Below are 101,828 nucleotides of genomic sequence, written 5' to 3' on the forward strand. Positions count from 1 at the left end.
GGAGATAATTTATAAAACTGATGTTTTATTTGAATTATTATTCAAGAAAATATATTTTACAAATCTTTCTAGGCTTATTTTTATTATTTATGTACAAATAAACTTACATATAACGAGCGCGATAAATAAAAGATATTAAATTACGAATAGAATGACGTCACATCCAATTCGGAAGTACCGCAAAATCGTTTTCGTCAGTACAAATCCTATTTTCATAAAATCGTATTTTCAAATCGACTTTATTTATCAATCATAAGCTTTTATTTGATGATAAGGGTTAAATTCGGTTTCCTATGCCAAGTTCTACTAGAAATATGTATTTGTTCAATGAAATTGAATATAGGTCAAGTAGCCTATTGCCTCAAATGCGTAATGGATCCACATTTTTTAGTAGTTTAGCGGATAAGTCCGGGGCTTGATATTTTTGTTTTTTGTTCCAAACGGGTAGTAACAAAAATCGCTAGTATTTTTTTATTTTTGACAACTATTACGTATGTTGATTTATTGTACTGGTAGGTAATAAACCTGTATATTTGACAAACAGCAGGTATGTGGAATCTGATAAAATGGATGGATAGACCACAACATAAACATATACAGAGAATACCCTTTATAAAATTATGAGAACACTCATATTATGTCTAGTATGATGGTTTGCTGTATATATTTATATTGTGATATTACGTTTTACAACATTTCATTTGGGCCTGTTACAGTACTTTTATTTTTCACTAAACTTATTAGAAACTTCCGGACATTATAAAAAAATGTTACGAAAATTAATGCAATAACTGAATGTAGTGTAGAAATATAAACTTTTGCGTTAAAATATTAACTTTTGTTTTATTTAAAAAATACAAGTATTATATAGTTAAGAAAAAACTTTTACAGATTTTACTAATATATTTGCAGTACATTTGAAGCTAGTATTCTTGGTACAATAATAATATAAATGGCTACCTATGTAAATACACAAAGGAACTAACTTTATAAATGTGACTAGATTATTATCTCTAAACATTAAACATACATTAATAAGTAGAATAAAATAAATTCGTAAACAATTTGGTTTATAGCCAAAAAATATCATTTCATCTAAGTCTTTTTTGCGTAATTGATTGGTAAATGATTTGTGTATCAAAATGGAATGTATTTTTAGACCTTTGAGAGTTTTACTAACATTGTGCCTATTAACCATACTTAGCAAGCATAATATAATAACTGTATAGAAAAAAAATATATTAAGGGCCTGTTTCACCACTTTCTGATAAAGTGCCTAATTAGGCTATTCCATAAAGTTAATATACCTAGCGGAATAGAGCAACAATCTCGAGATGTCAAACGAAACCAAAATTAGTTTTCATCTGTGTGAAAAATATGTGTACGTATACAGTACACAAGCATGATTGAACGTGAATTTTATGAGATTAAATTGTCAACGTGCGGCACGTGCCGACTGGACGTCAAAAAAAGAGTGCTGCTGTCATGTATCACACGTCTCTTTTTACCACACAGTGCTACTGATAGTGACATCTCGCTTACTCAGGGCTTTGTTTCTCTATTCCGCTAGGTATATTAACTTTATGGGCTATTCACAACTTTTTTTAACAGATTCTCCACACTTGATCTGTCAAGTTAATTGGTGGATAGCCTTATCAGGAAGTGGTGAAACAGGCCCTAAGTAAGAGTATATTATATTAAAAAAAAACCTTTGTAACCTCGATGGTTTTTAGTTTCCCAAAACATATTTAGCGTGGTTTTTGGAATGTTTCACATCACAATTATTATTATTATCAAAACTTAGATCAAATATCATTTAAAGAGAGGAAAGGAAGATCTTAAAATTTTAGGCTGAAGTCTCGTAAACAGCGGGCAGCGAGGCGGAAGCGGCGCGGCGCCTTACAACGCAACTAATTTATATGGATAGTGTCTAGTATGTCGAGTTTTCGGGGCCTGTCAATATAAGTCTATACATTGAATTTGTCACGCGCCGCGCCGCTCCCGCCCGCTGGTTTCGCAACTTCAGCAATGAATTAGTTTTATATAATTCAAAAGATATATCTTTTAAAATCATATTTTTCCTATTTTCTAAGGACATTTAAATATACTTACTTAAAACATCTAAAAATAAATAAGACTTAACGAAAGATGAGCATCTTTAATAGTTAATACTTTGCAATAGACATTATAAGATTCCTTATTCCTCTTTTCTTTTACGGTCTTAGCATTAGCTCTCTGACTTTTGAGGAGGTATATTTTTTATTTGGTCTGTTCAAATTATTTATTTCTAGCCTCTGCTGCTGACATTTTTTGGCATCTTTATAACATGCACCTGTTTTGCTATCGATCAAACTGCAAAGATTATAATAATTATAGTGTTATCACTCTAAAATTAGATTTATCCAGTAGAGCTTCGACGCCATAATATTAGCTTTTTAATCTAAATAAAAATCATTACCCGACTTTAATTATATAAAGAGTTTGAAGTTTATGAGGTCTATGTCAAATCTTCATTAAATTAAAGTTATGTATAAAAACTCTTGAGTGCTTAAGACTCCAGTATAACTTGCCGACCAGTAGCTCTACCATAAGTTTAAAGCTATAGTATTTAACGATACTCGATACCGTCTCACGTAAATTTTTAGTACGGAAAATTTTACAGCGCCTCTAGCGGTCACTTGTGGAACTAAAATCGCTACCATGAGTATACAATAAATACGCATCGAATAAAAACTCGCTAGCGACTATTGTTTTAAGCAGTTTCTCATGTGAATCGGTACCATGAGTAAACAATTTGACAGGTGATATCGTAAAATACCGTTACTACAGTAGTAAAGTAACTCACTAGCCTTTTGTAGGGTGAAAATGTTGTGAAAAGTTTCATACAAAAGAATGTTTAGTAATTTGCGATTAATACAGTGTATAAATATGTCCGGTAAAGCATATATTTAGCGTGGAATATGTTAGCGTTGGCTTCACGACAAGACGAACCACGTGAACAAGGACGATTTCAAGCTAGTGTATGAAAGTGTCTTGGACAACCCACATCTACTTGAACATTTGAGTGATAATAATTTTATTAAATAAGTTTAAAATATAGAAAATTAAATGAATATCACACTTACTTTTCCATCTATTCCACCATTAATTGAAATTGTGTAGCACTGGTATTCATTTTAATAATATTATGTATTTTCGTTCACGTCTTTTATCGAACTAGAATAGCAAGGAAGTGTTTATGTAGGTAAAATTATCATCACACAAAAAATAATATGAACCCAGACAAAAAAGGTAAGATTGTTTTATGGTTTTCGAGTACACTTGAGCAAGTGGCACTTGTAAGTATTTGTAAAATATAGTTTACAAGAAATAGCCATTCTTTATTTTAATACAATAATTTATGGTTCACAAGTTTGTAACTTATCTTTAAAAGTTCAAATTTTGTTTCCAAAATTTATCGAACAATGTCAATAATCAACGTTATTTACATACACTCACAGACTACTAAGGGATACTACGTATCATACCACTATGTAATCTCTCTTCTCCTCCTTCTATAATGCATACAAGCTTACAAATATATATGTTTCTTACATTTACTAATAACAAGTCGCTGTCTTAAATTGGTAGGGTTTTTAAGGCCATATGCCGTCTTTGTCTTTTACTCGAGCTAGAAAGAGAGAGCAAAATCAATTATGAAGTTAGCTACATTACGATTTTTGTACTATATAAACACACGAAAACTACATAAACAATCGTGTCGTCGCTAGCGAGTTTATATGACTCATGGTACGGTTTTTATTGAAAACTATATCGACGCACGTTTGCTCGCTATCGGGTACGGTAAAATCGTATACTTTTTCGATAGCAACTCATGGTAGAGCCACAGTAGTGTTAAACTATACTGGCCAGTAATACTACAGTTTAGGAGCAGGCCCTGGACGTGACGTGTGCGAGCGCAGCGGCGAGCACCGGTTGCCAGGCAACGCCGTGCGGGCGCGCCGCAGACACGCCGAGTCGCCGCAGCAGCGCGCCGTCCGCACGCACCGCCCACACGCACCCGCCCATCGCCGACACCTGCTTCAGGCTCTCGCAGTCTAAAACAGAAAGTAGGATAACTTTATGTGAACATTGTAGGGTTGTTGAGGAAGTGATTATAAGGAAGAGGAGGAGGAAGAGGAATTGTCACGCGCAAATTTAGAGGATGCGGATGAGGAAGAGGATATTTTTTTGAGGAAGAGGATGCGGATGAGGAAGCGGAAGAGGAAGTACGTCCATATAGTACAGCGTTTCCCAATGTGGGTGATTACGCCCCCTTGTGGGCGCTGAAGATCTAAAAGGGGGGCAGTGTGGGACTCAGAAAAAATGGCGGCGTATTGTAGAGGCTATGGGGGCTAATATTACCGACAAATTAAGGGGCAAAAGCCCCTTAATTTAAATTAGGAAAAGAAAGTAGGTGAAACAACGGGGGCACTAAAACAAATTTTGTTCTCAAAGTGGGCAGTGGACAAAAAGTCTGGGAACCCCTGATATAGCACTACACTTCGGTATCATTTCGGTTTTCGATAGAAATCAAATTATTAGATTATTCGCACTGCGTACGTAGCTGCGTAGTGCGTACACGCGTAAACAAAACAACGCTTACTATATTATGTCAATAAAATTAAAACAAACAAGCAAGTAACAGCGCGGGTGGCGAGAGAGAAAAGGAACAAGGAACAGCAGCGCCCATACGGAACAGCAGCGCCCATTCGGTCCGGCATCGCGCTCTGGCGTGTGCGTTGCCATGATTGGATACGCGACGCGCATGCGCAGTGAAATTCCTCATAAATTCCTCCTAAATTTTGAGGAAGCGATAGCGGAAGAGGATTTTTGTATTTTTATTTATGAGGATGCGGTAACGGTTGAGGAACCCAAATTATTGCGGAACTTCCTCATTATGAGGAAGAGGAAGAGGAATCCTCAGCAACCCTAGAACATTGTTTATGTATTGAACCTTGTTTTATAATATAAAATTAGGTCATTTTTAACTCTCTCAAAATTATTTTTTAGGCTGTTTGCGTACTGACTACTGACAATAGAGTGAAATGCAAGATAGTATACGTTAAACATGAAATGATCAACGACAGCGATTTTTTTAGCTATTTCAGGTCAAGTTTTGCCAGGCACAGCTGGAGCGTCAAGCTTGTAAAAATAAATAGGTGACTCTTGTCCGACTCAAACTAAACATGTTAATATTTATAAGAGAGAGAGAGAGAGTTAGCCTCTAAATTACCTGTCAAATACTTCCATTGCTTTCCCTCCTGATGTTCTTTTGATACCTCTGTTCGAACGGCTAGGAGGCCATTTGAAAGTAACACCCAAGCCGAGTTCATTGTTAGCGTCACCGATTTGGCTCCAATGGTTGATTTGTGTGTATAGGCTATTGGATATTTTGGGGCTTCGATCAATTTCCAGCTTGAACCACCGGGGTTTTCCCGGGTAATTCCTTCTCGATAGTAAAGCTCTCCCTTACGTCCGACTACCCATATAACATTGTCGCATGTACTTATGGCCACCAGTGGATGTGGGCTGTTGACATGTTCCCAGTGGACACCCTATAATCAGTCACATTAAGGCTATTTTTGGAGTTGATGTACGGAATTTGCTGCTTTTGTATCACACAAAACATCAAGTTATTGTGTTACGAATGAAATTACGGATAAAAATAATAATACTTACGGCCGGCGTAGCTGCAGTCACCCCCGTCCTGTATATCGCATCCCCGGCCAATGTAATGGCCCATACTATGGTTTCTTTATTATTTCCCTAAAATATTTCAAAGTACATAATTATATGAAATAATTTAGGAATTTGTTGAAAAATTTATAACATTAAAATTCCTACTCACCCATAACGAAATATCTAAAAGTGCAGTGCTTCCTGCCCGAACCCATGGACCTTCAGTAATTATTTGGGCTTTTCTATACCATCTTCTGCGTCTTACACAGTCCGTAAAAACTTTTTTACCGTGATAAGGAGCAGGAAAGTCTGTCGCATACTGCCAGCCATCACTGTCTACTCCACCTGGAGTGTTGTAGTCTATCATCCACTCTGAAATCTACAAAAATATAAAAACAAATTTAGTACACCCACATAAGACTAAGGGCCTGTTTCACCACTTTCTGATAAAGTTCCGAATAGGCTATTCACAACTTTTTTGACAGATTCTCCATACTTGATCTGTCAAGTTAATTGGTGGATAGCCTATTTGTCACTTATCAGAAAGTGGTGAAACAGGCCCTAAGACCCTTCAATTCAACTATGACAGACAGACATTGACCTAGTAGGGATGACATGATGAAAATACAAACCCAATGCCAATGTCTACTAAGGAGTTTGGTGTGTTCTCTGGTCCTCTTATGCTTGCCTGTTGCATCACTCCACATATACCGATCCGTCGGTAAGCCTGTAGACGTGTAGCCTGTCAGGGGATTCCACCTTTGGTTCTCATAAACACAGTAGGTCTGTGTGTCAGACATTGAGTGAATCCCATCAGTACTACTTATACCTATAAAGTGAGTTTGTATAATTATTAAAGCATGCTATATAAATAATTTACGTCAAAGATTCTAACAGATACACAGCGCGATAGTTAGGTGCCTGATTCACAACTCGACTCAAATTCGACAACCTACAATGAGCGATAGCCTATAAATATGTGCTGCGCCTAGTGTTGACCGATAAATGGGCAGCAAGTTTTCGATTCTAAGTCGAAAGGAAATTGCGAGTCAACCCACTGTTGACCAAACTATTAATCACCTTTTAATGCTCCTCCACCCCATCCACCTGTGTAGACCCACGCTCGATGATCATGTGATACTCCCCAAACGATGCCATTTTCGCAACTTTCGACCTTACGCAGATAGCCCCCCATCAATCGCCAAATCATTTCGTCGGGGCCGATGATAACACTATTAGAAGTGTACTCCAAATTAAACAGCCTCAGCGGTCCCAGTACTTGTGCTGAAGTTACACTTTCTGGACTCAGTCGATGTTTGAAATAGCAGAACTTTGAATCGTTTACGTAGACTATGTAGCCTTCATTATCGCAAACAATTTTCACGGAAAATTCTTGTCCAGGTTTGAGCGGCAGCTCGTGTCGCTCCTCCACACTCCACTGACCAGACTTTTTGCTATTACAAACGACAATACACTCGTCAAACCTTACGTTAAAATGAAAAGGAATCTCTGTAATTTCAGTTTCAATTTTGTGCCTTTGTTTCTGTACTTCTGGGCCTTGAAGATTTATATGGAAGCGCTTAATTTCGTCATATAAGCAGCCAGACATTTTTAACATGCTACCAGGAGTGAAGTTGTTGTTTAGATTGATAGTGAATCCATTGACAATGTCTTTGCCAAATACTTGGAATTCTTTTGTGTATATGCCATTTTTTTCTGCAATCATCTTAGCTGGTGTAGGATCCCAGTTAAGAATATCACCTGAAGAGGAAACAGCCCATACAGAATTAGGTGATGGCTTTCCGGACAAATTATTTATCTGTGAAATTATGTCAACAATGATATTCAACCATTCCTCCTGTTCCATTTCGGATATGAATTGTATTTTAATTGTATTTTTATTGTGTTGGGGTATAGTAAAGCTTAATCTCGGGCTGCCAGGTTCCGAGGAAGAAGTCACACTAGTTACTTCTCCTAAATTAATAATAAACTTGATAGTACCATCAGGCTGAAAAACTGATAATGTTCCAGTATTTTCTGAAGCATGCCAATAGAGAGATAGGATGCAGTCTTCACTTGTATTACTCTCATTCACCATTCTCGCCTCACAACTACGAGTCCATCCCTTTTCTTCGATTGCCAATTGGTACATATTAGTATCTAACTCCTGGTTGTACCGATGCTTGAGAGATTCCAATATTTCTAAACGCCATTTCGCAGACATGTCACTGTTGTAAGCGCTGTGGGAATCAGAAAACCAATGGGGAACTTGGAGGCAATCAATAGCACATGCACCAGCATTAACAAAAGCCCAAGTAGTGTCACAGGATCCCCACGCCGCCTGACTTACTTCTTCATCAAAGAACATTCCAGAGTCAACATCAAACACACTACTGTCACTATCTGGTTGAGCTTCCATTCCAACCACTGAGCCAACACTTCTCACAGGACTCCAGGCTCTTGGATTCTTCAGAGTAGTTTCATAACTCTTCCCAGTTAGGTCTATGGTTTCTACATTCATTGTTTTTTTGGGTTTAACTTCTTTTGAAGGCTTAAGAGGTAAAGTATTTTCTATGGGGGCAGAATGTGATTCTTCCCAAGAATTTCTTAAATGAAGTCCAGTTTTAAGCTCAACCACATTTTCATTTAAAAGACTCAAGCTTCCATGTTTTGGGTTTGACGCTGTGGATATAAGACTAGCTGAACTAGATGTCCTACTGAGTTGCATATTAGCTTGTATTATTCTCCACCTCTTGCCAGTCAACTCTGAAGCTGTTATACCACTTCTCCAATAAATACTTTTGCTAGAGTCACCAATAGCAAATACTTGATCATTGATACCGACAGAGATGTGTGTCATGTTCCCATTAATCTCCAACCATCCACTTCCCATGGCAGCCGCTTCTGTATTGCCTGCCATGTTTCCATCGATACCTTTTCTGAACCAAACTTTGGTGTCGGAACTTACAGCCCATACAACATTATATCCCACAGATAAACCAGAGAGCTTTGTTTCTGCTGGAGATTTTACTTCTAACCATGCTTCACCAGATAAATTATCTTTTGTAATGCCTTTCCTCACTATAGCTCTTCCGGTCCAAAGCAAAGCCCACACCAATCCAGTCGGCCCAACAGAAATTTGTTTAATGTCACAATTAGGAGGAATACTCACATTGATCCATTTCAACCCTTCAGGTGCTGTGGCACTTACTCCAGCTCGAAACATCACTCTACCTTGCGCTGTGATGGCCCACACGGACAGTGTACCAGCAGAGGCATATGGAATTTGGTTTCCTCCTATACTAACATCTATGAAGGGTTCCTGGGTCGGGTCCTTGTGAAGCGGAGCGATTGCGCACCATGAATTCATGGCACTAAACTTTCGGTAACGAATCCATTTCCTGCGGCGAACACAAGATTTCCATTGTTTCACTGGACCGAATTGTGCCGGGAAGTCGACGGCGTAGCTCCAACCGTCATGATCGAGAGGCTCGCCATCTAAAGTCAATTCGAGCTGCCAATCACCTTCCCATTGCCATGCCATCGACGGTAACCGTATTCGATCAATTGATCGGTCAATAGTTCCGTCTTGAGAAGAAAAATGATAGCGGTCGGTCGGAAGAAGACGTCCACTGAAGCCTTCTAATGGAAGCCACCTTTCGTTTTCATAAGATTCCTCCTTGACACGTATAGGTATTTCTAATCCATGAACATGAAGGTAAATTTGTCTGTCCCCGCCGACTGCCCATAAAAAATGTGGAACCGCTGATAGGGTCTTGAATTCAATTCCCAGGTACATGAACTCTCTCCAGCATGATCCACTCGTTGGAAGAGCGTACACTTTACCTTCATTGTTGATAGAAAATAAAAGCGAATTGCTGCCCATTTTTCTTGCCAAGTCGAATTCTTACATCTTAGTCAGCACTTATTGAAGACCCATTTGTGCTACTAATTATAAATACCTAGGTGTTTTATTAAATTAGTAAGTAATTATATAGTATTTTTTAAATAAATAGCTCAAATTCGAAAACTAGCCTCTTTAAAAAACAAATTTCAAGAAGTTTACAGCAAATCTTCTTCTACTTCGTAGTTCAAGCGAGTGTCAACTGTCAAGCAATGTTAGACTATTTTTTTTTCTTAATATGGCAATTCGGCTATTTAAGCATGGCCAGTGTCGTGTATATTGGCGGGAAAACAATATTCTATTACCACAATTTTCACCATCGTTTTTCTATATTGTCAGGTCTAAAGTCATGTCAAAGTCTAAGTAATATATCGTTTTCGGCATCTGAACTGCCCCGGGGCAGGGTGGGCCGACAGGATACGACCGAAACTGATTAAGGTTCACTAGGCGTAACTGGGCGGTAGCGGTCATTGACTCCCTGTCGAAATCTTGTCATTTTCTATACAAAGCCGCGATTGACAACATCTGACACCTTATTGTCATTTTGTCAAATGTCATTCAATTTTACGTAAACAGAGTACTATTCCTTTTCTTTGCAGTTTTATGTGTTGTGTAATATGTTATGCGTTAGCATTCTTTAGAGTTTGTGGTTGTGTTGTTGATAGAGTCACAGACTGAACTGTGAAGTTCTGCTTTGATTTATTTCCGTAACTTATCCTCATCTTCAATTCCATTGCCGTAATTGACGTTTATTTCTTAAACTCCATAATGTTCCGAAGGTACGTGCTGTGTGGTGAATTGTGGAGTTACTCCATTATTTTCCATCAAAGACTGAGATAGGACTCCAAAAGTGGTTACAGTGCCTTGGTGATCATGGTGTGGTCATATTCAGCTAATTAACCTACCCCGCTGAGCATGCTGTTAGGTTGTTTACAGATGTAATGCAGGAGTTGAACGAATTTCTCGAACAAAAAGTTCATTGGAAATAAATTTTCTAAATAAAATTTACAGAGCATTGGCGGTATCGATATTAGTCTACTGCATTCCTGTGTGGGGAGGTGCTAATAAAACGAAAATGTTAAATTTAGAAAGGGCACAACGCTCTCTATTAAAAATAATACATTTCAAAAACAGGAGAACACCAACAGAAGAGATATATCGAATTAGTAAAGTATTAACAGTACGAAAATTGTATATTTTACTGACGATTCTACGAAAGCATAAAACCAGTACCAACAGTATAATATTAAAAAAAAGAAATAGAATGAAAATTGAACTACCTAAAATAAAAAATGATCTTGTTTCAGTTCATCTCTATATTATTTATAGTATGTTTTCGTGCATTCTGGATCACCCCCCCCCCCCCCCCCCCCCGGCATTTTATTTTAAATGTAATACGAAATGTTACTTTTCCCCTCAATATGTTACTTTTCGCATGACAATATGTAACTTTCGAACATACAGCTCTGGCAACACTGCTCGTTTCTTGTTTTTGAGTTTGACATGTTTTGACAATTTAAATGTCAAGAATGTTAAGAAAACCAGGAAATTCAAAGATGAAAAAGCAAATTACACCACGAATATTCTTGTTACGCGTATGATTAAACGTTCAAGGGCCAACAACTATATTTAAAAGCGGTGACCATGAATTTTAAAATTATATAATCCGAGAAGGTCAAGTATAACACGACATGTATTACTTCGAAAAGTTCAAAGCTCATGCAAGTTCTTCAAAGAATAGTGTAAATCTAAGAGGCAGATGTAAAGCCACTATAAATAGTATGTGTTTTATGGTACCTATTATTTTATTTAGCGTATGAATGAACATACTTGGCACTTCATCAGCTATACGTTAGTACCACAAAATAACTATCAAATGTGAGTCGTGACACAAGGTGCTTTCTTGCTTCCCTTTTTTTGGTTCAACATGAGTGTTCTAAGCAAATCGGTAAAAGTTGCTTTTAATAAATACCCCATATTAAGGGGTATGGTGTCATATGGTTGTATTTGGCCAATTTCCAGTTTTATTCAACAAACAGTTGAAGGAAAACGTTTCAGTAAGTAATTTATAAATTACATACAATAATGAATAAACTGTTAATATTATACAAAGTTACATGAATTTATCATGTTAATGTTTATTTTAGATAGTGAAAATAGCTATGATTGGTGGAGATGCATACGATTTGGTATATATGGTTCCTGTTATGTGGCACCAACACTGTATAGTTGGCTGACTCTGGCAAGCTTAGCCTGGCCAGCAACAACCTTAAGAGCTGGCTTAGCTAAGGTAATTTTATGTTTCCTTTATTTCCTTAAAACTACTTCAAATTCTTAAAATTGAGAATTTCCTTCCTAAAGGTTTAACAACATTAAACTTTTTCAGACATTTTTTGAAACAATATCATACACTCCATTTGCAATGTGCAGCTTCTATTTTTTTATGAGCCTTTTGGAATGTAAAACTTTCAAGGAAGCAGCAGCAGAAGTTAGCACCAAGTTTTGGCCAACATATAAGGTAATTTTTATTCATTCAATGTTTTCTACCTAAATATGGGTGGTTCTACAAAAATTGGATAACTTTTAGGGATATTTTGTTTACTGTAGTTTTTATGGTAAATTTTGACATCTTTGGGTTTAAAAGATGGGTTATATAATGAATATATTGTTCCAAATCGGGACAGTCATTTTTTAGAGTAGTTTTTAAAATATTTTGATTTTTCTGAATTTGACTGCCAGAGGACTGACGAGGGTGACACAGTACTGATATGTAACGCAAACATATTAGAAATATATGACATTTGTGGCATTTATTAAACGCTTATATACTATAATTATATCACTTTAATTATTTTAATGTATCAAGTTCTTAGTAAGTTAAATATCGAAAAATATTTTGTAATAATGCAGGGAAAACACTATCACACCTTTATAAGAATTTTGACAATTGTAATAAACATTTTTTTTTACTTTTAAGTACTTTTACTTACCACTATACATTAATAATTAATAACTAAACAACAACAAACAACTAAATTAAAGTTTTCGTTTTTTGTCCATCTGTCTGTCAGTACATCCATTTGTCTATCTATTTGTCTGTCACCAGGCTGTATCTCAAGAACAGCGATGGCTAGATAGTTTTTATTTTCACAAATGATGTATAATTGTGTTGCAGCTAAAACGAAAATAAAAAAAAAAAACAAAATAAATATTTAAGAGAGCTCCCATACAAGAAACGTGATTTTTGTGCCTTTTTGGTAGATGTCAATAATGCAACCAGGTAATTTTATATACTCTAGAAATAAACAATAAAATTATAACAATAAATATTTAAGGGGTCTCCTATACAAAGAATATACTTTTTTGTCCTTTTAACTCAATGTCAATAATGGCACCTGTAGTGCTAGTACGGCGAAAAGTAGAAATGCGAAAGTATAGACAAACTGTGGACATAAACTTAAGGTGCCGTTCCGATCTTTACCGCGGCTAATCGCGACCGACAAAAATTCAATTAAAATGCCACTTTAAGACAGACTATAATAAATGTCGTAAAGTAAGATGTTATTTGAATTTTTAGGACTATATTCTGTCATAAAGTGGCATTTTAATTGAATTTTTCGGAACGAAAAAAGTTTGGAACGACACCTTAAGTTTATCTCCACCATATCTCCACAGTTTGTCTATACTTTCGCATTTCCACTGATTACCGTGCTAGGACTACAAAATACTATTTTTTTTCTTCTTTCATAGTAGATGATAAAATTAAAATAAAATAAACATTTAAAGGGGAGCTCTAATACGAAAATAGCTATTTTATGGCACGAGGGCTTCATGCTGGAGACTGACATGCACTTGACCAATTTTTTCAAGTTAACCGTTTGCTTTAGAGGTTTCTTTCACATTTTTTTCTTTGCCCTTTCTCTTTTTCTTAAGTATATTTTGTAATCTTTGTTTTTCTTTGCTAATTCAGCTTATTTGAAGAGGTAGTTTGATTCTCGTCAAGAAAGTCTTTTCAGCTTCTCTTTTCTTATTTAACGAACAACATTATATTTTACACTAAAATAAATAAATAAACGAATAGTTAACACACCTTAATTGTTGTGATAAAAGTGATCTTAAAAAAGCATCAGTACTCTGGCAACATGTCAGTCCGTTGGCACGATTTCAGGCAAAGGACTGACGCCAAAGGACTGATGATTTCGACATAAATTTAAGGTTATAATTAAAGTTAATGTTTCTTTTCGTATTTTCTAATATCAATATATTAAGTTTTTACTAATCATAGTAAACAGTATAGAAATCAAAATAAAATAAAGATTTATAAGGAATTAACGACTTACCCACAGTACTGAGTTTTTGACTGGCCCTGCTCAAGATTATGTCATATCCGACGAGCTAGCACTCATGCTGTAATAGTGGCAAAGAAATGCTGCAGTTCTTAGCTGACAATATTACGAACAAAACATAATTAATAGCTATTTGACCATGTATACGTGCTTTTTGGTGAAAATTTTCGCATTTGAAAGTTACACAAAGGACTGACGAATGAAACATATGACAAAGTTTCGTCTCTTTTTTAAATACATTGTAATTATTTTTACATTATGAAAATCCAGACATTCATTATTACGTACATTAAAGATTGTAATTAAATATCGAGTTTTCTGAAATTAATCGTAGAATCTGATGTACAGTCTCTTGATTGAACGTTTTTGGGTTTGTGACAGGCCAAAGAACTGACGTTTTGAGCATACTCTTTTAATTTTATACAATTTCTAATTAAATTACGTCTCTGAAATTGAGTGACCAATTAAAGGAGATTACATACTGACTGGTGACAGCGAGTTACCCAATTTTTGTGGAATCACCCATATAAATTTGTTTATACTTAATAAAAGTTAAGTAAATTTTTGTACCTGTTGTAATGATAACATAGTAGACACAAATCAATATATTATATTATGAATTATTATTAATGTTAGAATTTTGTGTATTTCCAGGTGGGGGCTTCAATCTGGCCAGCAGTAGCACTTGTTAATTACACATTGATTCCTCCAAAAAATAGAGTTCCCTTTATAAGCATTTGTAGCCTCATTTGGACTTGTTTCTTAGCATACATGAAGCACCTAGAAAAAGAAGAGGTCAGTAAGCTCACCCGTTCTAGTCAATTAATAAAGAAATAAGTATTTAATTAACAACTAAAATTGTATACAGAAAGATAAGCTGTAAGAAAAGCTGAACTTGTTGAGGATCAATATATCAAAATTTGGCAGGAAGGTTTAATTGCACCCTGTAGGGAGATCGCAGACTCGATCGCACAAAAAGCCTGTCGTCTGCGATCTCCCATATACAGAATATGAAAATGACAGGGATTTAGGTGATCAGGGATAGATTGCATAATACAAGGTTTTTTTTCTTTTTTTTTTCTTTATTTAAAATTCACATCGTAAGAGTGGTTTATTAAATAAAAATAAAATAAATTAAAAGACATGTTTAAAAAATATATCTTATTTACAAAAATGACAACTTGATAAGCATCTAAGGTTAAGGCTTCCACACACTCTCATTAAATAGAGTGCTTGATGTGCATGAGAACAATAATATCTTGTAACACTCAAAACCAACTGTGAATTGAGGAGTAGAAATAATTTTGTAACTTGCCCTTTGTTATTAAGGTTAGGTACTTGGTTCTGTGATTATGAATTAGTATTTTAGAATAATTTACTAAGCTATGCACAAAGGTTCTTAAAGGTTAGTTCTGACTACAAAATATGTTGTATAACTTTTATAATACTTATACATTTTATAATTTATTTAAGGCAATCAAGATTTAAGACACAAAGTGCCTTAACTGATATTATAAGTATCATCTTACCAAATATTTTTGTTTTGTTTATTTATGTAGGTTAAGATTGTTCCTATAATTGAATCTATGACACTCAGATGGGTAGTATACTACTGTAATACTAAGTATTAATGTGCCTTTAAATATTTTAAAATATTAGATACTAAAATATTAGAAATTAATATTATATTAGAAATTAATACTTCTGCAATATAAATAGACCTAGACTAGAAAACAGACTTTTGTAAAAACAGTTTTTAAAACTAAAACAGGTTGTCTTAAGTTTGAAGTAGTTTATTTATAAATATTCGTGCAGGTGAAAAATTACACTATTTTGTGACGTAAGTTGATAAGACTTCATTTGCGTCTCATTACGTATAATCGACGTATATTTAACACGTGTAGAGAAGGTCACGCGTCTTGGCAGTCCATGCACAGAACACTAATACTCCTACCGGAGTCCATGTGTCTAGTAGAGCACAAGTACTGAATCTTTGCCAGACTTTCAAGAATAAAGTTGCCAGCACAGTGGTTCACAATCATCATTTGTATAAAATTATTAATACAAAAATTTCCCGCTGAATGTTGAGCCTCTTTATCAAAGTATATCAAAATGTATAAATCAAAGAATATAATGTTAATTTTTTATAAACCAAAGTATATTTAAGTATCAACATTTTATCTTTTACGCATTCATATTGTAGTGAAAACAGTAAAATCTTAAAATATTAAAAATTGCTGTTTTATTAATTTTTTTTTAAATTAAATATATTAGTTATTGTTTACACATTTTGATCTAAGATTATAATTAGATACACAAATTGTATTTGTTGCTTCAAGCAAAAAATGTAAGCCACAAACATTTCAAGTTCATGGCCATAAATGTTGTATTTTTAAGGTATTTAAAGCATTTGTGTCGATTTTGTCAACAGTCAACACCTAGGTTTTCCTACACTGCTCATGATTTTTTTCAAAAGAAAGAGATAAAATGATTGCGACTTGTGTCTATTCACTTAAGCTGAATTTTTCACCCAGTTAAGGTAGATTAACTGTAATGTAAATGTAGCTTTTACTAGCTCAATTTAATTTAATATTTAAATGTTTTATTTGTCTTATTTATTAAGGATAATATTTGTTTTGTGATTTTTGCGTTACGAATAGTATTAAATTGAAGTATTATTTTGTAAGCAAAAGCATAGTAAAATTTACAAATGAAATATGAAATTGTTAAATTATAATTATAATAAAAAGTTATTTTAAAATATAAAGCCGTATTATTTGGTCCACACTATACGCTTATGATATATTTTGTAAGAGTATACGAGAGTGCTACTGGTTACTGTCGGCAAATGTAACAATACACAGTACACATATTATATTATAGTACCTGGATGACCAAGCTTTGCTCGGTATAGCAAACAGTCATTGACTTCGTGTTACTTAATAACGCCATCTGCTGGTCGTTAAAACAATTAGTTGCTAACAAAATAGTATTATTATTCGCCAAGAGATGTCAGGAAGAGTCATATTTTTGAGTTTATCGATTATCGATAAAGCACAAATAAAAAGACATTTTCAAAAAATTATTCCTAGCAAGATCGATTTAACGCCCCCGAAACCCCCTATAAACTAAATTTCACGAAAATCGTTGGAGCCGATTCCGAGATTCCAATATATATATATATATATATATATATATATATATATATATAAATTGTATGTATGTGTATATATATATGTTGTGTATCACGGCCGTAGCTAGAGGGGGGCATTGGGGGGCAATGCCCTACCTTAAAAATATCAAAACCCTAGAAAATCAATCAATTATGATATTTTTATTACTTCTGCCCTACCTGTAACCAATGCTGCCCTACCTCAAATCTAACTCTAGCTACAGCCCTGATGTGTATATATACATGTATGTGTATGTATATATATATATATATATATATATGTATATATATATGTATATATATATATATATATATATATATATATATATATATATATATATATATATATATATATATATATATATATATATATATATATATATATATATATATATATATATATATATATATATATATTGTTATACTCGAGTTGTAATAAATATTACAACTCGAGACTGACGGCGACCATTATTTGTACGACTTTCCAATAATATATATTGCCGGGACAGCTAGTATATAATATTATGTAAGTATATATAATAAAGTACTCTGTAATGTAAGTATAAAGTAACCGACATTTCCCAGCACCACGGGGTGATGATGATGAACTACAGTAGGAACTAGTGATGTAACGAATGTTGGATTTTTCACATTCGCGAATGCGATTGCGAATATTTATCTGCAACATTCGCGAATGCGAATGCGAATATTTTAAAATTTCAAAAAAAGCGCGCGTAACATGTTCGACAGGTTTGACGTTTCGTGTCGGCCATCTTTAAATTGAACATAGCCGAACCGATATTGCTTATAGTCTGTCAAGAAAGTGAAGAAATTAAAAAGTGGCAACATCGTAGTGTCACCCCTTTTTTCTTAGATTGATTTGAAAGGGAAGACACTACGTTGCCACTTTTTAATTTTTTCACTTTCTTGACAGACTATAATTGAATGAATTTAGTCACAGAAAGTTCATTCTAAAAGTTTTATTTTGTTTTGAGGTTAGTTTTATGTTTTATGTTTCGAGTAATTGTTTAGTTTTTTAGTAAATAGAAATTGTAAACTTTATTTAAAAATGATAGTAAAGTAATAATATACTACTAAATGAATGCAAACCTTACATAGTATACCAACAAGGCTGATTAATGTTAGATTTGATAAGATCTCTGAAGTTATTTTTTCATAAATGACTAATAAGGCTTTAATTAAGAATGTAGAAGTATGATTTAAAAAAAAATCTAAGTGTTATCTATTGTATTATTATATTATTTCAAATGCATGCATGTAATAATTTCCTTTTTGATTATTAAAACATTCGCTAAATATTCGCATAATTTTTGCGAATGCGAATGCGAATATTGAAAAATACGTGGATATTCGCGAATGCGAATATCCGTTACATCACTAGTAGGAACTAACATAATGTTAAGAGCAATCAATCATGTCAGCTATCAAACAAAAAAACTCGATTTCAAACAAAAAAGATCGATCTCCCCGTTTCCGGTGAGGATGCTACGAAGCGAAGTACGATACTTAACCGAAACTGTGCGCATAAATAAAATAAAAAAAAATGAGACCCTCTCGATGAGATTACTTGAGTAATGACTAATGAGATTATTAATAATAAATGAACTAATGACTAACGAGATTTGAATTTTGTTTCGACTACTAAAATGAATTGCGTGATTTGTGGACGACCCCTAAGTAGTGTCATAAAAAATGAATTGGCAACACTCCCAAGTCCCATGTAAGGTACGTCAAAACCTTGGTGTTTTTAAATGTACCAGTATACTGACTTAACAAAACTTACGAATAATAAAAACTATTAACGGTATTTTATTGGCTGCTGAGATGTCAGGTCGCATTGGCTGTTTTACTGGGACTAGAAAAGAAACGCTCTTATTAAAAGAAGAATAACTTTGGAAAACAAAATACTTGAATAAACAAAAAGTTTTTTAATTAATTTATATCCATAAAGCTGACTACAAATATGCCGACTTATAATAATTGGTAAATACACTAAGCAGCTTTCAATTTCAAACTACGATTATTATCACTTATTATGTTTTTATTAAGTTACTGTTGTAAAGATGTTCCGCGCGGCTACGTCCGCGTAATTTAGGAACCGTACATTTTTCCGCAAAAAATAGCATATGTCCCTTCACGTGATCTATGCTTCATGTGTGCCAAATATAACATAAAAATTGCTCCATTAGTTCTTAAGTTATTAAGCAATTTCAAATGATTTCCTCTGTTTTTTCCACATTTTCCTCTATTTCTTCGCTCCTATTAGTCTTAGCGTGATAAAATATAGCCTATAACCTTCCTCGATGAATGGGCTAATTAAAACTGAAAGAATTTTTCAAATCGGACCAGTAGTTCCTGAAATTACCGCATTCAAACAAACACACTCTTCTGCTTTACAATATTAGTATAGTATACATATATAACATCTCCGTGGTCTAGTGGTTAGAGTGTCGCTCTCGACTCCGGAGGTCGTGGGTTCGAATCCCGCGTTGGAAACATGTTATTTCCAAGTTTGGTTAGGACAATGCAGGCTGATCACCTGATTGTCTGACAAGTAAGATGATCTATGCGTCGGATGGGCATGTAAAAAGTCGGTCCTGCGCCTGATCTCTCGCCAGTCGTGTCGGTCTTCCGTCCCACTGGGTTATGAGAGTAAAGGAATAGAGAGTGCTCTTCTGTACTGCGCACACACTTGGGCACTATAAAATTACTCCTGCGTACCTGGTCTGGTTTCAATGAAACCGGCCACCGTCACCGAAACCGGTGTGGGGAGTATTATTAGTATACATATTGATTTGTTTATAGGAAATTTGCTAAGAGACCAGCAATTAATCACGAGTGTCCAAGCTTAGAAGTTAATAACCATCCTCTAAAAGTGGAACTTAATAAAATAATAAGACGCGTGAGTATGACATAGAACAGACACCACAAAGTTGCGGTCAATACTTTTTGTTATTGTTCATATTTTTTAAAAGCTTTTATTTAACTTGCTATGTTTATAATAATATGAGTGTTATAATAATTCTTAGAAGTCACATACTAACAAACATTTTGTTATCTTTTAGCAACCTGTTGGTTCAAAAAAGAATTTTTTAGAGACTCTTGAAAAGTGGAGTTTTCCTTTGGAAGAATTGGATCCCTTATTGAGATTTGAACAAATGAATTTAGAAGAGGTACTATTAATTACTTTTAACTAAGTAAGCAACATATTTTTTGTAAGACAAATTATTTTCCCATTACTTTTCACCAATCTTATATATTATGTACTTATTTAAATTTAATTTTAGGATTCTAAACCTTTAGAAAATGATGTCGTAAACTACATAAGACTTTGGCAATCAAAACGTACTACCATCCTTAATAAATATACAACTGGAGAGAAACTTACTATTATAAGTAGTTTTCTGCCAGAGGAAGAGAAAGGTATGTTTATTTTAACTAATAAATTGTGTATATAATAAATATATTATATAATAAATATGAATAAAATACTTATTTAGGTTCTTACTAATCTTAATTTTTCCTTTGCTTTTTCTTTTCTTTTTTTTCTTTTTTTTTTAAGTTAATTCATTTTCAGCCTTAATTAGGCAAGTTTCTAACTTAAATGAAAAAGTGAAGCATAGGTTGGAACAGTTGGATGAGTTTGATGAATCTTCTGTAAGAAAAACTATGGGATTGAGCCAACAAGAATTTGTCACTAAAATTCATATGCTTGATGATGAAATCAAAAAGGTAATGTTATATTATTTAAACTTTACGATAGTATATTATTTTTTTCTTTTGTAAGAAATTAAAAGGCTATAATTGATATACAGTACCCACTTATATCTTTTTTTTTTTTATTATATCAACCAAAACATTTGGTGTTTTGGTTTATATAATATCACCAAATACTACATTATACTTATTGCAATATTATGATACTCCCTTAAATTAATATTTAAAATGTTGTTTTCAGGCTTGGGACTCTGAACAACGTGTTAAAGCATTCAAAATTGCAATACAGTGCTCCAAACTTCTGTCCGATATTAGTGTAATGCAATTCTACCCAAGTAAATTTGTATTAATTACTGATATTTTACACAAATTCGGTAACTTGGTGTATGACAGATTGAAGCATAAAAGCTTTGGGTAAGTAAATATGTATTTTAATTATAAATAATATTTTAGTAATTTATCTATGTACTTATATTTTTAGTACCTGGATGACCGAGCTTTGCTCGGTATAGCAAACACTCATTGACTTCGTGTTACTTAATAACGCCATCTGCTGGTCGTTAAAACAATTTGTTGCTAACAAAATAGTATTATTATTCGCCAATAGATGTCAGGAAGAGTCATATTTTTCAGTTTATCGATTATCGATAAAACACGAATAAAAAGACATTTTCTGAAAATGATTCCTAGCTCTAGATCGATTTATCGCCCCCGAAACCCCCTATATACTAAATATTTTTTTTTATACAGATAATTATAATAATAAGTAATAATTGCTATAAATAATGCTAAAATATAAAACAAAGACTATATATAAAAAACTAAATCTAAGTCAGAGGCTGCGGGCAATGTACCCAAGAGGCTGGCAGCATTACCTCGCTGTATCGCAAGACTGATACGTTGGCCGAGGTAAACGCCAGCTCTGGGATCGTTAGTTTTCTCAACCAGTCTTTGGGATAACTCTCTGAACATTTGTTTGGCACCAGGGCCTCATGGACCCAGGGTTTCATCCCCGAAAGGTACAAAAAAGTAATCATTCCCCAGTGCTTCATATTTTCTTCTTTTGTTTGTCTCTGCTTGTGCCGCCGCAGCTCCCGCTTCCCTTGTTGTGGCCGTCACATGTGACGCCGCTAGCGGGTCCACGCAGGTGGCGTCCCAAACAAGAGGCCTCCCGCGGCTCCATGGAACGAGCGTCATTCCGTCGGGCCTTTTGCCGTCGTCACGTGCGATACCGTTCGGCTCGAGAGTGGCCGGCACGTTGACAGAGGCAAGGGCCCTGCGGATCACGTCGTTCAAGGAAGCATGGCGGGACTGGTGGCCGGCGCTGTGTCGACAAGACAGACCGTGGTGACCCTGGCGGTCTACTGCGGCGCCGCACAGTGGTCCGAAATCGCTAAATAGTGGACATTCGCAAAAAAGATCGATTTTGATGTGGAAAAAAATACCAACCGATAGATTTTAAGAGGAGTAACAATAAATCCTTATTAAGTTTTTTATAAAAATGTATATTTAAGGTGAAAAAAAATAATTACGAAAATGTAGTATGGGAAAGAATCTATAAATAGATTTTTTGCAAAAACTACTAAGTCATTCTGGTTCATTTTTGAAACAAGTAAAGTTCTAGTGGTATATAAGGTTTAGAAAAAAAAATTACGAAAATTTACGTGCAGCCTTTTGCAGTAGAGGGGTTCAAAATTTTGAAATAATTTTACTAACTTTTTAGGTGTGGAAAAAATACTATTTGAAAGATTTCTTAAAGAGTAACAATAAATCCTTATTAAGTTTTTTTATAAAAATGTATTTTTCAAGGTGAAAAAAAAATACTAAAATGTTGTATGGGAAAGAATCTATAAACAGATTTTTTGCAAAAACTACTAAGTCATTCTGGTTCATTTTTGAAACAAGTAAAGTTCTAGTGGTATATAAGGTTTAGAAAAAAAAATACGAAAATTTACGTGCAGCCTTTTGCAGTAGAGGGGTTCAAAATTTTTAAATAATTTTACTAACTTTTTAGGTGTGGAAAAAATACTATTCGAAAGATTTCTTAAAGTGTAACTATAAATCCTTTTTAAGTTTTTTATAAAAATGTATTTTTCAAGGTGAAAATAAATAATGTATATTTAAGGTGAAAAAAAATAATTACGAAAATGTTGTATGGGAAAGAATCTATAAAATATAGATTTTTTGCAAAAACTACTAGGTCATTCTGGTTCATTTTTGAAACAAGTAAAGTTCTAATGGTACATACCATTAGAACTTTACTTGTTTCAAAAATGAACCAGAATGACCTAGTAGTTTTTGCAAAAAATCTATATTTTATAGATTCTTTCCCATACAACATTTTCGTAATTATTTTTTTTCACCTTAAATATACATTTTTATAAAAAACTTAATAAGGATTTATTGTTACTCCTCTTAAAATCTATCGGATGGTATTTTTTTCCACATCAAAATCGATCTTTTTTGCGAATGTCCACTATTTAGCGATTTCGGACCACTGTGCGGCGCCGCAGTAGACCGCCAGGGTCACCACGGTCTGTCTTGTCGACGCAGCGCCGGCCGCCAGTCAGGTTTAGAAAAAAAAATACGAAAATTTACGTGCAGCCTTTTGAAGTAGAGGGGTTCAAAATTACAAAAATGATGTTTTAAGGCAAAAAAAAAAAACGAAAATTGTATGGGTATAATATATATAAAACGAGTCCCTAAAAATCAACAATACTTATATGTATAAATACAAACATGGATAGCAAAAACAAAATTAAACTAAAATTAACTACTGACTAAACTATTGTAATTATAATAAAATAAAAATTGTTACACACACTAATAACTCAAACAATTTCAAATGAAACTTATAAATAAACAATAATAAATAATAATCAATTAAACCACGCGCTTTACAAACATAGTGGATCTACCACGACCTCCGTGGTTCAATGGTTACTGGTGTGGCAACTCAAGCCGGGTCGCGGGTTCGAATCCCGCCGATGGAACAAAAAGTTTTTCAAAGTTCCTGGGTCATGGATGTGTATTAAATATGTGTATCATATAATAAAAATCTTAAATATATGTATAGTATTAAATATATTTCCGTTGTCTGGTACCTGTAACACAAGTCCTTCAGGTACTTAGCACTCGGCCAGACTGATGTGGTGTGTAGCGTCCATAGATATTATCTCCAATGCTATCATAGCCTTGCATGACACAACTTTACTTTCTTCGTAATCTTCTGATAAAAGAGGTCTTTCAAGCAACAGGTGGACTGTGTCTGGATAAAATTCTTGGTGTTTATTTTTAGACAACTTTGGACGAATGTGAAACAAATATGGATCAGAGCTTATTAAAAATAGGAACGGTTGTGTCTGATACTTAATCTTCATCAACAAGCAGTACCTATATGCATTATGCATATCAAAGCCAAGTGAAATGAATAAGCTTGATGTGATTTTGAATAAACCTTTAAGAGAATTCAAATTTTTATCGTCTCTTCACATGTGGATTCGATGCATGGAATATATTTTACATATATCTTATAATATGGACTTTAAAATGTGGTCAGCACGTGATGAAAACAAAATTCTTAAAAAAGCAAAAAAGAATGCCACACAACATGAGTTTAAAGAGCAAACTGGAATATTGATTGATATTGTCAAACAAGGATATGGAACTACTAACGATGGTAACACTGCTAGAAGATTTTTTCGGGACTTTAGGACATCATCTGAAATAACGAAAATAGATATAGAATTAATAAAGAGATTATACGTTGTATTGCAGACAGTTTCTTCTGGGAAGCTTATCAATATAGATCAGTTTCGAAATTATTCTAGAGAAACTGCAGAGCTGTATGTAAAGCTTTATCCGTGGTACTACATGCCTGCAAGTGTTCACAAAATCCTTATACATTGTGCTGATATTTGTAAGCATTTTGGCTTTATTCCAATTGGCTATTTGAGTGAAGAAGCTTCAGAGGCAAGGAATAAAGAATTTAGAAATACTAGAGAGATGCATACTAAAAAGACGAGTCGAGCAGACTAATGAAGATTTGTTGCACAACTTTTTAATAAGCTCTGATCTATATTTGTCTCACATTCGTCCAAAGTTGTCTAAAAATAAACACCAAGAATTTCATCCAGACACAGTCGACCTGTTGCTTGACAAGTCCTCTTTTATCAGCTGAAGATTACGAAGAAAGTGAAGTTGTGTCATTACAAGGCGATGATAGCATTGGAGATCCACTATGTTTGTAAAGCGCGTTGCTTTATTTGATTATTATTTATTATTGTTTATTTATAAGTTTCATTTGAAATTGTTTGAGTTATTAGTGTGTGTAACAATTTTTATTTTATTATAATTACAATAGTTTAGTCAGTAGTTAATTTTAGTTTAATTTTGTTTTTGTTATCCATGTTTGTAAATACAAATAAGTATTGTTGCTTTTTAAAAGTACATGTAATTTTTTTTGGACAATGCCCTTTTTTTTTCGCCTTAAAACATCATTTTTGTACAAAACTTATAAAGGATTTATTGTTACTCTTTATAAATTGTATTTTTTTCCACACCTAAAAGGTTCGTAAAATTATTTCAAAATTTTGAACCCCTCTACTGCAAAAGGCTGCACGTAAATTTTCGTATTTTTTTTTCTAAAACTTACGTACCATTAGAACTTTACTTGTTTCAAAAATGAACCAGAATGACTTAGTAGTTTTTGCAAAAAATCTATTTAAAGATTCTTTCCCATACAACATTTTCGTAATTATTTTTTTTCACCTTAAATATACATTTTTATAAAAAACTTAATAGGGATTTATTGTTACTCTTCTTAAAATCTATCGAATGGTATTTTTTTCCACACCAAAATCGAAGTTTTTTGCGAATGTCCATTATTTAGCGATTTCGGACCACTGTGCGCCGCAGTGGCAGCGGTGGGGTTCGCTGATATTGGCTCCTAGTCGCAAACTGAGTGATAAGTTGAATGCATGATTATCTAACAGTGTTCCGGTATTGGATGATGGGTATGCCTGGAGCCAATAACCTGATTCCGGCTCAGCGGACGCCAGGAGACGCGCGCGATTTGTAGTGGACGATGAACTTAGGATCTCTGAGTGTGCCAATTTTATTAGGGGTTCATCCCAATACAGGAACTTATACGAGCAATTGTATTGTATATATATATATATACGGACTAGCAAAAAATTTAATTATACCAAGTATACTTCTTCATATTACGTTTTTAAAATAACTTGCTTGTTTTAGGAGTAAGGTAATAGAATTCCAGGATATACAGTCAGAATTAGTTCCAGAGGCAGCAAAAGAGACTTGTCAAAATTGGATGTTCAAAATGGCTTCCATAAGAGAGCTTCTGCCGAGACTTTATATGGAGATGTCTTTGCTTAAGTGCTACGTCTTTACTTCAAGAGGAGAGATAAAGCCAGCCATAGACAGAATAACCATTATGATCAGGGGCATTGGAAATCCTCTGGTGGCTGTTTATTTGAGGGTGTATTTGTGCAATGTATCAGCAAAACTTGTTGGTAAAGACAGTGAGGAGTATTTTGCTAAAAACTTTAAAGAGTTCATTGATGATTATCAACAGGTATATATCCAAAAATTACAGATAATATTTTCTAGAATAATTTTCTTACAAATTATTATGTTTATTTCAGATATTTAGTACAAACATGAGCAAGAAGTTTGGTACTCAACTACTGACTCCGGATCAATATCTCAGTCTTTATATACCAGCAGTGGAATGGTTGTTGTATGGAACGCTCAATTCAAACAACAATAAAGCTAAACTATTGGATGAATTGCTGCAGCAGTGTAACAGTATTGAAAATAAGTAGGTTATTGTCCTAGATTTTGTCGTTTGCCAAAATAACATCAAGCATTTTCATTTGTAAATCTGAAAAATGAGATAATTATAACTTGACCAAATAGACATCAATTAAAAGTACCTACAACAAAAAAAAATTCCATACCTACAAAATAAGGATGATGACAAGGTCAAAGATTAGCGAATTTTGTTAATAAAATATAGAAATCACGGTGAAAAATAAGTGTTCCCAAAATTACAGCTATAGCATTTTTATTCTTTTTGTTATGCGCCTTCAAAGTTAGATAATCAAGTCGATTTTTTTTTTCAATTAAATTTCTTAATATTTGTATACCAATCGATAACTTATGCAATTAAAAGCAAATTTTGTTATGAAACCACTTTCATAAACGCAATATTTGATATACCTATGGAACAAAGTTCTCTCCCGATGTGTACAAACTACAAAAGAGTGTTTCCCCTTTCGTAGCACTTTGTATGGAGCGTTTCGGGCAGGTCTATTTTATGAGATGTTTGAATTGTCATATCTTGGTGAATTTTTAAGCTATCAGAGTCATTCTTTCAGCGATGTTACTATTTGGGTCTTTCAATTACCAATAAGAAAAAAATTGTCATCAAGCCTATTGTTGCCATTCCGTTTTAGAAACGTGACAGCTACGATTAAACTAGCGCCATCATTTTTTGTCAACTCTTTATGGCCAAGCTAAAATGATATTATTATTAAACCACTGGTGCAAGTGAGTTAGTCACTAAAATAATATTCTCCTCTTCACATCACTGATTTTTGATTTTTCATCATCATTTATTCCAGTGAGTTATTGCTCTTCTGCGTGTTGTCCACTTTCGATTCGCCGAACATAATAGAGAAGTCTTCACAAATTTTGGAAATAATCAAAAAGTCCGCTGATAACATGGGTAAGTGTTGTTTTTATAATGTTACAAAATAATATTTTTTTAAAAGCTACGATTTAGCACGGTTTCCGGTTTCACGTCACATATTTTCGATCAGTAGCATCAGCTAAATCCTGAAAAAAAATTTAATGTATGCGCGATACATTAATTTTGGTGTCCTTGCTCAGCATCATTAATATGTTCAAGATAATAAACGAAACTCGGCACTCAACTGTGTGCTTTTTCCCTGAGGTCAAACTTTGGGTTGTACTACAAAACCGTTTTGAGACTCAAACAATCGAACAAGAATGCCCCATCCTACTCTAACACACGTGACGTTGTTGACCTACTTCTCCTTAGCGCTACTAGTTTTCCTATGAAACTAATTGTAATTAAAAAAAACAAATTATCTTAAGAGTTAAGATACTGATGGCGTTTCCGCCAAGATTGATATCGACTATCGAGTAGCAGTATGATAATATACAATGAAAAAAAATTACAAATAAATGTAGAAAGAGCGCAAATTGGCGGTCTTGAGCAGTTTCTTCCAGACAACCATTACAGCAGTGAAAGAATATTGGTCCATCGCGCTTACAGAGAAACAATAAAATTACCAAAAACAGTAATTACCCTTAAATAAAATAAAAAAGTATTTAAAGCGGTCGCGGTAGTACGACAAACCTTGAGATCGCACGCAATTGGCGAAAACTGCATAATATTTGCAATCAATCAGAAATCTGTATACGAAGTGTGTGACTGTAGATATTGTGCAGTTTTCTCCTGTTGCATTGCTGTTGTCAATATAAAATCACTCTGACTTTTATTAACGCGGGCCTCACTTTTTAAAAGCTTTTATTGAACTCTGTATGTATGTGTGTTAGTATTCGCGTGGAACTTTTAACTCGATTTTGAATTAGATAATATGCTTATAATTTATAACGCAGTGATGCTGAGCGGCGTGCTACACTTGGTAGGCGGTCACGTGTGCACGTGCGAGAGTTACCGCGCGTCGTCGAGCGAGGCGCTCAGCCAGGCGTGGTGGAGGCTCGCCGCCGCCGTCCGCGCCCCAAACGACTTCCTCCACCAGCTGGAGCCCTGGCTGCAGTTCGTGTGTATGCAGCTCTCGGTAAGAGAAGGGGGAAGGTAGTCTTGAAATTGTTTCTTTTGGGATAGTAGGATGAGAAATATCGAAATGGAGTGCGCCGTGTCGCACGCCACGGCATAATATTATTATCTTCTACGGTCTTTAGATTATTCTGCTTCAAGCTACTCCATCTATTTTTTTTTCACCTATTATTTTCTAAGAATTGGTGAAACAGTGGGTGTTAGTGTTTTTTAATGTAATACCTAATTTCAGAGTCAGCACATAAACATGATCCTGCGGGGGACGATCCGCTACATGATCAAGAGCGGGTCGGCGGCGGACGAGTACTGCGCGCAGCTGCAGGCCACACTCAAGCGCGTGCTCACACACGTGCCAGACGTCGAGGAGCTCTTCCTTATGGTATCACCTCCTATTACTCATAAAAATATCTTTTATTGTAGCAGATTTTTAACCGACTTCCAAAATGGAGGTTATATGTTCGGCTGTGGATTTTTTTTTGTTAGGCCGATATCATATTAGCGGTTGGCGAGTGGTTTTAGTGCGGAGTTTTCGTAGCGTGTTTGCAGCGAGTTTGTAAAGCAGAGAACGCTGCTAGCTCGTTAGGCGTCCGCGACGTAAACGCTGCGTGCCCATCCTGCGACGAAGCTGCTCGCCAATCACTTACTAAAAAATATAAACATAGTGTATGTTTCAAAACTGCAAAATGTAAACATATAGGTAAACATATGTAAACATATTCGTATTCGTAACATAAATGTAAACATATTCGTAGAAAGTTGTAAATAAGGCGCTGTGTAATTTTTAATTTGTGTAAGTTGTTAATGAGTTACGTGGCAAAACGTACATTTGTAGATCTAGCTGCAGATTACAAAAATGCAGTCGTATTTTTTCCCCGTTTTAGCAACAGAAAAAAAAAATGTGCCTGGTCTTAACCTGACACTCACTTTCAGGATGCTTTTATGCCGTTAGTGGAGTTGGTCCAAAAGTCTACCGCGAGAACCGCGATGGCCAAGACTGTCCTGACGATATTCTTTGAGAGGTTCACCGGGATATATATTGAAGATCCGATTGTTATATCCGGACTTATGAGACTGTGCTGTATACTTCATGACTCCATCAAGTAAGTATTTTAAAGAATAACTATACAGAATGTAACCGAACTAAGTGATAATACTTTAGGGTGTATATAATAATACTCCCCACACCGGTTTCCGTGACGGTGGCCAGTTTAATTGAAACCAGGCCTGTTACGCAGGAGTACTTTTATAGTGCCCAAGTGTGTGCGCAGTACATAAGAGCACTCTCTCTTCCTTTCACATTCATAACCCAGTGGGACGGACGACCGACACGACTGGCGAGACATCAGCCGCAGGACCGACTTTTTACATGCCCATCCGACGCATGGATCATCTTACTTGTCAGACAATCAGGTGATCAGCCTGCATTGTCCTAACCAAACTTGGAAATAACATGTTTCCAACGCGGGATTCGAACCCACGACCTCCGAGTCAAGAGCCGCGATCTAACTAGTGGTTAGACCGCGGCTCTCGACTCCGGAGGCGTTAAGGAGTTAGGGTGTGTAATGTGTATGAGTCCCCTATATAGTGTTCGCAGTGAAAGTAGAAGCTCTGAAAGAGTAACTTTCATCTTTGAATGGAAAAATTCAAGACGCGCGGGCACTTGCTCATATAAATCACAAAAAAATTTTGCTCTTTAGCGCTGCTACTTTCACAGTGAACTCTATTTTTTTTTAATGAAATAAGGGGGCAAACGAGCAAACGGGTCATCTGATGGAAAGCAACTTCCGTCGCCCATGGACACTCGCAGCATCAGAAGAGCTGCAGGTGCGTTGCCGGCCTTTTAAGAGGGAATAGGGTAATAGGGGAGGGTAGGGATGGGAAGGGAATAGGGGAGGGAAAGGAAGGAAATAGGGTAGGGGATTGGGCCTCCGGTAAACTCACTCACTCGAGCCGGCCCATTCGTGCCGAAGCATGGCTCTCCCACGTATGAACTCTATAAATAAGGAACACAATATGTCACATACACACCCTAAAGTATTATCACTTAGTTTGGTTCCACCTTGTATACCTAATAGCGAAGTAGTATAACATACTACATAATAATAAACAGTAGACCCCTAATTCAAACGATGAAATCATTGTAAAGGGTAGCTTTTGTAACATAAATAAATTATTACCGGAAAGAATCTTTTACTTTAATAATCTCGATAAATCGATGAAACAAACTGTTGGCTTTTGAATTAATTAGTTTGAATTACACCAAGTTTTTTTATATTATATTTTAACCTTGTAGCGCAGTAAGCGTGGAAGCCGAGAGCAAAATGTGTGCAGATTTGATAGTAAAGTTCGTCCAAGCGGTGACTTATCACGACGACCTGGAGCAGCAGTTGAATTTCTACGTCGAGTGTCGAGCCTCGTTTATCAAACTGGACGCAGTCCTTCTAGCACTTGTGCACGTAAGTCTTGCTGGTCCAATAGCTTCATTTTATTTAGAGGCGTGCATGTCGTGATATTTTTGTGGGTTCATTAGTTTTTTTTGCGAAAAGGAATGATTTTCAAACGACTAGCATGAAAAAGCACATTAAGTAGCTTATTCCTCTATGCAAGTACTAACCTATGTTTTTGTTAAATAATTTATTATCTTGTAATTATATAGCACTGGAATAAGAAATGTCGCCGATATTTTTCGTCGCTATACTATGTTCGGATCCGTTATTATTAGTACCAAATGGCATAATATATTTATGCCTATTTATTACTACATAGTATAAAACAAAGTCGCTTTTTCTGTCCTCATGACCCTTGTTCCCTTTAATCTTTAATGGATTTTGATGCGGTTTTCTTTAATAGATAGAGTGATTAAAGAGAAAGGTTTAAAAGTATAATTACAATCATTAAATATTGGAGAAATACTGTTATTTTTAAGGTTTCTAATCTGATGTCGTAAAAAAAAAAAAAAAAAAACCACCTACATTGCAAATGCAGGCTGAACCCTACGAGATTTATCAAAATAATGTAGTTACATACATACTAAGTATTGTGCACAATAAAAAGGTCTACAGAAAACTTCGCGATGGTATATGTCTATCTCTAATCTAATATAATTTTTTTTTCATTTACTTTTTACTACAAATAATGACTAATTTTCGAAGCGATTTTAAGCGGCATTAACAATTAAATACTTTAAATACATTGTTGATTTAATATTATAGATCTAGATGGCCCTTTACAACATAATAAATGATTTAAATGAATATTTTCGAAGATATTACAGATTTGAAAATTGCGGGAGTTAGCTTTTGCGGCGGGCCATGGGTAGTAAATTAGTAATGAACATAAATCAAAACTTCTGAATCGATATTAATAATTTTTTCAGTGAGTGACATAGGCTATATTATATTTTATACCCGTGCGAAGCCGGGGCGAGTCGCTAGTGCCATATAATTATACCCTAAGAGATATTACTATACATTTTATTATAGGCTATTTAATAAAATTGGAACTCCACTGCAGGTAGAGAACACGCTAGGTGCGCGCGCCAGTGTTTGTGGTGTTGCGTGACTAATTTTATTATGTGACATTTAATATAGACTATCCTTTTATTTAGATTAATTAATTGGTGTAAAAAAAGTTGAATTCCACTGCAGGCGGTGAACACGCTGGGTGCGCGCGCGAGTGCGCGGGGCGTGGCTCGTGCGTGTGCGGCGTACGCGTTCGTCACGGTACCGTCGCTGCGGTGCGTGCTCACGCGCGCGCCGCTCTATCTGCTTGGCGCTCAGGTCGCTCTGCTCAACAATTGCGTCGGACAAGGTTATAATTTATAAATATTGAATATTTTAGGCCTGATAATATAATAATTACATTTATATAATTAGAATACCTAAATCATGTCAAGTCTTAAATACTTATTTTCCTGAATTCCGTATTTATTAATTTTAATAATGATAAATATTCATTATTAAAATTAATAATTTCATGCGAATCATACACACATTTTATGTTTTCGGTTAAAGATAATTTTATAATTTTTTAGCCGAGGCGAATCTAAAGTCACTCGTCGGCCTCATACCAGACATTCCACTTTACATTCAACAGGATGGGCAGAATAAGTCTACACATGATCAAGTTTTAGGATTGCTGTGTAATTTCCTCTCTACATTACTTGTGCTGCCGGTAAGGATATTGAAATTTATTGTAAATAAAAAGACTTCTCAAAACTGTGATTGTTGATTGTGCTATTTGTTTTGTAGGATAACATGGAAAGCAGCAACAAAGCTTACATATTAAGTGGTTTTATAAAGACCATGGAAAGAATACATTGGAAGAAAACAGAGCCTCTTTACTACAACGTGCTGCTAAAAACTTTAGATTTGGTGTGCGAGATGGCTCAGGAGACTTACGCTTATCGGATAGACTCAGGTATAAACTGAAAATAAAACTAATTATATAACGACAACAAAAAAAAACTTAACCATAAGCTTTTAGCCATCATCCTTTATCTTATAAAAATATTAACAATTATTACTGCTGCCTATCAATAAGCCCGGCCGCACATTGTCCGAAATTTCTAATCAGAAACAGTTGAACGTCCGCGCTGTCTCTTACAATTTGTACTGAGCCGAGTGAGCTCGAACTCGTCGGAAAGATATTTCGGATAGTGTGCGGGGTGGGGGTCCGGCGAAAATCGAAATTCAACTGTTTCTGATCAGAATTCGGACAATGTGCGGCTGGGCTAAAACTGTTATTACCAGAAGCATAGTGTGCCTTGGCGGGGACCCGTAAAATAATTTGTTTAAACGTCCTTAGAATAGGGTAAAGATTTGTCACAAAACACAAAATGGATAAAATGGGGTCCCCCATAGCCCAGGGGCCCCGTATAATTGATACGGCAGACACGCCTCCGATTACTTTCTTACCTTAAAAACTTTTTTCGAAAAGCAAATAAGGTTATTCAAATTTCATTATATATACTAAAATTAATCATAATGTACGCAGTGCTGTCGAACGACCAACTGTATGGGTGCGAGGAGGAGTTCGTGTCGTGTCTGAGCGGTCACGCGGGCGCCGCATGCCGCGAGCTCCTCACTACACTGGCGACGCTCGGCGCGGGTGGAGGCGGGGCTAGCGGAGTGGGCGGGGATTCCCGGCGGCAGAGCGCGCTAGCACTCGAGCTGTTCTGGCGCGTAACCCGCCGCGCGGCCCTCGCGGACCCGCCCACCGCCCAGCTCGCCGCCAACCTGTGGGCGCTAGCGACCAAACACCAGGACCACAACCACAAACTCGCTGTGAGTTGAATTACTACAGCTGTTTCATGCTGTTCGGTAGTTTGCATATCAACGCGCGAACAGCCACATAGCGATAGAGCGAGATGGCACATAACGTGTTGACGTGTGAGATCTGTTAGTTCGTTAACGTGGTCTGCGGCTTCGGTGTGCAAAAAATAGCCACGATGCCGGCTTGTATTTGCACTACGTTTGTTATAGTATGGTCGCGGATCAAGTACAATTTTTTTCCATTATCGCTCTCGATTTAACAACTAACAAGTACGCGAAAACAATATTTTTTTATTATATTTTTATATGGGAAACAAGCGGCGCAAGGCAAATCGTCCATTGACCATGCACGAATATCTGTGTACTTCGCGACACCGTTGTAAATAATATTATAAACCTGGACCCTGATTCACAATGCCCAATTTGACTCGGATTCGGAAACTTCATCGCGCGACATCCAATAAACGCTCGCCGCGCTAGGCGTTGACCAATGTCCGCAAGGTAAAGTTTCTGAATCCATGTCGAGCGGGAATCGTAAATCGCCCAGCTGGTTTCTTTAATCGCGGCTTTCAATTTATCGAAAACTTTGTTTCAGCTATCGATGCTGAGCGCTTTGAAGACATCCGGTGATGTTGCCAGTGAAAAACTTTACGCGCGACTCAAAGACGGCTGTTGAGAGTGAAGTCTACATATTGTTATTGATTCTACTTATATAAAACCTAGTTATCTTACATTATATGATAAGGCTAAGTATATTTATTTGAAATAATAACTTGTAACCAACATGTCACGTTTAATTTCCCGGTATTTTTTAATTATTACTTAAGGTTTAATTATACAATGTGTCCCGACACCGGTGTCCGATCCTTTAATGTCATGATCTATGGCATATTTTATCGACAAATTGGCTCTCAAATTTTTTCTCTCTCTCTCACGGTTGTAAAATGGCAGCCATTTTAGTTTTTCTCGGGCTTTCACACTAATCTGACCAGTACATCTCATGTAAATATCCTATGAAGATAAAAAAGGTCTCATTTGATAGCTAAACTTGTGGACTACGCTTACACAGGCAATATGTTATAAATTTCGTTGAATTAAACATAGAAAAACCAAAGTTTAAGAAAAAAAATTGTGCATTTTTTAAGTAATGTCTTTTTGTGAAAAATCTAGCACATTAAACTGGTTCTTTTTTATTAAAAAAAATAAAGGAGGTTATAACGATTTTCCTATGAAGTATAGGTCAGATTAGTATGAAGCCAGAGAAAATTTATTTTTTTCAAAAGTTGGGGAAAAAAAATATTTGAAAGCCAATTTGTCACTTAAATATGCCATAAATCATGATTTTTTTCTCCAACTTTTCTATCTTTTTAAAACAAAAAAGAACCAGTTTAATGTGCTAGATTTTTCAAAAAAAGCCAATAATTAAAAAATACACATTTTTTTTTTCTTAAACTTTGGATTTTTTATGTTTAATTCCACGAAATTTATAACATATTGCCTATGTAAGCGTAGTCCACAAGTTTGGCTATCACATGATACCTTATTTATCTTCATGGGATATTTACATGAGAAGTACTGATGAGATTAGTTTGAAAGCCTTGGAAAAACTAAAATGGCTGCCATTTTACAACCGTGAGAGAGAGATAAAATTTGAGAGCCAATTTGTCGATAAAATATGCCATAGATCATAACATTAAAGGATCGGATACCGGTGTCGGGACACATTGTATATTATGTAAGCTTAAGAAATACAAAATTTAATATTTTTGATTTAAATGTTAAGTATCATCCAGATTTACACTACAGAGTATTAAGACAATAATTGACAATATAATATCTAATTCATAGTACTTTTCAGAAAAACAATCTTCATAGTAACATCATAATCATATTGGTAAGTAAAACCTCTAAAATAATATGATTGTTTTAGCAGGCTTTTGGCCGAGCGCCAGCATAGCAACATAAAAAGACGGAAGTCGGAATACGTGCCTACATCTTTTCATCGGTCATTATAATATTTATTTTTTTCGGTCAGAACGGAAATGCAAAATATTTTATGGATGATGATCATGACGTGTGACGTGTGTAGAATTTTTATCGTTTATAAAAACAAAACGGCTGGGCCAATTGTGTTGAAAATTTTGTGTGCTTTTATTTTTTATTCTGATATAATAACGTTTTATCCGAAGTTTTTGAGATGGGCGTCTAAAAATATGATAACAATAGGCTTAAGAGGATACACCAGGGGCTAGAGAAATGAAAAAAAAAAAGTACGTGTAATATCTATAGCTGTCTCCCTTACCTCAAGCCTATACCGCAGAACGCGATAGACAACTGCAGAAAATCAACGATTCGTTGTCCCCTGATTCCTTCTCCGAAACTTAACCGATTTAAGTACTTTTTTCATTAAAGATTAAAGAAAGGCTTGAGCTGTGTTCCTGTTTTTTTTTTGTGTAATCTGTTTTCTGGATGTTTGAACACAGCGGAAAATCTGGCCATTTTTTGGGATTTTGAACGTTCATATCTTATTTAATAATTAAATTATGAAAAAAAAGAAAACATAGGGACATTGTATTAGTGGCCGTAGATATTCAGGAAAAAAATTATAACTCTACTAGCATTATCCAGGGTTTCCTCCTTGGATAATGCTAGTAGACAGGGGACAACGTTTGTATGGAAAAAAGGGCGGTGTGGACTCCTCTTAAGCATATTTCTAAACCGTACTTACATGGCAAAAAAGCCGTCTGCCGGATGAGCTAGTTAAGCTTAAATTAAAATTAAGTTACAGACATTTTCTTTACTTAAGACTTAGGTATATTTTTATTAGGTATATTGTTAGGTAAATTCAGTAGATCATAAGATCTACTGAATTTTATGGAAGCGCAGGCAAAAAATTAATTACATAAGTACTTATGTACTTAAATAAAAAATACTGAAACCACAACGTTTTACGGACATGAAGTTCACTGACCTCGTACAGCTGATTTATATTCTTAGGTTGTCTTTTCATTTGCCTTGAAATCATTGTTTCTGTGAGGTTAAAGACCTCAGCGTCCTAGAAATTTTCTAAAGTTATATTTCTGTCATTCTTAATCTCATACGAAGGCTTAACTTAGCTTACACCTCCCAAAAAATAATATACACTCACCGCCGTACTCAGAGACATTTAATTACGATTATCCTTCAATTTAATGAAGAGTTTGACAGTTAATGTATCGGGCTTATGTCATTTTTCTAATTACTTAATAATTAATTTTTCACTTTGAGTGCGGCAGTCAATCCTTAACATAAGTGTTTTTTATTGTCTAATTATTAAATCATGGGTAATAATTTATCAACGAGCCTAACAAACCAACCCCGAATCTTAAACTAAAGAGAAAAAAAATTGCTGAACCAAATAATTTTAAAATAACTAGAATTAATTTAGGAATATTATGCGAATTCATCGTATGCGGTATGACGGCTGTATTTTACGAGAGTCCAGATGCGGGATATTTTAAGACTCACTTACGACGAACAAGAAGCAGTATTGTGGCTTATAGAGATTTCATAGCTCACAATATTCTTGAGTCGCAGTGACGCAAGGGCTAAGAAAAAGAATTTAAGAGCATTAAAATAATGGTTCCATTGATCTAAGCGGGGAAATATTGCAAATACTTTTAATTAGGTTTTACAGATTTCGAAAGTCTAGCCTTAAATTGATGTCATCTTTGTGAATGTCGGTCGTTTGCTCAAAACCGATGGCTAATGAAGACTTTCCAAGTTCAACTTTACTTTAAAATTAGTTAGTTTTCTCTGTAAAGTAGCTAAAATAGGTTTAAGTATCTACTAATTTTGCCTTGTTAACTTTTTTATAGATAACATTTTAATTTTTACTGGAAGATATAAATTTATCTGTTTTTATGGAATACTTATATGTTTATGTAAATATTGTAACCATTTTTATGAATAAAGATATTTAAAAAATAATAAGTACTTAATTATTACTTGTGTAAAGAAATATAAATATACATAATACAGCAATAGGTACAGCAGTTAAGTATAGTAAGTTGTACATTTTATTGCTATGCACTTACGCTTTAGCCTGATTCTATAACCTATTATTCGTAATTTAACTACGATGTACTTTTAGCCTAAATATGAACACTTTACTAGGACTCTATCTTTAGAAATTAAAGGCATCCGTTGACGAAAAGCTGTGAACACCCAAAAAAGTTTTTTGGATATGAAACTTAAATTAAAGAGCAAAACTACTGTACCAACGTAACTGTGGGTCGATTTGGAAATTAGACCCGTGATCTTTATAAGATCATGCATTACCATCGAGTGGCAACACAAAAGCAAAAAATGCTGGTGACAACGTCGGAGGCTGTTGCAGATCTGTTGACCCGAGCCCCCGGGCGCCGGGACTCGGATGGAGCAAGCGGACATTGTCGTTGACACGCTTCACTGGTGCGCCGCTCTGTTGCACAGATCTTTCACCTTCGCAACATTGACGCCTATAAAACCTTGTCAATGTAAAAATATGACGTTACTTTCATCCGCAGCAAGGAAGCAATTATACGACAGCGGCGAGAAGTCGATAGCACCACAGAGACGCGGTTTGGGTGTTCACCCATTTGATAATGTACAAATTCAGTTGTCTGGTACGAAATTGTTGTAGTGGACCGAAGGTCGTTATAAATTATTCGAGTGATCAATTTTGGAATTAATTAATTGAAACCATTGCAGTTGATTCTCTGGATGGTGTGTATCGGCCAGTCCAGACGAGAGGAGCATGGATTCGTTCAGGAATTAGACTTCGGTCCTATTTTCAACTCCGGCAGTTCTGGTAAGAAGTGAACAATTTTTACACATTATTTCATACGTACCTAATATAAAAATGCTTGAGCTTTTAAATCATAATTCCAAGAATAAATGTTCTGTGTCTTACAGGCATACCTTCGTTGGCATCGAACCCGGTTAAAAGTGCGATTCTTAACGTTGATAAAAGCCAATATCCACGTTTGTTCGATACGGTCGTCAGTAGCTCTATCGATTCATTGCAAAGGCGAGTAGCACCCCGAGATCACACTTTCGACGCCTCGAGCTTCGGTTTCAATCCCATCGCGAGTCAAGGTTTTCTGCCGTACGGGAAATCGGCAAAATTAGTCGCACAACCGGCCCCTAACCATCAACCCGATCATCATAACGCGCAGCTTTCCGCCCCCTTGCGATACGATATAAGAACTTTACACGACCCCAATTACAAGGTGTACAAACCCGAGGACAACGAGGAGGGAAAAGAAATTCTCGCCGCTCTGAAGAACAACCCCACAGTCGCCGCTTACTTTCAACCGGCGGTGAATGTCGAAGTCAACCATCCTCTAAAGTATCGCAAGGAGGAGCTCATCGAAAATCTTAACGAGGACGAGAACTACAACGCTAAACCTTATATTGCAGGACCGGCCCGTATTCGTCGCTATACGGGGGCGAGGAGCGAAAACATAAGGAGATCCGACGACGACGAGGAGGAGGAGGATGATCCGTATGACTATAAAGCCGAGTATATTTCTAGGCCCAAGGAGTTCGACGAGAGCCCCTACAGCAGCCCCTACAAGAAGAAGAAGAAGAACTCCGACGATTCCTACGACTACCCGTACAGCTACGACTCCGGCTACGACCACAAAGCCTACGAGAGGATAAAGGAGTTATCCGAAAAGCAGGCGGCCGAAATCAAACAAAACCCGGGAAATTGTAAGGAGGTTCAGAAGGATGGAATGACTTGCATGAGCTGCAAGGATCCTAAGACGGGTGGCAACTACGAGTCCTGCTCGTATGTAACGGAACCGAAAAACAACAAGTACGCCTACTCCAAGGAGAATAAGTACGACAGCAACGACGAGCCTGATGAACCGGAGCAGAACTCGCAGGGTAACAAGAAAGCTGAGAAATATCAAAACGCCAAGGAGGACGACACCGCGCCCCAGAAGTTCACCAGCTCGGAAGAGGAGAAGCCCAGTAGCGAATATAGAAATGCGAGCCCCGATGCCGACTCCGATGGTAAATATAAGGCGTACTACGTCCACGCCTCGCGGCCGAAAACTAGCGAGGCTATTCGCGAGGCCAGCGACGAAGGTAGCGCGGAAGATACCAAAGCTAAATCGTACGACTACAAAAAAGCGCTGCCAGAGTTTTACACCGACAATGAACCTAAAAAGGACGTCGAGCACGTCCTAGCCGAATTCAAGAAGAAGGACAGATCTGCCTGCAAAAAAGTGCACAAGAACGGCATGACGTGTTTTCAATGCATAGACAAAAATGGCTTGAAAAATGAGGAGTGCATGTTCGTATCCGAGTCCGCGCCGAAGCAGAGCCACCTGGCGTACCAGGAGGTCAAGGAGTTCACCTCCAAGCCGGCCACCCTCGACGGCGCGGACGGCGCCGAGAGCAAAATAGTGACGACGAGCGCGCCGTCCGCGCAGAGGTCCGCGGCGTATGTGGTGTCCAATTCCAACTACGGAAAGAAATTAAAGAGGAAGAAGGCCGTTCAGCCGACCCTCGCGGCGGCCGGCACGAGCCCCGTAGCCCAAGTTCAAAGCGCACCGAAAGTCAAAAGAAGCGAAGGATCCGAGGCCGAGGCGAACGCCCAGATAGCGGACGAAACGAACATCGCTCCCCCCGAGGACTTCGCCGGGGCCGAATCTCAGGGCGCGTTCTGGGCGGAAACTGTGCCCAGGTACAGCGCCGACCTGGGCGTCACGCTGCCGGAGTACATGCTGGCGAGGTCGGAGCACGAGCAGTCGTTCGACGAAGCCGTCGCGGGGGCGTAGATCGACCCCAGTGTTAGTCAACACGAATCACAAATAGAGCGTGGCGATTGTTCAACTCTCGAATAAACTCTTAAGTAGATGTTCATTGCGTAACCATAATTTCGTAGACGAATGTTTGAAAATCAATTTGTATCAAAAGAAACTAATTTGTTAACAGTAACTCGGCTAAATGTAGGTTTTCTCGTTTGTCCGAGCGTATCATTACAAGCTTTGCTTTGAGTTGATTCCGAAAATTACTATTTTGTAATTGTTGTTGAAGTCTGACTGGAGTCCGTCTTTATTCTTGTTAACTAGTTCTAGTATTGGATTAAAGAGATATTTTTATAAAAATAATTTGTTTATATTTCCCTCTGCCCTCTCCCAGTCACATCCTATCTCAGTTTAAGAAAACCGTCAAAATAATATTAACTATATTTTAACAAAACTTTTAAGATAACTTTAGTAGTAGGTAGGTACGTAGACCTTACTTTTCAAGCTTACAAATAGTTATCATTGATTGCTCAGTATAAAGTAATTCAACAGAACTATAATATGATATAGGTAATATAATTTTGCTTTTGAATTTATCAACAGCTGAAAAATAAATCAATATAAAAGTAGATTTATTAATCCTAAACAGTACTTACTGAAAGTATTTGTAGGTACGTACAATTCTAGGCAAACAGATTAGTAAATAAAAGCGTGTAAACGCACCTAGAGCTAAATAGTCCATGTATTTATGATTGAATAGAAATTGTTGGCATCAAAATCGGTTAGCGTCCTAGATGTCGATTGTATTGTGTTGATCTTATTTTCGCTGGTAATTGTCCAAGAGACGTCATGCTCGCGAACCACCGAAGGCTCCCCGAGGAGAGAGAAAGTAATAAATTTTAGTTTCAGTTTAGACATACGCTCGCTCACTGCTCGTTAAGTGAAATAAATCCTGTTATTGATTATTTTATACAGTGGCTCAGGTTATTTTCAAAGCAGTTCTATTTCGAAAAGTAAAGTCAACTAACTACTGGTAAGTGGTCATTTTGATTATTTTTATCTAAATTTATTATATATAATTAACATAAAACCTGTAGGATTTTACGTTGGTATTATACGTAGCAACAATAAATAGGTAACAAAATGCGTGGCCTGCATATTCAAAAAAATGATTGTTCTTTTACAATAAATATTCAAATAAACCTAATGCTTTAATTTTTAGGTAGTTAGGGAATTTGATAATTTTATAAACTACGGGATCTTAATTTTTTTACTTGCAAGATTTAATATTAATATTATTTATTTATTATTTAAAACACTTTAAATTAAAAATAGAGGTATTAAGTAATTAATGTGCATTGATGAGTATGCCGTCAAGGGCACTTAACATGTAAACATTATGTTACGAATATGTAAACAAAATTATATTGGAAATGAAAAATATTTAATAAATGATTTCTGTATTTTTTGAAATCTATTGTTTAATTTGTGTTAAACTACAATGAAAATATAATTATTTGTTGCATATGAAATTCCGGGAAACATCTGTTATATCCGCTGTAAACAGCCAAATCGTTTAAAATGTCTGGGTAAACAACTAAACATGTTTTCCTGTCTCAATAGCATTTCAATACCTCTTGTCTCTGTGCCAACAAAACGATTTATAAGCCGGTCAAGTGTGCGTTGAGCCATAGTTGTCGATAACATTTTATTTTTAATCGGCTTTTAATCCTATCAATGTATTAGTAACTTTTTTATTGGCTTTAGTAAAAAAAATGTTCTGAGAAAACTAAAGCAGATATTACACCGCGCTTTTTCAGGGCCCGGAAGAAAAAGGTGTTGCCTCTTGCAGGATGATTTAGGGAGCCTTTAACTCCCTAAATACTATAGTCTATTACACTGCTTAAAATTAGTATCACTTAATTATACTGTAGTGTGGTGTAAACCGACTTGAAATCAGCAAACCGCGAATCATAAATATTGTTTTTGTAGACAACAATGAGTCGAGAACAGGAGTTTGAGGAGGACGCTTACGTGGACGTGCGGTCGCTGCCGCTGCGGCCGCCGCAGCCCGCGCCGCAGCCCGAGCGGCCGGCGCGCCGCCCCTGGCACCCCGTCATGTGGGACGACTCCATCGCCGGCATCGTCTCACCCACCGCTGATGTTGTCGAGGAGGTATGTCGCATGAAGTGATTAAGTTTAGAACCTTTTCATCAGATTACCAGCAATAAATGCGTATTATTGCTGGTAAGAAAACGCAAGTACAAACGACAGTCGGCTGGAGAGACAACATTACAGGCGAGGCCGTACTAGGCGACAGTAAGCTGTAGCGGAGAGACGCGCCACCTCACGGCCAAATATTATTTGTATAAATTCATATGAGCTAAGCTGCGAATTGCGATACACCGTCTACACGGCAGCAGAGCTACTTGACTTAAAACGTCAGTACTATCATACTATGGAACGCGAAATGTCGCCTAGTGCGGTCTCGCTTTTAATGTCGAGTCTCTAAGCTTGCTGCCGTGCCGATTTTGCCGATTGCATTTTTGCATGAAACACCCGTATTATGCAAAAAAAAAACGCAATAAGGGCTCCCATACAACAAAAGCTTTTTTCAGCCTTTTTTTCCTCGATATCAATAATGGCAAGAGGTAGGCACTTGAAATGTTCACAAAATACTTTCAAAACAACAACTTACAATTCTATTAAAAAAATAATAAATAATAATAAAATTGAAATGAAATAAATTATAAAGGGGGGCTCCCATACAAAAATTTAATTCTTTGTCTATTTTTGCTCTATAATGGTACGAAACAGTTCGCGCGCGAGTCCAACTCGCACTTGGCCGATTTTTATTTCATCCGGTCCGATTGAATAAAAGGGGAAAAACGCGCTTTTACTAAGCGTCACAGTATGAAAAACAGTCCGAGGAATGCCAATCAGTAAATTAGTATTATCTCGACATTACCCCTCTTTTATTGTTTGCAAAGTGTATGATTTAAATCAAATCCTATTTTAAATGGTACCAGAATGCTGCTTAACCAAAAATTATCTTTTATATATTATCTCTTTCTCTCTAATTTCACAATGGACTAAAAGCGTTATTTTGTTTCAGAAACGGCCACTTTCTAAGGAGTATCCTCATAAGCAGCGTATAAGAAATTTAAAAAGGCTTATAGCGGAGGGTAAAGTTAAACCCTCTTCGGAAACTGTTATATTCTTTCTGTGTAACAAGTTTGCAATCTCAAAGGAGCGGCAATCGAAACTAGATATTAAGTGATATTGTAAATATGCAACTACAAAAATGTGATGTCTGTTGTGTTAAGTTTTAAATAACAAAAAGTTTAGGTTTACTTCATGTTTTTTATGTTATTTTATTAAGGCAATGTCTGCATACTATCTACTGAATTTTATACAAATAAGTGCAGCAAACTAAATAACCATTTTTGTATTTGTTATATTATTTAATTAATTTCTAATATTTTAGTTTAAGATTTTTACAAGGTAATGGTGTTTAATAAAAAAATAAATATATATTGTCATACACTAACGCTTAAATAAACGAAATCAATAAAAGTATTTAACAAGTTCATTTCATTCACAATAACTTTATGTGTATTTATGTAAATATCGCTACCAATTTAGTAACAAATCGGAAGCTGTAAATAAAAAAAACAGAGCAGGGTATAAATACAAAGAAATATAAAATATCTATTTATCTTATTATTACTTTATCGAAATGCAACTTATTGCGGCTCCCTCCGTATCGACATATATCTTCTGTTTCTATATTACATAGAGGCTAATACGTATAAAAATTATGCAATTTATTCCTCCCGGTTGTGAGACTTCACAAATTACGAAATTGACCTAATATAATTTCGCTTCAGTTCCGTACAAGCCGATCATTAAATTAAATATAAAAAAAAATACTTTCGAAAGATTCAAGTCGAGTGTCGGTACACATATATTCGTCATAAAAATTTTCTACACACAAGACTCCCACGAAACAAATTCCGATTTTCGAATATAAATAAAAGAGCGCGAGGCGCCAATTAATAAATTAACGAATCGAGAGAAGGTTCGGAAGGACGTCGGCGGTCCGCACTGCACTGAGGTGTCCGCGGGCCGGCGCCGCACTGCACTGTACACGTCCGCACTACGACCGCACTGTCTGCACTAGGAGCACGCGCACTGTCCGCACTGTGAGCGTCCGCGGTGTCCGCACTAGCGGGCGGCGTCGCTGGCGCGTCATCGGCGCGGGCGCGGCGGCGGCGGCGGCTAGGTGGCGGGCGCGTCGGCGGCGGGCGCGGCGCTGGTGCTGGCCGCCTCCCCGCCGCCCGCCGTCGCCGCCGGCGCCGCGCCCGCAGCACCCGCGGCCACGTCTTCGTCGTCCTCTTCCGGATCGAATTTCAGCATAAGCTGCTTGAACTGTTCAAGAAATACATTTACATTATTTTTTTTGTCTTTGAATAATATAATTCAAGAGTAGTGTAAGCAAGGTCTCGCTGTTTGGTCGTGTTGTTGGACGTTGCGTCGTCAGCACCGAATAACGCATCGTTTGCCACTTACCGCCGCACAGTGGTCCGAAATCGCTAAATAGTGGACATTCGCAAAAAAGTTCGATTTTGGTGTGGAAAAAAATACCATCCGATAGATTTTAAGAGGAGTAACAATAAATCCTTATTAAGTTTTTTATAAAAATGTATATTTAAGGTGAAAAAAAATAATTACGAAAATGTTGTATGGGAAAGAATCTATAAATAGATTTTTTGCAAAAACTACTAAGTCATTCTGGTTCATTTTTTAAACAAGTAAAGTTCTAATGGTATCTAAGGTTTAGAAAAAAAAATACGAAAATTTACGTGCAGCCTTTTGCAGTAGAGGGGTTCAACATTTTGAAAAGATTTTACTAACCTTTTAGGTGTGGAAAAAATACAATTTGATAGGTTTCCTAAAGAGTAACAATAAATTCTTTGTAAGTTTTTTACAAAAATTAAGTTTTAAGGCGAAAAAAAATAATTACGAAAATTGTATGGGTATAATATATATAAAACGAGTCCTTAAAAAGTAACAATACTTATTTGTATTTACAGACATGGATAGCAAAAACAAAATTAAACTAAAATTAACTACTGACTAAACAATTGTAATTATAATAAAATAAAAATTGTTACACACACTAATAACTCAAACAATTTCAAATGAAACTTATAAATAAACAATATATAATAATCAATTAAACCAACGCGCTTCACAAACATAGTGGATCTCCAATGCTATCATCGCCTTGTAATGACACAACTTCACTTTCTTCGTAATCTTCAGCTGATTAAAGAGGTCTTTCAAGCAACAGGTCGACTGAGTCTGGATGAAATTCTTGGTGTTTATTTTTAGACAACTTTGGACGAATGTGAGACAAATATAGATCAGAGCTTATTAAAAAGTTGTGCAACAAATCTTCATTAGTCTGCTCGACTCGTCTTTTTAGTATGCATCTCTCTAGTATTTCTAAATTCTTTATTCCTTGCCTCTGAAGCTTCTTCACTCAAATAGCCAATTGGAATAAAGCCAAAATGCTTACAAATATCAGCACAATGTATAAGGATTTTGTGAACACTTGCAGGCATGTAGTACCACGGATAAAGCTTTACATACAGCTCTGCAGTTTCCCTAGAATAATTTCGAAACTGATCTATATTGATAAGCTTCCCAGAAGAAACTGTCTGCAATACAACGTATAATCTCTTTATTCATTCTATATCTATTTTCGTTATTTCAGATGATGTCCTAAAGTCCCGAAAAAATCTTCTAGCAGTGTTACCATCGTTAGTAGTTCCATATCCTTGTTTGACAATATCAATCAATATTCCAGTTTGCTCTTTAAACTCATGTTGTGTCATGTGTGGCATTCTTTTTTGCTTTTTTAAGAATTTTGTTTTCATCTCGTGCTGACCACATTTTAAAGTCCATATTATAAGATATATGTAAAATAGATTCCATGCATCGAATCCACATGTGAAGAGACGATAAACCATATTGAAGTATATTTTCTCTTAAAGGTTTATTCAAAATCACATCGAGCTTATTCATTTCACTTGGCTTTGATATGCATATACTGCATGTTGATGAAGATAGAATATCAGACACAACCGTTACTATTTTTAATAAGTTTTGGTCCATATTTGTCTCACATTCGTCCAAAATTGTCTAAAAATAAACACTAAGAATTTCACCCAGACACAGTCGACCTGTTGCTTGAAAGACCTCTTTTATCAGAAGATTACGAAGAAAGTGAAGTTGTGTCATTACAAGGCGATGATAGCATTGGAGATCCACTATGTTTGTAAAGCGCGTTGGTTTAATTGATTATTATTTATTATTGTTTATTTATAAGTTTCATTTGAAATTGTTTGAGTTATAAGTGTGTGTAACAATTTTTATTTTATTATAATTACAATAGTTAAGTCAGTAGTTAATTTTAGTTTAATTTTGTTTTTGCTATCCATGTTTGTAAATACATATAAGTATTGTTGCTTTTTAAGGACTCGTTTTATATATATTATACCCATACAATTTTCGTAATTATTTTTTTCGCCTTAAAACATCATTTTTGTACAAAACTTATAAAGGTTTTATTGTTACTCTTTAGGAAATCTATCGAATAGTATTTTTTTTCACACCTAAAAAGTTAGTAAAATTATTTTAAAATTTTGATCCCCTCTACTGCAAAAGGCTGCACGTAAATTTTCGTATTTTTTTTTTCTAAACCTTACATACCATTAGAACTTTACTTGTTTCAAAAATGAACCAGAATGACCTAGTAGTTTTTGCAAATAATCTATTTATAGATTCCGTCCCATACAACATTTTAGTAATTATGTTTTTTCACCTTAAATATACATTTTTATAAAAAACTTAATAAGGATTTATTGTTACTCCTCTTAAAATCTATCGGATGGTATTTTTTTTTCCACATCAAAATCGATCTTTTTTGCGAATGTCCACTATTTAAACGATTTCGGACCACTGTGCGCCGCACTCAGAGACATTTAATGATGATTAAACTTCAATTTAATGACGAGTTTGACAGATAATGTATAGAGCTTATGTCAAAATGTTCATTTAATTATTACAATAATTAATTAATAAATACAATAATATAAGGAATAATTAATACATTAAGTATATAAGAAGTCAATACATTATACAAGACGGCGACAGTATGACCTCGCTCTTACACTTATAAAAGCGATACAGAGACAAATGAAAGAAATATTGATGATAGAAAGCTGTACATAGTAATTCTGTCTTTGACTGCATATTTTTATAAGACCACAGTGGTTTATAAATGTTATACATATTAATAATTAAAGTGTTATGAACCGACCTCAAGATAGTCGTCGACGAGTCGCCGCCGACCGCAGTCGTCAAGTTCTTCGTCGCATTCATCTTCCTGAAGTTGTGCGATTGTTGCTTTTGGCTCGAATTGTGGAGCGTGCCGTCTGGATATCGCTTTTTCGTACACTTTTACACTCTCCGATGGTGAATACTGATTTATTTTTCTGTAACATTTAAGATGGTCTTTTCTATTCTGTATAACATCTCAGTGTGATTATCATAACAGTTCTGTGTCACATACATTGTACTTTTATGATAATCACTGATCATATTGAGGTGTGACAGAAGCAATCTCAATTTATATGAAACATAATATTAAGAGGGCGAATAAGACAAAAAAAAAAAATCAAACATCGTCCTTCTCTCTTTACACTCACGCCCGTGTTCCATATGCGAGGTGAAAAAGAGCACCGCGAAATCAGCGCCAAGTTACATATTCGTGAAATTTAGAAAGATATCGTGTTTTCGCTATTACAGACCCTCGTAAATATAATGTAGTATCTATGTTAAAAAAAAGAAATGATTCATAACTTATTATCAAGTACAAAGATGAATTATAAAATCGTCTATTTTGCTTTAATCGCCCCCTTAGGATACATAAACATAGTGCTACTCACGCGTCCGTAAAGCCGTACAGCTGTTTGAGGTGCTGTTTGAGCACGAGCAGCAGCAAACATCCGCGCGCCTGCCGCATGGCGTCGCGCAGCGGGCGCGTGTTGGGCGGGAGGCGGGACACGAGCGCCGCCGCGTCCTCCTCGTCCTCCTCCTCATCCAACCCGTCGCGCTCCTCCGTGCTCGTCTTTATTAAACCCTGTACGATACAATTTAAAAAGAGTTTTCAATATTTCATTTGACGCTAAAAATACCAAAGCTCCGCGGTGGACTTGTGTTTTCAAAAACTGTCAATGGGAATTTGGACACTTTCTCATTTATCACCTGCCACCAGGTCAAATTTACACCACCACACTATAATGTAAGTAATACAATATTATCATCATTAAAATGTGTGCGTCGAGTGATGAGTATAATGATTTATGACACTGATGGTATATTGTGAGATGCTTCATAAATTACGCGTTCGTTACATTTTGTATCTAAATGTAAACGCTCAATGTGGACAGTGCTTTTAATTTAAATATTATATAAGTATTATAATGATATGTTAATTTGTTCGGATAAAATTGTTTGTTTGTAACGTACGCATTTTATTAAATGGAACTATTTTTGAGGGTTCAAAGGGACTTACCTCACGAAAAAGCTGCAATAAGTTCGATCCCGACGTAGAAATAATAATATCAATGTGGTGAATTATAAAAAGAGGTTCATCTTGAACTTGATATGGAAAATAGCTTAAATTATCTGCCAGGTACAACATTTGATCTAACGGAGCATTCTGAAATGTAACAAAATTTGCGAAATTTAAAAAACACAAAAATAGCCTCACCAATAATTAGTAATGGTCGTGTAAACTATCATGTAAGTAAAAAATAATGCAATATAGATATGCAGGTTATTTAAATTGAAACTTACAGAAACATCATCGAATTGCTTCAACAATGATAAAACGAGGGCCCTCCGTTGCGGCCGCGTGTTTCGCAACAGCGAATATAGGAAACCGTTAAGTGCAGTTGGAATGTCATCTTGTTCTTTTTTTCTGTAAAATAAATTATTTTTATTGAGTATATAAAAACTTTTTATTTATTTATGGTGAGCTTCTACTACTTAGTAACCTTAGTTCCTCGTTTATTAACTTTACATTGACCTTCAATTGAATACTGACCTGAATCCACGAATAACACCCTTGGAATCTGATTGTAAAATCTTCTGTAGTTGATACGACAACCTGATACCTAGTTGCGCCTTCATATGTATAAACCCGGGGTACTTCTTATCTATTTCTTGTAAGTTTTTGTCGGCGGTATGCGATACCGTCACCTCTAGATCCGTACTCATACATATTAAATATGGAACAATCTGGAAATAATAACTCAAGTTAATATTCCTCAAAACTTCCTCAAGGCTCATTCGGTCGCTGTTAAGCTTTTGTGTTCTAACCCACAAAACATTTTTTTGCTGAATTATGAAGGCATTCTTGTTCTAAGTGATCTAAAGAACATGACTGCATTCAAAATTCAATTCTTTATTTTTCTGTGGGGTGAAACACATATGTTTAACAGCGTCCATTTATTGTTGGACAAAAATATGGTGTATAATGTATATAAACGACAGTATATAACCAAATATTACCTGCACTGGGTGTACCAGACCCTGCGCCAGTACAAGCTGTACAACTTTCATTGCGCTCGACCGGACGTACGTGCTCGTATGTAAAAATGCACCCAAAATCTCTTTCAAATACAACTGAATAACCGTTGACGCCATACCAGATGATACATCTCCCATTTCTTTTAAGTTTTCGTGTTTCGATCGCTTTGACCCTGCAACAAGATAAGTTGTTAAATTATAAATCTATACTAATATTATAATTCTGCAGAGTTTGTTAGTTTGTTTGAACGCGCTAATCTCAGGAACTACTGGTCCGATTTGAAAAAATCTTTCAGTGTTAGATAGCCTATTTGTTGAGGAAGGTTATAGGTTATATTTTATCACGCTAAGACTAAAAAGAGCGAAGAAATAGAGGAAAATGTGGAAAAAACTGAGAAAATTATTTGAAAGGGCTCATTTGAACACGCTAATCTCAGGAACTACTGGTCCGATTTGGAAAATTCTTTCAGTGTTGGTTAGCCCAGTTATTGAGAAAGGCTATATGCTAAATTTTATTACGCTAAGACTAATATGTGCGAAGAAATAGAGGAAAATGTAAAAAAATGGGGGAAATTATTTGAAAAGGCTTATATGAACGCGCTAATCTCAAGAACTACTGATCCGATTTAAAAAAATCTTTAAGTGTTAGATAGCCCAGTTATCAAGGAAGGCTATAGGTTATATTTTATCTAGCTAAGACTAATGGGAGCCAAGAAATAGAGGAAAATAAGAAAAAACGGGGGAAATTATTTAAAAGGGCTTATCTCACGAACTGTTTTTCACGAATTTTTTCTGTTATTTGGATCAAATAATCTACTTCTTATTTGACCCAAATAACAGAAAAAATTCGTGAAAAACACGTGAAGGATCATAGGCTTATTTTTTTGTGGACTAATTATTTTTCTGTGAAATATCTAATTTACGCGGGCGAAGCCGCGCGGAACGTTTATAGATAATAAAATCGTAGGAAAATCAATTCTGTGCATTGAATATTTTGTACAATAAATAATACTTGGGACGTGATCTACAATGCTAACGAGGGACGAAGTCGCGGGCAACAGCTAGTAGCTGATAAAGAGCTTGCTCGTCGCAAAATGCACAAAATTACAACATTTTACTTACACAACTTATATGAAAAAAAAAACTACATACATTCTTTATCCTGTCTTATCATCCTCTGCTCCTCTTCTTGTAAGTACATTTCTATATTTCTAAGAACATCAGCCTTCATCTCTATAGGAGCGAGTTCGGAGGTCAGCAGTTGATGGTAGAACTCCTTCAGATCTGGCCGTAGCATGAACTCGTAATGCCGTACACACACCGACCCTAGCGCCTTCAGCGTATGCGATACGAAATCTTCGTCCTCTAAGCTCACGAAAAACATTAGCGTCGAGTACACTTGCTCTTTAATATCACTCTGCAAAATATAATAATGTTTCAATGTTAATTGTTATTTTACCTAACTGCAGCGATGAAAAGAAAGTAGTATATATGTTTGTATTTTCTTGTATAAACGCTGGTTCGAATGAAATAAAAAAAATGTCAACGGTTTAATATAATAAAGAGAGTAACATAATACAAGGCCACATAATTTACATAGTAGTGTTATGGCGGCTCTCGACATAGGCGAACGCGTTGGCCAACGCGTCTGCAGACGCGTTGGCAGTGCGCTTGCAACGGCGTTTGTGAGTAATCCACACATAGGAAGGTCGTTCAGTATGCTTTGGATCGCGCCAATGTGCGGACGGATTCAAAATGGATGTTTAGTCGCTAACAGCTGCAGCTGTTTATTTATTCACAGCTTATAATTACTTTGTAAATGTGGACAAGAAAAAGTTTTTAAAGAATTTCTCGAAATAAATAAATAAAAGGCGAGAAAACATAACAAACAAAGAAATAAACTCACTTTTACATAATATTTTATAATATTAAAATAATATAAGTAATTATTTTATTACCTACTTATTATTTATTAAATTATTACATATAAAAATTATTACATATTATTATAATTATCATAACTATAACTCCGGGCGAACTGATCGCGCGGCCTATGTGTGGATGGAGCGCGAAGCTTGCGACAAATGTCCTTTGATCTTTTGCCGGCATTTCCGACCCGCGCGGCAAGCTCGCAGACGCGTTGGCCAACGTCTAAATACCTACGGCCAACGCGCGAACGCCCGTTCTACACATTGGGCCAACGCGTCTGCAGACGCGTTGGCCAACGCGTTCGCCTATATCAAGAGCCGGCATTAGGTCTTAGGAGATATTTTGATAAATTTGTGTCGTCTTGCTTATAAAAATAACTAACTTACCGATAAACCTTCAATCACAGTGTTGTCGGTGAAATCGAAATATCTGAGCAGTAAGCCTACTATGAATAGTGCGCGTCTGAACTGCGGCCTCGTATTCAAATTTCGTGTTCCTTCAGGATTCCGCTGCCAAGCGCTCTTCCATTGTAATAAAATTCCTGAAATAAATGTGGTATTTAGAAAAACATAGATTAGTTTTACTGCTTTTGTACTGAGTGTTAATTTTCATAGATGAATACTTCAAACTCGGGATTTGTGACATGATGTTATTCCATTTAACTGGTGGACAATCAAAGAATGCACTGTTTCCCAAGATTGCCATGATTACGCAACTGTCTACACACTACGCCCTACTATGTAGACTTTATTAAAATAGTTTACATACTCTCTACATACACATTTGTGTTCACCTGGAATTTTCTATGGTCTTACATATACAAAATAATCTGAAATCACCGTTAATGGGCCTCTAGACGATCAATCTGTGCTGTATCATTTAAGGCCGTATATAACGAGGATTAGTAAAATTTCATGTTTTTATTTTCACTAGAACTTTGACCAGAAGTAATTATAAGCATTTAAACATTTTTATAGCTTTGTTACGTTCCTTACCAAGGTTCCTGACAGCTTAGAATTTTGATTTAAATCCATTTACTACTAAAAAAAGAGTAATATAATAAATCAAGATCTCGATGCTATAAGAGATTGGTGTAGTAACTTTGGCCTGACAGTTAACCCAGCAAAATGCCAAGCCATTTTAATAGGTAGTGCCAGGAATTTAAGCAAGATTGATCAAGGTGCTCTTCCACCAGTCATCTATAACGGCTCTGTCATTCCATATTGTTCGAACATTAAGGAGCTTGGATTACACATTGATTCGACTCTTATAGTAGTAGGTAGTGCTATCGTTTGCTAAGTCATTTCATACCGACCAAATTTTTGTCCAGCGGTAGCCTAATATTTATCAATCAATATAATCAGCGTCAGTCGCCGCACCCGTGGTGGGATGTTAACTGAGAGTATTTCAAAGTTGTAAAAAAAAATAATTGCGAAAAGTGATTTTATACGGAATGAAAATTTTATGGATGATTATTGAGGTCATGCTTAACCAAAAATGCACCGTCAGGCGTATCACAGACGGGGGATTCAACGTCAGTCGCGTTACTGAACTATGTTAAAAAAATTAAAATATAAAGTCATTTCATACCGTACAAAATTTATACAGGTGAATGTTGATACCTTTTTAATAATAAAGACATCCGTCAGTCGTTAATATGCGGGTGGAAAGCCCGTCAGCCAGCGATATAAGCTATAACCAATATAGCCCTACTTCGCGCTCAATGTATCCTAGGGCGTCGCGTAGACGACATTTCCACCTGCAAATATTCAGCTGACGGCGATTTTCGTTTGAATTAATCATAAAATTGTCTCACATAGCAATTTTAAGTAATTAATTCGATAGTCAATATTTGTCAAGAAGTATTATATACATTTTACTATAAAAGCGCCATCTGTTGTTATATACTAAAACTAAAATAGCACCTACCAAACCTAAACGTGTATAATCTAGATAATATGACCTTTATTGGGTGCGAATTGGGATCTTTTTAATGACAATTCAATACGATTCCCAACAACAACTTTGAGATACTCTCAATTTTTATTCCACCCATACTGGAGTAGCTGACGATCAAAACTCTTATGTATTAATATAATAGTATTATTGTTAAGATTTTCGCTCGGTATGAAATGACTTTTTAAAATGAGCGCGACCTCCCCTACTATTACTTGGCAGCCACGAATCTCACACGTCTCTCGCAAAGTCACTGGCATCCTGCGATCTCTGTATCGGTTAAAAAACTTCCTTCCTTCTTCAGTCAAGTTAATGCTCGTTCAGTCACTTATCTTTCCCATCATCGATTACGGTGATGTGTGCTATTTCGACCTAAACGCTGACCAACTTAATAAACTTGATCGCCTACTCAACAACTGTTTAAGATTTATTTTTAATTTACGTAAATTCGATCATGTTTCCACCTTTCGATCTAAACTACACTGGCTACCAATACGACAGCGCCGTTCTACTAGGGCCTTGTGTATGCTGTACTCCCCGTTGCATCACCCCAATGCTCCTAAATATCTAACCCCCCTTTTCCAATACCGTTCCAGTACCCATGACAAATCCCTTCGATCCTCTAACAATGCACTCCTTTCTTGCCCTTCCCATAGATCAGACATCATCCACTCGTCTTTCAACGTACAGGCTATAATACTCTGGAATGCTCTTCCTCGAGAAATCAGGCTAACCAAAACCAGGGACACTTTTAAACGCAAGGTTCGTGAATTCTATTTGACGCAATTGGCACGAAAGTATTAAATATTTGTTTAATTACACTTTTTATTTTATAATTTATTATTATTATTCTATTAATATATATATACTAGATGTCCCGCGCGGCTTCGCCCGCGTAAATTAGAAATTTTACAGAATCCGTAGGTACATTTTCCCATAAAAAATATTTCCCCCGTTTTTCCCACATTTTCCTGAGTTTCTTCTGTCGTATTAGTCTTAGAGTAATAATATAATAGGTATAACCTTCTCGATAAATGATGAGTCTTACTCGATAAATGATCTATCTAACACTGAGATAAGTTTTTAAATCGGACCTGTAGTTTCTGAGATTGACGCGTTAAGCAAACATACTCTTCAGGTTTATAATATTAGGTAGATATAGATTTTTTTTAATTATCGCTTGACAAACTCGAGTCTCGATCTAAAAGACTATGAAATGGTATAATATGGTAGTGATGATGATGATGATGATGATGATGATGAAGAATGTAATTTGCATAGTAGCATATGCTTTCTGTTCTTAAAACAACGCCGAAACTCCCAAACTTGTATCTATAAAGAATCAGGAATTCTCTCAGTACCTTCCGATTTCCGAACCACGGTATACCAGGTATATCTCGGTGCAAAATCTTACTTGTTGGTAGCATATGCTTAGAATACTTCTCACGAAACCGAAATCACCATATGTTTCCCTATAAGTTTTGAGGAGTTCCCTCGATTACTTATGGATCCTTCATCAGATCACCACTTTTCTGAATATAATACCAAATTAGGATGATACCCTATATACCAAAAGAAAAATTTTGAAAATCGGTTAACAAACGGCGGAGTAATCGTTGAATATAAGAAAACGAACATAACACCTCCCCCATTTTGAAAGTCGGTTAAAATTGTAGCCTATGTGTTATTTATTTAATATTTTAATCAGCACATTTTTTTCAAATTAAACGTAGCACCATCTGTCAGGACAAACTAAAATTGAAATAGAATAATATTGAATGCGATGATAGCGCCGTCCGCCGGATCTAATGTAAAACATTCCAAAATCAACAACTCCTTATAAATAAGAAATTAATTGAAAAAACATTTTCCAGTAGACCAAACTGTAAATCTAAACCATTCTCGAATCTCCACGAACACACACAAAAAATTTCATCAAAATTGGTCCAGTCGTTTAGGAGGAGTTCAGTCACATACACGCGCACACAAGAAATATATATATTAAGATATATATATATATATATATATATATATATATATATATATATATATATATATATATATATATATATATATATATATATATATATATATATATATATATATATATATATATATATATATAGTTTGGGTTTATTGCAATAGCTTTAATAAATAGCCCTTAACCCTGGGTCTACCCCATGACAAATAAAACAAATACTTGAACCCTTCTCATTGAGGTCATAAAATAAGCTCCATATTTTCCAGCAAAGAGGGAGCTGACGATGATGAAATTATTGTAGCTAAGAACTTTTGAATCTACTTTACCGAATTTTAAATCAACTTCGGTATTAATACTTTGGGGTACATATATTATATTATAATTTTCACTGTGAAAATAGCAGTGCTAAAGTAACTCTACTTTTGAGTTCCATGTTTCTATGGAAAATACGCCAATATGATAAATAATATAGTATTTCTTTATAACTATTTTATGGCATATTCATAATGTTGGCGTATTTTCCATGCACAAGTATATATTTATGCAATGAACTATACGGGGTGTAACAAAACTAAGTGATAATAATTTAGGGTGTGTACATGTTCCTTCTACAGAGTTCACTGTGAAAGTAGGAGCGCTAAAAGACCAATTTTTTTTTTACTTTTGTATGGGCGAGCGCCCCAGCGTCACGAGTTTCTCCATACAAAAGTGAAAAAAATTGGTCTTTCAGCGCTGCTACTTTCACAGTGAACTCTCTACAAGGAATACATACACACCCTAAAGTATTATTACTTAGTTTTGATACACTTTGTATAGGTATGGGTAATACTTTATTTTGTTATAAGTACATTGTATATGTATTATTTAGAGGAAATACATTTTTTATGTTCGTGAGTACTGAGTACAGAACAAACATCATATTTTAATACCTAATACATCATTTTACTATAATACAAAATTCATTAAAGATTTCGTTTATATCTAGTGGTGAACATGGCCTCTCTGCTAATCCTTACTCTGTATGTCGAGTTTACCACGTGATCACACTATTTCTGAAAATATTAAAATCGACGATGGCTTGCTATGTAAATATGTACCTTTCGAGCGCCATCTATTGAGCTAGTTTGCCTCAAATTCTAAAACGTCAGTGGCCTATAATCCCGCCTTAACAATATTATTGAACAATTTATTTGACATAATATTGAAAGGCAAGCGCGTTCAATACTAACCCTAGACGCGCGGTCAATAATATTATAAGTGATATTTCACAATAAAATTGATCGTCTATATATCTATCTATCTATCTATCTAGCTTACACCATACGCACTCACCGTGATACTTATTAAAGACGTCCCGTATGAGTTTGTAGTTGTGCGTGAGGGAGTTAACTATGGCGGCGAGGCAGGCGATGCAGGCGGCTATGACGAGCTGGCCTCGCTGCAAGATCAGCTTGACCGCGTCTTCCTCCAGCTGGGCGAGGAAGGACTCGCTGGGGTGCTCCATCAGCGGCACCACCAGCTCCAGGGTCATCGCCACCGTCGACATTATCTGCTGCTCGTACTGGTTCTGCGTAGAAGACAATCATTTGCTGCGTACTAACCAAGCGAGCAGCCTCGCGAGGCTGGGGCCGCGGTAAGCTCGGGCGAGGCAGCGCGTACGTTGGCCTCGAGAGATAATAATATTTAGTTTTTTTTAATCATAAAACATTTTAAAATATAACGATAACAAATTAGAAATCACTAATAATTATAACATTTTACTGTTAACCAATACATCTGGGGGAACGTTAAGAAATTTTGGCTTGTACAGGAAGAAGTTGTACTACTTTTAAATAAATAAATTTTCATAGAAACTTAGGCGACAGCTGTTATTAGGCTTCAAAATATTGTTTTAGCGTCTTAAACAGCTAGCCTGTTTAAGACTATATAACGCGACGTAATTTCGGCATGGTGTGTCATCGGTAATTTAAAATACATTGCAGGCGTAATCTTGCCGAACTTCGGCCGCGTATCTTCGGCATGGTGTGTTTAAAGTTTTAGACATAGGCACTAACTTATTACACGAGCGTATTTTGTTTCAACTGAACCCGACAAAATAAAACTCAAATATATTCTCAGATTCAAAATGACAGATGCATCGACTTTTTAAAAATACATACCTGACATTTTAAACTGAGATACGGTTGAAGTGTTAGAGCATGATTAACTAGCAGCTGCGGCCTGATTTTTGCAAATAAATGCAATGTGGAAAGGCATGCTAAAATGCGTTGTGATGAGCCAGCACCTGAAAATAAAATAATTATAGAGTATTTTGATTGAAATTTTTTAAGCCTTGGTATTAAAAACTGAAATTTAACGATTTTGGTATCATTTTGTTCCCAAAATGATCCCAAAATCGTTAAATTTCATTCGTAAAACATGTTTTTATATTGAACAAAATGAAAAATTTTAAGAAGTTCTCACCATCAGTATTAGTTTCTTCCAACTGTAGCAAATGTTCTATTAGGCAGTCCACAATCTGTTGACATGCTAGTAGTAACGATTTGGGTGGTTGATAAATAATTTTAGTAGAATCATCTTTGTCCTCCTTGGGTTTAAATAACTGAAAACAAAAGAGCTCATTTATTTCATCTTTAGTATAAAAAGTTAAATACTACTTTATACTATTACTTTATATATTTCAGATGTTAAAACTATAATGTTACTAAGATAATTAAAAGGCCCCACTTTATATTGATTAGGATACCTTAGGCCAGGCGCGCACTAGCGGCCAAGTCACAGCTGTGGCCAGGCCGCGGCGGCCATCGAGATAGATACCTTAGTATGAAATCGCCATAGACTACGCGCACCTGGCTACCACCCGGCCTGCGGCCACACCATACTTTCGATGGCCGCCGCGACCCGGCCGCCGCGGCCTGGCCGCTAGTGCGCTATTGGACTTAGAATTTAGATAGTGACCGTGATTACATAACTGTCTGCAGAAATGCACGATCGACGTCAATCTTGGGCAAATAGACAAAACCCTACGCGTTTGAAATCACCTATATCTTATATCTTTAAACAAGCAATTCTTGTATATATGTAATTGGAATCTCGGAATTGGCTCCAACGATTTTCATGAAATTTAGTATATAGGGGGTTTCGGGGGCGATAAATCGATCTAGCTAGAAATCATTTTTAGAAAATGTCATTTTATTCATGTTTTATCGAATACCGAGCAAAGCTCGGTCAAATAGCTTGTTAGTCTATGATAGGCCAACGTGGAGAGATCACAGAAGATACAACTAGATAGATAGCAAGATAGACAAGTAACATACTAACAAGATAACTATATAACAACTTACACTCATAAGCAGCTGCTGAAACCACTCTAAACCCATATCACGTGACGAGACGACGACATCGGTTATGTTGAGCACCTTGCGTGTGAGCGGGTCTGCCGTAGCGGCCGCCGCGTCTAGTGCGGCGCGCCCCGCCCCCGCGCCGCAAGGGCTGAACCACATATTCTGGAACACCTGTTGATAACACACACGTTTATATTAATATTTTTGTTTTTTTTTTATCAGGGTCATCTCACAGACATAGATCAAGATACATACCGCATGTCGCCCCATTTGTATGAAAACGAGCGTGCCACTTTTTATAGCTACTGTGACGTACCGATGATAAGAAAAGTGCCCATTATCTAGATTCTAGGCCAACGTTTACAACGTTTAAATACGGCACTTTTAGGCATTTAGGCATTTTTTAAATTCCGATTGACGTCCTATTTCGACAGCAGACTAAAGAACAGACTTTCGAAAGACGAGCATTGCTCGTCGTTTGGGAGCGCGATTTGGCACGCCAAGTATATACACATGCGGTATCTATCGTGATCTATGCCTGTGGGTCATCTTGTACTTCAGGGTTTGGAAATAAAAGCCAGATCAAAGTATTATTTCGAATAAACGATTTTAAAGTTCATACAATAAAAAGGTTCATACATGTATAATGTTTATATTATATTTACTTATAGTTTATGAAGAAATAAAAGTGTATGTGTATGTTTTATTGTATTAGTAAATACTAAATAGTGTATAATATGTAAGTAATTATTTGCATTAGTTTAAGGTAGGTAGCTTTTGTACTTAGTTTATCATCTTTTATTAATATTGTATGTTTTAAATGTGTCTTTTGTGTACATAACCCTACTGTCAGTCACAATCTACAGGCACAAATATTATAAAGGTCTGACACTGAATTAGTGTAACTTGTAAATGTGTTTGTTAATTTTGTGAATAAAGTATAAAATAAATATTATCACCTCCATCACCAGCTTGCGGATTCCCTCCTCATCGTTAACCCGCCTGATCATCTTCACGCAGATTTCGGGTATCTTGGGAAACTCAGGGCACTCTATGCAAATGTCCTTTAGAATCTTTATGACCCGCTTCCGCACGGAGACGCCGGTGTCCTAAATATTATATGTTTAATAAAAAAATAGTGTTATAATGAATATAGCAAGTTATTTTCTGAACTTAGCGACATAACCAGTGGGGCTGTGATTAATGCATTGTTGTACACCTACGTCCTACAAGCTAGATATTTACCTTTACACTCACTATTATTGTATATTATTTGCCTTTGTTGAAAATAAAAATATCATAGAAGTTTGAAATACTCACCAATATCCTATTGGAGAGCATCCCGTAGTACTTGTCGATGAGGTCGGGCCGGCTGAGGACGAACTTGCCGACTAAATCGACGGCGGCCTCGCGCACGGCCGTGGATTGGTCGAGGAAGGAGCGGTTGACGCCGATCTGCATGTCCGGCCGCGCCAGCACGGACGGGTCCGCCTCCACTATCATCGTCAGACACTTCATTGCTTTAGTCCGAATCGCGATCGTGTTCTCGCACAGTATAACCAGAATCTTCCTCAGGTACCTGTCGAAGCTCTGCGAGAACGACCGCTTCGAGGCCAGGTACTGCGAGATCAACTCCGCGCCGCCGTAGTCTATGTACGACTGCATCACCTGAACCTGCGACCCGCCCTGGTACCGAAACGGCCTGATCTTCTCGAGGAAGAAGCGCTTCCGCCTCTCTATCGTCTTGAACTTCTCTGCGGAGACGATGGCGCTCTGGACCTGCTTCTTGTCGACCTTCTCCTTCCTCTCGGAGTCGCTGTCGTCGTCCGACTCCTCCTCCTCGCTGCTCTCGTCCTTGTACCTCTTCTTGGACTTGTTCTTGGGCCTCTTCGTGGGCGAGGGGCTCTTCGGTTGGACCACCATGTCCCTGTACCACTGCGTTATATAGAAATGCCTGGCACAGTTCCACGCCTGGTCTTTTTGACCATTGATGGCCAGGTAGTCCAGGAGAACGCGTTGAAGGAATTCTGTCCTCTCCTCGTCCTCGTCTAGACCCGATGTTATTGACTGCAAAAAATATTTCTATTTGAAAAACACACTACGAAATCAATCAAAGTAATGCTCGACAAGAACATTGACTCAAGATATACAGTTCATTTCTGAAACCTTTGTTAAGTTTATTACCGTTTTGCCATGAAATGCCAGACAACCTTCAAAAAGAGATTTCAATCTAGCGTTTCAATATTCTGGCGTTACTAAAGAGACCTTACACCTAACAGCACTTACCTGCGTCACGGATCCGTCCTTCTCCTCCTCAGCTCGAATGTCACGCATGACAGCGTCCATTGTGGCGAGCTTGGCGCGCGACGTGACGCTGTCTCGCCGCAGCCGCGCCGCTACCAACCCCAGGTACTCGAGCGACGCCACCCGCACTGACATCTCCATCGATTTGTCCGACATGTATTTCACCTAAAATAAGCAATGGTGTCTTGAATAACTCCCTATACTAATTAAATACTATTGTAATAGGGAAGTAGGCATCACTTTCAAACATTGTTTCGGTTTTACTTGCATGCAAATCAGCCCTAATAAACGTCTTTTGTAAATTGGTATTTAAGCAAAATAAAACGAAATGTAAAAGCAAAATTAAAAGGTACAACATGGCGTTTTGCAGCTTGAAGAAAATTTAAGATGTCAACTTACCAACATTGTTCCAAGCAAACTGAGTAGCAGTTCGGTCGCGGGCCACTCTGGCTTGTTCACAGTCGTTAGCAGGTCGTGAACAAAATTCTCAAACAGAGGCCTGAAGTCCACCTCCTCCGACCGACTCCGGCACTTGTTCAGAAACGAAGTTAGAAATGTTCCACCTACACTAATTGCCGCTTCATACTTAGATATTATTAACAAATCCTTATCTACATGCTGAAAAAAACATAACAAGTAAGTAGAACTCTTTACATTATATAATAAAACTGAATCAAATCAATTGATAAACTTACTTTTTTATTTTCATTATCTACATCCTTCTCCTTCTCCTTTGATTTACATAATGTCTCCGGCAGAGTCACCACACATTGAACTAACTGTAGCACTAGCGCGGTGAGCATCTGAATGTGCTGGTCGGAGTTGAGTTGAAAAGACCGCAGATTGTGCTTCGAGCTCGGTATCCGCGCTATAGACGCTAATATATCTTCTAACAGCAGCCGCCTATGTTGATCGTATTTTGTAAATATCTAAAAAAAAACACAAAAACTCAATAAATAAATAGTACAAGTGATATAATAATAGTACTCAATGATAGTGATAATAACTGAAATTTCTCTTTCCAAATTTAAAATTTCAAAAATACACTTACAGTGGTGACGAGTTTGAGCGCAGAGAGTTGCAGTTCGCTGATGTTCTCGACAAAGAACGGCGACACGCCCACAGTGGAGGCGTGCAACACCGTGGTGTCGGTCAGCTGGTGCGCCGCGAACAGCTCGGCTAATAGTCCGACGCTCTCGTGCGCGTGCGCGTACAGCTCGCGGGTCGCTCGCGTGGAGCCGGAGCCGCGCGCGCGAGCGTTACCCGCGCCCCCGCCGCGCCGCCGCCTACCGTCCACTGCAAACACATTATTATGAAACGTGATTAGTGTCTATGCGCACTACTTAAACTTTTAAGGACAATTTAAATGCCATGCATGGGAATGAATAAATCAACACATATATATTATTAGACACATTACTCATTTTAAGTGTGGCTACTCATTTGTGAATTGTGATGGAGTGTGGATGGATTTTAAGTTTTAGTATGTCGTAAATGTTCTGGGGGCTTAGTCAACACATTGTTTTTATGAAACATTTCACTCTTTTATAGAATGTGCAAAATGTGCGAAATGTGTTTTAAAAAAGGATACAATTCAATTACATAAGTTTTTACCTTTTTTCTTAGAAGTGCTCTGAATACTGTACACGGGATCATACACACAATAGATAGTGTTGTTCAACTGAAATTTTATAAACATGATGATTCTGTCTATCACATCTTCGAGAAATATCCTCTTCGGCATGCTGGGCGACGTCATTATGTATAGCGCCGTCAAGCAAGCGTCCGACGCGCACATAACCCTTTCCAACGCAGACTCGAGCCATATCTGCCTCATCTCTTCAGAATCATCCTAAAATTGCAAGCAAAAAGACTAAGACACTGTTAACGGTACCTGGATAATTTACATTTGTTTGTTTACATACCGGGTCGCCGACTAACGACATCTTTTCAGCAGCTCTTATATTTTTCTCTAGTATGCTTAGCAGTCGCACCAGCCGGTCTGCCGGAATGGCTTCCATTGCACCCAAAGTTTTGAGTTTAGCTGCTTCCGAGCACAGCTCCTGCAGTTGATAGCGCGGTAACAGCAGATCTTGAGGAATATCAGCGCCCTCTGTAAAAAAATATTGAGATGTTAATATCATGTTTTCAGTTGACGGAATTTTGAAATTTGAGTTCGCTTCAAACATGCTACTTACCCATCTCATCGGTAACGAGTATGTCATCATCTATCGTTTCGAAGACAGCTTCAATGAGCTTGTTGAACCGTTGGTAGGTGTTAGTTTCCATGAGTTCATCAACAGACAACATCTCTATCACAGGAACCAGTCTTCTTTCTACTTTACGTAGTTTAGGTCGCACTAAAAATCGCAATTAAAATTGAGTATTAAAAGATATTTATAGGCAGCGCTTAGCAAAAGTGGAAGGGGATAAGTTTGATTTTTAGGTCTCTTTGATGGTTCGAAGTGCGAGCGGATTCGGTACGCGGACGGGACGTTGATTGTAGATTGCGATCAGCAGGTGATATAATCTTTTTTATTGGTAGATATTGTCCCCATGTGCCTATTGCCTCCCCAGTGTCACCAAGTGATCTTAAAAATGCGCGAGATCTTTAAGTTTTGTATGTAATTTATAGATAGAAAAAAAATTATCTGTAGGGCATGTTTCACCACTTCCTGATAAGGCTATCAACCAATTAATTTGACAGATCAAGTATGGAGAATCTGTCAAAAAAGTTGTAAATAGCCTATTAGGAACTTTATCAGAAAGTGGTGAAACAGGCCCTTAGAATAGATAATTAATTTATTTTAATAAATAAACTTATTAATATTATCAAATACTTAAATATTTTCACCAATAAAATATTAGTAACAGAATTACCTATAGCAGCCTCTGTATCCTCTCTTTTGCTTGCTTCCTCATGTTTCCTTTTAACAGCTTCCCAGTTCTTTTCTCGAGCAATATCTATTGCTTCTTTTTCTTTATCTACCACTGGTGCGGGCACGTTCGATTTAGGTTTGAGAGGTATATTATCGTCTGAATCCGATTCCAGTGCACTGATTTTCCGAGTCCTTTCTTCACTTGGAAACTCGTGTTTCTTTAACAAGTTCTCCTATTATATTTAAAATTGGAAGTAACATATTATTACTATACATTGAAAAAAAATATATGTGAGATACTAGAAGGGTAGGATGAAAAAAAGATAACAATAAAATTAACTACAATACTCACAGATAGCCGGCCAATTTTTACAACTGGGAACTTATTGTTCATTACTTGTGTGCCTTTGTTAGAGTCCTGTTTGTCTGGTGCAGTGTTCTGGGCGGGTGGAACAGCATATGGGGCTCCCATAGATGGTTGGGGCACTTGCGGCTCCTGACGCAGGGGAGAGGGCGCCACACTCGCTTGGGCCGGGGATTGCCCTGGCATTACATTACCAGCTAAAAATATAAGAAGTTTATTATCTCATGATTGTACACATTAAAGACATTTTATTGTTACTACAGTAAGCTTAAACTGAGTCTTACCGTGCTCAAATGATTTATCATGTGGCTTCATAAGTAATCTTTGCTGCTCATTCATATTTCCCGGCGACATCGACAGTGGATCCTTCTCGCTAATATTAGAGCCAAAATTTCTATTTTCTTGTACTAAGCTATTGTAAAACCCTCCATTTTGTGGATTGGAAGTGTTCGACATGGGACTCGCATAAACATTTGACTGATTTGAACTGCTCCATGGCGGTGAAATATGATTTTGAGCAGTGATATTAACGGTTCCCGGTCGTGCTTGCGAAGGGGGTGAGCCCATATTCACATGAGGTGAAGATTGACATGGAGGAGCCAGGAGCTGCTGGTTTGGAATAGTAGCCGACTGCACCGATGTGCCGTGTGATGTTGGACTCGAGTGAACGGTATTGTGTGATGTATAATTGTATGTAGTGGTCGGTGACATTCCATTAAACTTAGCTGAATTTATATGATTTCCCCAGTGGTTCCTTTGTTGCTGGTTAAAAATATTAGGATTGACGTTTAAAATTGCTTTCAATAATTCAGGTGTAGCTTGCTGGGGAGCTGGGCTGACTGCATTTTGTACACTTTCATCTTTAAGGTCTCTGAAATATGAATGGAAAATGTGACAACCTTTAAAAATTAAAAATTGCTATTTATTCCTAGTTGTGGCTAAACTGTTACAACAAGTAAGAGTAGTACAAAATGTTTCAACTCACATGTGTTGTACTGAAGTTTGCATCAATGATTGAAGTAAAAGAGTAACCAAGTTGTCATCTCGAGTTGCCAGCAGTATAGCCGCTTCCTCTGCAACTCTAGGATGAAACAACTGTGACTTGTTGTTCAAAGTCGATGGTAATGGTGTTGGTAATGGAAGCACTGGTAACACTGAAAATATACATTTATCAATCAATATTCATTACACATACTCAAGCTTCACTAGGAAACCTTTATGGTACTATAAATTGATTATTTTTAATAATTGAGGGGCTACCGAACAGAACCGGATTAGTCCGCGAGAAAAAAAATTTACACAGTAGCTAAAAAACTAGTATCAACAACTACTACTGAACTAATTCAGTTTTATTTGAAAATGGACTTTTTAAAGCCTAGAGCTAAAAGAAATCAGCAATGTACATGCTAGCTCGTACACCTTTTGTACCAGTTTTGATTGAAAATATTAACAGGGATTGACGCAGATGGGTCTAGACTCTAGACCCATTTTGATTAATTTTAAGTATTATTTTTTTTCGAATCATTATCTGTTGAGAAGACGATTCGAAAAAAAAAATCTTTCGTACTATGGTGGACCTAACCGGTTTTGTTCTTCAGGTCCTCAATTATAAAGTTTGAATTTATGATATGAAGTGGGTAACTAACAATTTGACAATTTCCATTTTTTTTTCATAAATTGAGGTTTTAGGAACAGGAAAATGATTTGAAATAAAAATAAGTGGATTTTATGTAAAGTCTATAGCCAGATATTTTAGCCAGACAAAAAGTAGGTAAGTTACAAGGTTTGTGAAAATTAGAAGGGAAAGAGTATAATGAGTATAAAGAGTATAGAGTAGTAATGAGTAATTGCCCTTATATTATAAAATATTAGTTATCCACTTCATCCAATTATGTTTTCTATTATTCCAAGTATAACTAACAAACTTAAAATATAAGAAAAAAAAGTAAAAGTTATTATGTCAATCAGGCTAAAAATCTTATCTTTAGAATTCCCTGTGCAAAGGGTAAAAATCATAGTCCTTCTTACTTAACCTTTAACTATAGATGTGCGGTCTCACAGACCACACATACCTTGCAAGAATCACATCTACCTTACTTCCCCTTAGGCTTCACTCTTGCGGCGCTTAGTAGCTTCAGTTTCAGTTGAAAAATGTATTTTGAAGCAAAACAATTCGACGCCGAAGTATGCAAAGTAATTCCCATACAAAGAATTATGTTTGTGTTTTCGGTAGTGCGCAATCAATGTATAAATAAAATGTCTTGAAATAACTTCTGCTTATTTTTTTGTGAAATTCTTCGTTTCAATACATATAAGACTTGGAAATGGTCAAACAATTAGAATATTGCACTGAAAATGTTCTAAGTAACAAATTTGGGTCTAGGAGAGTTAATATTTAGGAAATAAATTTTTGGCAGCAAAAACTAATTGGATCTGTCTAAATAACTAAAATTAATATTCTGCCTTTACCATGTGAAATGACTGCCAATAATTTTGTCCATGTTCGACCTATGCCAAAATTTTTATGTTATATGTTCAGAAATGTAAATCCCAATTTTTATATTTAATATGGCTTATATTAATAGACAATTATGGCAAAAAGTTTTAAAACTTATGTTTCTTATATAAAAATGTAATTTTTTCGTCACAGGTGAATAAGTCTTAAAAGTTACTTTTTTGCTTAAAATAATTCATTTGACAATATAATCTAAAAGTTTTGGATATTTAACCCATAAATTGCTTAAATCAATTGTGTGTTAAGGCATTTATGCAAAAATAATACAATTATTTTTTTTAATTACCTAAAAAACAGATGAAAATACAAATATAAATAAGTATGTTACAACTTTTAGATGTCCATAGTATTTAAACGTTAACATAACCTAACCCAACCTTCAAAATTTGAATGTTGATTCCTAGGCTGATGGAGAATTTGGTCGCATTATGTCAAACACATCCGACCGATCACAGCTAATATTGAATTGACATAAGCTGACCATTTGACATAGGTCCATCAACTGCTTATGAATAGATTTCTTTGATGGTAGAATGTTCAAATCCCCCTATGATTTTTCATGAAGTGCTTCTGTTTTCTTTGCAATTAAATTATATTATAGATAATGAATATTCTTAAATCTTTTTACTTTATGAATTTATTTCAACTAAGTATGCGCATAGTTTGTTAAACACAAATAGTCAGTTTCAGTACCAACAAAAAATAAATATATTCTAATACTTTTATCATGCCTAATATGCAACTAAGAACTTAACATTTTAAGTCATTGGTTTATTTTAACCATAATAGATAATAATTTATATCAATAATATACCCAACTAGGGTTTTCTAATACATGTTAGCAGATAAACAATTAAATTGTACTTACAATCAGTCAAGCTAGCTACTCCTGCTAGTGTAGTTATAGGGACACTTGGGATATCCCTTTCGTTCATCTTGGGTAATTCTCAAATTATTTTCTGGGGTATACTAACGCTGTCCTAAAATTTAAAAAGAAAGTCTTTGGTGTGGCAATGTAACATACACCAATAAAAGTTGTTTGCGTAGTCGCCGTTCCCATCATTTTATTTCCCACATATGAGGCACTTTTCACATAAAATTTCACTTGAACACGTTTTTAGTTTATCACTACAAATGTATATATTGGAAATATCGTAGCAATAAATTCTAAGATTGTTGTGAAAATAGGGCAGCCGTCAATTTGATGCTTTGTTGTGCGTTGTGCATCAAAACGAAGGTCAGCGCATCTGTACGACACTCTTATTAAAACGTAGGAAAAGGATTTATTGTAATCGTTGGTGTTATTAGAACTTATTTTATTCGTAAATACTCACTGATACATTATGATAACTATCTTTATCGAGAACAAATAGATACAATCCTAACATTACAATCAGGGAAATGTAACTCAGTGTTGCTAGACCATTGCAGACCATTGCGAATGTGGTCTATACTCTATGAATGTTCACCACAGATTACAGAAAGATAAAGTTCACCAAAACACAGATAACAAAATGATAGTGATAGAGTCTCGACTCCCGACTCCCGAGTCCCGAGTGTTGAGAGCCTGTGCAGATGAGGCTGTGGGAATAATGCGTGCGTGGCCAAAGGAAGATCTTCCGAACGAGCGAGGTGGTATGCTCGGTCAGGCTGGAGCCCACGTGATACATTTCAGCTGTCGTATATATACCGACGCGCTCAGAAAACTTCGATAGCGTGGGTACCGCCACATCACTCCCCCCCGAAGACCGGAGGTCGAATCTTGAAATCTTGTCACTTGAGTCGCCTAGTGCCAGTGAGTTCTAGTGAGTCGGAACTATACGCTGCTGCACGGGATCCAGTGAGTCGGATAGCTGCCGTGCGGGGCCGATGCTACGTGCTGACCAGGAGAGATGTGCTCTGCTTGCTGACCGGTCGGTGTAGTGAGAAAGCCCGTTGATGCCGATGCGGAGTCGCGCAGGCCGCGGTACATTGCGGCTAGTGGACGATGTACTCGATGAGGCGATGCTGGCTGGCGCGGTGCGGAGGGGCGGTGAGTGATGATGATGAAGGAGGCGTGTTCTGTCGAGGGTCACCAATGTGGGAATAATGCGTGCGTGGCCAAAGGAAGATCTTCCGACCGAGCGAGGTATATGTCGTCCGACTCAGATTCTACAAGTTGTCCAAAATAAAACTCAACCAATATGCCTTTATGCCCCAAAGATGCACCGAAGACGCCCTCTATAGGTTATTGAACCACATCAGAAAGAAGAGAGAGAAGGAGAAAATTTCTGTTGTGGTATCGCTGGACACAGAGGGGGCTTCGACAATGCTTGGTGGCCAGCTGTAAAGGTTCGGCTAGCTGAAGTTAGGTGTCTGGGGAACCTGAGGCGGGTGATCAGCGGCTACCTGAGTAGAAGGAGAGTGAAAGTGAGATGCGCAGGAGTGGAAGTGTGCAAGATTTTTTGTGAAGCAGGTGATTCGGAAGAAAAGAAAAAAAACTTTAGGTGGTAAACATTTGTGTGTAGTAAAGCCATTGACTTTTATAAGAGTAAAGCCACAACACAACTGCTCTTTCCGAGTCCATGTTTGTGTAACTAGCTGCTGAATCCCTCCCAGCGTTTTACGCGCGTAAAACGTGCGCAAAACGCCTCATCTGGACAGGCTCAAAATTGAAACGCGCGTATGGACTACGCGCGTAAAACGCCTCATCTGGACAGGCTCCTAAATTATATATTATAACCTATGATGTTAATGCTGCGGCCGCACAAGCATAGTGCTTCGTGCTTAAAAAACGATACCATTGGACGATCTGCATGTATCGTCCACTGATATCGTCTCATAGCATGAGACTTTAGCTTCGTGAAGATAGACGCACGTGCGGCAGCGGCATAAGAAGGTGACAACTCACATAATAATTCATAAAGTGCTCCAAGAGTCAAGACTTTAAATGAATGTGGACGGGGAGCTGCTGGTAAAGGAGAATTGTCAAAAATGACGTTAGTTCCTTTTTTCGCCACGTTCATTTAAAGTCTTGTCAAGCTGTATAGTTTTAATTCTGACCTCTTATGTCCCAACTCCCAAGCCCCAACCATAGGTCCCAACATATATTATGTCTATGGTCCCAACAGGCTTTATTTGAACGTGGGTGACATTGACGGGAGCGCTGATGGTAAAGGAGAACTGTCAAATACATGTCACAAATGAATGACTGAGATAGAAGAGTTTAGTTCTTTTTCTCGCCACTATGGAGTGTAGATGTCTACCCTCCATACTCGCCACGTCCGTATATTAACGTAATGTAAGTTAACATATAATATTAACTTTATGTCCTTAAAAAACACTAGTGAAGTTTTGTCGGGAATGTGAATGAGTGATGTTGTGTTTTTGAATCAAATTTTCCTAAAATTGTGGTTATTTGGGTTTTTAATGTGTAATATTGGTAGGATATTAACCATTAGATATTCTTTATCGTGCACAAGTGTAGGAGAATGATGCAATATCCAGAAACGAGCTATTTTGTGTTCCCTCCAAAACTCTATCGAAAGTTTCAGTAAGGGTATGCGCGCACGGGCAACTTAGTTGCTCGGCGATTTATTTGTCTCTTTCGAAAAAATTATCGCCATGTCGCCGGGGTGAGCGCACGAGAGCGACAGCAAGTAGCAACCTGACTTTTTTCAGTTTTTCTAGACAGTCATCAACATGTATTTGGTCGAGACGGCTGTGGTCGTTGCTTTCGCAATAGAAAACTGAAGAAAGCGTCGAAAAATAGAACATTTGGTGCATCCATATGGAGCGATCGGCTGACTCTCGGCAAATTCCATACTATGTTTATGAAATTGAGAGCATACCCAAAAAACTTCCTCCCAGCCTTTTGATTTGGCATTATACGTCTGAGTATTCTTTTAAATTTTTACTATACTTACTGTAATTATGGTCTGCTTTCTACTTCTTCAATTAGTCTACTATTATCGATATCTTCTTCGACCGGCATTTTACTTGGCATCTCGGAACATAGAATGCGCGCGCGTATCCGTCCATAAACTGCTTAGTACTTACACACAAACTCACGCCGCGGCGGTCGATTGGCAACTGGCCGGTCGGCGACTTTTTTGTTGCCAGTGCGCGCACTTGCATAGAAACCAATAGGGAAGGAGACAGTTTCGTCGCGGGCTGGTCTCCGACCCTGCGAACGAAAAAGTTGCCCAGAGTTGCGTCGCTACTCACTTTCATAGCTCCTAGACTTGATCAAGAGGCAAATAAATCGCCAAGCCACTAAGTTGCCCGTGCGCGCATGCCGCATACCACTAACACTTTACTGAATCGATCGACTTGACTCCTTGACTGTATTGACTTTTTACTTCGACTTTGACTAGACATTTGACCTGACGATATAAAGAAACGATGCTGAAAATTGTATACAATGTATAGTCCGTTAGTAACATAGAATATCATTGGTATAGTCTGTCAAGAAAGTCGTGACAGGCGAGAAATTTTTTAAATGAAACAAAAAATATGAGAACTTTATAAATTCGAGCTTAAAATGTGCAAGGTGACAATATTTGAAATGTAATAACCGTTCTTTGTGAAAATACAAAGAAAAAAATACACCTTTTAAGCGTGATTAGTGATTACGTTTAGAAAATTTTCCCGCCTGTCATGACTTTCTTGACAGGCTATTTAATATGACAATACTGTTTTCCCGCCATTTATAATACTTGACACTGGCCCAGTATATTATAAGTTTATGCACTGGCCATGGTTATATAGCCGAAGTGCCATAATAAGAAAAAAAAACAGTAGTCTTTGGTCAAATGTCAAATGATATATGTCAACAAAATTGTCAATGAACTAGGTAGAGATAGGTTTATGAGGTAGAGCAAATATATACTAGGGTCTGGCCAACGAAAGCTGAACCAAGCATTTATTTTGATTGGCAACACTATTCTGCCAGTCGATGGTTTGCGGTTGCACGATTTCATAATCTTGATACTTGGTCATAATTATTATTTTATACTCTTGTGATCTTTTAATTTTTCATACTAGACATGTTATTTATTTTAATAAATGGTATTTTTATTGAAAATCTTCACGAAGATTCGGATGAGAAACAGGAAAGTTTCCACCATACCATTGTGACCTAATTACCCATCGAATATTCTACTCTCTCGTTAATACCGATTAGACAAAAACACAAATAAAACACAATTATTTTACGTGCACTTTTTCCACTATATTCATTTATTATTATTACAAATTTTAGCTAAAAACACGACCGGTTTCGAAACAATTCTACTAGGCTTAGTTAGCAATATATTTTCTAAGTCAGCATAGGCTATATTTTATGTTTGACTTTTCTTTTATAGGTGTATAATTTTTTGCACATTGGAGTAATATAATATCTAGCATCAGCAGAAAATGATCTAAATCTTTTTTTCCTACTACATTATGTGATACCATATAAATAATTTTTAAATTTGCCGCGGTTCGCTTGGTTCAGCTTTCGTTGGCCAGACTCTAGTAATCTGTGAGGTAGAGTCATAGACATAATATATACTGTCGTTATAGGTAGAGTCATAGACATAATATATACTGACGCCTCCGTGGTCCAGTGGTTCAGAGCTCGGCTCTTGACTCGGAGGTCGTGGGTTCGATTCCCGCGTTGGAAACATGTTATTTCCAAGTTTGGTTAGGATAATGCAGGCTGATCACCTGATTGTCTGACAAGTAAGATGATCCATGCGTCGGATGGGCATGTAAAAAGTCGGTCCTGCGCCTGATCTCTCGCCAGTCGTGTCGGTCTGCCGTCCCACTGGGTTATGAGAGTAAAGGAATAGAGAGTGTTCTTGTGTCCTGCGCACACACCTGGGCACTATAAAATTACTCCTGCGTAGCTGGCCTGGTTTCAATGAAACCGGCCACCGTCACCGAAACCGGTGTGGGAGCTATTATTATTATATACTGTCGTAAAGACCACCTGAGGTAGAGTGCGTTTCATCCATAGACATAATATATACTCATCGAATAGTTCCTTTGCCGTCATGTTGGCATTACTGTCTGTCAATAACGTAAACATGGCAGACATGCTCTGCGAGTATTCATAAGTTTTACTCTGATTTCGTGAGAAAATCATGCCGAAAACATTAAAGAGTGGTGAAAGAATGATGGTGTTAAGAGTGAAAGTGTTTTATGAACGTGAAAAACGTAACGGGGCCCAATAAAAGTGAATAACTGAGGTTGCCGCCATTTCAGCTTAGTGAAATAGGGCTACCAGCATCAGTTTAATCACCCTGAAATACAGTAAAACTTATGAATACTCGCAGAGCGTGTCTACCGTGTTTACGTTATTTACAGACAGGAAATAGGAATGCCAATATGATGGCAAAGGAACTATTTGATAAAACTCACTTCTAGTGACGAAAACTACATACATGCGTCATGCGAACGAAGTCGCGGGTAAAAGATAGTACTTATATTATTATTATCAGGACGAGCGAATCGAGCCCTAGTATATCCCACAACCTGTACATTTTGTGGTACACTTTACGGAAAAACTATCACGCTTATTGATTTGTGCTTTAACATAGTAATTTTTATTTACGTCATGTAAATGTATTATCATCAGTCAGTCAAGGTGTAACGACGCGAGCCCTCACAAAGCTCGGCTTTTAGCTAGTAAATGCGAAAGTGACTTTGTTTGTTTGTTACGCCTTCACGCATAAAGTACAGTTTCATCATGAAACTTTCATACGTACACGTTGTCTGGGGTATGGAGAAGGACATAGGGTACCTTTCATCCCGGGAAAAAGAACGGTCCCCGAGGGATACATAGGGTACCTTTCATCCCGGGAAAAAGAACGGTCCCCGAGCGATAGACGTTAATGCAGGATAAGTCGCGGGCGAAAGTTAGAATTATAAAAAATTAGGGAATAAAACTATTTTGTGATAACATATTATTATCTCCCCTAATTTAAGGTAGCACAGTAAAGATAATAAGGCAACACTAATTTGCATTAGTGCCAACATGATGGCAAAGGAACTATTTGATGAAACGCATTTTACCTTCTGACTTCTGTTTTGAAAACGGTTCCCCGAATGCGGGCCCTGTGGCACGCGTTACAGAAATCTCCCGCACCCCGCATGCGGGCCCTATCGACTAATGAAAACGGTTCCCCGAATGCGGGCCCTGTGGCATGCGTTTCAGAAATCTCCCGCACCCCGCATGCGGGCCCTATCGACCAATGAAAATGAGCCATTAGGGGGGTATTCATTGAGGTACTATCGACTGGAGACTCTCCAGTGGAGAGAGCCTTATATCGGTGTATAAGCGTCAAAAGCGTGTAATGTTATGCCCTACTTACTAGGACACAAACAAAGGAGTCGGTCCTGCATATTTCATGTAATAAAAGTGTTAATAAAGGTTTTTAGTGAACATTTAATGCTAGATATTGTTGAGTTTTATTGGTTCCGCTAAATAATAAACCATGAGAATGGTCAAAGAATGCCTCAAACACGTGGATTTAACATTAAATACGTAACTTTTGAACAACATTTTTTGGGCTTTTCAATCGGTATTTTTGTAAGCTAAAAAGATAATTTATAAGTTTATTAATCCCTTATTAATGTCAAATCAATTAATAATTTGGCTATAAAAATTGCATAGCTTTTTACGTGTGTTTACGGATTCTCATCACTTGAACTATAGTTAATCGATATCATGAACTAATTGACTTTCTTTCCTGTATCATAATGTGCTTCGAAATAATCGACAAATAGAAATATTCAAGAAAATAAACGCACACTACTTGTATGAAAATAATCACAAAATGGCCACGCGATTACGGGCTAAGACTACATCTATACTATAATACTTAATCTATGAGGGTATTACATTATAAACATATATCCGGGGAGACATAGTCGGGAGTTAAATTATAAAGCAACTCTGTTGCTAACTTCTCATTACATTGATGACTAACTTGTTTGTAGCCCTTTACCCATTTCATTCTAGACCAAACGGTATGAGCCGAAGAAGAGTGATCTAAGGACGAACAAAAACTTTTAGAATTATCAAATTTTGCCATACGTATTAATTTTTGAGCTACATGGATTTTTTGAGGGGTAGGATTACGACGAAATTTTGAAAGTGCTAAACGACGTTCTGCTACAGCTTTGGATAATATACTATTCCAGTAGGGGCGCGGAGTAAACTTATTTGTAGAAACAGAATTTAAAATAATGTAAGGGATATGTAGATCGGCAGCTCTATTAACGAAATCAACAAAGCGATTATAATTACACTGCAAATCAAATGAAATTTTAAAATTTTCGAATAATTTTTCTAAACATAATGTATAGGAAGGCCAATCAGCTTTTTTGAAATTCCTTTTAGAGGATGGCACATAATTAACTGCAGCAGTAATAAAAACTTGAATAATTCTATGATCACTACCTAGTGTTACGTTCATTACGTCATAGTTTAATTTAAGTGCTAGATCCGAAGAAGCAAAAGTAATATCAGGTGAATACTGTTGTAAGGAGCCATTCACCAACTTGACCCTCGTGGGTTTTGAACAAAATTAGATTCCATTAATGCATCAAAAATATCTATTCCCCTTCTGTCCACTTTATTGGACCAGTTGGTGTGGTGGCCATTAAAATCCCCGATTATTAAAGTTTTAGTCGAAAACATATCAAATAAGTTTTCCCATTGTGATTTTTGAATTAGTACTGATGGTGGGTAATATACCGCAATAATATTTTTGATTGAATCGATATTAAATAACTCAATGTGAACAACCTGAATACTAGAATTTAAAAATGTTAGATTACAGATTTTAGCCTGCACTGATGAATGAACAAACATCGCAACACCCCCTCGCGAATCATCTCGATCAGGACCTATAAATTGTATAATCTTTTACCTTTAAAAAAACTCCCCGGTGTCAGCCATGACTCGGATATAGCAGCAACGTGGATCTTTTCCTGAATTAAAATATTTTCAAAACTGCACAACTTCGGTCTCAAACTGTGCATTCCAGTGAATAATTCTAAATTCAACATTTTTATGATTATGAACCATTAAAGTATTCGGCCAGTAGTACAACGGCCACTCTGATACATTTTCAACTAAGACTAATATTAACCATATAAATCTTTAACATGCTTTTAAATTTATCAGAAAATGCCAAATCTCTTAAAAATAAAATTTCTTTCAATCTTTCAAGTAATTCAGAAAATTTAACAGATTTTTCGTTTGATTTAGCGTCTTTATTATCTTCCGGCATGGTATCTTGCTGACACTGTTCAACATCCGGCTCACGATATCTATTTGCACCATCGAAACGTACTTCTTTTTTCGGTTTTTGTTAGATTCGCCGCTTCGGTCTAGACTGATGAACATCGGCTTTAACTGACACAACTTGAGCAAAAGTCGGTGAGTTTTGTGACTGAGATTCAGAAATATCCTCGAAAGATTGAAACAGAGGCGGGAAAAGAGCATTATTATCAGGCTGGGGGAAGTCATTTTATGCGTGAGAGAGATGCTTCGGCACGAATGGGCCGGCTCGACCGGAGAAATACCACGTTCTCACAGAAAACCGGCGTGAAACAGCGCTTGCGCTGTGTTTCGCCGAGTGAGTGAGTTTACCGGAGGCCCAATCCCCTACCCTATTCCCTTCCCTACCCTCCCCTATTCCCTTCCCATCCCTACCCTCCCCTATTACCCTATTCCCTCTTAAAAGGCCGGCAACGCACCTGCAGCTCTTCTGAAGCTGCGAGTGTCCATGGGCGACGGAAGTTGCTTTCCATCAGGTGACCCGTTTGCTCGTTTGCCCCCTTATTTCATAAAAAAAAAGTCATACAAGTTTTCCTGGCCCAGATGTACTTCAGAATTATTACTATTATCTTCAATCGGCAGTAACTAATATTAAACAACCTATCGGATTGTGAAACTGATTTTATTGATTAACACAATTAACATTAATGTTAATTGTGTAAAAAAACTACCAGAATATTCCATATATTGTAAGCTTTATAAATTATAGACACAAAGTGATGTACTAGAGTATAGACATACATTAATGTTAATACGGTTCCCTTTTTTCTCTTATTAAATAATTATAGGCTATAGCCTATGTTCAGCAGAAATAGTGTAGATTTAAAAATATGCATTAATTATACTTCCATCGGCATCGTGGGTATCGCAGATATCGTGGGTATCGCAGACACAATAGATCTTCAATAATTGTTATGCTGGCAGCCGGCTGCCGCTATTGGAGATTTATGGTTATAGAAATTAATTATAATAGCACTCAAAAATAATAGTCATTCAAAATGTAATGAATTAATGAAGCACTATAATATTATCCCATCAATGAAGCGGCACCCGGCTGTACCATAACTATTATATTATAAATCTATTGTGTCTGCGATTCCCATGATCGAGGTAATAATAATTAATATTTACGTGGACTCTCCGGGGGAGCACACCCGCGCGGCGCGCCTTGACGACGCCCAATTCGCAACGTGCAGCAGAAATCGTAATATTTTAATTTCGCCATAACATTAAAACCAAACGTCCAATTTGAATCATTCAAAGACCAAATATTATCTACATTAACTGTACTTAGTAATGAAATAATTTATTTTGATAAGAATTAATGCCATGAGTAAAATAAAGGCATTTAAATGTAGTCCATAAACATTTCAAGATTTTTTAATAAAAAAATGGTTATTGTGCCTCACTCAACATAGATAGGTATAGTGTGTCGCGGACTTTTTTGTAGATATTTAAAAGATCTACAATTACTTAAAACATTTTATGGTTCTATCTTTTATAGTTTAGGCAGCGTACGCGAAAAAAGTAACATTTCTGGTTGATTTTTTACACCTTGCGTCCGAAAATCCCAAATATCTTACGGAACCCTATTTTTTCCAAAATAAAATTTAGCCTATGTTCACCAGAATTAATGTAGGATGGTAAAAGAATCTTTCAAATCGGTCCAGTAGTTTCGGAGCCTATTCAAGACAAACAAACAATCAAATCTTTCCTCTTTATAATAGTAGTGTAGATAGTGTAGATGTAGACAAAGGTGACTGACTGACATGGTGATCTATCAACGCATAGCTCAAACCACTGGACCGATCGGGCTGAAATTTAGCATGCAGGTAGATGATATAACGTAGGCATCCGCTAATAAAGGATTTTGATCAATTATACCTCCAAGGGGTTAAAATGAGTGGATGAAAGTTTATCTATACATATAAATAATACTTCATAACGCGAGCGAAGCCGCGGGCAAAAGCTCGTGCCTTATATAGCACGAAGAAGGGATTAATAAACTTATAAATTATCTTTTTAGCTTACAAAATTACCGATTGAAAAGCCCAAAAAAACGGTGTTCAAAACTTACGTATTTAATGTTAAATCCACGTGTTTGAGGCATTATTTGACCATTCTTATGGTTTATTATTTAGAGGCACCACAAAACTCAACGCATTTAGCATTAAAATATGTTCACTAAAAACCTTTATTAACACTTTTATTACATGAAATATGCAGACCGACCCCTTTGTTATGTCCTAGTAAGTAGGACATAACATTACACGCTTTTGACGCTTATTCAGCGACCGGGATGAATTAAAAAAAATGTCAATGGACTTGCCGTGATGCCGTCATTCATCAATCATTGTCATATTTTGTCAGCCAAACTGTTCAAAATCGAAAAAAACATGTTTTATTCAATTTCAAAGAAATAAATTGTGACATTTTGTTTAAAACGAAAGGAAAAGCGATTCTGAAACATTTAAATTTATCTTTGCATACTAACTTCTTTCAAATATATTTTCATCATGTACAACCTATCTTCCCGGTATCTAAATTATATGGGTTTATCGTTATCAGTCGGTTATGTCCTATACCGTTTACAATGTCATTTTTTCGAGAAGAAGAGACGAAATACTTTGAATGGAAAGGTATATCTTCGTGACTGGTTAATAAGGAACGCAAATGCAAAGTTATAGTAACACTTTCGTACATTTTAGGTTGTGGTAGTTACTGGGGCTAGTTCTGGAATTGGTGAGGCATTGGCTCATGTCTTACATGAGAATGGCTGTAAAGTAGTTCTTGCTGCTAGAAGAATAGGTGAACTGGAAAGAGTAAAACAAGATTTGATTTCAAAAAACCAGGTAAGGCGTTAGATCAGTTGATTTTGTTGTTATAATTAAAAGATCTAATAAAATACAGTGTAGATCAGTAACTCTCATAATATATTTGACCTCTCAAATATGGGCACAGTACCTGACAAAAATACTAAAAAGCAAACTTGGGTTTGCATTTCATAGAACTATTTTATTAACTAAGTCACTCTTCTGTAGTGTGTTTATTATTTGTTGAAGATAATAGACTGATTTATTTCAGACAAAATCTACTTACGAACCATATGTATTAGAATTGGATTTGGAGAAATTGGAACAATTGGAACCATTTGTGAATAAAGTTTATGACCAGTTTGGTCATATTGATATATTAATTAATAATGGTGGTGTTTCCCACCGTGGATCAATATTGCAAACATCATTAGATGTTGACAAAAAAATTATGTATATAAACTATTTTGGTTCTGTTGGACTGACTAAAGGTAATAAAAAAGCTTTACTTTTGCAGTAGCTTTAAGTTTTAGCTGTTTGATGCTTGCAGTTATTACAAATGTAAAATTTACATTATAAAACTATCAAATGTTCATAAATCAGCATGCATTTTATACATCTAACACGGTTTATTACTTACAGTACTTAGAGAAAATTGAAGTCGCACACTTTGACTTCCATACTTTAATGATTATTTACTTAAACATAATATATTTTGTTATAGCTGTATTGCCGAAGATGGTTGAGAGAAAAAGTGGACAAATTGTATTTATAAGTTCTGTACAAGGTCTAATAGCAATACCAAACCGCTCAGCATATGGTGCCACTAAACATGCTCTCCAAGCTTTTGCAGATTGTTTGCGAGCTGAAATGGCCCAACATAACATAAATGTATCAGTTGTCAGTCCTGGTTATGTCAAAACTGCTGTTTCTTTGAATGCTTTGACTGGCAGTGGAGTAAGCCATGGAGGTAAATGAATGCCATTATTATTTATATAATATATCTTTTTCAGTACATATAATATCAAATCTTAGGAGATTTGATATTATATGTACTTTTGGTTATATGTACATTTGATATTATATGCTAGGGCAGACAAAACATGCTGTGAAGTTACTGTGACACTGATATATTTAGCTATCATAATGTTATTTTAACTATGACTAGAAAAGTATAGGATTATTAATTGTTTCAGTAATGGATAAATCTACAGAAACTGGATTCTCTGCTGATCATGTGGCCCAAGAAATTGTCACAATGATGGTCAACAAACAGAATGAGTTAATAATAAGCCAATTTTTACCCAACTTGGCTATATTTTTACGCCACAAGGTGCCATCACTGTACCATTACATTATGGCAAAGAGAGCAAACAAAACATTGTAAAACTCCTCATTTTATCATACTACGTCATGACTAGAGACCGGATTATAATATATGCAACTTAAAATGCTTGTTATATGCATGAAAAATGCTTAAAAAATATGCACGAAAATTAGTAGAATATGCAACAATATTAATAGCAAATTTTAGGAATATCCAAAAAAGAAAAAGTAAGTTAGTATTCATTTTTTTAATAACACGACAGTATAAAACATTTCCGTCGTATTATATGTAAATGTTCCAAAAAAGTCAGTTATCCACGAAGACACCCTTTTTTCAGTAGGATTTTTATATATTGTGTGAAATTTGGTATGTACCATACATACCAAATTTCACACATATAAAAAACTAAACTGCAGATCAATGACCATGCATACGTTATTTGTTTAACCTTGATGAACCAATAACAAATTAATTATATGCGTACTTATAGGTGGAACAACTTTGTTGTAGGTAAGTGCGTATCGTAACTGTCAAAACAAAAGACGCGCACAGCTACTGACTGCATTTGAAGTGCAGTAAAAAGTCACAGTTATGGTTATTGGTCGCATTTCGAAACGCAGGGTGAGTGAAAAAGTTGTGAATGTATCATATTATCGAATCATAACTAGATCTTAGGTAAAATATGCTTTTACCGCTGAGAATGGCTAAAATATGCAAATGCATACAATTCGGTCTTTGGTCATGACAAACTTTATTTTATTTTGTTCCTTAATGTGTAAATGCTTATTGATTCTTTTGTAATTTCATATGTACCTCTAAAAGCTGTAATATAAAAAAACATTACCATCTATGAAATATAATTTAATATTAAATTATATTTCATAGATGCAAAATTGCATATTTCTTTTGGATTGTGATTTGTGATACTTATTGCATTTAAAACAAACATACTTTAAAATATTAAGTAGTAAATGTGAGCATTACATACTTTTTTGGAGCACTTTGACTGTTTAAACAATATATTAATGCTGGTTTGTAATGAAATTAAAAAAATCCAATAATCATGATATTTTATTTCTCATAACAGTTATGTCTGGGTAAATACAATTTTTATATTTCACCATAACATATTTAAATATAACTATTCAACAACCTACTATTATTGACTACAAGCTTGTATTATCTATATTATCATCTATACAGTTATTGTACATCTGATTGTTTTATAATAATTAAAAGCTGTTGTTCTGTCTAGCAAACATTCATCTTATTTTATTTAAACCAAAAATATTACAGTTTGTGCACAATTTACAGTTTTAAGATGAACCCGCTTGTGTAAAGAAATTCTTTAAATTACATAGATTAAGTTCATTTAAATGCTTAAATATTCTAAAATATTAAATGTAATTTATTTATATTACACAACTCCTTTTTCTAAAATGTATGTAGTAAGTACTACAAAATTCTGTCTACATTAAAGTTGGATACAATAACATATATTTTTAAATAATATTTATTTACTCACAGAAGTCTTCCTCCTATTAATGAGTCAATATAAACATAAAGCAGCATAGCCTTATGCTGCTTTATGTTTATATTGACTATACAAATAATAATGTGTAATTTACAGTACCACAATCTGCAGGGCTAAAATGGTAACATTTAGCAATTCCTCTCAATCAATTCAGCAAATGAATTGTCAAAACTGTCAAACTGACAAAATATTGTGTCAAATTAGTATGAAGTGCATGAATTGCAAGCAGAGTGACCATTTTGCAATTTTAAGAAAATTAATCATTAGGATTCTACAAAGCCATTTTAGCCCCGCTGGTATAAAACTGCTCCTCCATTTAAAATATTTACTCCTGTCTAATTAGATATTGATTAATAATTATAATCTTCTACACTATTTCCATAGTAGAGAAGTATTGTGCATTTACTTGTTACTACTTCTTTAATCTTTATTTTTATACGTAAGCAGATAATGTTTATGTTAGCTGCTTTATCATTTAAAGTTTAAAAACATATTATCACATTTCTTTGACATTCAAAAAGAAATGTGATGAAAATGGACTCTTTCAGTAACTGTCCTCTAACAAGCATATTATTTGAATGTGTTATATAGTCTCCATAAACAAATTGCAGTAGCGGCCAATGAAACTGTGCTATGAAATATAACTTTTCTTTTATTATCTTTACGCACTAACACAACTGGTGAGGCAGAAGTAAGATCACTTAAAATTGGCATTTTTGCAAGGTGGTGAAGATCTTTTTCTTCTTGATACTTACAACAAGGATCCCATTGCCAGGATAAAGTGTAGCAACCAGCACAAAGGACTGACACAATACCAAATGGTGTACACATTAAAGAATTCCATGTCAACCCTGAAATAATTAAAAAAAGATGTAAGTATAAATCAACTATCCAAGATTTAAGTTTAAAGAATTATAAATATTAAAAAAAATGGATTACCTGTCGCGACACTACAAAGTCCACTATATAGAGATACTTTGTGTAGAAGGTTTCCAACATAAATCCAACGAGCAGTTTCTTCGCCAAGAGGTTCTGGCTCTATTACGATGACACACACTCCAGCCTCAAGTGCTCTTTCCAATTCCATCTCAAATTTGATATGGGCATTTTCACTGTCATACACTTCTCGTATTATCACTACACTAGAGGGCTTTAGATCACTGAAAGTGAACAATGCGATTGTAAATAAAAGTTAAATTGTGAGCTCCTTGAGTAGCACGGTTTATTATTTTAATTAAAAGGCTCATATTTAATGACTATAATCTAAAATAAAAAAAATATCTAATTTCTATATTTACAAACCTGTCACTTTCATCACCCGCCATGATAAATATTCGTAGATGTCAATTGTCATACAACTGTCATTATAATAGGTTTTTTTTGTCTTTTGGCACTGACACCGGGGTTGTACTTTGCCACATACGAAGGTGTAACCTTTCATCCGCACGAACTGTCAAACCATTTTCAAAAATACAAGTTTTGAATACTTAGACTGGGTTGCACCAGAGGCGTGGGTAAAGTTAAAGTTAAAGTTATGGTTATAGTTAAGGTAAATTTAACTTTAACTTTACCCTTAACTTTGCCCGGAGAAATTGACAGATGACAGCTGATCCAACAAGGTTATACATGCGCGTGGGCGGGGGCGCTGCTGGTAAAGGAGAACTGTAAAAAATTGCGGCTTTTATATGATGACAGCGTTAGTTCCTTTTTTCGCCACATGCATTTAAAACCTTGTCGAGCTCTATGGTTATAGTTAAATATGGCGTCTTGATGGCGTCCATTTCTCTTTACCCAAAGATTTGACATTTTGCACTGTAGTCAAAGTTAAAAATACAGTTAAAGTTAAAGTTAGTTGCTGCAATCCATTAGTTAGTAAGACGCCCATTTTGGATTTTGGGCGCTTGACAGACGAGCTAATAATAATATCGTCATGTCTAAAGTCTGTAAAAGATAAAGCAGTCATTAAGGAGTCAAGTCGGTCAATTCAGTAAAGTGGTATACTCCACTCGGACTAACTTGTCGCCAGCGGTCATTGACCTCCTGTCAAAAACCTGCCACTTTCCATATAAACCGCGATTGACAATGAAATGTCAGATATTGTCAATCGTGGTTTTATATGGAAAATAACAAGTTTTTGACAGGGAGTCAATGACCGCTAGCGACAAGTTAGCCCGAGTGGAGTATAGACGCTTTACCGAAATATTCGACGGAGTTTTGGAGGGAACACAAAAAGCACGTTTCTGAAAGTTGCAGTATTTGCCTACACTTGAGCACTATATCGAATATCTAATCCTACTAATATTATAAAGGCGCAAGTTTGGATGTATGGATGTATGGATGTATGGATGTGTGGATGTATGGATGTTTGTTACTCTTTCACGCAAAAACTACTGAACGGATTTTAATTAAACTTTACAATAATATAGCTTATACATCAGAATAACACATAGGCTACAATTTTAACCGACTTTCAAAATGGGGGAGGTGTTATGTTCGTTTTCTTATATTCAACGATTACTCCGCCGTCTGTTAACCGATTTTCAAAATTTTTCTTTTTATATATAGTGTATCATCCCAATTTGGTATTATATTCACAAAAGTGGTGATCTGATGAAGGATCCATAAGTAATCGAGGGAACTCCTCAAAACTTATAGGGAAACCTGTGGTGACTTCGGTTTCGTGAGAAGTATTTTAAGCATATGCTACCAACAAGTAAGATTTTGCACCTAGATATACCTGGTATACCGTGGTTCGGAAGGTGCTGAGAGAACTCCTGATTCTTTATAGATACAAGTTTGGGAGTTTCGGCGTTATTTTAAGAACAGAAAGCATATGCTACTATGTAAATTACATTCATCATCATCATCACTACCATATTATACAATTTCATAGTCTTTTAGATCGAGACTCGAGTTTGTCAAGCGATAATTTAAAAAAATCTATACCTATTATAAACCTGAAGAGTATGTTTGCTTGAACGCGTCAATCTCAGGAACTACAGGTCCGATTTAAAAACTTATTTCAGTGTTAGATAGATCATTTATCGAGTAAGACTATAGGCTATATTAGATTATCACGCTAAGACTAATACGACCGAAAAAACTCAGCAAAATGTGGGAAAAACGGGGAAAATATTTTTTATGGGAAAATGTACGGTTTCTGTAAAATTCCTAATTTACGCGGGCGAAGCCGCGCGGGACATCTAGTCGGTTATATTCTACCAATATTTCATATTATAAACCCAGTTAACACAATTTTAGGAAAATAATACAAAAACACAACAGCACTCTCAGATTCCCGGCAAAACTCTTATAATAAATAGGTTTGTCCATAGATTAAGGCCCGTATTTTTGGTCAGTACTCAAGATGCATCTCGGCCTCAAGACACGGTTCAGGGTCTGTGATTGGTTGGCTGTCAAAATTTGGACTAATCACAGAGCCGAACCGCGTCTAGAGACCGGGTCGCATCCTAATTCTTATGTACTGACCAAAAACACGGGCCTTAGTATCCTACTAATATTATAAAGGCGAAAGTTTGTTTGGATGTATGGATGTGTGGATGTGTGGATGTTTGTTACTCTTTCACGCAAAAACTACTGAACGGATTTTAATGAAACTTTACAATAATATAGCTTATACATCAGAATAACACATAGGCTACAATTTTAACCGACTTTCAAAATGGGGGAGGTTTTATGTTCGTTTTCTTATATTCAACGATTACTCCGCCGTTTGTTTACCGATTTTCAAAATTTTTCTTTTGGTATATAGGGTATCATCCCAGTTTGGTATTATATTCACAAAAGTGGTGATCTGATGAAGGATCCATAAGTAATCGAGGGAACTCCTCAAAACTTATAGGCAAACATGTGGTGACTTCGGTTTCGTGAGAAGTATTCTAAGCATATGCTACCAACAAGTAAGATTTGCACAAAGATATACCTGGTATACCGTGGTTCGGAAGGTGCTGAGAGAACTCCTGATTCTTTATAGATACAAGTTTGGGAGTTTCGGCGTTGTTTTAAGAACAGAAAGCATATGCTACTATGCAAATTACATTCATCATCATCATCATCATCACTACCATATTATACCATTTCATAGTCTTTTAGATCGAGACTCGAGTTTGTCAAGCGATAATTAAAAAAATCTATACCTACCTAATATTATAAGCCTGAAGAGTATGTTTGCGTCACGTCATGTCCGATTTAAAAACTTATCTCAGTGTTAGATAGATAATTTATCGAGTAAGACTATAGGCTATATTATATTATCACGCTAAGACTAATACGACCGAAGAAACTTAGGAAAATGTGGGAAAAACGGGGGAAATATTTTTTATGAGAAAATGTACGGTTTCTGTAAAATTCCTAATTTACGCGGGCGAAGCCGCGCGGGACATCTAGTTATAGTATAATAGTATCTCAATGGGTTTGTCCTTCTCATTGACATAAGAAATAGGTATTATGCCCGGCCGCACATTGTCCGAATTCTGATCAGAAACAGTTGAATTTCGCCGGACCGCCACCCCACACACTATCCGAAATATCCTTCCGGCGAGATCGAGCTCACTCGGTTCAGTACAAAATGTAAGAGACAGCGCGGACGTTCAACTGTTTCTGATCAGAAATTTCGGATAAGGTGCGGCCGGGCTATAGGTCTTTGGTCCTTCTTGTTTGCCTTTTTTACGAAAAAAACTGGTACCGTAACATTTAATAATTTGTGTTCGAACCAAATGAGGTTTGTAAAGTGGCCCATTCGCTATCCTGCATTGCAGTCCGCGTGCCGTCCGCCGGCATCCTGCATAAGCCGGCGGACGGCAAGGCGGCCTGCCGTGAATAGGCCCTTTAAATGGCTCGAGCCATTGACATAAGAAATAGATTTACAGTTCTACTAGAATTCGACAAGGCTGTTTATGAACGTGGCGAGAAAAGGAACTAACGCTTCTATCATACAAAAACGTCATTTTTGAAAGTTCTCCTTTACCAGCAGCGCACATTGGCTGACATTGGCACATTCAGTTAAAGCCTTGTCGAACTGTATATATGTAGGTATATCTAATCTGTGTTTACAGTGCGACAAGGCTTTAAGAGTTGAGCGTGTGCCCGGCGCGGCTGCCTGTCGCGTTTTTTTTTTTTTTTTTTTTTTATGAAATAAGGGGGCAAACGAGCAAACGGGTCACCTGATGGAAAGCAACTTCCGTCGCCCATGGACACTCGCAGCATCAGAAAAGCTGCAAGTGCGTTGCCGGCCTTTTAAGAGGGAATAGGTTAATATAGTAAGGAAGGGAAGGGAATAGGGGAGGGAAGAGAAGGGATAGGGTAGGGGATTGGGCCTCCGGTAAACTCACTCACTCGACGAAACACAGCGCAAGTGCTGTTTCACGCCGGTTTTCTGTGAGAACGTGGTATTTCTCCGGTCGAGCCGGCCCATTCGTGCCGAAGCATGGCTCTCCCACGTATGAAATGTATACCCGCTCAACGCAGCGCTTGAAGAACGCCCTTAAATGAACGTGGGCGGTGGCGCTGCTCGTAAAGGAGAACTGTAAAAACTATCCAAAAGTGACGTTTTTGTATGATGGCAGCGTTAGTTCCTTTTTTCGCCACGTTCATCTTGTCGAGCTGTAAAGTTCATTGGGCTCGAGCATAGAAGAGCACTAACATGTCCTCAAGTTTTATATGTACATATACGTAGACTTCGACGTGGAGTCCAATTATACAACTTTGGAATTACGACTTTATTGCTAAATAGTATTTGGATTGGTGAAAAAATCGGCCAAGTGCGACCTGGACTCGCTCACAAAGATTTTATAGTACGAGAGCACCCTTATATATTCATTTAATTTTATTTTTAGGTATTTAATTATAGTGACAATGAATAATTTGTGAAATTTTTAACTGTCTAGCAGCTGTCGCGGTTCTCGAGACACACCAGTCGTAAATATAGTAATAGGGTCCCGACTCCCGTTTGTTATCCTTTTGGTACGGAGTCCGGAAGCAAAGAGTAGATATTATAATATAAAATTACTACGTAACATCCGAAAGTACAAAAATTTTGTTCAGTCGGTACTCGGTGCACACTGCACACTGCACAGTGTTCCAAAGACCCTTAGGGCCGCGCTACACCGGAATGGCAGCGGCGCGGTGAGGCGAGCACTTTTAGTATATGATTTTAAATTTTATCTTCATTATTGTAATACATAGTATCGCTTGAGAAGTCTACGGCCGCCGCTAAAAATTACGAATTAAAAGTAACTTGAAAAGGAACGGATTTCAAAACACCAATCAGCGTTCTGCACACAATATGCTATCGCCGCTTTCCATTTAGGGTGGGTTGCAACTTGCACCAGAGGCGTGGTTATAGTTATAGTTATGGTTACAGTTAAGGCTAAAGCGCCTGATACACGATTTAGAACGGCGGTTTTAAACTGAAGTTTGAAACCGTGTAGATAATTGTTTTATGCCGAAAAATACCAAAGGCATAAAACAACTACTTATCAGTTTTAAACCGCCGTTTTAAACCGTGTATCAGGCAGGCGCCTGATACACGGTTTACTACTTAACTTTAACCATAAATTTGACCACCGAATTTGACAGCTGTCTGTTGTATGGTTATCGTTAAATATGGCGTCCCAGGTCCCTTGACTTTAACCAAAGATTTGACATTTCGCATTGTATAGGTCTACCAGAATCTGATGGCAAATTTTGACAGCATATTTTAAAAAAATATCCTTGATCATTGGATAAATTTTTATATTTTCATGTTTCACACACAGAATAAGATGCTAAAGGAGAAAAAAAGGATCAAAATGTTTTATTTCTATATATGTATGTATACCCGGTATTGCTAGAGTCAATTTATTTTTTCACTTTTTGCCATCAGATTCTGGTAGACCTATAGTTATAGTTAAAGTAACAGTTAAAAATACAGTTATAGTTATAGTAAGTTGGTGCAACCCACCCTTAGTGTCTAAACACACTAGGCTGAAGTTACGCGGCGGAAATTCCGCATGATTACACCTGCAATGTCAAATGCATACAATATACATACTTATGTAATTTAATTCGACGACCTCTGTGGCTTAAGTGGTGAGCGCGTTGGTAGCTCAAGCCGGGGGTCGCGGGTTTGAATCCCGCCGACGGAACAAAAAGTTTTTCAAAGACCCTGGGTCATGGATGTGCATTAAATATGTGTATCATATAATAAAAAATCTTAAATATATGTATAGTATAAAAAGTATTAAATATATATCCGTTGTCTGGTACCTGTAACACAAGTCCTTCAGGTACTTACCACGGGGCCAGACTGACGTGGTGTGAAGCGTCGATAGATATTATTATTATTATAATTAAAATAAATTGCGGGCGTAATCATGCGGAATTTCCGCCGCGTAACTTCGGCCTAGTGTGTTTAGACACTTAGCGATAAAAACGATCAAAATGCCTCTATTTTGAGCGTTTTGATCGTTTTTAACGCTAAATGGAACGCGGGGCATGCCAACTTTTTGAAAGGTACGACAATGCCCCCAGCATTGTCAATAATTGTCAAACAGTAGTGACGTCATACATACTATTATAGACCCGTTTTGGCGCTAAAATTTAAATTGACAATATTAAATTTGAATGTTCCCTATTGCTCAGTATAACTAAGTACATCGATCTGTGGGGTCAGTTAACAATGTCCGATTCGAAGGGTCTTTGGAACACTGTGCCAGAGTAGACAGAGTAGTTATGTCTATTGTGACAGTGCAGTGGCGTAACTAAACCGTCTGGGGCCTGTGGCAAATTGATGGGGCCCTATCAGTAAAAATAATAAAGTTAAACAGGTAAAATCAATGTAAAAATATTTTTGAGATTGCAGCCACTTGGGCCGGGGCCATCTTGGGTTAAGAGGTCGTGGCATTTTACCAGCTCAGTTGTTCCACCATTGGTCTCCGTTTCGGCTTAGGCTTGGGCCGAAATTGATTAAACCTGTGTAAATATTTGCAGTTCATTAAATTTAATATTATTGTGCCTGCCCTTGATTTATAAGCAGGCCGTATAGGCCGCGGCCTAGGGGCGTCCTGGGGGAGTGGCATTTCGAGGAATAAGGTCAGTGATCGTTTTTCTGTATATTTAAATGAAAAAAATACCCATTAGTTACTTATATTTTTGAACAAATATGTTTAACCTTTGTTTGACCTTCATTGGCGTTAAATTAGCAATAAATTCGACCAACATTACGTTTCGAACTTTTGGTAAGCTTCTCGTATCAGCTTTCACATAATGAGAACTTGCATTTGACGAACCAGCCATTATAAATAAGATTGAAAGGAAAAAACATACTGCAGAGGTCAATTATTGGCCGCCGATGATGACGTCAGAGCGAAACTTTAAAAAATTATTGAGAAAAAACTAGACAATGAATTTCAAAATTATTTAATTTATATTCTTAAAATACCCTATTTTAACGAAAAAAAATATAAAAAGTACATGTGATTTTTTTGGACAATGCCCATTGCTTGTTTAAAGATAAGTATTTATGTATAAGATAAATCCGGCACTAATTGTGTGTAATAAAAATGTACCTACTAGTTTAACCCGGCGTCATGGGGGCAGAAAAGTGTTACACGGACGTTGGAGTGGGTCTCACATACCCGTGTCTTAGGTATCAAAATTAGTCTAACCTTTTATAATAATCAATTTATTTTATATGTTTATATTAAGTTCAATGTGTATTTATATGAATTAATGAAACATAAATATATTATATAATTTTTAACCATATTTAATAGAGCTTTAAAAAAGAACGACAAAAATCAACAAAATATTTCTCCTCTACTTAAATGTTAGTCTATTACTAATTAACAATCAGTTTTAATTTTTTACTGGCCGGTCATTCCATGACAAACGATACCAGAGGTAAAAAAAGTAATATGTTCTTTTTACATTTAATCTCATGAATTTAGAAAGAAAACATTCCAAACTTTAATATGCGACAAAAAACTAGAAAAAAAACCTGTAATTTTAAGTTAAATCAGTCTTCAAAATCTACAACAAAGTGAACAGGCTTATTATGCCTTTGACTATTGGATATTAAAAAACAAAGAACTGTCAATATGACAGCCGTTTTGCCACGTTGTGATTGAAGAATATTATTCGTATTATTGGCGGAATAAGTTACAGTCTTGAAAAAGTTAATAATTTCACGTTAAAGGTGTGTTTTCTTGTTGCGTTGGTTCTGTAACGCCCGAAACGCAAAATCAGGTAATTATTTTATTATTACAACTTACAGATTGATTAGTTTAATAATATTTAGTAAAAGTAAGGTTATGGTGGTAATGATTTAAAATACTAACTAATCATTCAACAAGAGACAAATTTTATAGCTTTTTTTCATGATTGAAAACTGTAACACCCGAAACGTTTCTGGTGTTACAGTTTTTAATCATGAAACTTTTTTAAGGGTTCCGTACATAAAAGGTAAAAACGAGACCTTATTACTGAGACTTCGATGTCTGCCCGTCTGTCTGTGATGTCTGTATGTATGTATGTGTATCTGTGATGTATGTCTGTCTGTGATGTCTGTCTGTCTGTCTGTCTGTGATGTCTGTCTGTCTGTGATGTATGTCTGTCTGTGATGTATGTCTGTCTGTGATGTCTGTCTGTCTGTGATGTCTGTCTGTCTGTGATGTATGTCTGTCTGTGATGTCTGTCTGTCTGTGATGTCTGTCTGTCTGTGATGTATGTCTGTCTGTGATGTATGTCTGTCTGTGATGTCTGTCTGTCTGTGATGTCTGTCTGTGATGTCTGTCTGTCTGTGATGTCTGTCTGTCTGTGATGTCTGTCTGTCTGTGATGTCTGTCTGTCTGTGATACATATTACGAGTTTCCAAGTGAGGTCGATGTTTATGAAAAATAAACAAAAAAAAGTTTTAAATTAATTTGAAAGAAGATTAATTGATTTATTTTAGTTTAGTAATAGTTGTATTTGTATTGAAGAAGCTGTATTTAAGAAGAATTTATTGTAGTTATGTTTGTCGGTAGATTTTTTTAAAGAAACCGCTAATTTATGTTAAAAGAGAGTTTATTAAATTTATGTTTATTTATTCCCTGTTTATGTTATAGTACCTTAACTAATAAAACACCGATTTTGTTCATATAAAGTGTTTAATTTTTGTACTCGTAACGCCCGAAACAAAACTATGGTAACACCCGAAACAAAGTAAAAATGTATAAAAGAATAGTAAAACCTTATTTGGAACAGTGATAATGTGGTAGCTGGATAGTAAATATTATACCTATGTAGGCCTGTAATTTTTAGTAAAGTTTCCCTAAGAAAATTCGCTGAATTTCATATAAATGTAACAGTCGTCAAATCATAGAGGCAGAATCATGTAACGCCCGAAACGCACACTTTTTGACTTATAAAGTTGTTAATCCTTATGCTAAACTCTACAAATTTTACAATTAAGATAAAACAACTAAAAACGTAGAGAATAAGACATTTTAATCGCTAAAATATAATTTCAAAATGCATTAAAATTGTAACTTTAGTTGAACAAATGTAACGCCCGAAACGATGGAATGACCCTGGCACCTATTTAAAGAATACTAAAAATATTTATATAAAAAATTAACAAATAATCACACCTAATCATTATCTTTGGTGCAATCAGCACAGAAAGGTACAACAATATGTTCTAAGCAAATGTGTTTGATGCAAGTTGCAACTTTCGCAAATGAAATAATTCGTTTTACGGTCTTTTTTGGCTGGACAGTCTTGGCATCTTTTGCGAATATTCGGCTTCTTTGTCGGAGGTTCCCCTGATGATTCACCAAGAAATTTTTCAATAGGCGTCTTGTACCAAATTGTACCGTCTTTGCCACGAACTAGCCGATTCAGATACAGTACAATGCTCTTCCGACAATCGATTTCTAAGACGGTGGAATGTCATCATCGCCAGAGATATCTTGCTCTGCGTCACTAGAATTCCTACGTTTACTCAAGATATCTTCTTCTTCGCATATTTCCTGGTCTGACGAGGTAAAATCAGAGTCCGAGTTCCGACTCTTGTAAAATTGAAGGAATGGGTTGTCGTTCTGCCTCTTCTCGATCCATTTTGAGATCCATATTAAGATCACCGATGATCGCGACAACAACAGAATAACAATAGATTTCCAAGAATCCACGATCGAAGATTAAAGTTCTTCAAGTACCTACAAAAAACGCAAAAAATGTAATTAAGTAAGTACCTACAAAAAATATAATACATTTTACTATAAATTATCTAATTCCATTGTAAAACACAACAAAAATACAAAAAAAATATGTTAAAAACACTGATAATTATAACAATAATGTCTGCGTAAGATGTCCCGAAATTGTTACACTGACTGCGGGGATGGGTCTCACATACCTTATGCAACTTTGGGCCCCTGTTACTACCGCTGCGGCCGTCGCAGGACTAACGCGTTACCTGTGACTTATAGACCAACTCAACAGCTCCAGCTATTGAGAAATTTGGCAATGCCGAACGCATGGTAACCGAATTACAAGTGAAATAAAAAGTGATGGGTCTCACAGACCCAACCCCCATGACGCCGGGTTAACAATAATATCTTGTTGTTTTAAGTGACGGTTTATAATATCTACTGTTTTATTGCTGTTATGGATTTTCCTTCATTGGATTGCAATGGTTCTGAAAGAAACCATACTTATTAGAATTTAGAAGCCTAAATAATATTTAGGCAAATCCAAGCATTTTACTCACATTAAGGTTTAACAGCGTAATTTCGATGCGAGCTAAATACCTGTAATGTACTTACTGTCTCTATGACGACTGTCTGGGCGCCTACTCAAAAATATATTCGCCCCGCTCTAAAATCCGATTTCCGAATTAGGCAAAGGTGAATGTTGCAAACTTAAGAAGCTATAAGATGTAAGTTTGCAATCGATCAAACATTAATCAGATTCTAGTGCAATAGTAATAGAGACGGAATTAGATTGTTTTTATTTTCATAGTTGAAAATTTCAAGTCTTGGTTATACTCTGAGTGATATAAAATACTTATAAGGCTCGTGTGGGTGCAAGGCTGACCTTACATGCGCCCACAGCTTAGCATTTAAATTTCTCAATAAGACAAAATTGACATTATAGGAGCTAACAGCGGATTACTATTTAAGTAAGAGCAGTAGCGGCGTTAGGAGGGGGCCACGGTGGGCGACCGCCCAGGGCGCTGGATAAAAAGGGGTGCCAATTTTTTCAGTACCGAATAGCAGAAAACCGCATCAAAATCCGTTGCGTTTTATAATATGTAGTGATTAAAATGAAGATTAATGAAAATTCACTTTCGCCAAACTTGCTTCAAGCAAGTTTGGAGGTCCTAAAACTTAATTTTCTCTACGTTATTAAAAATAAAAACATAAAAAATGATTGGCCAAGTGCGAGTCGGTCTCACGCACGAAGAGTTCCGTACCATTATAGAGCAAAATTAGGCCCAAAAACTGTGTTTTTTGTATGGGAGCCCCCTTATTTTTTTTTTTTTTTAATATTATTATTAAATATTAAAGTACACATATAATTAAGGACTTTGTGAAAAATTCAAGCACCTACTTGTTGCCATTATTGATATAGAGCAAAAAAGGCCAAAAAATCACGTTTGCTGTATGGGAGCCCCCCTTAAATATAAATATTATTTTGTTTTTAGTATTTACTATTTTAGCCACAGCAGATATACATAATCTGTGAAAAATTCAACTCTCTAGCTATTACCGTTCTTGAGTTACAGTCTGGAGACAGACAGACGGACAGACAGACGGACAGACAGACGGACAGACAGACGGACAGACAGACGGACAGACAGACGTACAGACAGACGGACAGACATCGAAGTCTTAGTAATAGCCTCCCGTTTTTATCCTTTGGGTACGGAACCCTAAAAATGAAATATAGTCAGGTCAGTAATAAATATTTTTACGCTTTTTTCAAAATCAGAAAGTAAAAGTGCCAACTTTGTTATGGTTAGTACCTATATAATTGAGGGGTTAGTGCGAGTTTTATTCGATCATACGCATCGAGCACGCTTACGCGAATTTATATGGGATCAAAGCAGTATCCACGTTAGCCAGTAGATGGCGCTGCTTTGATTCCATATACATTCGCGTTAACGTGCTCGATGCGTATGATCGAATAAAACTCGCACTAACCCCTCCGATGGATCTTCGGGTAGTTTTAAAAAACCACACCAAGCTTCTTCTTCAAGGACGTCTGTTACCTTGTCGGCATAGTCAACCTGACCACGGCCACTGGAAAGTAGCCAAAATGACGCGTCGAGAACAAGAAAATAATGTTCCGCAAAAAATCGTAGGCTCTTAAAACAATTTCCACTATATATTTTAATAGAAGTGTAATTTTTGCTGTCATATAATTTGAAAAAAGTTAATTTTAAAAGTATTTTTTTACGAATTGACGAGATACTTCCGAGGTTGAAGGCTTGTATCCCATTGTGAGGCGCTACGGGAGCGGCGAGCCAGGCTATTGAACCCTGCCAGCCGACTCTAGGGCTCCGCGCGCCCTACCCCGCCCCCCGCCTCGCCCCGCCGCGCGAGTACTCCTCAGGGCAATATCGACCCTCTATCGATACAACCAGCCTTATTTATTACCCATAGTAAAATAATATAAGCTAATAGCAACAATTGAATCTCCTATAATGATCGATATTACAAGACATCGTTTGTTTATGTTTGCTACTCTCATTGAAATAGATACATAAAATAGCCTCCGGCTAAATGATACAATGAGGCATGGAATGCCTTTTTGCAGCTCTCTATCTAGGGGCTAGGTAGGAAGGAAAGAACGGAACTGGTATAATGTTTAAGTTCTCGTAGCTGATAGTGAATAGATACTAGCAACTCACATAGCATGGACTAATAAATTATTTATTGCCATATGTACCGCACTCCTTCGCCCGCGTAAATTAGATATTTCACAGACAAATTAGTCCACGAAAATAGCCTATGATCCTTCACGTGGTCTACTTCTTATCTGTGCCAAATAACAAAAAAATTGCTCCAGTAGTTCGTGAGATAAGCCCTTTCAAATAATTTCCGCCCGTTTTTTCCACATTTTCCTCTATTCCTTCGCTCCTAGTCTTAGCGTAATAAAATATATAGCTTGTAGCCTTCCTCAATACATGGGCAATCTAACACTGAAAGAACTTTTCAAATCGGATCCTGAGATTAGCGCGTTCAAACAAACAAACAAACTCTTCCGTTTTATAATATTAAGTATGGATTCATTATAACAGACTGCATTTCCATACTAATATCATAAATGCGAGAGTCTGTCTGTTGCCTCTTCACACCCAAACCACTGAATCGATTTTGCTGGGTATGGAGATTGGAGATACTTTAAATCCTGGGAAAGGATATCTAGGATACTTTTTTGATAGCATTTATATATGATATCAGCTTTATACAAAATATTGAGTAGATCTCAGCTAATATTCCATTGTGCTACAGCCTACATACATACTACAACTAAATAAATTATTCAGAAGATGTGTTTGAGATAAAACTTATACAAACGCTTGCGCGTACAATGTTTAAATTTTAATGTCGTTACATGTTACGAGTACGCTTTGGTCCCTTACAGAATGAGTAATGAGTTCCTTACCTCTACGATTAATTTATGTTTAAACGATGATGTAAGGTTTACGCTACGCTATTACACGATGTCATATCAGAGTAAAAACCGTCAGTCTCTCAAACGCATATTATTATCATATCACACAATAAGTTCATTAAAAATAAAATAACCTTAATTTGTTTGTTTACCCAACATTATAATTCAGAAGGGTAAAAGTTGTTACATTGTATCTCATACCTACACAAAGTCCCACATACGTTAAGGTCAACCGTATCTTGATCCGCAAGAGTGCACCACACGTCTTGCCGACAGCTGATGCGCATTTAAGCGTGTTTAAGAGTGGTATTACAAAGACGCTGGCGAATTGTGTAGTATTTTGCGGCAAAAGCGGGATGAAAAGTATCCTATGTCCTTTCCCGAAACTCAAAGTATCTCCATGCCCAATTTCAGCAAAATCAGTTTAGCGGCTTGGGTGTGAAAAGGTAACAGACAGACAGACAGACAGACACACTTTCGCATTTATAATATTAGTATGGAAGTATGGATTTAGAGTTTAGACCTAGGGCGGAGGCAAAGTCAAAATAGCGAGAGCTTGATATATATGATAGATATGATATAAACATGTACCTGCGCACAAGTAGTGTGCAGTTAAGATTACATTTATTATGAGGGTGAATAAAATGTTAGACATTCTGTAGTTGAAGAGTCATATTTAAATAATGACGTGTATTCGCCAAAAACGAGCACACATACAAGGGCATGAAATAAGTTTGGGAAACCTTGATCTAGAACGATTTCCTCGTGAAAGACCGGTAGGACATGGGTCTATTTTTCAATACGTTTCCGTCGGCCATTTTAATTGGCAAATCGTAGAGACTAGAGATGAAGGAGCCGTGCAAATTATGTCATATAGATAGGACCGTTACGGCCGCCCCGGGCCTGAAACGGAAGAGTACATCCTGAGCGGGCCGCTGGCAGCTTGCATATAATTACAGTGGTAATGGCACCTCGCGGCCCCAACTCAGCAATTTTATCGTTTTTCCAACATCTAGGAGAAGTATTAACAGTTCGTTCAGCGTCTTAACATTCAGATAGCTGTAATTGAAACGAGTTTAATTCCATTTCGATACCAGCTTTAAAACATACACTGAGCTGTGCCATCGCGTAAAGTATAGAGTACTTATAGAGTAATAATATGTAGATACTGTTACTAAACTCGTCGAAGTATAAAATCTCCAGCAGGTAGGTGGGTTGCGTGCTGAAGATGAGATGGTTTAGTTTGTGCGCGACCTCCAAATATAGACGCGACGGTGTCCATTTTGTGCAAGCTGATTATAAATTAAAATTTGGCGAATCATAAATTATGTGGCTAGCCAGTCCTTTTGTTAAACGATTTTGCTGGTAGATGTTAGATTTAGCTAATGTATTTAAATTTGATATTATTGATTGGATAAATTACTGCATAATAAGATTTTTAATGGGTGATGCTAAAGTTTTTGTCCGACTGAATTATTCATTATTATCTTAGCTGCGTAGTTTTGTTTCGACTATTATACTTTGACTGAAATCTTGATACAAAATAAACACAAGTTTATTGCCGAGTTGCGACACAAACCTTGGACAGTGTACCTTTATTATCAAAATTAAAATTCACAATATTATTTCATTCCCACGATTCTCTCGACAAAAGATTAATAACGACTTGATACAAGTAATAATTAGGTACAAAAATGCAATTCTTAACTATTGTAGCTCAGTATCATTAAATACGATCACATACAATGATATATTTATCTCTAATTTTAGTGCCGGGTCGGAAAAAATATGTTATGTACAAAAAGCATAATATTACAGGTAATTTCGGTCAGTGGAAAAATATAGATAATCTAGCATTTAAAATTACACTAAAAGCTACATTGAGGATAATAATTTAGTTGCATGTACTATCAGAGAAGTTGATACCTAGGCAAGTGACAGACCTAATTAATTTGGTCGCGTTAAGTCAAACCCATCCGTCCGATCACAGCTAACATTGAATTGACATAAGCCGACCACATGACGTAGGTCTGTCAACTGCCTAGGAATCAATTTCCTCGATGGTACATAAATCCACGTCAATTAATAACGATTAAAATTTATGATTCATCAAGGAGATCTTACCTCAGACATTGTAATTCGTAGCCCATTAACAACAACGATTAAAAAACCTAAACTTTTTACCAGCAAATAATTTTTATAAAACCAGTATAAATACCAAGTAGCCTGATTGATGTCAAAAGCCGCCTATACAATTTCACACTATTAAAATCTGATCACTAGCCTAGACCATCCATTGGCTTAGCTTTAGCGAAATTCGCGTTTTTTTCATTGAGCCTTTGCTGGTGTCTTGGTAACAATGTGGGATGCGAGGTCACATCGTACCCCACGAGGTCAAGCAGTTTTCTTCACACATCATCAGGTGGTGCCGTCTCTTTCCCCCGCCCATATATCCCGCCACGGTCACTGAACACTCCGACCTCTTGTTAACATACGCATTTTTATGCTCATCCAATGTATATTTGCAGACACTTAGTTGGCTGGTATGCTCGCTGACTATTATTCATTTCAATTAAATCCTTTTATTTTGCAATGTCAGTATGTGATTCTCTTTTATTAGGGTTCCGTACCCAAAGGGTAAAAACGAGACCCTATTACTAAGACTTCGATGACTGTCCGTCTGTCTGTCTCCAGGCTGTAACTCAAGAACGGTAATCGCTAGAGAGTTGAAATTTTCACAGATTATGTATTTCTGTTGCCGCTATAACAACAAATACTAAAAATAAAATAAATTAAATATTTAAGGGGGTCTCCCATACAAAACATGTGATTTTTTCGGCATTTTTTGCTTGGCATCAATAATGGCAACAGGTAGGCACTTGAAATTTTAGTAATTAATAATAAAATATAATGAAATAAAAATTTAAGGTGGCTCCCATACAAAAACACAATTTTTGGCCTCTTTTATCTCTATAATGGTACGGAACCCTTCGTGCGCGAGTCAAAATACTTGAAACTTATAGTTTCTTAAAAAAAAACTTTATTAAAACAAATACAAAGGATTACAGCAATTTACAAGGTTATATATAAAACTAAAGTCTTAACTAAGGTGAAGCTACAGTATGAATCCCCGTTCTGCCGCTTGTTGGCCTTTATATAGCAGGTGGCGCGGTAGTGGTGGTTTCCATGAAGTAGCATTTCAATGGTCCTTTGTTCTTGCTTCCAACAATAATGTTTACTCTGGCTTATTGTTTATCAGCAGCGCTCGGTTTACCGTCCAAGGTGTCATCATCGACGTTTCCGGATGGTCTTCATATACTTTAGTATTTGGATTAATGTTTGTGTTAATTTCCTTTTTAAAACTAACTGTGAGGTTCCGGGTGGCGTTACTCTCCCCCCCTAAATTTGAAGTCCGGGATTTCCAAATTCCGGATCTGAGGAATTTAAGCAGAATTATTAATATTATAATTATGGTTAAGGTTGTTACCCAACTGTACTGGATTATTTGGTGCTGCTGGTTGGAGTCGAATGCTTCCAGATTCTTCAACTGTTTTAACCTGTTTTCAACCTTTTTAGGATCGTAAGTAAGTTCGATCTCCGTTGCTGTTTCAATTACGGGGATCTCGATGTTTGCAATAATAATTTTGTCACTGGACTCCTTTGTTTGCAGCATTTTCAAGCCTGAAACATTCAATTTGCAATTCTCGCCATAGAGTATATTGGAACCTTTTAACCATGTTATCTCTTTATGGTTATTACAGTCGATGCTGACTTCCGTTGTTTTATTAAAATACATGTAGATACTTTTGGGTGATATTTCGGTGATTTCCTGTATGGGACACCTTACATGGACAGTTTTACATTTATTACTTTCTTTTCTGTATATTATCTCCGTTTCGCACGAATCCACCTGTACTAATTTTCCTTTACATATTAAGTTATCCAATTCGATGCAATCTTCGGTTTCATACATTTCTTCATTGTCGTATGCCAATGTTACCTTTCGTATTATAGGATAGGTACAGGAAGGATTGGACTGGATTATAGGTACAATTTTTCGAGTACTATAATATTTCGCTTTCACTAAAGGTATCCTTATTATAAAATATGCTGTCTGATCTATAATTCTACATGCTACTTCTATGAAGGTCTCTATATCATTTAAATTTTTAGATATCATTAATTCTTTCGGAATATTATTTAAAGTTTCTTCCAAAATGTGTGATTGTAATATTTCATAATGAAACATATTATGTTCAGCAAACGTAATTGCAGTAGATAGTCTTTCTGCTACATCTTGTAAAGTTTGAGCTTGCAGTAATAATGATAGAGCTACCTTCTGTTGACTCTTACTATTTAAAACAGTTCTAAATTGCTCATTTATTTCAACTTGAATTTTAGTTATATTACTAATTTGTTTATTATATTCCTCTAAAGTATCATCTGTT

General features: G+C 36.3%; 8 protein-coding genes across 14 annotated transcripts; 5 read left to right on the top strand and 3 right to left on the bottom strand.

Annotated features, from left to right (window-relative positions):
- Window positions 1-2,097: 2,097 nt before the first annotated feature.
- Window positions 2,098-9,768, bottom strand: LOC121732000 (tectonin beta-propeller repeat-containing protein). Its single transcript, XM_042121733.1, has 7 exons — window positions 6,802-9,768; window positions 6,354-6,550; window positions 5,891-6,100; window positions 5,722-5,808; window positions 5,276-5,597; window positions 3,893-4,097; window positions 2,098-2,580 (listed from the first exon to the last, which is right to left on the bottom strand). Exons 1-6 carry the CDS (start codon window positions 9,605-9,607, stop codon window positions 3,925-3,927), a joined length of 3,795 nt encoding a protein of 1,264 aa, XP_041977667.1. The 5' UTR covers window positions 9,608-9,768; the 3' UTR covers window positions 2,098-2,580; window positions 3,893-3,924.
- Window positions 9,769-11,146: 1,378 nt separating this feature from the next.
- Window positions 11,147-14,927, top strand: LOC121732003 (mpv17-like protein). 3 transcript variants are annotated; one of them, XM_042121738.1, is made up of 5 exons: window positions 11,147-11,386; window positions 11,471-11,682; window positions 11,761-11,915; window positions 12,012-12,143; window positions 14,626-14,927. In XM_042121738.1, exons 2-5 carry the CDS (start codon window positions 11,553-11,555, stop codon window positions 14,806-14,808), a joined length of 600 nt encoding a protein of 199 aa, XP_041977672.1. In that variant the 5' UTR covers window positions 11,147-11,386; window positions 11,471-11,552; the 3' UTR covers window positions 14,809-14,927. The 3 variants fall into 3 exon arrangements, with proteins under 3 accessions (XP_041977672.1, XP_041977671.1, XP_041977673.1); XM_042121737.1 differs by having other exon boundaries at window positions 11,147-11,682; XM_042121739.1 differs by having other exon boundaries at window positions 11,151-11,682; window positions 11,773-11,915.
- Window positions 14,928-18,968: 4,041 nt separating this feature from the next.
- LOC121732001 (VPS35 endosomal protein-sorting factor-like) lies at window positions 18,969-34,791 on the top strand. Of its 3 annotated transcripts, none has more exons than XM_042121734.1 (18): window positions 18,969-19,147; window positions 19,970-20,066; window positions 20,230-20,337; window positions 20,452-20,587; window positions 20,727-20,896; window positions 21,123-21,295; window positions 26,138-26,477; window positions 26,548-26,723; window positions 27,529-27,632; window positions 28,553-28,734; window positions 28,966-29,112; window positions 29,664-29,833; window positions 31,027-31,189; window positions 32,381-32,543; window positions 32,767-32,906; window positions 32,984-33,152; window positions 33,729-34,018; window positions 34,602-34,791. In XM_042121734.1, exons 1-18 carry the CDS (start codon window positions 19,128-19,130, stop codon window positions 34,680-34,682), a joined length of 2,829 nt encoding a protein of 942 aa, XP_041977668.1. In that variant the 5' UTR covers window positions 18,969-19,127; the 3' UTR covers window positions 34,683-34,791. The 3 variants fall into 3 exon arrangements, with proteins under 3 accessions (XP_041977668.1, XP_041977670.1, XP_041977669.1); XM_042121736.1 differs by having other exon boundaries at window positions 20,742-20,896; XM_042121735.1 differs by having other exon boundaries at window positions 19,970-20,062; window positions 20,229-20,337.
- A 3,327-nt stretch (window positions 34,792-38,118) lies between these two features.
- Window positions 38,119-41,142, top strand: LOC121731674. Of its 2 annotated transcripts, none has more exons than XM_042121239.1 (3): window positions 38,119-38,652; window positions 38,738-38,837; window positions 38,942-41,142. In XM_042121239.1, exons 1-3 carry the CDS (start codon window positions 38,632-38,634, stop codon window positions 40,816-40,818), a joined length of 1,998 nt encoding a protein of 665 aa, XP_041977173.1. In that variant the 5' UTR covers window positions 38,119-38,631; the 3' UTR covers window positions 40,819-41,142. The 2 variants fall into 2 exon arrangements, with proteins under 2 accessions (XP_041977173.1, XP_041977172.1); XM_042121238.1 differs by having other exon boundaries at window positions 39,449-41,142.
- Window positions 41,143-41,607: 465 nt separating this feature from the next.
- LOC121731687 lies at window positions 41,608-44,720 on the top strand. The gene is made up of 3 exons (XM_042121259.1): window positions 41,608-41,821; window positions 42,781-42,963; window positions 43,904-44,720. Exons 2-3 carry the CDS (start codon window positions 42,787-42,789, stop codon window positions 44,066-44,068), a joined length of 342 nt encoding a protein of 113 aa, XP_041977193.1. The 5' UTR covers window positions 41,608-41,821; window positions 42,781-42,786; the 3' UTR covers window positions 44,069-44,720.
- Window positions 44,721-45,069: 349 nt separating this feature from the next.
- On the bottom strand, window positions 45,070-69,151 carry LOC121731872 (nipped-B protein). The gene is made up of 28 exons (XM_042121546.1): window positions 69,061-69,151; window positions 68,595-68,706; window positions 66,197-66,365; window positions 65,496-66,082; window positions 65,200-65,408; window positions 64,849-65,080; window positions 64,167-64,328; window positions 63,894-64,081; window positions 63,583-63,820; window positions 63,020-63,264; window positions 62,664-62,897; window positions 62,368-62,586; window positions 61,951-62,133; window positions 60,985-61,731; window positions 60,624-60,773; window positions 59,665-59,835; window positions 58,784-58,922; window positions 58,480-58,604; window positions 57,653-57,887; window positions 52,770-52,924; window positions 51,607-51,871; window positions 50,437-50,627; window positions 49,970-50,163; window positions 49,720-49,843; window positions 49,436-49,582; window positions 48,807-49,000; window positions 48,179-48,353; window positions 45,070-45,219 (listed from the first exon to the last, which is right to left on the bottom strand). The coding sequence occupies exons 2-28, from the start codon at window positions 68,659-68,661 to the stop codon at window positions 45,070-45,072; spliced, it is 5,895 nt and encodes a 1,964-aa protein (XP_041977480.1). The 5' UTR covers window positions 68,662-68,706; window positions 69,061-69,151.
- Window positions 69,152-79,439: 10,288 nt separating this feature from the next.
- On the top strand, window positions 79,440-82,108 carry LOC121731680 (dehydrogenase/reductase SDR family protein 7-like). Of its 2 annotated transcripts, XR_006036269.1 has the most exons (6): window positions 79,440-79,681; window positions 79,751-79,894; window positions 80,127-80,346; window positions 80,580-80,825; window positions 81,052-81,770; window positions 81,851-82,107. XR_006036269.1 is itself a non-coding variant. In XM_042121249.1 (5 exons), exons 1-5 carry the CDS (start codon window positions 79,559-79,561, stop codon window positions 81,240-81,242), a joined length of 924 nt encoding a protein of 307 aa, XP_041977183.1. In that variant the 5' UTR covers window positions 79,440-79,558; the 3' UTR covers window positions 81,243-82,108. The 2 variants fall into 2 exon arrangements, 1 of the variants encoding a protein (XP_041977183.1); XM_042121249.1 differs by having other exon boundaries at window positions 81,052-82,108.
- A 919-nt stretch (window positions 82,109-83,027) lies between these two features.
- LOC121731685 (transmembrane protein 11-A, mitochondrial) lies at window positions 83,028-84,083 on the bottom strand. The gene is made up of 3 exons (XM_042121257.1): window positions 84,019-84,083; window positions 83,656-83,876; window positions 83,028-83,567 (listed from the first exon to the last, which is right to left on the bottom strand). The coding sequence occupies exons 1-3, from the start codon at window positions 84,039-84,041 to the stop codon at window positions 83,287-83,289; spliced, it is 525 nt and encodes a 174-aa protein (XP_041977191.1). The 5' UTR covers window positions 84,042-84,083; the 3' UTR covers window positions 83,028-83,286.
- Between the last annotated feature and the right edge of the window lie 17,745 nt (window positions 84,084-101,828).

This window comes from Aricia agestis, chromosome 11 (genome assembly GCF_905147365.1).
Source record: "Aricia agestis chromosome 11, ilAriAges1.1, whole genome shotgun sequence".
In the NCBI taxonomy this organism is placed as follows: Eukaryota; Metazoa; Arthropoda; class Insecta; order Lepidoptera; family Lycaenidae; genus Aricia; species Aricia agestis.

What these genes read in the sequence shown, in the direction of transcription:
- LOC121732001 (XM_042121734.1), top strand. Translation starts at nt 19,128, where the DNA reads ATGCCGACTTATAATAATTG. An exon ending in TCGAGGAGCTCTTCCTTATG is followed by an intron (nt 29,113 to 29,663) that starts GTATCACCTCCT and finishes ACTCACTTTCAG; the next exon opens with GATGCTTTTATGCCGTTAGT. An exon ending in CAACAATTGCGTCGGACAAG is followed by an intron (nt 32,544 to 32,766) that starts GTTATAATTTAT and finishes ATAATTTTTTAG; the next exon opens with CCGAGGCGAATCTAAAGTCA.
- LOC121731687 (XM_042121259.1), top strand. Translation starts at nt 42,787, where the DNA reads ATGAGTCGAGAACAGGAGTTTGAGGAGGACGCTTACGTGGACGTGCGG. An exon ending in CCGCTGATGTTGTCGAGGAG is followed by an intron (nt 42,964 to 43,903) that starts GTATGTCGCATG and finishes ATTTTGTTTCAG; the next exon opens with AAACGGCCACTTTCTAAGGA.
- LOC121732000 (XM_042121733.1), bottom strand. Translation starts at nt 9,607, where the DNA reads ATGGGCAGCAATTCGCTTTTATTTTCTATCAACAATGAAGGTAAAGTG. An exon ending in TTTTAGATATTTCGTTATGG is followed by an intron (nt 5,809 to 5,890) that starts GTGAGTAGGAAT and finishes GAAATATTTTAG; the next exon opens with GGAAATAATAAAGAAACCAT. An exon ending in GCAATGGAAGTATTTGACAG is followed by an intron (nt 4,098 to 5,275) that starts GTAATTTAGAGG and finishes TTTCTGTTTTAG; the next exon opens with ACTGCGAGAGCCTGAAGCAG.
- LOC121731685 (XM_042121257.1), bottom strand. Translation starts at nt 84,041, where the DNA reads ATGGCGGGTGATGAAAGTGACAG. An exon ending in GCGGGTGATGAAAGTGACAG is followed by an intron (nt 83,877 to 84,018) that starts GTTTGTAAATAT and finishes GTTCACTTTCAG; the next exon opens with TGATCTAAAGCCCTCTAGTG. An exon ending in ACTTTGTAGTGTCGCGACAG is followed by an intron (nt 83,568 to 83,655) that starts GTAATCCATTTT and finishes TAATTATTTCAG; the next exon opens with GGTTGACATGGAATTCTTTA.
- LOC121731674 (XM_042121239.1), top strand. Translation starts at nt 38,632, where the DNA reads ATGTACAAATTCAGTTGTCTG. An exon ending in TGTACAAATTCAGTTGTCTG is followed by an intron (nt 38,653 to 38,737) that starts GTACGAAATTGT and finishes AAACCATTGCAG; the next exon opens with TTGATTCTCTGGATGGTGTG. An exon ending in TTTCAACTCCGGCAGTTCTG is followed by an intron (nt 38,838 to 38,941) that starts GTAAGAAGTGAA and finishes TGTGTCTTACAG; the next exon opens with GCATACCTTCGTTGGCATCG.
- LOC121731872 (XM_042121546.1), bottom strand. Translation starts at nt 68,661, where the DNA reads ATGAACGAAAGGGATATCCCAAGTGTCCCTATAACTACACTAGCAGGA. An exon ending in ACTCGTTACCGATGAGATGG is followed by an intron (nt 64,082 to 64,166) that starts GTAAGTAGCATG and finishes ATTTTTTTACAG; the next exon opens with AGGGCGCTGATATTCCTCAA. An exon ending in TTCAGCAGCTGCTTATGAGT is followed by an intron (nt 58,923 to 59,664) that starts GTAAGTTGTTAT and finishes TTTTGTTTTCAG; the next exon opens with TTATTTAAACCCAAGGAGGA.
- LOC121732003 (XM_042121737.1), top strand. Translation starts at nt 11,553, where the DNA reads ATGAGTGTTCTAAGCAAATCGGTAAAAGTTGCTTTTAATAAATACCCC. An exon ending in AGTTGAAGGAAAACGTTTCA is followed by an intron (nt 11,683 to 11,760) that starts GTAAGTAATTTA and finishes TTATCATGTTAA; the next exon opens with TGTTTATTTTAGATAGTGAA. An exon ending in AGTTTTGGCCAACATATAAG is followed by an intron (nt 12,144 to 14,625) that starts GTAATTTTTATT and finishes GTGTATTTCCAG; the next exon opens with GTGGGGGCTTCAATCTGGCC.
- LOC121731680 (XM_042121249.1), top strand. Translation starts at nt 79,559, where the DNA reads ATGTACAACCTATCTTCCCGGTATCTAAATTATATGGGTTTATCGTTA. An exon ending in TTCTGTTGGACTGACTAAAG is followed by an intron (nt 80,347 to 80,579) that starts GTAATAAAAAAG and finishes ATTTTGTTATAG; the next exon opens with CTGTATTGCCGAAGATGGTT. An exon ending in CAGTGGAGTAAGCCATGGAG is followed by an intron (nt 80,826 to 81,051) that starts GTAAATGAATGC and finishes TAATTGTTTCAG; the next exon opens with TAATGGATAAATCTACAGAA.